At 39.8% G+C, this 144,179-nt stretch overlaps 1 long non-coding RNA gene and 1 other non-coding gene across 2 annotated transcripts; one reads left to right on the top strand and one right to left on the bottom strand.

Moving 5' to 3' along the window:
• The first annotated feature begins 56,091 nt into the window (after positions 1–56,091).
• Positions 56,092–143,722, top strand: LOC137064512 (uncharacterized). Its single transcript, XR_010901558.1, has 3 exons — positions 56,092–56,156; positions 120,604–120,737; positions 143,601–143,722. It is a non-coding gene; the product is annotated as an uncharacterized lncRNA (long non-coding RNA).
• Positions 138,825–138,899, bottom strand: trnaa-agc (transfer RNA alanine (anticodon AGC)). The gene has a single exon. It is a non-coding gene; the product is annotated as a tRNA-Ala (tRNA).
• Positions 143,723–144,179: the final 457 nt, after the last annotated feature.

Below are 144,179 nucleotides of genomic sequence, written 5' to 3'. Positions count from 1 at the left end.
CTAGAACCAACTTAGTTGCGGTGGGGAGTCAGGATTTGGCTATGGGACGCCACAGTAGAACAGATGTGTCACAGCTTGATTAAGTGGTCCATAAGGAAAGGCAGCAAATTCTGAGGGGGTCAAATGCCCCTCAGAATGAGCTACCACCTGTATAGGCAGCAAATTCTGAGGGGGTCAAATGCCCCTCAGAATGAGCTACCACATGAATTGCATTACAGTTTACTCAAACTATAGCACTTTTCTCCCACATATTATGCTAGTGTGAAAACACCCTACTGGCCTCACTAAAAAATCTTCCAAAAAGGTCTCACTTTCATTTAGCTGCAATACAGGCATGTGAGAAAAGAACTAAGACTGGCCTTCCTAAAACAACCTCTAATAACAATCAAATGTTTAAAAATATCTTCCCCAATTCATGTTACATCCTGGCTAGAACCCACTTGGTTACGGTGGGGAGCTAGGATTTGACCACGGGACGCTACAGAAGAACGGATGTGTTCTGACTTGATAAATCGGTCCATATGGAAAGGCAGCAAATTCTGAGGGGGTCAAAATGCCCCTCAGAATGAGCTACCACATGTATTACGTTACTCTTTACTCGTTAGTATTACTCTGTTACTGGCTTTCCTGTAGCTCATCCAGTAGAGCTTTGCGTTAGCAACACCAAGGTCATGGGTTCGATTCCCAGGGAAAGCAAGAATTGACAAAAAAAATGTAAAATGTGTACCTTCAAAACGTAATGAACGTCTTCCAAATTCATAAATGTAAATGTACTCAAACTATAGCAACTCTCTCCCTAACATTCTACTATTGTGAAAACACCCTACTGGCCTCACTAAATAATCTTCCAATAACAATTGAGTTTTTCCAAAAAGGTACACTTTCATGTAACTGCAATACAGGCATGTGAGTAAAGAACTAAGACTGGCGTTCCTAAAGCATCCTCTAATAACAATCGAATGTTTAAAAAAAAAGTCTCCAATTCACGTTACATCCTGGCTAGAACCCACTTAGTTCCGGTGGGAAGTCAGGATTTGGCCATGGGACACCACAGTAGAACAGATGTGTTCCAGCTTGATTAAGTGGTCCATAAGGAAAGGCAGCAAATTCTGAGGGGGTCAAAATGCCCCTTAGAATGAGCTACCACCTGTATAGGCAGCAAATTCTGAGGGGGTCAAAATGCCCCTCAGAATGAGCTACCACCTGAATTGCATTACAGTTTACTCAAACTATAGCACTTTTCTCCCACATATTCTGCTAGTGTGAAAACACCCTACTGGCCTCACTAAATAATCTTCCAATAACAATTGAGTTTTTTCCAAAAAAGTCTCACTTTCATGTAACTTCAATACAGGCATGTGAATAAAGAACTAAGACTGACCTTCCTAAAGCATCCTCTAATAACAATCGAATGTTTAAAAAAATTCTCTATTTCACTTTACGTCCTGGCTAGAACCCACTTAGTTGCGGTGGGGAGTCAGGATTTGCCTATGGGACGCCACAGTAGAACAGATGTGTTCCAGCTTGATTAAGTGGTCCATAAGGAAAGGCAGCAAATTCTGAGGGGGTCAAAATGCCCCTCAGAATGAGCTACCACCTGTATAGGCAGCAAATTCTGAGGGGGTCAAAATGCCCCTCAGAATGAGCTACCACCTGAATTGCATTACAGTTTACTCAAACTATAGCACTTTTCTCCCACATATTCTGCTAGTGTGAAAACACCCTACTGGCCTCACTAAATAATCTTCCAATAACAATTGAGTTTTTTCCAAAAAAGTCTCACTTTCATGTAACTTCAATACAGGCATGTGAATAAAGAACTAAGACTGACCTTCCTAAAGCATCCTCTAATAACAATCGAATGTTTAAAAAAATTCTCTATTTCACTTTACGTCCTGGCTAGAACCCACTTAGTTGCGGTGGGAAGTCAGGATTTGGCCATGGGACACCACAGTAGAACAGATGTGTTCCAGCTTGATTAAGTGGTCCATAAGGAAAGGCAGCAAATTCTGAGGGGGTCAAAATGCCCCTCAGAATGAGCTACCACCTGTATAGGCAGCAAATTCTGAGGGGGTCAAAATGCCCCTCAGAATGAGCTACCACCTGAATTGCATTACAGTTTACTCAAACTATAGCACTTTTCTCCCACATATTCTGCTAGTGTGAAAACACCCTACTGGCCTCACTAAATAATCTTCCAATAACAATTGAGTTTTTTCCAAAAAAGTCTCACTTTCATGTAACTTCAATACAGGCATGTGAATAAAGAACTAAGACTGACCTTCCTAAAGCATCCTCTAATAACAATCGAATGTTTAAAAAAATTCTCTATTTCACTTTACGTCCTGGCTAGAACCCACTTAGTTGCGGTGGGGAGTCAGGATTTGCCTATGGGACGCCACAGTAGAACAGATGTGTCTCAGCTTGATTAAGCAGTCCATAAGGAAAGGCAGCAAATTCTGAGGGGGTCAAAATGCCCCTCAGAATGAGCTACCATCTGTATAGGCAGCAAATTCTGAGGGGGTCAAATGCCCCTCAGAATGAGCTACCACATGAATTGCATTACAGTTTACTCAAACTATAGCACTTTTCTCCCACATATTATGCTAGTGTGAAAACACCCTACTGGCCTCACTAAATAATCTTCCAATAACAATTGAGTTTTTCCAAAAAGGTACACTTTCATGTAACTGCAATACAGGCATGTGAGTAAAGAACTAAGACTGGCGTTCCTTAAGCATCCTCTAATAACAATCAAATGTTTTAAAAAAAAGTCTCCGATTCACGTTACATCCTGGCTAGAACCCACTTAGTTGCGGTGGGAAGTCAGGATTTGGCCATGGGATGCTACAGTAGAACAAATTTTTCCGGCTTGATAAATCGGTCCATATGGAAAAGCAGCAAATTCTGAGGGGGTCAAAATGCCCCTCAGAATGAGCTACCACCTGAATTGCATTACAGTTTACTCAAACTATAGCACTTTTCTCCCACATATTCTGCTAGTGTGAAAACACCCTACTGGCCTCACTAAATAATCTTCCAAAAAGGTCTCACTTTCATGTAGCTGCAATTCAGGCATGTGAGTAAAGAACTAAGACTGGCCTTCCTAAAACAACCTCTAATAACAATCAAATGTTTAAAAATATCTTCCCCAATTCATGTTACATCCTGGCTAGAACCCACTTGGTTATGGTGGGGAGTCAGGATTTGGCCATGGGACGCTACAGAAGAACGGATGTGTTCTGACTTGATAAATCGGTCCATATGGAAAGGCAGCAAATTCTGAGGGGGTCAAAATGCCCCTCAGAATGCGCTACCACATGTATTACGTTACTCTTTACTCATTAGTATTACTCTTTAATTGGCTTTCCTGTAGCTCATCCAGTAGAGTTTTGCTTTAGCAACACCAAGGTCATGGGTTCGATTCCCAGGCAAAGCAAGAATTGACAAAAAAATGTAAAATGTGTACCTTCAAAATGTAATGAACGTCTTCCAAATTCATAAATGTAAATGTACTCAAACTATAGCAACTCTCTCCCTAACATTCTACTATTGTGAAAACACCCTACTGGCCTCACTAAATAATCTTCCAATAACAATTGAGTTTTTCCAAAAAGGTACACTTTCATGTAACTGCAATACAGGCATGTTAGTAAAGAACTAAGACTGGCGTTCCTAAAGCATCCTCTAATAACAATCGAATGTTTAAAAAAAAAGTCTCCAATTCACGTTACATCCTGGCTAGAACCCACTTAGTTCCGGTGGGAAGTCAGGATTTGGCCATGGGACACCACAGTAGAACAGATGTGTTCCAGCTTGATTAAGTGGTCCATAAGGAAAGGCAGCAAATTCTGAGGGGGTCAAAATGCCCCTCAGAATGAGCTACCACCTGAATTGCATTACAGTTTAATCAAACTATAGCAATTTTCTCCCACATATTCTGCTTGTGTGAAAACACACTACTGGCCTCACTAAATAATCTTCCAATAACAATTGAGTTTTTTCCAAAAGGTCTCACTTTCATGTAACTTCAATACAGGCATGTGAATAAAGAACTAAGACTGACCTTCCTAAAGCATCCTCTAATAACAATCGAATGTTTAAAAAAATTCTCCAATTCACGTTACGTCCTGGCTAGAACCGAATTAGTTGCGGTGGGGAGTCAGGATTTGGCTATGGGACACTACAGTAGAACAGATGTGTCACAGCTTGATTAAGTGGTCCATAAGGAAAGGCAGCAAATTCTGAGGGGGTCAAAATGAGTTTTTTCCAAAAGGTCTCACTTTCATGTAACTTCAATATAGGCATGTGAATAAAGAACTAAGACTGACCTTCCTAAAGCATCCTCTAATAACAATCGAATGTTTAAAAAAATTCTCCAATTCACGTTACGTCCTGGCTAGAACCGAATTAGTTGCGGTGGGGAGTCAGGATTTGGCTATGGGACGCCACAGTAGAACAGATGTGTCACAGCTTGATTAAGTGGTCCATAAGGAAAGGCAGCAAATTCTGAGGGGGTCAAAATGCCCCTCAGAATGAGCTACCACCTGAATTGCATTACAGTTTACTCCAACTATAGCACTTTTCTCCCACATATTATGCTAGTGTGAAAACACCCTACTGGCCTCACTAAATAATCTTCCAATAACAATTGAGTTTTTCCCAAAAGGTACACTTTCATGTAACTGCAATACAGGCATGTGAGTAAAGAACTAAGACTGGCGTTCCTAAAGCATCCTCTAATAACAATCGAATGTTTAAAAAAAGTCTCTAATTCACGTTACATCCTGGCTAGAACCCACTCAGCTGCGGTGGGAAGTCAGGATTTGGCCATGGAATGCTACAGTAGAACACATTTTTATGGCTTGATAAATCGGTCCATATGGAAAGGCAGCAAATTCTGAGGGGGTCAAAATGCCCCTCAGAATGAGCTACCACCTGAATTGCATTACAGTTTGCTCAAACTATAGCACTTTTCTCCCACATATTCTGCTAGTGTGAAAACACCCTACTGGCCTCACTAAATAATCTTCCAATAACAATTGAGTTTTTCCAAAAAGGTACAATTTCATGTAACTTCAATACAGGCATGTGAATAAAGAACTAAGACTGGCGTTCCTAAAGCATCCTCTAATAACAATAGAATGTTTAAAAAAACGTCTCCAATTCACGTTACGTCCTGGATTACGTCCAACAATGCACCAAAAATATATACAGCTCTGGAAAAAAATTAAGAGACCCCTCATTGAGAAATCAATGTTAAGTGGTCTCTTGATTTTTTCCAGAGCTGTAAAAGTAAAATTTTCAAACAGATTAAAGTGCAAAATAATTAGGCTATAAAGAACAACAGGTAGGCTTACAAATTACAATAAGGTCTCATTATTTAATGCATTAACTAAGATTGAGCAATAGCTACATTTGGTACAGAAAGTATAATGTTTTTGTTAATGTTAGTTAAGAAATACTGATCATTGTTAGTTTTATCTTAGGTCCATTAAAAGTTATTTTGATTTTGATTTTAATGTTATTAAAAAGTAACTAAGAAATTAACATAGAATGATTAATTCTTTATAAGTATTTTTCATTGTCAGTTTGGTAATAATAAATTAACATGTTAACTAATGAAGTCGTATCTCAAAGTTATACTGAACAATAACAAATCATTAGAAGAGTTCTATATTAGGGTTGTAGTCCAGATTAAAACATAAAAATGTTTAAATTTGAAAATAAATAGCCTATTAAGTCTTTAAGTATTAAGTATTAGGTGCTGTGATGAACAACATTGAGATTACAAAAACGAATGGCTGTTTTAAAAACTACACGCGTTTTTTTTTGTTTTGTTTGCTGGTTTCCGGGGTAACCGGCTGCATTCTGCAGTTCATCAGCGCCCTCTTCAAAAAAGTTCAATCTGCTTTAATTAAGCAACTGTAGGAAAGCATTCTGAAATGTTTACAGATGAGCACATCAGCACACACAAAGGGCCCAATCAAATAGCCAACAGTGATTAAATTAACAAAGGTCTACCAAAAATGGCCCAGGCTAACATAACAAAACATTAACGTAACACAAATGCAGCTTATTGAAATGAAAGTCACTCTTACCATTTTTCTCAAATTGTATGGCTATTGAACTGCAACATGGGATCGATTTACATAATCCATCCATCAACGTTTAGACTAATCGAGGTTTTTATGCAGAAAAAGGTTTGCATCAACTGCAGATGGCTTCAAGGCTGTCCTCCTCTGCTCGATGGTCCTGCCAGCAGCGCTGAAGTTGCTGGCAAGGATGCCGCGGGCAATATGCATGCACGTGTTGCGTGTTGTCACAGCTACATAAACACATTTTCGCACACAGGAAGAATAAAGTTAGGGTAATATTTTAATTATAATAAGCTGTTTTAAATTTTAAATGTTCAATAACTTATTGCGCTGACATGACAGAGCCCGACCTGAACTCAAACATAATTTCTAAATATCTGTCCGAACACGGGTCCCGTCAGGCTTGGGTCCAGGATCCATCCTCTACTGTGGATACCTGGAGCTATACGATACAGCTTCATATTATTATAGAAACGGAAATAATAAGAATCTTACTTGGAAGAAAGTGAGTGAGGAGGTAAGTTGTAAAAAATGCTCTTTACTCAATTTGAACTATACATAGGGCTGGGCTATATGGCCGTAAAAATAATCACAGTCGATATCGATAAATATCACGATAAATGTAAAATCTTTATTTCTTTAAAGTTTAAAGGCATATTTTTGCTCCTATTTTTTCCTATATTTTTTGTGGTTTTAAACTTTAAATCCTTTATTGTTAAAACATGACAAACAATTGAGCAATTTATTAAAACTGAGGTAGATTTATTTATTACTAATACAAGCAATATTAATAGAGTAGAATATTATTCATATGAATAGAATATATAAAATAAATATCCATAGTAAAATCTAGAACTGAAATGATATAACATTTGGTTCTGCTGACTGCAAATACAAAGTCAAAGTGTTTTAAAGATAATGTTTGCCAATAAACAAAAATATAATAAAATCTCTCTCTCTCTCTCTCTCTCTCTCTCTCTCTCTCTCTCTCTCTCTCTCTCTCTCTCTCTCTCTCTCTCTCTCTCTCTCTCTCTCTCTCTCTCTCTATATATATATATATATATATATATATTTCTGGACAGAATGCCAAACCTTATAAATTAATGACATTGACAATATTAATCAAATAAATAAACAAAACAAAAATCTTAAAGGGGGGGTGAAACACTCAGTTTCAGTCAATCTCATGTCAATCTTGATTACCTATAGAGTAGTATTGCATCCTTCATATCTCCGAAAAGTCTTTAGTTTTATTATATTTATAAAAGAAATATAGGCTGCAACAAGTCTTTCCGAAAAAAAAAAACTGAGCGGCTGGAGGCGTATCGTGTGGACGGAGCTAAAGAATGACGAGTGCGCAACAAAGCGGTGACGTTCTCAAGCGTGGAGAAGAAAACGCTACCCTAAATAAACCATGGCTATATCAATCAGATTCAACTAATACAGATATGATCCAGAATCAGATCCGGAGGCTGAAATAAATTGAACAGGAGAAGCAGCAGCAGCAGGACGTCCGTCTCTGTGGTATGGACTGTATTTAGTGGCCTGTCAACATTTGTGTGTCTTTACTCGCAGTTTATGAGGACATGATTCGGTTTATGGACTATTGTATGCGACTAAACCTTAGCAGTAGCAAGCAAAGCGGTTTTGCACGTCAGACTAGTGTAACGTTATACATACACTCTCAGAAAAAAAGGTACAGTGCTGTCACTGGGGCGGTACCCTAAGGTACAAAAGTGAAAAGGTACATCTTTGTATCTTACTCACCCCTAAATAGTATATATTAGTACCTTAAAAGGTACATATCAGTACTTAAGAGTGTAAATTAGTACCTTAAAGGTACATAGTAGTACCTTTTCGGTTTTGTAACTTAGGATACCGCTCCAGTGACAGCAACGTACCTTTTTTTGTGACAGTCTAGAACAGTGTTACTCATTGCGCGGCTCGCGAGCCTCATGCGGCTCGCCGAGCTTTAATTTGCGGCTCGCATTATATCACATGTGAATGCGTATCAATAGTACAAATGTGCAATCTCGTGCAATGTATATGAGTTTTGGCGTGCATATGCTACGCAGTTTTTCGCGTGCATATGATACGCACTTTATGGCTTGTATGACACGCTCTTGGATGGGGGGGGGGGTTCGTGCGTATAATACGCGTATCATATGCACGCGAAAAACTGCGTACCATATGCACGCCAAATACATTCCACGACGCTAAGTTAGGACGATTCTAACAGAGAAACCGCCTCACCAATTAACATCTTGCATGCCTCACAAGGATTGCAACGACAAGCTACAAATACAACATGAAGAAAGTCAAGGAAATGCATGCATGCTTCCATCCCAGCATTAATGTAATCCTGCTTTTTTGGATGGCGGGAGGCTTCGGCTTCGTCCCATCTTTTTTAGTCTGCGTGTTCTTCAATCCGCAGCGGCGCGGAGCAGAGCGCACGTCAGAAGCAGAGGTGTGTGTGTGTGTGTGTTGTGTGTATACATCTGAGCCTCTGTAGCCTTATATGTGCACCTTTTGTAAAAATTAAAGTTAAGACATCTGTCATTTATTTTTCTCTTGTTTTGTATCTTCAATTTTTTTAACAAAAAAATTCTAACAATTTTTTTATTTTAACAAAAATATTCAGGCAAATTAATAAACTTGTCTACTCTAATTTCACAATTTTTAACTGAAAATATGCCTATGTGATTCATAATGTAGACCTATTTAACGAACAAGAGATATTAACAAAGCCATTTTCATCAGATTAGGCATTTTTAGTGCTATTGTTATCTAATTTTTTTAGCCTTCAGAACATCTTAAAATGCACATATGTAGATCATAGAAATCAAAACCCCCCTAACATTTTGGATCTCTGTAATTATAAACATTATTGGATAAAATTATTACATGTAAAGTATATGAACATGCAGTAAGGGGGTAATATTTGCTTTATATGTAATAAACAGCCAATATCGTTTGGGTATGCATGTTTGTAAGCTACTAGTTAATGCCGCAATTTGGACACTACAATATGTTACCATTTTCCATAGGCTACCCTCACTGGGGGCTAAGCTCCCCTAAAACGAAAATCCTAGAAACGCCCCTGCTTTGCAATAAAAGTGGCTCTCCTATTGATTTTGTGCTATCAGTGCGGCTCTCATGAAAAAAATAGTGAAGACCACTGGTGTAGGACAACAATGGAGTAACCGTTAGCGCATTTGAATGACGAAGCACGCTTTGTGAGAACTAGGGATGGGTATCGTTAAGGTTTTAACGGTGTTACTACTCTTACCGATACTGCTTATCGGTCCGGTACTTTAACGGTATTCTTATCGGTACTTTTTGAGATTTACTATATATATATATATATATATATATATATATACCCCATACACACACACACACACACACACACACACACTTAACAAAGATACACATAATATAGGCCTACACAGTGCTTTAATTTCAGGAAGAATTCTAGTAATCAAATGTAAAATAACACTGCATAGTTTATCATAAATAGCCAAAATAATGCTTATTTAAGCTGAAGTTTATGCTGTGAGTGATTTTCTCTTTGCATTTGGTTGTTTAATTCGCAGTAATTCGTCACCATGTTTATTTACACCCCTGCCTCTTTAAGACAGATGTGCAGCTCTATAGGCGACTGATAATTGGCAGATGCACTACACTTTTTCCCGACTATCCATAATAACAACGTCCATTTTAGACACAAACTGTGTGGTGTTTAAGAGATTCTCCAAGTTGGTCATTTTGCCATAGATGTTTGTGTACATTTGATCGTTTAGACGCGATTGTGAAACCGAAAGTGTAATTTGCTTGTCTCGTTGCGGCTGTTTCGGAGCGCGTGCCGACTTGGGAACAATCTCTTGCGCACATTTTTGTGCTTTTAATCGCTCTTTTTATTATTAAACGCATCCCACAATTTACCAGCAGTTGCTAGACTGTATTTTACAACAATCACCGATCGTGCTGATTCTGTCATTGCGTTTGAGTTTATGGAGAAATGACAGCGGGCTACGGCTGCAAAGGGAATTAAGTTGCGCTAGACATAAATATTAAAATTATATTCTTTGCCAAAATCTAAAGCAAAAATCTAAAATAAAATCACTATCACAATCTAGTGTAAAGTATAACCAGGCTATGTTTGAATGTTTAGTTCTGTCCACCGTCATCACTCATTAGGGCTGTCGTTTTGCGCTCTCTCTCTCTCTCTCTCTCTCTCTCTCTCTCTCTCTCTCTCTCTCTCTCTCTCTCTCTCTCACGTCACGTGTATTTTCAAAAGTACCGACAGCAGAACCGATAACGGCCAAGCTTATCGATACAACAGTCTTTCAAAATTCAGCCCCGGGGCCCGTTTAATACCGGGTTTCGGTACCCATCCCTAGTGAGAACGTTACATTTATGTTTGGGTGGTTTTACAATAAACAAACTGACACCTATATTGGTCAGCTAAACAAATGTATTTAAACACACACCATAGATCGCATGCTTCATTGATAAATTAACTAACGTTATACACGATCGTGTTGTTTACTGATGTTTACTCACGCGACGATAGGCAACAGCATAGACATTTGAAGCAGTTTTAGGAATAGGAATAAAGTCAAGCGCCTCCGGTGGACGCTTCACCCAAAAAGTGCAGGTAAACGTACCTGGAGGTACATAATTAGGGTGTTGCAAAAATGTAGGCAGAGTAACGTATTTCCAATGAGCCTGGGTTGAATAAAGTGGAGCGCGGCGCGGACTATAACGACATACGTGTTCACGGACGACTGGATCTGCAGCTGAGCGAGTGTTTATGGGCGTGCATTTGCTCTCTCGCCTCTAGTCACGCGTGCGTGCACCCTTCCGGGAGAAGAGCCCGTACGGCCCATACAAGGACCTTACGCTCTGTCGACGTCAAGCCGACCCATACTCGAAAAAAACTCTCTGAAACTTGTGAGCAACCGGAAGGAGTATTTTTACTTTACACTATATATCAATAATACAATAATACTTAATTGTGTAATTAGTAAAACATTAAAAACGCAAATGGTCAAAAAAAATTGTTTTAAGTTTAGAAACATTTTGAGTTCCCCCTCTCTTGCCTCACAGTGGATAGGTCCACCGCACATCTCACCAACAGATACACACACATACACACACACACACACACTCACCTTACCGACAGTGGCCTGGCCGAGAGAGAGAGTATAAGTTCAGTTGTGGAACTCTAGTAAGGGCTGTCAAGTCTATTTTATTCACTTTAAACATCAGATGAAATTGTTTCTCTTTTGATACAGGCGATGCTGAGTAACTGTTACATCACCAAAGACAAACAATATTTCCACAAGTTCGATGTTTTAGTGATTATAGTGTGGTAACGTTAGCTTGTAAGTCACCCACTACAACTAACAAGGTGATAAGCCTAAGCATGAACTGATGTTAGGCTAATGTAGATTTACCGCTGTGTTGGGCACAATGCTATGGAAGAACTTTGAAGAAGCAAGATAATTTAATAATTATATTCCATGTGGTGAACCTTTAAGCAATGCACGTCGCTCTGTTTTATATCTCCAAACAACTGAATTTGAGCAAAATTTCATGTCAGCGATATTTCTGTGTCAACAATTTTTTTTCACTACCGCTTATTTTTCTAGCTTCATTTACTCCAATCTTCCAAACCTGTCAGCCACTGACTGTAAACAACACCACATGTGGCCCCAGAAGCCCAGTCTGCAATATACATGCACAGCATTACGCATAGCGCGTAAGCATTATATCAAGAATTTATCAAACTGTTGTTATCGTTTTATCGAGGAAAATAATTTTATCGCCCAGCCAAAGCTATACAGTGGGGCAAAAAAGTATCTAGTCAGCCACCAATTGTGAAAGTTCTCCCACTTGAAAAGACAAGAGAGGCCTGTAATTTTCATCATAGGTACACTTCAACTATGAGACAGAATCAGAAAAACAAATCCAGAAAATCACATTGTCTGATTTTTAAAGAATTTATTTGCAAAGTATGGTGGAAAATAATTATTTGGTCAATAACAAAAGTTCATCTCAATACTTATATATAGTTATATACCCATTGTTGGCAATGACAGAGATCAAACGTTTTCTGGAAGTCGCCACAAGGTTTTTACACACTGTTGCTGGTAGTTTGGCCCATTCCTCCATGCAGATCTCCTATAGGGCAGTGATGTTTTGGGGCTGTAGCTGGGCAACATGGATTTTCAACTCCCTCCAAAAATATTTTTATGGGGTTAAGATCTGGAGACTCCAGAGCCTTAAAATTTGTTTGGAATCATTGTCATGCTGAAAGACCCAGCCATGTTTCTTCTTCAATGCCCTTGCTGATGGAAAGAGGTTTTTACTCAAAATCTCACGATGCATGGCCCCATTCATTCTTTCCTTTACATGGATCGTCCTGGTCCCTTTTCAAAAAAACAGCCCCAAAGCATGAGGTGTTTACCATGATGCCTTCTTTCTCCTCCAAACATGACAAGCTGAGTTTTTACCAAAAAGTTATACTTTGGTTTCATCTGACCATATGACATTCTCCCAATTTTCTTCTGGATCATCCGAATGCTCTCTAGTAAACTTCAGACACGGCTGGAACTGCAGGAGTCCCTGGCGGTGTAGTGTGTTACTGATGTTTGCCTTTGTTACTTTGGTCCCAGCTCTCTGCAGGTCACTCACTAGGTCCCCCCGTGTGCTTCTGGGATTTTTGCTCACCGTTCTGGTGATCATTTTGTCCCCACGGTGTGAGATCTTGCTTGGAACCCCAGATCGAGGGAGATTATCAGTGTTCTTGTATGTCATCCATTGTCTTTATAATTGCTCCCACAGTTGATTTCTTCACACCAAGCTGCTTACCTATTGCAGATTCAGAGTCAGAAGATAAATAGGGTCAAATTTGATGTCATGATGACAATGTTCTCATTTGATATCGTTAACATGTAGCTCAGTTCTTAGCAGTATTATGGGTTTCCCAAAATGTAAGTCTGCGAGATCAGCCATGCAGAATAAGGATGAGCATTTTGTGCTGCAATGTTGCTGTTCTTTGCTTTCTTGTGTGGAACTCTGACAGATGTTTGCCGTTGGGTTTTCTGGATCTAAACCATCATCAGCAATTTCACACACAAAAACCACGTATAAACACAACAGGAGACAGACTGTGCTTGCTAAATCGCCTCTTCCTCAAACGAGCCTCGCAGTTATGAATTCACACTTCCATGCATGAGAAGTGCTTCAGTGCAGAGGAAGCAGAAAGTATCTGTGATTACCAGAAAACAGCAGCCAAAACCCAAGACAATGATTTCTGTCAGGAAAAGACACCAGTGTTACTTAGATGAGAAAGCATCATTTAACTGTCAGCACACACTCACCCAAACACAGTCTGATGTGTGTTGAAAGGTTGCAGTTTTTCTTTGCTTTGGTGCTGACAGGCTTGTGATTCAGGCAGCTGGTGAAAAATGTCAGCAGGAACATTTAAACCATACGACCCTTCCCTTTGGCCACTGGGATAGCGTAAACCAAAAATAAACAGACCAGGAGAAGACTTTCTGTGCATGTATGATGTTAATGTGCTGACATCAGTGGATGCCATCAGGTTAGGCTGCAAAAAACACTGCAGAAGCAGAAACGCCACCGACGTGAATCACTTGGCGTGCATTCAGCAGAGAAGGACAGTATTCTGGGAGCAGATGGAGTGAGTTTGGGCTGGCACAATCATCTGGTCTTCCCGTGGGTGGAGTCACTCGACCACATTACAGAGCCAGTGGCCATTTTTAGAGCCGCCTCACGTCAGAGACGAGGGTAGTTTACTGGCAGACCCAAATCATGACTCATGACTGTCATATCGGCCAGTTTAGCACATGGACTGGCCGATTTGACATTATATTATGTGTGGGACTGATTCTGTGATACTGTTTATACTGTGGTAAATATATTAGAGCAACTTTTAATGGGCAAGACTAAAGAAACATGAAGCAATGCGGAAAAAAAAACAGGGAAAAAACGGGGGGGGAAACGCAGGATGCATCCCAAACATCTCAAGAGAAGGAAGGTATTATTAATATTTAAAATGTTTAATAATTATAAATATAAATATGACATACATTATTATTATTATTAATATAATTAAATATTTTTATATTACATTACTATGAATATTATTTATTATGATTATGATCATTATTTTATTAATAATAAATAAATTAAATAATTAATATTCATTCATTAAAACATTTACATTTTATATAAATGATTAATCAAATAATTATTGATCATATTAATTATATATTAAGTTAATTAATATTAAGAGTATTATTATATTAAATAATATTGCTTATTTTATTATTATATCTTATATTTATGGAATATTAAATAAGATTTTAATATTTCAGTATTATTTTCATACCAATCCTCAATTCAGCCAAGTCAACCGAGTCTTTCTTCTAAACAAAGTGAAGCTGTGATGAATGAATATGTAATGTGATAAAGAAAAATAATGCAATAAATAAAGTAGTGCAAAAATACAGAGCATGATGTGTCCCAAAAAAAAAGTCAAGACAAGAAATTCATAATTTTTATTATTAACATTTAAACATAATATTATTTATTAATATTAATATCAAATAAATAATTAATAATATGATTCATATTTATTTACTATTGTTATTGATATGTATTATTAGTATATTGAACTCAGTTATTTGATTTATTATTTTATCTAATATTAAATTATGTTTTTATGTTTAAAATATATTATTATATTGTTATATTATATTGTTATATTATATTGTTATATTATATTGTTATATTATATTATATTATATTATATTATATTATATTATATTATATTATATTATATTATATTATATTATATTGTGTTTTATTGTATTGTATTGTATTGTATTGTATATTAATTATATTATTGTAAATAAGCTTTTTTGCAATACTGCCAGAGTATTGCTATAAAATGACTGATATTTTGGTCATATCACCCGCTCTTTTTTAACACAGGATAAAGATCTTGATCCAGTCAAACAGAATGACAGATAAACATCCTCATGTTCTTCTTTATTAAATCAACACGACTGGAAATTGTCTGTCTGAAGTTCTGCTGTGAAGTGTGCCTGTGTTAGCGCATTAAACTTCCAGACACATACATATCATGAAAGGCTGTCTCTGTCTCTTGTGTTTTATCCTGGTAAACCAGCGCCTAAATCTTTGATGATCAAAAAAGAGCAACAAAACATTCAAATGACAAGCACGGTATTGCCGAGCAGCAGAGGAGAGTTACGCTCAGGTGAAGGAGAATTATATCCCGCTGCTCCTGAAAGAGCACTGGATGGAAAATGACTGTTGTTACAGAGTTGATTAATTAAAAGCAGTGATGGTAATAGCTTAGCTACATATTCAGCAGTCTAACAGCTCAGTTGTTTTCAAATTAGCATAGCTTTTCCCAACAAGGAGCAATGTAGCATGACAAAATGCTGCAATATGTTTGTTGCCAGGATCGCTTTAAATGATGAACAGATTGAATTTAGGCTTAACATATGATGAGTAAACATTTAACAGCTCACACATCAGTTGTGGTAAACCGAAGCTCAAGCATGTTCACTTGACATGCAGGCAGCACGTTTGAGCTTTTCAAGAATCAATGAGGTTCATTCTCGTGTTGAGCAGCACGTTTGAGCTTCTTCAAGAACCAATGAGGTTCATTCTCGTGTTGAGCAGCACGTTTGAGCTTCTCATGAACCAATGAGGTTCATTCTCGTGTTGAGCAGCACGTTTGAGCTTCTTCAAGAACCAATGAGGTTCATTCTCGTGTTGAGCAGCACGTTTGAGCTTCTCAAGAATCAGTGAGGTTCATTCTTGTGTTGAGCAGCACGTTTGAGCTTCTTCAAGAACCAATGAGGTTCATTCTCGTGTTACGCAGCATGTTTGATCTTCTTAAGAACCAATGAGGTTCATTCTTGTGTTACGCAGCACATTTGAGCTTCTTCAAGAACCAATGAGGTTCATTATCGTGTTATGCAGCACGTTTGAGCTTCTTCAAGAACCAATGAGGTTTATTCTCGTGTTATGCAGCACGTTTGAGCTTTTTCAAGAACCAATGAGGTTCATTCTCGTGTTACGCAGCACGTTTGAGCTTCTCAAGAACCAATGAGGTTCATTCTCGTGTTACGCAGCACGTTTGAGCTTGTCAAGAACCAATGAGGTTCATTCCCGTGTTACGCAGCACTTTTGAGCTTCTCAAGAACCAATGAGGTTCATTCTCGTGTTACGCAGCACGTTTGAGCTTGTCAAGAACCAATGAGGTTCATTCCCGTGTTACGCAGCACTTTTGAGCTTCTCAAGAACCAATGAGGTTCATTCTCGTGTTACGCAGCACTTTTGAGCTTCTTTAAGAACCAATGAGGTTCATTCTCGTGTTACGCAGCATGTTTGATCTTCTTAAGAACCAATGAGGTTCATTCTCGTGTTATGCAGCACGTTTGAGCTTCTTCAAGAACCAATGAGGTTCATTCTCGTGTTATGCAGCACGTTTGAGCTTCTTCAAGAACCAATGAGGTTCATTCTTGTGTTACGCAGCACGTTTGAGCTTCTTCAAGAACCAATGAGGTTCATTCTCGTGTTACGCAGCACGTTTGAGCTTCTCAAGAACCAATGAGGTTCATTCTCGTGTTACGCAGCACTTTTGAGCTTCTTCAAGAACCAATGAGGTTCATTCTCGTGTTATGCAGCACGTTTGAGCTTCTTCAAGAACCAATGAGGTTCATTCTTGTGTTACGCAGCACATTTGAGCTTCTTCAAGAACCAATGAGGTTCATTCTCGTGTTATGCAGCACGTTTGAGCTTCTTCAAGAACCAATGAGGTTCATTCTCGTGTTGAGCAGCACGTTTGAGCTTCTTCAAGAACCAATGAGGTTCATTCTTGTGTTACGCAGCACATTTGAGCTTCTTCAAGAACCAATGAGGTTCATTCTCATGTTATGCAGCACGTTTGAGCTTCTTCAAGAACCAATGAGGTTCATTCTCGTGTTGAGCAGCACGTTTGAGCTTCTTCAAGAACCAATGAGGTTCATTCTCGTGTTACGCAGCACGTTTGAGCTTCTCAAGAACCAATGAGATTCATTCTCGTGTTACGCAGCACGTTTGAGCTTGTCAAGAACCAATGAGGTTCATTCCCGTGTTACGCAGCACTTTTGAGCTTCTCAAGAACCAATGAGGTTCATTCTCGTGTTACGCAGCACTTTTGAGCTTCTCAAGAACCAATGAGGTTCATTCTCGTGTTACGCAGCACTTTTGAGCTTCTTCAAGAACCAATGAGGTTCATTCTCGTGTTACGCAGCACGTCTGAGCTTCTCAAGAACCAATGAGGTTCATTCTCGTGTTACGCAGCACGTTTGAGCTTGTCAAGAACCAATGAGGTTCATTCCTGTGTTACGCAGCACTTTTGAGCTTCTCAAGAACCAATGAGGTTCATTCTCGTGTTACGCAGCACTTTTGAGCTTCTCAAGAACCAATGAGGTTCATTCTCGTGTTACGCAGCACTTTTGAGCTTCTCAAGAACCAATGAGGTTCATTCTTGTGTTACGCAGCATGTTTGAGCTTCAGCGAGAAATGAGGTTCATTCTTCTTGTTCTCACCTCCTCTGCAGCTTCTGCAAAAAAATGCAATAAAAAATGTAGCTCAAGTTAAAATAAATTAGATAAAGGTGACTGGCCCAAAAATATCAAATCAAGAAAGCTATCTTTTAGCAGTAATGCAGTTCTAAAGCAATTTGTACGCACACGTTAACACAAACAGCATCAACACTAACATGATGCTGTGAGAATAAGAGAGGAAGTGTCACAGCGATCTGTTGAGATCATTTACAGATTTACTTTCACAGACTGGGAAAACAACCCATTATAATATGCATGAGTCCCTCGTCTCTGTCAGTAATATTTAGGGTCAACCCAGTTCAGATTTTTGTCTCATTCAGATTTTGTAGTCTTTTTATTTGTCACATAAGACAGCATCGAGGAACATGTGTTGTTAAGACTAACATTAATGTTAACAGTACTGCATAAAAAATAACAATGTAAAAATTCGATATTTTTGTCTTGATTTCCACCATCTATTATAACAAGATACATTTTCAATCAAGTCAGAGAATACATTCAGAATTTTCTTTTATTAATATGATTTCTTACCCCATTAGCTAATAGTTTTTAAAATATAGTTTAAAGTGTAAATCTCATTATATGTAGCCTAGCCTCTTAGACTTTGCTGCTTATAATGTCTGACTATCCTGTGCTTGCGATTCGCCAGTTGGTGGAAAGAATAAACATGCCGTTTGATGGAGCAGTTGAAAGTCAAATTAATTCATAAATGCACATTTTTTCTATTTTTCAACTCATGATTCCATTTGTACAGAGATATAAGCATCAAAGTCATTAAATATTGACTTGGTTATTTCTGAAGCTCACTTGAATTTGTTCTAGATCATTAGACGTGACATAATGGTGTCTTAATGCTGCATGTCTGTTAAGTCACACAGTATGCAAAGTATTTTCTGAAGTGAGTATCCAGTGAATACTTTGCTGTCCCACAATGCCACAGGAACAAAGTAACCATTAGATTGAAAAGTCAGAGGGAAAATGGCAAGTGTAAGTGCTGTAGGTATCAAGATGGTTCATGGGTTAAGTAGTACTTGTAAGAGTTGTAGGGTGACCAAATTTTGATTACCGAAAAACAGGATACTATATATATATATATATATATATATATATATATATATATATATATATATATATATATATATATATATATATATATATATATATATATATATATATACAGAATAGTAAGTGTTAATATTAATGCAGAATGTATGCAGTTTATGTAGAGTAGGGATCCAGAGCCAGCGGTTGTTCTGTAGGCTAACATAAGTGCCTTGAATTTGATGTGAGAGGCAAATGGCAACCAGTGCAAGTTTATGAGGAGAGGTGTGATGTGTGCTCGCTTCGGCTCGTTAAAGACCTTTTGCTGCAGCATTCTGGATCAGCTGCAGAGGTGCTTTCACACATTTTTAAGTTCTTCATGAGTTCACAGCTGGTAAAAAACCCCAGCATTTATCCAGTGCATTTATCCCGCCAGCCAGCACATATCATTGTGTTCGATAAGTTCTGTTGTTAAAATATACGCCATAAAAGCTGTTTTTTATCTTTAGGGTCAGTGTTAACTCTTTCCCCACCATTGATGTAAATTTCCATAATTTGAGAGACAACACTTCCTGTCATGAATGAAAATGTCTGGCTCTTCTCCTGGCTTTGATCTCCTGATCAAAACACAGGGGAAGAAGAAGCAGAAACAAGCGATATCTTATGTAAGCATATGCATATGTAAAATAACCAACCTGGTGTCACTGGCAAAACGTACCTGTGGCCACGTTTTTGCAAAACCCAAAATACATACTAATACATACATATCACTGCAGTTTCAAACCTCTCCCATCCCACTCCCATTAAAAAACTGGGGGAAAATCCCGCCCCATCCCAGAAAAATGAATCTGTCAGTTACAGTAAAATATACAGTCCAGATTAGTAAAGCATGCCCACCTTAGTTGAATAAAAAAATCCAAAACGTAGTTTTTTATGTTATTTTATTAAACTGAAAACCAGCTAAAACATTGCACACACATAAAATGTGATGTAAATCATCCATGCAAATACACACGGACAGACACACACACACACATACACACACACACACACACACACACACACACACACACACACACACACACACACACACACACACACACACACACACACACAGGCACATCCACGTCTGTGAATTTCGACTTTACAGTCACTGGCACCTTACGGTTCATAAATGAAGCAATTGCCAGTTCCCTTGAGCGGGGCTGCTTTTCATGTGTGACGCTGAAGGCCACTCGTGCTTGAGTCGGAATGGTATTTGATAATGTGTGTGTATGCCATTTTCACGCCGTCTTTCTAAACTCGTAAACATTTTTTGGTTACTTCAGACCTCCCAAAAATGTCGGTGAGCACAACTGAGGTATCATTTTCTGACAGTAGTCGTTGCAGCATGGCTTTCATGTCTGACTTTATTATGATAATGATTTTCATGGCTACAAAGTCAATGGGGAAGCCTTCTTCTTCTCTTATTGGTGGTTGGCATTGGCATACCAACTTGGTGCATTACCGCCACGAGCTGTTGCGGGTATGGGGCATGTCATTCACTGAACCAGCCACGCCAAAGCAAACTAGAGAACATTAAGAGACAGGGAGACGAGTAATTGAGGTGATTCAAGCTTAAGAGAGCTGAGCCCTACAGAGCACTAAGTAACTCTTGAACACACAAAAACAACGTTTTAACTGACAGATGTTCAGTTTTTGTCTCAACTGTATTGTTAGAAATGTACTCAACGTTCTTCATCCTCATCTCTATGTGAACTACAGGCATTATTATCAACTCGAGACGCAGCCAGCTAAGTCTAGCATGCGGTGCGCAAGGCCAAATCAGTGGCTGACAGCGTTATTATTTGTTAGGCGCTGTTGCTCTTTTCTCTAAACGGAAAGAACAGTATTCTGCTTTTCCGCTGGGAAGAAGAAATTTGGAAGAAAATGCGATTTGAAAGCCTCGCCTGGCTATTGTTCAGCGTCCTTGGCTGATGTGGTTTTAAAACACAACGGGGGAATTCATGATTTTGCCTGCTGATATTTTCAGCATCTCGAGACTCCAGGAACACTCATTTTAATTTATTTTTAATGGTGGTTATTGTCATTGTGAAGGTCGCTGACATTTGCTTCGCCTGCTTCTGAGACGGTTCTCTCGGCTGGAGGTTGTAATCGCCAGTGACAAGTTATCCGCAGAAAAAACTGTGTGTGTGTGTGTGTGTGTGTGATCAAGTGATTGAGACCCCAAACAGATGGACCTCAGTGACTTGCGGTTGTGTTGTTGTCCTCTGGGAAAAGGTCAGGTGTTGGATACTTCCACAAGATGATAAGGAAATCCTACATTCTACAAACATAAACATTCTACAAATGTCTGTTTACATATTCATGTGTTTTTAGCTATGAAGGCGGTAGTTTTGGAGGACGCTGATAAAGCGGATTTGAATGGGAATCAGGTGTGGGATGTTCCTTAGGAAACATGTTAGCAGATGTCTCTGTTTGACTATTAATGAAAAATAATCATAAGTCGGTGCTAAAGGTAAAAGTTGCTCTTCGCAAAGCCCCACCAGAAAACATCACTGGGCATTTTCTCTCTCTATTTTCTTTTTTAATTTTTTATATGTACATCTATGGAAAATGTGGGTTTGGATAGTTTTAAATATAATTCTGTGAAAAATATGTTTTACCATGTTACTACACTCTAAAAATGGCTGGGTTAAAAACAACCCAATTGGCAACCCAGCGCTGGGTAAATATTGGACAGAACACATGCTGGGTTAAATTAACCCAGTGGCATTTTAACCCAGCAGGCTGGGCTGTTGAGAAAACGTACTCGGTTACTTTCGTAACCTCGGTTCCCTGAGAGAGAGGAACGAGTATTACGTATGGGAAAAACTCCTTTTCTCGAGAATGTGAAGCAAAACTTTTAATAAAGGTATCTATGTAAAGCGCAGTGAGCTGCACGGCCATAGCCCAGCGCGAGGAGCGCTCTGATTGGCCGGGCTGCGGCAACTGCAGGAACCTATGGTGAGGCGGCTGAGAGGAACGAACCAATGGGGGGCGTTCCAGAAGCCCGCCGAAAAAGGTGCTTATATTTGCATACAGGAGGCTATATAAGACCCTAATTCGCCATAGGTGTCAGGTTTTAAGATCGACTGAAGCGATACCTGAGAAGCATAAACACGGCACGGAACGTAATACTCGTTCCTCTCTCTCAGGGAACCGAGGTTACGAAAGTAACCGAGTACGTTCCCTTTCGAGAGAGGTTCCTCGTATTACGTATGGGAACACAATGTAAAGCGCCGTGTGTGCTGACTGACCCAGTATACCCAAAGCACATGTTATAAACCCCCGAGACACCGACAGAGGCGGCTTATAAGGGGAATGAAGAACCGGAAGAGTCGGTTCGTTTGAACAGCTGATCGGACATAGTCGGATCTTATGATGAATGAATAGTGCTTAAGGACTAATGTGTACAGGCCAAAATGTAAGGCAATCTGTTTGCCAGGGTCAAGATAGAGCCTAGATGGAGAGAAGCCCTGCTTGTAGAGCTGGAACCTCCAACTTGTAGAATCTGATAAAAGTGGACGGAGAGGCCCAGCCTGCCGCCGCACAGATATCTTCCAAAGAAATGTCACACGACCAAGCCCAAGATGAGGCCATGCCTCTAGAGGAGTGGGCTTAAATCCCTGTAGGACAGGTTAGGTCCTGGACCTATATGCTAGTGGGACTGCATCCACTATCCAGTGTGAGAGACTGTTTCATGACAGCACAAACTTTAGTGCGGCCACCGAAGCAATGAAGAGCTGATCCGACTGCCTGAAGGGGGCGGAGCGCTCTAAATACAATCTCAATGCTCTGACTGGGCAGAATAGGTTTGCGTCTTATTCTCTCTGAGACGCGGGTTAAGCAGTGCAAAGACCTGCATACTGAAGGGGTTGATAGCACTTTCAGCATAAAACCATGCCTCGGTTTGAGCACAACCTTGAAGTTGCTGGACCCAAACTCAAGACAGGAAGGGCTCACGGAGAGTGCAGGTAAGCCACCCACTCGGTTAACCGAGGCCACAGCCAGCAGAAAAACGGTTTTGAGTGATATGTGCTTCAAGCTCGTGTTCTGAAGTGGTTAGGAGGGGGAACCCTTCACGGCCTCCAAAACCATGGCGAGGTCCCAAATAGGGACCGAGGTAGGGGCAAGGCGGGCTGAATCTCCTGGCCCCTTTAAGAAAACACACAATAAGATCACTTTTCCCTAGTGAATGTGCCGCGATCGGAGCGTGGCTAGCTGCTATGGCGGAGACACACACCCCGAGTATGGAGGGGGGACGGCCCGCATCCATTAGCTCTTGGAGAAAGCGAGCGGTTCCGCCAGTTCGCATGAGTGTGCGTCGATGTTTCGCGTGGCACATTGGTTAGAAAACCACTGACCACTTCAAAGCAGAGCTGCCAGATAGCAGGGGCTCTAGCTTCCGAAATAGTGTTCATAACTTGTCAGAGAGGTTCCCGGATACCGTTGATGGGCCATACGTGGAGGGCCCACAGCTCGGGATTGGGATGCCAGACCTTCCCTTTCATTGGCAGAATAGGCATGGGGCTGTGTCTGACAGCTGAAACAGTATGGAGAACCATGTGCGGTTCTTCCAAAGTGGGGCTATTAAAAAGCACAGGCTGCAGCTGGATCGCGATCGGAGGGAACATATAGAGGGAGTCTGGGCCAACATGGGCCAGGGCATCCCTGCGTTTGCAGAAAAAATATTGGGCAGCGTGTGCTGTGCGAGCTGAATTGTTTGCGGGTAAAGGGACCATCCCCCTGGGGACATGGGTCCTCTGGATAACATGTCCGGACCCTGATTCAGAATACCTGGCACGTAAGCCGCCCTTAGGGAGCTCAGATTGTGCTCTGCCCATAAAATGAGATGCTTAGCCATGCAGTGAACAGAGTCTGATCTCGGCTGCCCTAGCGATTTTATGTACATTATCAAGACGTGGTGGTTCTTATGCCGTAAGTCTTGAGTCTATGACAATGACTGTACTGATAAGCCTGCCCCTCGAAGGCGAATCTCAAGAATGGCCTGTAGTGGGGGTGGGGGGTTATCGTAACGTGAAGTATGCGTTTTTCAGATCTATTGAGAAAACCCAATCCCCGGGGCGAATGTGCGCGAGGATTTGTTTCACCGTCAGCACCTTGAAACGAGCGTGTCATAAGTGCTTTGTTCAGATGCCTGGAAAATGGGCCTGAGACCGCCACCCATTTTCGGCATGAGGAATTAGCGACAGTAAAAACCTGACTCGCTAGCGTCGGGTGTACTGTTTTCGCCGCTCTCTCCTTTAACAGTCTCAATGCCTCAGCGAGAAGCACGTGACTGACACTGCTTCTTACAGAGGGCTCGACCACGGCTTGAATCGCGGGGTCTGCGAGCAAAACTGTAGCGAGAACCTCGTTTTATATGTTCAACACCCAATATTATATACCAGGAATGGCCTGCCAGGCCTGGGCTCGTAAAGCCAGGGGTTGAATTAGATTCGGGGGCTGGCCGCTTAGTAATAGGGGCCTGTTAGCCGGGTTGCTTGTGCTGTAACACTGCTTGTAACACTGTGGGGATAGTGTTAGTTTTGGCGGTGCAGGCTTTGCAGTGGGCGCACGCCTCACATTTATATTGTGTGTGCGAGAGTGAACTTTGTGAAAAGTGCTTGGGTGCAGGAGTGCAGACTGTAAAGTGGGCACATTTCCTACATAGAAAGCTCTTTTGTGTGTAGTGTAAACAATGTGCAGTGGCGCACAACCTACGTGGAATACCCACGGTGCAAACCAGTGAGCAAATCCACAGGGGTAAACGCACACAGCATTAGTGTGCAGACGAGCGTGTTTAACACAGGCTAGTTGACTGCAATATTTCATCTCCAGTCACTTAACTTAAGGGAACTGGGAGAATGTAAGGAAGTGCGGGTGGTATGTGAGCCATTCCACAATGCCGTTATGCTCTAGTCTAGACTGAAAGCGCGCATGCAGACAAGCGTGTTTGACCACAGGCTAGTTGACTGCAATAAGGCTAGTTGACTTTATATGGTGTAATCCGGCCGCGGCGGGATTTATTTGTGATTTTGTGAGGCTGAATTAACAGTGCTTATGTAGGGGTGCACACTGTGTAGTGGACACTTTGTCTACAGTGTAAAAACCTTTCCAGCCGCCTGAATAAAGGGGACTGGAAGTGATAGAGTGAAAAAAGGGCTTAGCTTGGCAGCCATTTTCCGATGCCCTTATGCTCTGACAGTGAGCGCGTGCTATGACGTAAGCCGCGCTCTAGTCAGCAACGCGCTGTGGAAGGGGCGCGCGCTATCATGACAAGGCAGCCATTACAACTTCCTTGGCAGTAAGCGCGCGCTGCAGCGACATTGTTCTTGACATACACAACAGCCCGAGCTCGCTCGTCTAACTTACTCTAGTATTCTCTGTCCGCAGCGCTTCAGCACGGCGGCGGTAGAATGAGCACGGCGAGAGCTTCGGCTCGAGTTTGTTTATTCACTCTAGTATTCTCTGTCCGCGGCGATAGAGCGACAGGACGAGAGAATTGGAAGCGTGAGGTAAAACTCTGTCCGCGGCGCTTCTAGCACGGCGAGAGCTTCGGCTCGAGTTAGTTAATTCACTCTAGTATTCTCTGTCCGCGGCGATAGAGCGACAGGACGAGAGAATTGGAAGCGTGAGGTAAAACTCTGTCCGCGGCGCTTCTAGCACGGCGAGAGCTTCGGCTCGAGTTTGTTTATTCACTCTAGTATTCTCTGTCCGCGGCGATAGAGCGACAGGACGAGAGAATTGGAAGCGTGAGGTAAAACTCTGTCCGCGGCGCTTCTAGCACGGCGAGAGCTTCGGCTCGAGTTTGTTTATTCACTCTAGTATTCTCTGTCCGCGGCGATAGAGCGACAGGACGAGAGAATTGGAAGCGTGAGGTAAAACTCTGTCCGCGGCGCTTCTAGCACGGCGAGAGCTTCGGCTCGAGTTTGTTTATTCACTCTAGTATTCTCCGTCCGCGGCGATAGAGCGACAGGACGAGAGAATTGGAAGCGTGAGGTAAAACTCTGTCCGCGGCGCTTCTAGCACGGCGAGAGCTTCGGCTCGAGTTTGTTTATTCACTCTAGTATTCTCTGTCCGCGGCGATAATAGAGCGACAGGACGAGAGAATTGGAAGCGTGAGGTAAAACTCTGTCCGCGGCGCTTCTAGCACGGCGAGAGCTTCGGCTCGAGTTTGTTTATTCACTCTAGTATTCTCTGTCCGCGGCGATAGAGCGACAGGACGAGAGAATTGGAAGCGTGAGGTAAAACTCTGTCCGCGGCGCTTCTAGCACGGCGAGAGCTTCGGCTCGAGTTTGTTTATTCACTCTAGTATTCTCTGTCCGCGGCGATAGAGCGACAGGACGAGAGAATTGGAAGCGTGAGGTAAAACTCTGTCCGCGGCGCTTCTAGCACGGCGAGAGCTTCGGCTCGAGTTTGTTTATTCACTCTAGTATTCTCTGTCCGCGGCGATATCGCGACTGAACCAGAGAAGAGGAAGACTGAGGAAAAACTCCGTCTGTCCGCGGCGCCTCCTCAGCGCGACGGTATAGTGACGAGAGCTTCGGCTCGAGTTCGCCTATTCACTCTAGTATTCTCTGTCCGCGGCTGTAGCGCGACGGAATGAGAGAAGAGTGGGAACAACTCTGTGGCAGCGGCGGAAGAAGAGCCGCGGCGGCGGCAGAGTGAAGAGAGCTTCGGCTTGAGTGTGCTCATGTCCTCTAACATTCTCTCTTTCCGCGGCGCTATTCAGCGCGACGGGACGAGAGCAGAGGGAGAGTGAGAAGAGCTCCGTCTTTCCGCGGCGCTTAACGACGCGGCGGAACGAGAGAGTCCTCGAGTAGAACAAGCCTGTAAGCTCTAGAAGTGGCGTTGCAGCGGCAACACACACACAAACACATATAACACTCAACATAGACACAGTTTAAAGGATATATAACGCCGGATGGCGTAGCTGGAACGGCAGAGAAGGCGGAGAGGGAGTCCGTCGTCCTCAGCTGCAGGTTCCGCTGGTGCCTTTTCAACGGCGGTGCTTCTTCCGGAGACCAGCGAAGGTATCGCTGAAGGAGATAAAATCTGACACCTATGGCGAATTAGGGTCTTATATAGCCTCCTGTATGCAAATATAAGCACCTTTTTCGGCGGGCTTCTGGAACGCCCCCCATTGGTTCGTTCCTCTCAGCTGCCTCACCATAGGTTCCTGCAGTTGCCGCAGCCCGGCCAATCAGAGCGCTCCTCGCGCTGGGCTATGGCCGTGCAGCTCACTGCGCTTTACATAGATACCTTTATTAAAAGTTTTGCTTCACATTCTCGAGAAAAGGAGTTTTTCCCATACGTAATACGAGGAACCTCTCTCGAAAGGGAACCCAAAATGTTGTCAATTTTTTTTACCATTAATGGATTTGCTATTCTGGGTTATTCTTGCTGGGTTGTTCTTAAAAATTCTCCTGTGCATTATCCTACTATAATTTAGACAATCATGAAAAAACAAATGAAGAATGCATGTTTAGACTGTTAAAACAATCATTTTATTGCTTGAAAAATTGTTCAATACACAAATGTGTTAAAATTGGCAACAATGACAACTACAAACCTAATATATTCTGTAAATTTATTCACGTTTAAATCGAACTTTTATTTTGACGGGTTGCCGTAACTTTTGAGTCTCTGTGTTCATGACAGTTTTCTCAAATGAAACTGTAAATACTCATGTCCTCCTAAGTGGCAGAGGTAATTTTTTAGTCTATCTATGGATATGACACGCGCCCCCGTCATTCACACAGAGACGCAAAACATGGAAGAGTAATATTTAAATAGTATTTAATATACACAGACACGTATTCGGCTACAGTCTGGAGGCCTGCGTGACGCGACTGAACGCAGCTGCGGCGGGACCGAATATACTTGTGAGTCGATGCTATACAGACACTATCGTCACATTTTTAACATTTCAGTATGTACTTGGTACCGAAGTACCGGTACTTGTGGCATCCCTACATACAACCATGTTTAATTTTCGTAAGGGGGTTCTGTGTAATCACAAACTATTAATCTATCGTCTTGCATCGCATCGAATTCTGAGGTAAAACTTTTGTCACCTTAACGTCATGTAATTGTTGCCGCGAAGAAGAAAAAAAAGAAAAAAAACGATAATTATGCTAATTAAAATGTTATTAATGAAAATATATAAACTTATCTTTGAATATATGAATCTTATATTTGAAACTACCCAATGGTGTTTAAAATGTGATCAAATAAACCAACAAAAATTAGCCAACAGTCTTAACCAGCATTTTGGGTTAAAAAATAGCCAGCATTATTTAGAGTGAATGTGATTTAACAATTTTTTTTTTCCGAATTTGAATTCAAAATGATTTGTGAAGTTGCTTATTAATTTTCGGGAACACATAGGAATAATATCAAATAACTTGTTAATTTCTGTGATATTTTTAGTAAAGCTCATCTGAATAAAAAAAAGGAACAATAACCAAATGGGGGCCGAGCTAAATGAAGGGCTAATTTATGAAATATAATTTGCATCTTTACTTTAAAGAACGACTTGTTTCTGAATAAATGTATACAGTTTTAGAGAGAAATCCTTAGGAACAAAAAAGTAAGTAAAACTGAATCTGATGACATCTCATTCTGTCACAAGTCAAAATCATAATTTACCCTCAAGCCAAACCTGAACACAAAAGAATAGATTCTGAATATATATATATATATATATATATATATATATATATTCAGACTCCATGTATATGTATTCGTCCATACAATTAAAGTCAATGGGGTAAACAAAAAACCCATTGAGATAGTTTGTGTTTAATACAGAAGAAAGTAAGTCATACAGGTTTGGATTGATATGAGGATTTTCATTTTTGGGTGAAAACATGTGCGACGACTCGAGGTGTACTCTTTCTAACCGACTGAGGAGGGTAGAATCAAACTTGTGTCGAGACACAGCAATCATACCCCAGCCTGTTTAGATCCTCTGATGTTTCTGGCTACCTGGGAAGAACCAGTGTGCCTGTCCGTCGGGGAGTTTGTGCTTTGATGCTCGGACATTAAACAGGACGTCTGTCAGGAGCCGTTTCGCGCCGTTCACCGGTTAGCTGAGTAAATCTGCATGTCCTGTGCTCGAGTGGACTTCTCTTTATGTTAGACAGCAGGCCGATGGAGACACGTGTCCATTCTCATTGCTCAGGCTGAAATGAAAGGAAGTCGGGAGTCTTTGATGTCATTCTGTGGGCTGTGATCTCTTCTGCTTAATTAAGACATAGTGTTTGGTATCAGAGCTTTGCACAGCCGACCAGAGTGAACCTGTGCCGCCAGGTATTCATCATCAGATCTAGAGTGAACTGGTGGCCGGAGATCTGAAGAAGATTTCAGAAAAGTGTCCGTTTGACTTTGACTTGGTTCCAGTCAGCTGGTCATCGCCCCTAAATAAACCCTGACACGGTGAACGTTTTTTCACGACTACTATCCAAGTGAATAAATAAATGAACATCAATTAATACACACATACACACACAGAGAGACACATGTAATGTTACCATGTTTTATGGGGACAATCCATAGGCGTAATGGATTTTATACTGTACAAACCGTATTTTCTATCCCCCTACTGCCCCTGCCCCTAAACCTACCCATCACAGGAAACATTCTGCATTTTTACTTTCTCAAAAAAACTCCTGGTGTGTGATTTATAAGATTTTTTTTCCTCATGGGGACCTAAAAATGTCCCCCCAAGGATTTGGGATATTGCCATCTTTGTGGGGAGATTTTGTCCCCATAAAGTAGGGATTACTAGCCCACAAACACACACACACGTTTGTTTTTTGACATGTGGGGACATTCCATAGGCGTAATGGATTATATACCATAAAAACCGTATTTTCTATCCCCTTACACTACCCCTACCCCTAAACCTACCCATCACAGGAAATCTGCAGCAGAAAGGCGGTGTGAGACATGTAATATGGAGCCTGGGAAATTACCAGGAGAAGGTAAATGTCATTTGACCAACTACAACATGATCCTGGATCAACATTCCAAACAACCAATCAGATCTGAGGGACAAGTTTACAGTTTATGTCAAGTTTAGGGCTAAACCAAGCCTGAAACTGCATGAACTGTTGAGAAGACACACATTTCAGAAATACAATATTGATCAACTGAGGAATCTCATTCAGATCTAAATGACTGAGATGCAGCAGAGTGAAGGACACTGTGTGTGTGTGTGTGTGTGTGTATGTGTGTGGACATCAGACTAGCTCATCTGTCACGTCTCTGTTAGGTGAAGGCTATGATGGGTCAGATGCACACAGCGGTCAGCCAGCAGCAGTAACAGAAGCATTGCTGTGTGTCTTAATCCATCCATCCATCAGTCAATCAGTCGCTCTCAGCGTGAGGTCATAGGTCACTGGGTCACGGCTGGCCGTTAAGCTTCATTACACCAGCGTCCACCTGCCTGCTGCCCTGGAACACAGGAAGCTGCCTTTACAGGAGCACGCTGCCATTTTCTGCCTACCAACATCACCTCCAGAACACCAGAGGGCGCTGTTCAGAATGTGAAGGAACCACCTGACTTCATTCTGGCATGTAATGCTCACAATCCAATTAATTCCCAACTGATATAATTCCATCCCATCCTACACTTTTCTCTTCACAAAGGACCCTTCTAAGTCCATTAATGAAGGGTACATGCAATAGTCACTTCAAGGACGTGATCTTATCGTTTATGTTCATGTGACCCAACAAAATTGGGTTCATTGTAAAGGTGGAGTTCAAGGTTAATAGTAATAGTAATAATTCAAATTGTTTTGTTTGTGATGTATTAATTGTTATACAATTCATATGAAGTTTTTTCTCCACACTGTAAACATTTTTTGTTGGTTTAACTTAAAAAAGTAAGTAACCTGGTTGCCTTAAAATTTTGAGTTAATTGAAATTCAAAATTTAAGTTGATACAATAAAGGAAATTTGTTTAATAAATAGAAACTCAGAATACTATTGTATCTGATAAAACAATTTTTTTTTTTTTTATATAAATCATGAAAATAGCACAATTTGGCATGTTTCACTGCGTCATCAGAAATAAAACACACACAATTACCCAATATCCTTACAAAATTTTTTATTAATATTTTAATAAAGGTTGTCGAATGTCAAAAAATGTTCATTGTATTAACTCAATTTTTTTATTTCAATGAACTCAAAATTTTAAGGCAACCAGCTAACTTTTTTTAAATATATATATATATATATATTTTTTTTTACAGTGCACGTTTCTTAAAGAAGACTTTTGCTCACCAAGAACAACTTTTATGTTCAGTCAAAATGCATTCATGCTGAATAAAATTAGGTCGAATAAAAAATATTTTTATTGAGAAATGTAATTAATAGATGTTTTTAAAACAGTTTCCGGTTTAAAATGTATATCAAATATTAAAGATCCCTTTCTTCGCGATTCCATCTTTCAAACTTTAGTCAGTGTGTAATGTTGCTGTTAGAGCATAAATAATACCTGTAAAATTATAAAGCTCAAAGTTCAATGCCAAGCGAGATATTTTATTTAACAGAAGTTCCCTTTCAAAGCCTACAGCGAACGGCCGGTTTGGACTACAGCAGGAAGTGCAGGGATGTAATGACGTCACTAGAACCGTTTGATGACTAACCCTCCGCCCACAAGAAGACGCAAAATAGGGGGCGTGGTCTTGTTGCTCTCTCACGTGGAGAAGAGCGCGCATTCGGCGCTTGCATCTCCCTGTTATGGTAAGAGGCGGGACCTTTCCAGGCAAAGTGCGCTAAGCTGCTGTCCAATCACAACACGGGAAGCGCTGGCCCAATCAGAACTCGTTACGTGTTTCTGAAGGAGGGACTTCATAAAAATCATCAGAAAATCATCAGACCGTTTGTATGACAGAGGAAACAGCGTTGTACCGATAAGTAAATTTTGTGAAAAATACTGTTTTTTTTACACGCGAAACATGAACTCATGTTATATTGCACACTGTAAACATAATCAAAGCTTCGAAAACACGTGAAGAACGTAGGACATTTTAAGATTCAATTTTTTTTAAAAATAATGCAAAGACAGTAATGAAACAGATATAACCAGTAATATAATAATATTGATCAATTAGAACGGTGATGAAACATGTCCTGATATTTTTAGCTAGATATAATATTTTACAAAATTATTTTCTATTCTATTATTTATTGATTTATTTTCTTGCCATATAAATCAGTATACAAATGCAGTTTATAGCCCCATTAACAGCGCAAAGGCAGTGCAGAATTTAAATCACTGTATATACCATGAAAATGTGTTACACACTTTAATGCAGCAAAGTATATTTCTAGCTCAAAAGTTGATTCTTAATTTTCATGCACAGCCAATAAAAAAACAAACCATAAAAGTGTCATTTAAGTCCCCTGTAAACTAGGCTACACTTTTCAGTGCCGCTTAACATATTTAAGACTTTTTATGGCCTTACATTTGTGAATGGGAATTTGCGAACCTTAAAAAGTGATGCCAATGCTCTTTAATAATCCGCAGACGGTTTAACACACTTGATCATATTTCCACCCTTTCCGCAGATTGTCGGTGCAGAAAATGCTGGGAAAGTCTGGAGTTTCCGTCTGAGCCGGACTATAACATATTAATGAAGAGTGAAGAGCAGTTCAAAGGTGTTTAGATTAAATTATAATATTATGATTTTTAAAATTCCAGCCGACAGGCTTTTTTCATGTCAGTGAAGCGGTGTATTTGCTGACAGGAAGGGACTGACGAAAAAGCCCGGGCTGTATTTACACAGAGGGAATGTGAGATTAAATTATGAATAATGCGAGAGAGGGGAAGCGAGGTAGGTAAAGGCGAAAGCGGGAGGGCGGCAACAGATTCCCAGAGGACTTTCCGCTGGGTTTAACCCACTGAGGCGGAACTGAACGGACAGCTCCGGTTAAATAAGAACAAATTTACTTTTCCTCCCTTCTCTGGGGATGGATCCATGCACAATAGCTGATATCTTTGTTTGCTCGCCGCAGTCAGACACACACAACGCACGTACACCCAGTACTGTAAACAACCCCGCTGGTTTAGGCCGGTTTGAAGCGGCTTAAATTCCAATATGAACTGCACTTTTTAATGTAAATATGTTTGTAATTTGTTCTAGAGACTACATTTAACCTCCAGTTTACTTTGGTATTCCTACAGTGCACGAGGCGGCCTGTTTGTTTACCGACGGTCATTACAGCGCCTCGTCTCGCCGCTGATATCCCCCGTTGAGGCCTGGAGGAAAAAACACTTATCTACGGAGGGAAATGTCAACCTGTGTCGGAGCAGCCGCAGAGGATATACAGGCTTTAAGGGCCACAAAGCACAGCGGTGACAGGCTAATCAGGAAATGATCAGGTACGGGTATGATCAGGTGTGGTGGATGGGACGGCCCGGGGCCGCGGGGAAACAGGTTATTACACTGAGGGGTTGCTGAACCAACATGTCTGATAACATTTGAGTCTAATCCAAAACTAAACAGAATTGGGTCATGTGCTCAACGATTATGCACTGCCTTTTTAAAGGGATCATGATGGATAAAAAAAAAAAAAAAACATTATGATGTCCGTTGAAGTTCACTTATAATAATAATAATGTTTTTTGGCCCCCAAAACAAATGGATATGTGAGAAATCCGTTGTTTTCAACCCTCATTCTGACCCTCTGTCTGAAATGATCCATTTTAAGGCATCTCCTTTAAGAAATGTCAGTAAATGATTAGCTAAAGTCATCACATAGTGATGTCAATGTGTCAATGCCCACTCGCTATAAGTGTTTGGAAACATCCATATAAAACTGTTATTTACGGACAAAGCTTTAGGAAATGCTTCTGCAGTCAAATCCTCTACGCTTTTCTCTGTTACACTGTGCCTCGTTTACAAAAAATAAAAATGCTCAAAACAAACATAGTTGCAAGAAAAAGTATGTGAACCGCTTGCAGAATCGGTGAAAACGTAAATAATTCTCACAAAATAAGAGAGATCATACAATATACATTGTGTTTTTTATCTAGTAATGTCCTGCGTAAGATATTTGACATAAAAAATGTTTGCATTATGGTCAACAAGATTTTATTTAAAAAGGACCTGTTCAAAAGTGTATGAACCCTTGTGTTGTTCCCTGATGATCCACGGCTGTGTGTGTGTTTTGTGATGGTTGTTCTTCAGTCCCTTGTTTGTCCTGAGCAGTTAAACTGCCCAACGTCCTCAGAAAAATCCTCCAGGTCCTGCACAGTCTGCACTTTTCCAGCAGCTTTTGCATATTTGAACCCTCTCCAGCAGTGACTGTATGATTTTAAGATCCATCTTTTCACTCTGAGGACGATTGAGGGACTGAAACACAACTATTAAAAAAGCTTCAAACATTCACTGATGCTCCAGAGGGAAACACGACACTGAAGACTGGAGTAATGATGCTGAAAATTATACTTTACCATCACAGGAATAAATGATATTTAACAATACATTCAAATAGAAAACAGTTGTTTAAAATTGAAATAATATTCCAAAATGTTTGAAACATTTCAAAAATCTTACGGACCCAAACCGCTGAACGCTATTGTTATTTGAATATTTCTTAATACATTTCCAGTTTAATCACGCAGAGACATGACAAAAATGCAAACACCCACTTTAAGCAATGTAGGGAAATGATTTAATATTTGTCGTGAATTTTTATTCAGTGTTTATTAGATTTATGATAATGTTGATTTGGATTTTTAAAAACTGAAAGCATTAGAATATTTAGACATATGATGGGGACATGATGTGCTGCTAGTAAACATAACATGCAAGAGTTTGACTGATACCTGTTTCTTTCTATTAGCTCAATTAAATAAAAAGGTTTTTAAATATAATAAATAAATAAATAAAATAAAATAAATAAAGGAATTTAAAATTCATGGTAATATCAGGACACCCTTGGGAACAATTACCCACGCTGTAGCAGTCAGAGCAGACTCATCTCATTTACATTTCCTCATTAATACTGATTAATACAGCTTAGATTGGAATTCTTTGTTCAGGTCAGTTTCACTCCACAGATATTTCACTCTTTTTTTTGACTGTATTTAACATGCTTACAATTATATCCCAGCTTTAAAGGGATAGTTCAAAACCTAGTATTTATTTTCTATAACATCAAAAGACTTTAAAGGGTTAGGGTTGAACTAACCCTTTAAGTTATTAAAGAGCGGTTTATAGTGTCATATGTACCACTTCTAAGGTGCTTGACAGCTTAAAAATGTCTTTCAAATTGCCATTTTTTGGTGAAATATTCCTTTAACCTTAATTTTTTTAAACTACCTTTGTCTTAATGGCTTTTGTCTTAATGGTATTTTTTTAATAATATTTTATAGAAGAAAGATATACTTCTTTCTTCGCTCAATTGGGTTGAGGTCAGGCCAGTCAAGTTCCTCCACACCAAACTCGCTCATGGATGTCTTTATGGACTGACGCTTTGTGCACTGGTGTGCAGTCATGTTGGGACAGGAAGGGGCCGTCCCCAAACTTTTCCCACAAAGTTGGGAACATGAAATTTTCCAAAATGTATTGATATGCTGAAGCAACAACCTCACACCATAATCACCCCTCAACCAAACTTTACACTTGGCACAATGCAATCAGGCAAGTACCGCTGTCCTAGTAACCGCCAAACCCAGACTCCTATATCGAATTGCCAGAGAGAGAAGCATGATTCGTCCAGTAGCGACGCGCTTTACACCATTGCATTCCACTCTTTGCATTGCACTTGATGTAAGGCTTGGATGAGCTGTTCAGCCATGGAAACCCATTCCATGAAGCTCTCTACACACTGATCTTAAGCTCATATGAAGGCCACATAAAGTTTGGAGGTCTGTAGATATTGACTCTGCAGAAAGTTGGTGACTTCTGTGCACTTTGACCCTCAGCATGCGCTGACCCCGCTCTGTGATTTTACGCGGCCTATCACCTCATGGCTGAGTTGCTATTGTTCCCAACTGCTTCCACTTGGTTAAAATCCCACTAACAGTTAAATGTGAAATATTTAGTAGTGAGGAAATTTAAGGAATGGACTTATTGCACCGGTGGCAACCTATCACGGTACCACGCTTGAGTTCGCTGAGCTCCTGAGAGAGACCCATTCTTTCACAAATGTTTGTAGAAGCGTCTGCATGCCTAGTGCTTGATTTATACACCTGCGGCCATGAAGGGATTGTACACCTGAATTTAATGATTTGGAGGGGGACGTACCAATACTTTTGGCAATATAGTGTGTATATATACAGTGGATACGGAAAGTATTCAGACCCCCTTAAATGTTTCACTCTTTATTATATTGCAGCCATTTGCTTCAATCATATAAGTATTTTTTTTTTCCTCATTAATGTACACACAGCACCCCATATTGACAGAAAAAACACAAAACTGTTGACATTTTTGCAGATTTATAAAAATAAAAAACAATTGAATTTGAAATATCACATAAGTATTTAGACCCTTTATTCAGTATTTAGTAGAAGCACATTTTTTATTTAATACAGCCATGAATCTTTTTGGGAAAGATGCAACAAGTTTTTCACACCTGGATTTGGGGATCCTCTGCTAGTCCTCCTTACAAGGGGATTTAATTAGAATTAGACCCCATTGACATGCATTATACAAGCAACGGTCGGGGTTAAAAATCTTCATTTGTGTTCTACACACCTACCCTGGGGGTAAGCAGATAAACATCACATTTTCATTTCAGGGTGAACTATCCCTTTAATTAAACAAAAAAAACAAATTCTGTAAAAAAAATTGTACATACATGCATGCATATCACCCAAACAGCCACACAAATAAACAATCTGTCAAGTTTTATATACAGAATCATTTAGAACTGAAGTAGTTTATTAGGAAACGATGTGTTTTTCTTCTTCTTCCTTTTTAACGCTCATATAAAGCCTCTGGCAGGCCATAATAGCTGCGTTGAAGAATGGCTTGAGATTACTGCCAGCTTTTGATTGTCACTTAATTCCATTAATATTTCATTCCACTTTCAGTGGAGTTAAACCGGGTCACGGATGTGTCAGCAAAAACTGTGCCAAGAGACTCTACAATGGAAAATCTACAAGCAAATATTTCAATAATTTAACCTGTTAGATTTACCCTGTGTCTTCATTATTTCATTAGACCAGAGAGACTAAAAAAACTAGTTCACTCAAAATTTAAATTGAGTCCTAACTCGTCCTCTGTGTTTAAAACCCATACGAATCGGTTGCTTCCATTGGATACAAATACAGTGTATTTTGAAATGATATAATGAATATATTTTCTTTTCATAGTCTCTTAAAGGGATAGTTCACCCAAAAAGGATTATTTTGTCATCATTCACTCACCCTCAAAGATATTTTTAAGAACATGGGCAAACAAACATTGATGGGCCTCTTTGATTTCTACGGTAGGAAAAAAATACAATGGTAGTCAATGGGGTCTATTTACTGTTTGGTTACCAACATTCTTCAAAATATCTTACTTTGTGTCCAGCAGGAGAAAGAAACTCATACAGATTTGGAACAACATGAGGGTGAGTAAATGATGACAGATTTTTCATATATCGGTGAACTATCCCTTTAAAAGCTTATTTTTTCCTGTCTATTATCTTTGACGTCACCGCTAACGATAGTCGCTAGTGAAGGGCTTGTGTGCGCTCATGTGATGTCAAACGCAGTTATCATGACATAATTTCCTTTAGCTCTGGGTTAATTAGCAACATTACTGCTCAAAAACCTTCTTCAGACCTCCAAAATGATCATTTGTCCTTTAAGCTCAGGAACAAGGTTCTGCTCCCTCAAATGTGGGCACTGAGTGTGCCTGTGGAGATGTGTTCAGTAATGATCTTAGAATTCGAGTGCTGGACTTTGCCAACACTGCCAAGCTTCACGGCCAGGGTGCTTTCTGTACCGGCGTGGTGCCAGTGGATCCTACAAGAGCTGAGCATTACTCACCGCAGAGCAGAGCACTCTGGGGGAAAACAAACTAGGTACTCTAACCAAGTAAAAATAAGAGTAATTGATGTTTCTTGTTAGGTTTGGTTTCTGAGAGGACCGATATCTTCATCTTCTCAATTAATGGCAGGTCATTTGTAGGGCAGGATGTGAATGTAAGATCATTAAATCCTTAAACTACTGCTTGGTTTCTGCAGACTCCTGCCATCCACTCAACTGATATTCTGAACTAAAACTAAAGCTATTACACACACACACACACACACACACACACACACACACACACACACACACACACACACACACACACACATACAAGATGAAAAACTTACATTTAAAAAATGATTTTAAAAAACATGGGGTAAGCAGCCTAGAACTAAACGACAAGATACAAAAAATAATTTAAAAAATATTTATATATAATAAAAATATTATTAATATAAAATATTTAAACAAATAATGAAAAGCACATATATAAAATTTTAACAAAAATAAAACTGAAAATAATAAAAGATTCGCCTGATCTCAATGCAAAGACTTTAATATAATATTATAAAATATTTAGTTCAATGCTTCTGTTTCTATCAGAATTAGCAGGTAGCATCTGATTGGTGCTGTACTTTTGTGATCAGTCTACTCTGCTCTGATTGGTCAAATGGCCCAGTCTGTTGTGATAAGTCTACTCTGCTCTGATTGGTCGGATGGCTCAGTGTGTTGTGATTGGTCTACTCTGCTCTGATTGGTTGTATGGCCTAGTGTGTTCTGATTGGTCGACCCCTTACAGCACGTGTCGGGAACAAAACAGATATTACCATATATTAACTTCAGATCGAAATATTCCTCAGCACTTGATACACAGTGATACCAACAGTAACGACGGCATTGGTTTTGTAGTATCAATTCAAGCTCAAGTCCAAATTAAATTTGATTTTGCAGTGCAGAAAATGGCTTGAACATGTGCAAAACTCTTCCAGACTTCGCAACTACAGTTTTTCGTGTCAAATTAGACGTTCCCTTGAGCTTTTGATATATAAAAGGTCATGGTAATATAAGAATATCCTGTACGTTTCAGAGCTGAAAACTTCATTGTTAGTCAAAGAACAGCTTTTATAGACACCAGGCCCAGAAAACGATCGTGTGCACAACTTGACGCCATCGTGTGGTGAAACGCAGCCTCTACTGAAGAATAATAAGCACGTGTAATTCAGTAGCCCCGCCCACCGACTCATCAGATCACGCTAGCCAACAGCAATAAACATGCTAAGATAGCAAGATATTGCGCTATTCCTGGTTGTGGAAGAACACAGTCCTCAGATCAATAAGCTTCTTTCTGATCATAATATTAGGAATGTGTGATACTTCGTTTCATTTCACCTGGGAATCGTTTGTCAAGTCTCGGGTCGAGCTGGATTTGCAGACATATTGAGATTAAAACACAATGCTGTTTCTATATGGGATCCGACAGGCATGGTGCAACACACTTATGTGAGGAAAACGTAAGCCTATCGGCAGGCCGGTGAATCTCAAATAGTGAAATAAATTTTTTTTCCTGATCTGGGTGCGTTCGCACGCTCGCATGTGTGTGTGCGTGCGGACAGTTCACGCTTATATCCACCGATCAGGTGGGCCAAGTAATAAAAAAAAATAATTATTCCAATCAATCGCGGGTGGATGAGAAATAAATCATTGTGTTTGTTTGATAAAGGCGTTTTGCGAGCCCTGTGAGAGAATCATTCCGGCTGCCGCTTTCAAAACAATGTCACATGCCTGTCCTGTTTTGTGTGCACATGTGGGTTTTGTCATGTCTCCGGTCTACTGTCAACCCCGCCCTTCTTGTTATCTGATTATTGGTTAATTTGCCCCACCTGTTCCCTCTTGATTTCTTCCCCTTATAAGCTCCTTGTGTTTGTCAGTCTGTGTTGGATCCTTGTGTAATGTCTGCGTCTTCCGTCCTCCCCGTGATTCTGTTGGTTTGTTTAAGTTTGTATTTATATTATTCTATTATGTGTTTTTCCCCCTCGTGGGTTTTGTTTTGAGTTTGTTTTATTTTATAATAAATTATCATTTTCTGCACTTGAGTCCTTGCACCCTTTTCCCTTGTCTGTGACGTGACAGAAGGATCCAACCATACAATGAGGACTCAGCAGAGAAGTTCTCCCTCGGTGCCAGTCCCGGGGGTCCAGAGTCCGGGAATCCCGAGTCCAGACATGGCCTGGAGGGCTGTTATGGGAGGCTTTATGGTGGCAGTCCTGCATGCTTGGGAGAAGCACAGGGTGTCATCCACAACTCCGGTGGTCCCAGTTCCGGTGGATCGTGTTCCGGTGGTCCCAGTTCCGGTGGTCCCTGTGCCGGTGGATCGTGTTCCGGTGGATCGTGTTCCGGTGGTCCCTGTGCCGGTGGATCGTGTTCCGGTGGTCCCTGTGCCGGTGGATCGTTTTCCGGTGGTCCCTGTGCCGGTGGACTCCGTTCCGGTGGTCCCGAGTCCGGAAACGGCCTGGAGGGCTGTGATGGGATGCTTTGTGGTGGCAGTCCTGCATGCGTGGAAGGAGCACAGGGCTTTATCCGAAGCCCCGGAGGCAGTTCCGGTGGTCCCAGTTCCGGCGGATCGTGTTCCGGTGGTCCCTGTGCCGGTGGATCGTGTTCCGGTGGTCCCTGTGCTGGTGGATCGTGTTCCGGTGGTCCCAGTTCCGGCAGATCATGTTCCGGTGGTCCCAAAGCCAGCAGATCGTATTCCGGTGGTCCCAGTGCTGGTGGATACTGCTGGACTGGAGAAATTTCCCAAACGCCCTGCCTGCGCCGCTGAGCAGTCCTGCTCTCCCTGCGCCGCTGAGGCGTCCTGCTCTCCCTGCGCCGCTGAGGCGTCCTGCTCTCCCTGCGCCCCTGAGGCGTCCTGCTCTCCGTGCGCCCCTGAGGCGTCCTGCTCTCCGTGCGCCGCTGAGGCGTCCTGCTCTCCGTGCGCCGCTGAGGCGTCCTGCTCTCCGTGCGCCGCTGAGGCGTCCTGCTCTCCGTGCGCCGCTGAGGCGTCCTGCTCTCCGTGCGCCGCTGAGGCGTCCTGCTCTCCGTGCGCCGCTGAGGCGTCCTGCTCTCCGTGCGCCCCTGAGGCGCCCAGCTCTCCCTGCGCCCCTGAGCAGTCCTGCTCTCCCTGCGCCCCTGAGCAGTCCTGCTCTCCGTGCGCCGCTGAGGCGTCCTGCTCTCCGTGCGCCGCTGAGGCGTCCTGCTCTCCGTGCGCCGCTGAGGCGTCCTGCTCTCCGTGCGCCGCTGAGGCGTCCTGCTCTCCGTGCGCCGCTGAGGCGTCCTGCTCTCCGTGCGCCGCTGAGGCGTCCTGCTCTCCGTGCGCCGCTGAGGCGTCCTGCTCTCCGTGCGCCGCTGAGGCGTCCTGCTCTCCGTGCGCCGCTGAGGCGTCCTGCTCTCCGTGCGCCGCTGAGGCGTCCTGCTCTCCGTGCGCCGCTGAGGCGTCCTGCTCTCCGTGCGCCGCTGAGGCGTCCTGCTCTCCGTGCGCCGCTGAGGCGTCCTGCTCTCCGTGCGCCGCTGAGGCGTCCTGCTCTCCGTGCGCCGCTGAGGCGTCCTGCTCTCCGTGCGCCGCTGAGGCGTCCTGCTCTCCGTGCGCCGCTGAGGCGTCCTGCTCTCACCGCGCCGCTGAGGCGTCCTGCTCTCACCGCGCCGCTGAGGCGTCCTGCTCTCACCGCACCTCCCTGGCGCTCCCTGCACTGACCGCACCACCCAGGAGTCCTGCTCTCACCGCGCCTCCCTGGCGCCCTGCTCTACCCATGCCGCCCTGGCCGCCTGAACTCTGCGGGCCGCCCCGGCCACCTGAACTCGGTGGGCCTCCCGACTTCGGCGGGCCGCCCTGGTCATTCGAACTTTGTGTGCCACCATGGCCTCCTGAACTTTTTGTTTTCCTCGTTCCTCCCTTGTTTACCCCTTCCTTGTCTGTTTCCCCTGTCCCTCCCGTCCCACCCTGGTCTGTCCCTCCCGTCCCGCCCTGGTCTGTCCCTCCCGTCCCGCCCTGGTCTGTCCCTCCCGTGCCCCCCTGGTCAGTCCCTCCCGTGCCCCCCTGGTCAGTCCCTCCCGTCCCGCCCTGGTCAGTCCCTCCCGTCCCGCCCTGGTCAGTCCCTCCCGTCCCGCCCTGGTCAGTCCCTCCCGTCCCGCCCTGGTCAGTCCCTCCTGTCCCGCCCTGGTCAGTCCCTCCCGTCCCGCCCTGGTCAGTCCCTCCCGTCCCGCCCGGGTCAGCCCCTCCCGTCCTGCCCTGGTCTGTTTCTCCCATCCCTGTCCCTAGTGGAGCGTCTGGTAGCCGCTCCTTAAGGAGGGGGTAATGTCACATGCCTGTCCTGTTTTGTGTGCACATGTGGGTTTTGTCATGTCTCCGGTCTACTGTCAACCCCGCCCTTCTTGTTATCTGATTATTGGTTAATTTGCCCCACCTGTTCCCTCTTGATTTCTTCCCCTTATAAGCTCCTTGTGTTTGTCAGTCTGTGTTGGATCCTTGTGTAATGTCTGCGTCTTCCGTCCTCCCCGTGATTCTGTTGGTTTGTTTAAGTTTGTATTTATATTATTCTATTATGTGTTTTTCCCCCTCGTGGGTTTTGTTTTGAGTTTATTTTATTTTATAATAAATTATCATTTTCTGCACTTGAGTCCTTGCACCCTTTTCCCTTGTCTGTGACGTGACAAACAATCCCTCCCTCATGTCACCTGACAGGGGAGCTGAAGCTCATTAAATATGCGAATCTTATCCAATCCTAGCCGTGGACGTTTACTTCTAAGTCTCCAGTGCGGCACGCCCATCAAAACCCAGCGTTCAGATGAGAGCCTCAAAAACAAGTGTAGAAAATAGCCTATTACTTATTAGTTATGATGTTTTTAAATGTAAAAACCACAATAACGTCATTAGTTGACCTCAGACAACAGCATCATTTTTGACACCTTTAATTCACATGCCCTCATAATCTTTAATAAAAAGTAACTTCCCCTCCCTCTTGCAGCGACATCTCTTTTCTTCTCTAATGATGTGTTTACTTGCAAAAAGGCAAGGCAACCGGTCACTCACATGAGTTCCACCAACCAGTTTCCCATGGACAAAATCACGCCCTGCCCCGTTTGTCTTTTTCGAGAAGCCCTTTCAATTGGATATATGCCACAATAGGGAAGAAAAGACGATCACTAATTCGGTCTCTTTCAGCATTAAACTCTTCTACGGCCAGTTTTCTCTCTCAGGTAAACAACTACTCCATGGCTCAACAACACTGCACAGCTACTTACACTAAATAATACGACAGTACGCAGAAACATACACGACCCTGCGCGAACTCTTGAGATGTGCATGTGTTCATGAGTTAATTAGCCCTCTCCCCAGCCTGTTACTGCAGTCTGTCCTCTTGTTAATACACCAGGGTTAACAAACCCTTCTGCCCCTTTAATTACACTCTACTAATATAGCTGATCATTCTGCATTTATGATGGGGATACACTCAGATGAGTGTTATCTTTCCTGTCCCAGTTCTAATTTAAGTAACAAAGACGAAAAGGCGAACAAAAGGTTTCTTGTAATATATTTTCATTTGTTTTGTTATCACAGCTTTGTGTGATTAAGGACAATATTTATTTTTAAAAGGAAGCCTAATCTCAATAACTCAAATCACAAATGACCTATCAGACATGTTTTTCATATCAGCGGAAATGATATTGCTGTAGACCTTTTAACAGCGGCATTAGCTTGAGGTTTTTATTTAATGAGGATCTCTAGATGACCTGGGATGAATAACAATTTGCGCACTATCTGTCCTAAGTGGATTTCAAGATTGGGATTAGTGTGTCCCAAATTATAGTACACTGAAAATACCTTCAGCAACACCTTAATATTTCCGTGGATATTCCACTGTTATACATGTGTTATAGCACTGATTGCGACACTGAAGTTAACTAAAACCATTGAAATTGAAATTTCCATTTCTTGAAATTACCATTACTTGAAATTAACTAATGTATTCATGTAACAGTTGGTTATGCAATGCTTAAATGGATAGTTCACTTTAAAATGAAAATTCTGTCATCCTTTACTCACCCTCAAGTTGTTTCAAACCTGTATGAATTTCTTTCTTCAGCTGAACACAAGGGAAGATATTTTGAAGAATGTCAGTAACCAAACAGTTAACTGGAGCCATTGACTTCCATAGTATTTTTTTTTTCCTACTATGGAAGTCAATGGCTGGTTACTGACATTCTTCAAAATATCTTTCCTTGTGCTCAGCTGAAGATAGAAATTCATACAGGTTTGAAACAACCTGAGGGTGAGTAAAGGATGACAGAATTTTTATTTTAAAGTGAACTATCCCTTTAAATGCTCAATTAATGCATTACAATTGAACTGGCTTAATTAAATCTTTTGTAGATTTAGTCGACTAAAACTAAAAACAACTCAGGTGACCATTCAGAATGCTGCCGTTTTCAGCTGGTTCAAAACACTTTGGTGGATCCATAGCCTAAGCATCCTATTTTGGTCTAAAATTTAACCCACATGTGCCAAGGAAAAGCCGTTTGTCGTTTTTTTTTATGTGCCACTTTCAAGGTCTTAAGGATCTTTATTTCTGATTAACGTCTTCCCATTCAAATGTCTGTTTTAGGTTTTGGCTGCTGCATGGTCAAATCAGAGAGTTTTTCATCAAATAACTATTTTCAAAGGAACTTTCAGATGCAAATGAAATGAAGGCCTGTAATTGTGCACAGAAGTCATGTGAATGTTTCATCTTATTTAGAGTGCAGCTTGCAGTCATTAAGAGATGATTTGAAGTTATTAAATTGTGTCAGCACAAAATAGCTCTTTCAGAAAGCTCTCTCTGATCAGGAGACCAGCACATTACTGTAGAAATTACACAAATTAATCACAGTGTGCCTTTAAAGGCCTAATATTTAGCATTTTATGAATTCATTTATTATGAATTAAGAAGACATGCTCTGCTCCTTACACTAACCTACTTTGGGGTTTGAAGACTTTGAATATTTATTTTCATGTTTAGCTTCTCCATTAAAAACACTCCAGACTGTGATTAAAAAAAGTTGCAACGGTAACAAAAATGAGGTAAAATCTAGTTAGGAAGCGTGTGTGTCCATAGACGGTTATGGCAGATATAATTTCAGACACCTGTGTTTTTGGCATGTACCTGTATAGGAGTGATCATGTACAAAAAATATTTTCAAAACAGTTGTTTTATCTAGTGAAAATGTGCGACCAGCTTTAAACTGATCTTCCTTTGGAAATCTTTTGGCCTCTTGTGAAATTCTTGATTGTGTGGATTCCTTATCCACGAATAATAATTTTTCGGTTATGTATAATTTAAAACTGTTAAACTTCCTCATAATTCATTTCTAAAATGAATTATATATTTGGGTAATTATTTTGTATAAAATTGTGGGTATTAGAGATAATTGCGCTAAACCTTCTTTCCTCAAGCTCCATTTGCAAAAGTGGCTTGCCATGTTTGCCTTTTTTTCCCTAGCCATGACTGCGTCCATATTCCCCTCTTTTGCTTCCTCCTTTTTTCAATTAAAAAAATCTGTGTGTACTTACTTGCGTTGTAGCGTACAATGAAAAAAGGAGTCATCATTGTACAGTCTACTTCCAAACTCAAAGTTATTAGATCCATGTCATACAGTGTGATTTGTAATGATCTTGTAGGATTTAGGCTTCAGGCACATGATGTTTGGCATGTTGTTGCTATGCCGTTGCCAGGGCATTGCTATGCAACGGCAACATACCACAAATGGTTTTTAGTGTTTCTGTTGTTGCTAGGATGTTTGCCCTAGCGACGTTTTTCCTTTTTAGCCTGAGTGGCATTGAAAGGTGTTATCAACACTACACAATGTGTTTCACCATTCACTGTTGTGTGTATAAAAGCAGAACTGCTCTAGGTAGCTGTTATTCTGTTAGGACTAAGAACTGTGGGATGTGGACGACTGTTGGGGAAATTAAATTTTCTGGGCTACGGGGGACATTCCATCAATATCGCTCCGCTCTCCGCTGAACACAAACCAAATCAAACTGGTGCCATGCACACGCGTATACACATTCGCGGCGAGAGACAGACCGTGAAAACAGCAGACAGGGCACCAGGTCATTCTTTTCCAGGTCAGACCAGAGAAAATGTACTTTTATCTGAGGAAAATGTGTCGTCGCAAAGTACTGCAGTTATAAAGCTCCCCATTTGAATCCCAGCAGCATAAGAGACATCACAGAAACCTGCTCAGTGTGTGTGTGTGGTGTCCTGAATGCCGCAGCAATACGAGACGCTGTGAAACCTGCATTTCACAGTCTCTCAAAGGAAAATCAGTTAGAAATATGTGTATTTTATCAAGGAAATGGGACTGTTAATAGTGGAGCATATACGATTTGAAAAAAAAGAGTGAAAAAGACCCCAGTAATCTCACATGTCTCCTGACGAGATCTTAATGTCTCAGACTATGCTCCGATTTGACAAAATATATATATATATTCTTAGTAAATGTCAAATTATTACTTCGTTTGTGTCCGTTTTTATTTCCCATATGATGTTTTGAAGAATGTTCTGAATTACTGTATTGAACTCCTGTAAGTTGCAATAAAACAGCAACTTCTAAAAATTAATCTGCCTCTGGATAAAACAATAATTTCAGGGAAAATTGAAAAATCCAAACCATCTACCTGGAAACATTCAGTTGCGCAAGTTTTGTTTTTATGTATTTTTCCGAAAAACTAAATTGAACAGAGATCGAACATAGAAAATACCATCAATTTATGTTTCAGAGAGAATGCCTGACTATTAAACCTTCACAAAATCATATTAAAACATTCAGTTAAGTGCAAGCAGCATCCTCCTCCAGTTTCTGTTGAAGCCAATACGGAAGTGACATAAACTGTAATTCATCGACTGGCCACTAGGGACAGTCTCCAGAAGGGAACAGAATCTAATTGAGCCCCATGTTAAAATACCCAACTGTACAGCAGAATAAAACATGTTTACAGCCTGGGACAAATTGTGGTTTTGGTCTATATGGCTAAAGTTGCCCTTCATGACAACTGTGAGGGGGGTGAACTCATTCGTTTACTTTATATAAAGCCATAAAGCTCTGCATAATTAAGGGCGTGGCCACTTTGTGTGACAGGTGGATAGCCATTTATCCACTGTCTGTTAGTCACTGGATCACCTCAGCTCCGCCCACGTCCTGCCTCTTTGCCCATTTTCTGTTATTTGGGAGTGCGATGATGCATTGGAAAGATGGTAAAGGCCAGCTTGTCTACTTTATGCGTCAAAACTGCTCTTCAGAATCATTTAAGTGACGTCATGGACACTATGTCCATATTTTTTTTTTACAGTCTATGGTTCAGTGTTAGTGTTACAAATAGTTACAAATGTTCAAATTATCACTGAAGTTTATAGCTTGGATATAAACACTGATGTCTACGGAAACAATCAAAATGGAGCAAACCCTTTAAAAAAGTAACTTCATATCAAGACTATAAATTACATTGTTACACCAGTAGGTGGCGACAAGTGATTTAAAAATGTAAGTCATTGAATCATTCATTCAAGAGATTTGTTCAAAAATGCTGATTCATCCTGTAATGAAACAAATTAAGTATTTGAGTTATAGAATCATTTATTCAAACTGATAAAAAAAAAAAAGTTCACTAAATATTTTAAATAGACTGCAGCAGTTAATGTTATGTCTGAACCTGTAGTAAATTATGTTATTTTGTTAAGTTTTCTCATTTCTGTTTAGGATCGTGGGAGAATTGTGATCTCTATTTGATTCTTAATTCATTCAGAATCGTTCAGCTCTAAAGACAAGTCAGCCGAAAAGAAAACCTCACTGGTCAACATCCGAAGAGTTTCTTCGTTGTGAGTTTTAGTTAGGCTCAATTTAGTTAGTGTCATTTGGAGGAGGCCAGGAGCAGCCAATGGGAAAAGCAGGTCAGGCGGAAAACAGGCAGGATGTAAATTTGAGTGTCAGGGAGAGAAATGGCGTGTAAAGCCGCACGAGCAGAAGATCCGCTCGACAGGAACCACAGGAACCGGGCCAAACAGACACGACTCCTAAAATAGAACCATCCAGAGCTGAAAATCCGGGCCTGCAGGAGATTCTCACCGTCAAGAGTGTTGGAGATCGACTGTGAAACTCTAATTATGCCTCACTCTCTCTCTCTATCTCTCTCTGTCTGTCTCGTTTCTCATCACAGTTCAGGTTCCATTTGCATACTATCCTTGAGAACTGTCAGCATTAATGGTAATTAGTGGTATTTTTAAGGTAAGAATCACTATTACTCTTCCTTGTGTTAAAGGTTAAGGATTTATACTAACAATTATCCCAGAAGTATTAACCTTCTGTTTGTGCTAAGGACATTAAAACGCGCTTTTTGTACATTTTCTACATATATTCATTTGAAAAATGCATGTCAAAACCACTCTTCTAAAGATTTGGTGGGCTTTTTTTGTGACTCAATCACTCGAACACCTTAGCAACCACACAGCTACACAGAATTTTTTTTAAATTAAAATTAGACCAACCACAACACCTTATAAACGTCAACATGCTAACATTATAGTGGACTTTAATTACATATATAGCAAATCCAGGCAAACAGCCCTAAAACTGCATACTAAAAAGCATTTGGATCACATTAGCATTGCATAGCGACCCCATTGCAAACACCCACAGCACCTTAGCAACTGCTAAAAAACATTTAGTGCACTTTACCTATGCATAGCGACGCCCTGGCAAACTGCATAGCAAAGCACTGCATAGCAGTGTCCTGGCAAACATTTACAACACTTTAGAAACTGCATAGAAACACCCTGGGAACCACATAATGAAATACAAAACTGCATTAATGCTCTTTAGCTATGCATAGCAACACCCTGGCAACAGCATAGCAGTATGCAAACAACATTTAGTGCACTTTATCTATGCATAGGAATACATTGGCGAACACCCACAAAACTTTAGCAACTGCTTAAAAATATTAAGTGCACATTGCCTTTGTATAGTGACACCCTGGCAACTGCCTATCAACCACATTGCAACACACTGCATAGCAATGCCCTGGCAAATACATATTGGCATGCACACATTTTCTGGAATTTGCCTTTGTATAATGACACATATGTATAACGACAAACTGCATAGCTAAAGTGCAACATCCTGGCAAAAACCCACAACACTTTATAAACTGCATAGCAACACCTTAGCAACCACATATTAAAATATCAAACAGCATTTAGTGCTATTTAGCTATGCGTAGCAACACCCTGGTGATTACACTAGTATGCATATCAATGCACTACAAACTATTTGAAGCACTTTAGCTCCGCATAGCAACACCCTGGTGATTACACTAGTATGCATATCAATGCACTACAAACTATTTGAAGCACTTTAGCTCCGCATAGCAACACCCTGGTGAACACCCTACCAACTTAAATGCAACAATCCACTTGGAGCACTTTATCTATGCATTGCAACAACCTGGCAACAGCATAGCAGTATACAAACAAAATTTTGTGCACTTCAGCTACGTATAGCAAAATCCTGGTAACACCCACAACACCTTAACAACTGCACAGCAAGCAAACTTTATTCATGTATAGTGACAACCTGGCAAACTACCTATCAACTGCATAGCAACATACTGCATAGCAATGCCCTGGCAAACCCCAACAATTCTTTTGAAACTGCATAGAAACACCCGGCCAACCACATATTAACATGTCAAACAACATTTAGTGCTCTTTAGCTATGCATAGCAACACCCTAGCGAATGAACTATGCATAGCAACACCCTAGCGAGTGCACTATGCATAGCAACACCCTAGCGAATTCACTATGCATAGCAACACCCTAGCAAATTCACTATGCATAGCAACACCCTAGCGAGTGCACTATGCATAGCAACACCCTAGCGAATTCACTATGCATAGCAACACCCTAGCGAATTCACTATGCATAGCAACACCCTAGCGAATTCACTATGCATAGCAACACCCTAGCGAATTCACTATGCATAGCAACACCCTAGTGAGTGCACTATGCATTAGTGCACTATGCATTGCAACACCCTAGCGAGTGCACTATGCCTCACTAAAACCATTTGAAGCTCTTCAGCTATGCATAGCAACAACTTAAAACAGCAGAGCAACTGCATAGCAACACTAAAACCCATTTGTAGAATTTTAGCACTGCATAGTAGCATGCAATCAACATTTTATGCACTGTAGTTAAGCTGAGCACGACCCTAGCAACTGCATAGCAACACTAGAATCCACTTGGAGCACTTTAGCTATGCATTGCAATGACCTGGCAATAGCATTTCAACATGCTAAAAGTCGCACAGGAGTACACTATAGCAATGGCACAGTAGGCATGAATACCCTAGCATTGAAGTGTGAACGAACACTCATATTTCCTTCAGGAAATGTACAAAATCTAGTTTTCTATTATCAAGAAATATTTAAAGCCATAATAATTGTTATTGTCTCTCCCTGCAGTCCTGTGAAGCTCAGAGAGGCTCTGAAATGGTCTCGACTGATGCAGATTGCTGTTTGTAGCTGCAGCCCTGAAAAGCACTTAAAGTGTGTTTTGAAAGAGGGCTGCTCCATCCCGAGGCAAAGTCTCTCTCTGTGTGAGTGTGTGTGTGTGTGTGTGTGTGTGTGTGTACTTTAGAGATTTCTGCACTTCTACAACAGGAGTCTCTTTCAGTAATTCAAGGGAAATGTTTTCTTGTATTCTCTCTCTCTCTCTCTCTCTCTCTCTCTCTCTCTCTCTCTCTCTCTCTCTCTCTCTCTCTCTCTCTCTCTCTCTCTCTTTTACCCTGTTTAACCCGTGTCTGAAAATTTTGTACACCACTAACAGCTCTATCGGATATAATCAGTGTCAAAGCTTTTAAGATGAATGGAGATATAGCCTAAATATTGTTTTAATTCTGTCTTAAAATCACTACTTATGAATTCTGATAACTTACCAATCGAATATGTGACTATGTCTGGTCAACAAAAGCATTTGAGGTATCATTCTTGTCAAAAGCATAAACAATTTAAGATTAGTCCGTCCCAAATGCTTATATAAGCAATTTGCTAATTAGTTTAGCTTTTTAAGTCAGTTCACTAGCAAGCACTAGATCAGGAACCTACCTTGTTTCTGTGCAGTCTAATTATACACACACTGATTTTTACACAGTTCGAGTTTTTACACACTGTCTGTGTGTCAACAGTGTAAAGTATGAAGCGGCTAATTAAGAGTCGCTAAACTTGTCTTTTGCCGCTGGCATCCACACACCATTACAAACACACTTACACACAAAGCCCTCAGGCATGCAGAACTGTCACTATCATAAACACACACACACACACACACACACACACACACACACACACACACACACACACACACACAGTAAAACCAGACGCTCACACACACTTGGAGTCATTAGATTATTTCTGACACCAGACATTTCCTCCCGATAGCCTGATGTTTCACAGCGTGAACGTGTTGCTCTTTAACATTATTTTATTCTGTCTGATGTGCTCCCAGAGTCTGATGAAGCCACTGCTTTTCATTTAGTTTTTCTGGAGAGTGAGACGCCTAGTGCTAAAGGCTAAGAGAAATGAAATCCAATTCAAGACAGGCTAGTCAAACCATAGCAATGTTTGAAATGGAATACTAGTGTATTTCTATGGCATGCTGAAAACATTTTAGTTCTTTTAGTTGTCCTTTAGCCCTGAAGCCATCTTTATGCTAACAACACAAGTAGTCTTCAGCAGATACACTCATTTGAAAAGTATTTATTTCTGAGAAACAGAATAAAAAATAATGATGACTCATCCTGCACTTCACAGTTGTCCTATCAGATCTCTCTAGAATTAGAATGCCCCTTTCCCTAAACCGCTTATAACTGTCCCGCTAGAAACAAACAATGGGTCCTTAAAGGGAAGAAATTTTAATTCCGCCAACTTGCCAGTGTGTGTGTTGGAGTGCAAGTTTAGCATAGATACGTTTTTTTCTTTGAGCACTTCAGAGATTCGCTCTCCATCAAGCAATCTCTATTTCAGTTCAGCTCAATGAGTGCGCAGCGTATTTGACGTAAAGTAAACTCTAGTGTGAAAGAACATGACTTGCCGTCACATTGCTGAAAGTGCTAGCTGTGTTTCTCACACACACTCAGAGAGAGAGAGAGAGAGAGAGAGAGAGAGAGAGAGAGAGAGAGAGAGAGAGAGAGAGAGAGAGAGAGAGAGAGAGAGAGAGAGAGAGAGAGAGAGAGAGAGAGAGAGAGAAAGAGAAAGAGAAAGAGAGAGCGTTATACAATGATATTCTTTGTTGAATTGGAATTATTCAGCTTTCAAAGGTGTCATGAACTGCCATTTTTTTATACTGTTGTCTGAGGTCAACTAATGACATTTGTGTGGTTTTTAAATTCAAAAACATCATAACTAATAAGTAATAGGCTATTTTCTACACTTGTTTTTGAGGCTCTCATCTGAACGCTGGGTTTGATGGGCGTGACGCACTGGAGACTTAGAAGTAAACGTCCACGGCTAGGATTGGATAAGATTTGCATATTTAATGAGCTTCAGCTCCCCTGTCAGGTCACATGAGGGAGGGATTGTTTTGAAAGCGGCAGCCGGAATGATTCTCTCACAGGCCTCGCAAATCGTCTTTCTCAAACAAACACAATGATTTATTTCTCATCCACCCGCGATTGATTGGTATATTATTTTTGTATTACGTGGCCCACCGAATGGTGGATATAAGCGTGAACCACGCACACACACACACACACGTGCCTGTGCCCTTCAAATATCAAGTCGAGAGTGAACAATGCAGATCAAGAATGAAATGTTTTTTCACTATTTAAGATTCACCGGCCTGCCCACAGGCTTACGTTTTGGTAGCCCTTCTGGAAAATACACAGCCCCAGCCCTGGGACGTTGGACTTTGCAAGCCGTTGGACTGGGTTTGCAAAACGTTGGACTGGGTGTCTGATCCCGAATTGCAATGAACCAACAAATAAAGGATTCTCCAGCCTGTGACAGTGTGCTAAGGAATGTTCAGTTAGACACGTACACATAATCAAAACGATCTGTAACAATACAATACTATCACATATAAAAACATGTTTTACTCACATAAGTGCTTTATTCCTGTCAGATCCAATATAGAAGCAGTGTTGGGGGTAACGAGTTACAAAGTAACAGGTTCACTAAAGGATTTTTAAAGAGACAAGCCCTTCGATATGTCCTGCTGAAAATGGTAATACTTCAAATTAAATCTAAAACTGTGTACACTTTGCAATGATAAATATTTGAACAAATAGTACACTAGCATTGTGGGATACAAACTCTATGCAGTGCACTCCGGTTTACATTTTGGTTAACATATTGTCCCATGCATAAATAAAAATAGTACATTGCACAGTTTATATGTGCAAAATACAAATAGTAATAGTATTGTAGTATGCCATAACTAATACCAGCATGTTTTTACAGTATGCTGTGCATATATACATTTTTTTAATAGTGATTAGCAGGATGCATTATATGCCTCATTGTTGTCACTTAATGTTTAACTTAGCAGCGTGCATAGTTTCGCAGATGTAGTAAGTAATTACAGTGCCTCATGCATACAAAAAACCGGATAGTGCAATACACATACTGCAAAATTAATATGAGCAATAAAGAAAGCTATTTTGACCATACCTCATGCATATAGACATCCAGTGCAGAACTGATTAATCTTGGTTTCTCTGGAATATTTTTTGGCAGGATTTGTGACAGTATATAGTATACTAATGTAAGACTCTCTCTCTCTCTCTCGCCGTGAAGTGTGGGCGTCTCTATCTCCAGCAGGCTGATTTAAACTCTCATAGCACCTCAGCAGGGTTTGGATCTCACCATGCTGAAACCAAACGTCCCAGTACTGTTCCAGAACACTCAGATTTGAGTACACGTGACACCAGAAGTCCTGAGGGTTGGATGTCAATCTGGCTTTCAGTCACATGAAAGTGTGGTGTAGTGTTCGGACTGACCTGCGTCACGTGATGTGCAATCAGACGAGAGGTTTCAGACACGTGCTGCATGCAGGAGGCACTACAGCTGTGAAGAAAGTGCAGTCAGTGATTTCTGAAACACTGTTGTTTGAAATCAACTTAAACACACCCCTCCCTTTATTTCTCCACCCCGCTAAAGCACAAACACGCAATGCAAGAGCTGTTTTATCATATCCGATGCAAAGCAGTGGTGTTGGTCTCAGTATGTGTTTTTTATTGTTTGTAATTTCACCTCTGTAAGTTTAATCACTACGCTTTTCCCTGAATGTGCCTGAGGAGATCCATAACCGGAGACTTGTGCCTCTGTTGGTACAAAAAAAAAAAAAAAAAAGGTTTCCAAAGAGCATTTTTGAAGCCTAAAAGCCGGCTGTTTCCGTCTTGGCAGCGTATCGTTCCCGATAACTCAAAAGGCTGAGGTGGTGGTGCAATGACTAACAGACAGTGGATAAATGGCTATCAACCTGTCACTCAAAGTGGCCACGCCCTTAATTATGCCAAACTTTAAGGCTTTATATAATGTAAACAAATGAGTTCACCCCCTTCTCAGTTGTCATGAAGGGCAAAATTAGCCGAATAGACCAAAACCACTTTTTGTCCCAGGCTGTAAACATGTTTTTTTTCTGCTGTACAGTTGGGCATTTGAACATGGGGCTCAATGAGATTCTGCTCCCTTCTGGAGCCTGTCCCTAGTGGCCAGTCGATGAACTGCAGTTTATGTCACTTCAGCACGGCTTCTAGGGTGGGAGGTTGCCGCTTGTGTAGAATAACCAATCATCAAAGAGATGTAAATTACGTCATATTAGTTTGAACTGCTGCTGATGTACCAACTACGTAAGGAGAGTAGAGATATTGAATATTTGATTGCAAACAAATATATCAAACTATCGAACAACAGTTACGAATTAAAAATGAAGTAAGACTCCATGCCTATAGGCTCTTTAACACGGACATTTAATGTACAGAAAGGTGAATTTTTGCTTCAAGTGATAGGCTATAGGTGACTGAAATTATATTTCTCTAGCTGTACATGTATCATTTTTGTTTTGAAAATTTTGTATCTAAAAGTGACCAAAAAAATCAATTTTAAAGCAGTTTAAAAAACATTGGGAGGGGATCCTACTGCTAAAATTAGGTGTGCATCCTCTATTTTAAAACCCACCATTCTCCACTGAAGCAAAGCAAAATAATATTGATGAATGAACGACAGAGAAAAGAACATGCAGTACACAAGAGTAAACAAGCAAGAGTTTATTGTTAGTCTCCAGCAGCTCCAGACAAACAATGACACTCAACACTATCCTGTTACTAGAGCCATCATTACAACAACAGCAAAAACCAACACAATTTCTCCAGCGCTGGAAAGCTTTTCTAATATTAATGCGGGTCCTTGCCTGATCATAACCCTTCTTTTTCCAGTGATATTCCTCTGAACTTTTCTCTTTTGTAATGTCTCTCGGCTATCTCTCTTTCTACAAATCTCACTCTTGCTCTCTCTCCCCTCCCCCATTATGAGTGGACACGCCCCCTACTCCTGATTGGCTACAAGTGAGTTGTGCTACTCTTACTGTGCCTTTAAGGCAAATCAGTCCACATGGTGGCCATCTTGGCTAAAGTAGTCTCTTACGCTAAACACCCAGTTTCACAGATTCCTATTGAATCGACTGGATTTGGCCGTCAAGTTTTGCCAAGCAACGGTAAATTATACATTATAAACTGCGTGTCATAAATGTTACTTTTTAAAATTAAATCAAGCTAAAAACAATTGTACATGTCTATATCTTAACCAGACTCCCTAGAGGTGCCATACTACATTTCTCCCATTTGTTTCTCTACAAATAGTCTGTCCTCATGATTCAGGTCTGATCCGCAACAAGTCCCAGTCCGAATAATGCCTCTCTCCTAATGTCCTGTCAGACACATTTAACTAATGTTCTGCGTTTTCCTCTCTCTCTCCATGTCTGAGTGCTTTACTCAGTGAATCACACACACAGTCTCTCACTCAGTGTTGGGTGTGGTGTGTTTGGTTGAATCTGGGTCATTCTGTATTATCTTTATTGTGACTGACTGTGGTGTGAATGATGGATCATTTTATTCATTTTAATGCATTACAGAAATCCAGACTGCTACATCCATCCTCTAATTGGTTTGATGTCTGTCATCTCGCAGTGATATCTCTGCCAGATCCATTTCTGCTCTACAGATGGTGGCCAGAACATGTGAGTGTGTGTCATACACACAGCCAGGAACGGCTTCATCACAGAAACACGTTAGTCAGCTGACTGCTGCTTTTGGGTGGAGCTCCTGCAGTTTGTCTGGCTCCACCAGGGGGCCCCATAGTGTTTAACATTACCACCCACAACAGCAAAGTGTCATTAGAGATCACTGTTCTTATTAAACTCCACTGCAGTCCTGCCACGGCGCACTCAAAACCCTCAAACACTCTCAGAAGCTCAACAGCTTATTGAAATAAAGATAAAAGAGGAATTTTCAGAGAGGGAATTATGTCTGCAAGACATAAGAGTTTCTTCCAGTCCACCTCCTTTTTCATTAGCAGAGAGCGTTTCTCAGAAGTCACAAGCCTTTAGCCTTAGATGGACACTTAGATACTGACAGACACTTACTGAATCCCAAAATGTCTCAAAATTCAAGCACCAATCTCACTTCACAGAATTGTTTTGTAGTGTTATTATTTACAAAATTTGTGTTGGGTCTAGACTTGATCTGTTGTGGAGCAACTATGCTCAAACCAGAGCTATTTGGACCAATCAAACTGTCAGGGTGGGCTTTATACGAGGATACACAGATGACCAACCGTAACGTAATCATCCACGTAACCAAAGAGCGCTTGGGTTAAATTAATTAACCCACTAAATGGAGAACTTGTTCGTATATGCATTCACCTTCACTATTTCTCTCGAAAATGATGATCGTGTTGGTAAGCACTCCGTGTATCCTTAAATTCTTTTACAACACAGTCTATCCAATTGCGTGCAGAGGCATTTTCTTCTCCTGGTTCGATTGAAACACCCCATAATCACAGCCAAATGGAGCATGACTAGAATCTGAGTATGACGGCGTCAGGCTATTATTACGCTGGTAAATTAAAGCTGTCACATTGGTTAGCATGGCCATGTTAGAGAATGTGAGAAAGAACTAGTCCTGGATTGTCTGTCAAGGCATTAGATTTATGATAGATCTGACAAGAGTTTTGTTTGAGATACACTCTAAAAAAAATGGTGCTATTTGGCAGTAAAAGTGGTTCTTGGCTTGTAATCATAGGGGAACCACTTTTGGAGGTGCATATCTTTAAAGGGGCTCTACAGCACCTTCGTCAAATGGTGCTATGTAGAATCCATAAGAGGTGCCATATTGCATTTTATTTCTTCTTCAATAATGGGGCTAAACGGCACAACAGGTTCTGTATATGGTAGTACGGTGCTACATAGCACTTCAGTCATCCCAAAGAACTGGTGAAGAACCGCTGAAGAACCTCTGAATCACCAAGATTTGGTGCTAATACAGCATTTAAAGTGGTTCCCCTATGATTACAAGCCAAAGAACCACTTTTAGCACTATATAGCACTTTTTTTTAGAATGTACTTGGTAAGAAGTAAACAAGACCAGACAATCATTCATAAATAATATAAATAATACGTTTTAAGAATTTAAAATAGCATCAAAAATACCAATTAAAAAGAGTGCGTAACATATCTCAAGTTAACTTGTGCATTTACTTTTTTTTTTTTTTTCAGATATAAACTGTAATGTTAAATTTAAGTAATGAATAAATTGATTTAACCTAAGTATTTGATACGTTTGGGTAAGTGAGTTAATTAACCCACAAGCAAAGTGATTCAATTCTAATTCAGTTTTCAGCTTCCGGTCACACAGCATAATCCCAAATACTATTGACTGATATAATTGGATTATTTGAAACAATCAAATGATGTCAAAAGATGCAACCCTAAAAATTTTAGAGCGCTCCAGCGTAACAATTTTTTTTTTAATAAGTCAAAATACCTTCATATGTAGTCTACGCACATGCAATGAGCGCATTTAGCCGCACACAGCATTGTTTTGGATATTCTGTTAAGTCCGTAAAAAACAACCTATTGGGTTGAGAACTTATCCCTATGCCTTTAGATTTGGTGTTAAAAATGCCAATGTAAAGGCTAAGCGGACCAGGACAAAAAATTCTTTCTTTGGGTCCAAACGAAATACAAGGTTGAACACACCCTATACATCATAATCAGCTCACAAGAGGACAGCACTAAATACAGGTCTAAAAGGGGTCTTGGCCCTCTCCCAAATGGCACCCTAAACAATTGCGGTCTTCCTACAAATCCGCAAATCATGATGTAATGCTGCTTTGACTTTTAGAAAGAAGTCTGCTGTGGCGCCCGCTTGCACCAGTGCGGTCTTGGCAAAAGTGTACATTGAGGGTGCATATCGACCTCAAAGGGAGCGCTCGTGAGGACCTTCTGAAACCTTAAAATGACATGTTCTCATGGACTTACGGGCCTAAGCAAGTGGCATCCATTGTAGTATACAAGACTGAATAGTGCATAGGAAGTGTGCCATTTGACACATTTTTTAAAACGTTTTGAGCTTATCCACTATGTTGCTGTCTCCGTGTACTGACCTGAAGCGTAAACATCATGGGGCGCGGACTAGCCAGACGGGATTTAAACTTTGTTATAAAGTTTGGTTTAAAGATGAAAGACGTACAAAGCACAATGTTCTCACACCATTCCTAATTGAACACACTCTCGCAGTGTTCGTTCTGGTCTTGCGGCTGTCAGAATGAGCTTTTTTTCATCCATTAGATCGGAAGATATCTGACTATTCGAAACTAAAACGTCTCCTGGTGTCTTCTGACATGGGCACCAAGCCGGAAAATTCCCCTGAGTGACAGACCCCCAGTGACCAAGACCCAGAGATCAGAGAGTCAACACGTCCCTCGGGGCGTCCGCTGACATCCATGTGGTCTCAGGTGAGCAGCGCAAAGATCCTCCACGGACGAAAAACCATCTCTGATCTGGAAATATCCTCAGGCGTAAAGCGCTCCTCCTCTCCCTCTGTCTGTTTGTCTGAGAGTGACGGGGCCTGAAGTTGCTCTTTTTGATATGACAGTGGAAGTATCACTTCATCTTGTTGATGCCACGGGCCAGTTTGTCATCTGCAGAGACTTCACTCCCCAAAACAAGGTTAAAAACGCCAGCTCAAGCCTCGGGTTCCTTTTTAACAGCATCTTCTGTAATCTCTCTCCTCTGTGCGGCCCAAGAGTATGTGTGTGCAAGTTTCCTTTATCAAATACATATTATGTGACAGTCTCCACACTCTGTCTCTATGGAGGCCTGAAGGGTCGGACTCTTTAATCTGTCTGTTCTCTGAGAGGGGTATTCACTCTTTCTGTGTGAATGACTCGGGTCAGACCTCTCATACAAAACACAACCAAACCAGACATTGCTGAAGTTTTGTTTCTTTAAATAAAAAAATGCGATCTGCAGTTGTTTTTCTATGCAAGCATGCGCTACACATACTTGTCTCGCGCGTGACGCGTTCTATAAAAGCACAGCTCGTGTTTATAGGTTCAACTTTTAAAATAACGAGCTGCTGCTAACATGGCTGTTCAGCGCATGTTCACATAGAAAAACAATGGAAAGTAGCGCAGTGAATGTCAGGTATAGTAGGGAGTTTCAGTGATTCTTTCTGAAGGAACACTGTTACGCCAGTAGGGGGCGTCAAGTGATAAGTGAATCATTCAAACATTCGACTACTATGATTTGTTCGGGAACAAATCAATAGGGCTGTGTTCGAAATCGAGTTGAGTGAACACAGACACTGAGTGCGCCGTACTAGGTGACGAGATGACTAACAGACTGTGGATAAATGCCTATCCACCTGTCAATCAAAGTGGCCACTCCCTTAATTATGCAGAACTTGAATGCTTTATAATAATGTAAAAAAATTCACCCCCCTCACAGTTGTCATGAAGGGCAAAATTAGCCGTATAGAGCAAAACCACAATTTGTACCAGGCTGTAAACGTTTTTTTTTTTGCGTAAAGTTGGGCATTTTAACATGGGGCTCAATGAGATTCTGCTCCCTTCTGGAGCCCAAATGGCCAGTCGAGGAATTACAGTTTAAGTCACTTCCGTACTGGCTTCAACAGAGACTGGGGGAGGTTGCCACTTGGTTGTACACTTGTTATCGCAGTGCATTATGGGATTGAATGAGGGCACTCAATAACACTATGATTTTGGACACAACTACAAATGGCTGTCCCTTCAAATAGGGCCCTAGTTAAGGATAAAAGGGGCAATTTTGGACACAGCTGTGGACGTTTTTATGTCCAAGTGATTGAATCATTCATTTAACCAGTTTATTCAAACACGCTGATTCATACAGGAACGAAACGAGTAAATGAGTCACTGAATCATTCATTTAACCAACTCGTTCAAAAACCCTGATTTATTCAGTGTTTCACAGATTCACAGATCTTTATGAAAGAATCATGGAATATTTGCTCCTCACTCAAGTGATTCATTCATGTTTTGATTTTATAAATAGTTGTTATTTTAAAAATAATTGGTCCAAAAAAAAAAAATATTGGTCTGAATAGCATTTTTAAAACAACAGCTCTTTCGTCATGCAATTGCTTAAATGTCTTTTCAATTTTTATTATTTATAAAATAATTAAAATTATTTAAAATTATTAAATTATGTTTTATTATTATTTTTTTGTATGTGAATCCCATTTCTTTTTTATAGAATCTTCACATGGTTTTTCATTAAAATAGAGGGTGCGTTTGCACGACAACGAAAATGGAAACGTTTTTCCTTTGCGTCTTTCGCATGCAGACGTAAATGAATGGCCAGAACACACAAAAAGTTTTCAGATTTTATTTTAAAATGGTGTTGTGTAACATCACAGAATTGACCATGGAATTTAAAGGGACATTTATTTACAGTTAAAATATTTGTATGTGTGTACCAGTTTATTGTTCAGGGAAAAGGAGGCGGGAACCGGCGAACATTAAAAGACTTTCATAAATAAATCAACACAAAATGAAAGTAAAATGCAGGCAGCCCCTTACGGATGACTGCCACGCACACACATACTAAAACGTTAACAAAACACAATGTAAAGTCGCTGCTTGCCACAATGTGTTTTGGCCACTCATTTACAAGACAGTTCTGGGGGCCTGAAAACAAACTTTTGAATTTGAAAATGTTGATGACATGCGTATTACATATTCAGTCTAAAGGCTCGTAGTGTCATATTCAGTCTAAAAGCATCTGTAATACAGTTCGTAGATGGGAAGGAAGGAGGCTGGAACCGGCGAACGTTCAACAACTTTATTTCAAAATAAATAAACAAAACGAAAGTAAAACCGCGGGCAGCCCCTCACGGACGACTGCCCACAAACACACAAAATAAAACGTGGGCAGCCCCTCACGGACGACTGCCCACATAATCATAATAAACCATAAACAAAACTCAACATGAAGTCCAGGCCTGGTCCTCTCTTGTCTTCCGCAACCCTTGCTCCTTCTTTTACGCTCCCGTCACATGGCCGCGAGACGAGACCGGTGTGCCATGCAGCTGGCACTCGTCAACACTAATCACCGGCCCGCTCTCGCGGTCCCTCGCCCCGCTGCCTGTCACACAACAGCATCGTAGTGCATTTTTTAAGAAGTTTTCGTGAATCTTTGTTAATTGGGATTATTTTGACGTCATTGTCTTCTGTACGCAAAAAAACACAGTCATCTACATCTACTTCTACATCAGACTAATCGTAGTCATGTAAACGTATTAATCTTCCCTGGAAAAAATACAAAACATAAAAATAACCCATACGCCGTCGTCTTTATCCTTTTACACGGATAAAATTCATCTCCAGCTGTGAAATCAAAAATGACCTTATGATCTTGGTAACGTCATACCAACAGAATACACAATATAACAATGAAAAAAAATGTTAATAAAAATTAATGAGAAATCACGCTGTGCAAAATGCTATAATGCGTGAAAATGGGGCTAATTTTGTCTCTTAATTTTGGCTTAATTGAGTTCAGGGACTCCATTTTCACAGGCAGCTTTCCTGTTCAAGTGCATCAGCAGCAGAAACACGCTTAAGCTGTTTCCCTCGAGGGTCTTCTGTACTACAGCAGCAACAGAGATCAGCTTAGATGTGCCGTCAGAAAACACTCATGCTCGCGCTCTCCTCCTTTATTGTGCGCTGTTGACTCTGGCTACTTGACTGTAATTAGGGTCACCTGTTAATTAGAGTGACCTGCTAATTAGGGTTAAGGGCATTCAGTGATTAGTTGATCACATGTTATGAGAGAGTTCCCAGCCCACTGATTTTTTTGCCATAAACCACAGTATATCATATTCTGTCTAGGTCTATGCTAAATTAGATTTAGTCAACAGTACATTTGTGAACCATAACGACTGTTCAGAGTAACTCTCTGTGCACCCCTCAAACTAATACCGGATGACTGATCATGACATCGGCGCACATCCAAAATGCATGAGCACTGACAGTTAGTATGCTGAACAGCTCTGTAATGCAACTAAATGAAATCTAAATTAATAACATGCATCATCAACATTTAATGCAAGAAACTAATGCGTAAAAAACAAATCAAATTGATTCGTATAATAATCGCAGGTACTACATATGTATAGTAAACTGTCATATTGTGCTCCTTCATAGCAGCTTGACAGATAAAGTTGTTTTTAAAATACTTTCTTATTACTTGAAAAATCTGAACCTTTTTGAATTATATATTGCATGCCATGTCACAATGTTTTTTTTTTTTTTTTTTCAATCCACTAGCACATTAGGAGAAAAATTGTGAGTAAGATTAACAACAGCCACAACAAATGGTCTCTTTGGCAAATCCTAGTCCTGAACATAAATATGCAAATGCTTTTCATTTGCGTCACTTTGTGAGTTTTATTTAATAGCAGGTGCTTTGGTGACCTTGTGTGATCAGTATTATGTCACAATTTATTTGCCTCTAAAAATGTGCAGTTGTAAAAGTCCTGTGTGGGAACGGCCTCGGCGGTAGGAGGGTCAAGGACGCGGGTCATTATTTTCTGTGCTGTCTGAGCGTTCACCAGAGCAGTGAAACTAAATGAGGGACGCAGGTGTGCGAGGACGGAATGAAACACTACATCTACATTAATATCGTCTACATTCTTATTCGGTTTCATTTAAAAATGATAATAAAATACCACAGATGAATGACATTTGATTCCATTTATGGTTATTACGTGTGCGGTTCTTGTGATGTGGAAGGAACACAGCACTAAAGTAGAAAAGTGGTATACAATTGTAACCTTAAAAATTAATTGGGTTGTTTAATTCATTATATTGGGTTTAGTTTAAAGGGTTACTTCTGCGATTAGCATATGGCTTTGTATCAGTAGAAACCCTGGAGTATATTCAAATGATTGTGCTTTCCCCCCTCATATCCCCCTGAGACAGGAGATTTATGCATTTTATTTCTGGAAAAATTCCTCCTATGATGCAAATTGACGATTTTTTCGCCCAATGTTTGCCCAGAGGCTAAAGACTACAGCCAGCAGAGGGAGCTATTTCCGCATGTTTTGAACCCGCGCATGAGGGATGGGAGATCACACTCAGCTCGCAGGGAGAGCTCAGCTGGCAGCTACAGGCACTCATTTAAACGGAGCTATGTTGAGCAATGTAAGTCTTTTATCTTCTCAAATTAATTTCTATGAAAGTTAAGCTTGCAAAGGCATGAACTGAAACGCGCCAGACTGAACTCGCGTTGTGAATGTATGCCGCGAGTGTAGTCGCGATTACCTCAGCTCTCATCACTCCTGCAGTTAGTGCTCAGTGCTGTGAGACTCGCGCGGCGCCTCACTCATTATATTGAACAGACACGTTCAGTTTTTAATTGTAGTGTCTTCAACTCAGTCACAGTAATCAAGTTGGTGGCGTTGGGAATGGCCTCACAGGGCAGCGAAGCATTCTGGGAATTGTAGTCTTTCATCCCCATGGGACAAAAATACATTTTCTGTCTTTTCTCAGTCTAGAAGACACCAAATTCAAAAATAATTTCACATTTCTACCGCATTAATGACCCAGTTTAAATACAGATTCATCTTCCCAGCGCTGAAGTACACCTTTAATTCATGTTGTGGTAAAAAAGAGAAGAATAACAAATTAGGAAGTGGATGTGAAGACACCAATAACCTGTTTAGAATGTTTTCATGTGTCTTAGCAGAGTTATATGTATGTGTTAGTTAGGAAGTTATAGTGTGCCCCTGTTCCTTTAAGGGGGCGTGCCCGAGAGAGAAGTGCTCGGGAAGAGCAGAGAACGCTAGCACGTGAAAGACGAAAGTTGTACGACAGTGAGTTAGACATCTGTTCATGTAATGCCGATGCTTCTGATTAAAGAAAGGAATGTAAATCACCACCATTGTAACCCGTGTTTATTTGATGTCATCCCCGCCGAAGAGACTGGAGTAGCCTACATAAGACAAGAAATAAGGGTTACACAATCCTACACTATTTGTTCCACATCACTGCTGAAACTAGCACAACAACTGTAGTCCAATTCCCAAACAAATCTCTTATGAGTTAACTCTTTGAGTAAGTACATATTTTGAATTAAGTAATTCCTTCACGACAGCTAAATGAAGTACGCTTTAGGCAGGGCTTGACATTAACCTTTTTTGCTCACCAGCCACTGTGGCTAGTGGTTTTCCAAAGTTACTCAGCATTTTCACTGGCCACAATTTTGACATGGATACCATGAGGAAAAACTGGCATTTAGATATTTTTAAAAACCAAATAGATATTTGGCAGCAGATTTATTAGGCTGCTGCGTTTTCTTTCTTAACCAGCAATATGCCTTTTGTGACTCACTAGGTGTGAAGCTCAGCAGTAACGTCATGATGTGAGCAGTAGGAACACCCACCACAACTAATATATACAGAGGCTGATGACGTCCAACGATAAAATCACACTGTACATCAATGGCCCATAAGGATCCCATCACGGTAAGGAATATCACAGGTCTCATCTGAACGTGAGATAAAAATACGCGACTCTCAAAAGCAGGTCATCCGAGTGATGCCACCTTTCAGGTGGCGAGTCGATTTGGTTTGAGATAAGAATCGTTTCCAACACAGGCCTCGTTTGTTTGTGCAGCGGGTCTGGAAAATATATCAGAATATTCTCCTGCACCAAATCACTTTGAATAAAGCAAAGGTACAACACAATTAAAATGACAAAGCTCCACCTGAAACAACATAATCTATGTCTTCATCTTAGCTGTGGTCAGCATTATCCATCTTTCAGAGCAGATTTTCTCTCTCACAGCTGCCTGCATAACCACATCTAACGGCAAAGCTGGTAAAAGTCATTTTGTGAGCATAAAAAATCAATATGTTTGGATCAATGAAGTTCAAATGAAGGAACACAGCATAGATATTATGAGAGAGGGAGAGAGAGTGAGTCAATGTGATTTCAGCACAGCTGTACAGTGAGAATCTGTTTCTGTTGCTTTACTCTCCTCTCTGGCCTTTATGTGGGTTCGAGACATTACCTGCTTAAAATAAACCATAATAACGAACACTTATTATTTACGTTTCATTTCAATGTTAAAACACTTTCTCCTATTCCAGCTTAAAATGCAGAGAAAGTCATTTGTATGTTTATGCTGCCGAGAAGTGACCAAATGTAATTTATGCACACAATTGGAATATCGCATGAAGAAGTGTTTCGGATCAGTTGTTAAACCGAGGTCCTGACTCTCTGTGGTCGTTAAAAATCCCATTTGCCCATCTGCCCCTGTCCATCATGGCCTCCTTATAATCCCCATATAATGATTGGCTTAATCCCTCGGTCTCCTCTCCACCAGTCAGCTGGTGTGTGGTGAGCGTTCTGGCACAATATGGCTGCCGTCGCATCATCCAGGTGGGTGCTGCACATTGGTTGTGGTTGAGGAGATTCCCCGCTTTGAGTGCCTAGAAAAGCACTATATAAATGTAATAAATTATTATTATTAATTATTGTTACAAGAGAACAAAACTTCCTGGGAAATTGGTGCAAAATATATGTAATAAAAATGGACGTTTCTGCAGTTGGGAAAGAAACTTGTGGCTCTTTTTTACTGCGACACATATTATTTGTGTCTCAGAGCGCGCAGACGAAACACAACCGCTGTCATGTTATCTTGCTCTCGGATGCCTGGTGTTTGGAAGTGCAATTCTGGAGGGAATTAAACCAAATTATTCTGGTGATAGACTTTGGCTCAAGCATTTCAGAATGAAAACCAACACTCGAGATGCTGAGGTGTTCTGCTGGTCCAGTTGTCCAATCACATCCTCTGCTGAGGCAAAGTCACGTGAGTTTATCTGGGAAATGCGTTTTCATCAAACAGCAACCTCCCGCGGTCTCTTGAAACCAACTTGGAAGTCATTTAAACTGCAATTCATTGACTGGGATAAAAGGGAGTCAAATCTGTATCTCCCCCATGTTAAAATGCCCAACTTTACAGCAGAAAAACACATTTACAGCCAGGTACAAATTGTGGTTTTGGTCTATATGGCTAATTTTGCCTTTCATGACAACTGTGAGGGGGGTGAATTTTTTATAACTTATGTTTAAATTATATTAAGCCTTAACCTTCTGCATAATTAAGGGAGTGGCCACTTTGAGTGACAGGTGGATTGCCACTATGGTTGAGCCAGGTTGGGCGTGTTTTCAGCAACCAGGCACCTCAGCCTCTTTTTTTCCCGCCTCTTTGGCCATTTTCAGTTATCCGGGAGTATTGCATGGTGACGCGCTGCCAAGACGGCAACGGTTGACTTATAGGCTTCAAAAATGCTCTTTTGAAACCTACGGGTGACATTATGGACACTACGTCCATATTTTTTTTTACAGTCTATGGTTTTCATCTTCTAATCTGATTTTAAAAATGTATCCGCTGCAGTTAAGTGCATGTGTTTTTGATTGCATTCGATTTTATGCGCATCTTGGCATTTCCATCCAGCATATTTTTTTAATGTGATATCGCAAAATGTGTTTAGAAATGGGTGGATGGAAACATAGCTATCTCAACCAATGGTGTGAATTTGGAGTGGGGTGGGGACTACATGTTTGACGACTACATGTTCAACTTTACCAGTTGTTTTGTTTCATCAGTTAATGAATTTAAGGGGATTAAATCAAAAATTAAAATTGTCATTAATTACTCACCCTTATGTCATTCCAAATCCTCAAGACATTTTTTCAGGTTTGGAAAACAAAATCTGAGAGCTTCTGTCCCTTCTGACCACTTTGACGCTTCAAAAAGTGATAGTATTACTAATCCATATGAATTAAGTGGTTTAGTCCAAATTTTCTGAAGAGACTCAATTGCTATATATGATGAACCGATTAAATTTTAGTCACATATATTGTGACAAATGAACCAGAAGTGTTTAACGCTCCAATTTTTAACATCTATTTTTATTTTTATTTTTTTATTGTTCTGCCAAAAGTACTGCCATTTTTATGTAAAACTGAATTAAAACCAAATAAAAAAAGTATGTTGTAAGCCAGCACAATTGATTTGGTGATGCTTTTGGACTGTTTGTTGGTTGTGCTTGTTATTCTGCCTTGTGTAGAAGCTAAACCACATACATAAGCAGGTGGTGAACACCTACGGCGGTCCTTTTCTTCAACAGAGATGACATGATGTTCTAGTAATGTTTGACTGACTGTTTGACTGTCTGATGTATTGCTGAAATGTTCTGTCCATGTCATAAAGAGCTCAGATCTCTAACCTTGTGTTCTGTCAGACGAGAGAGATCTCAGAGGGCTTAAATGTCAGGCACCGTCCGCCCCGTTCCTCCATCACTGAACCCACAGTCAGATCCAGGGGCAGCAGCAAGTAGGACTCATGGGAAATAAAGTCTGGATATACAAGAAGAAGCTCATTGACACTTCTGCTTGACAAACAGGACAGTGTCCCAGTACAATATCCTTAAATATAAACTCACATTTATTTAACATCTCAAGAGCATTTAAAGGACTAGTTCACCCAAAAATTCTGTCATCGTTTCAAAGCCATAAGACTTTTGTTCATCTTCGGAACACAAATTTGTTTGATCTTCTCAAGAACCACTGAGGTTCATTCTCGTGTTACGCAGCACGTTTGAGCTTCTCAAAAACCAATGAGGTTCATTCTCGTGTTACGCAGCACGTTTGAGCTTCTCAAGAACCAATGAGGTTCATTCTCGTGTTACGCAGCACGTTTGAGCTTCTCAAGAACCAATGAGGTTCATTCTCGTGTTACGCAGCACGTTTGAGCTTCTCAAGAACCAATGAGGTTCATTCTCGTGTTACGCAGCACGTTTGAGCTTCTCAAGAACCAATGAGGTTCATTCTCGTGTTACGCAGCACGTTTGAGCTTCTCAAGAACCAATGAGGTTCATTCTCGTGTTACGCAGCACGTTTGAGCTTCTCAAGAACCAATGAGGTTCATTGTCGTGTTACGCAGCATGTTTGATCTTCTCAAGAACCAATGAGGTTCATTGTCGTGTTACGCAGCACGTTTGATCTTCTCAAGAACCAATGAGGTTCATTCTCGTGTTAAGCAGCACGTTTGAGCTTCTCAAGAACCAATGAGGTTCATTCTCGTGTTGAGCAGCACGTTTGAGCTTCTTCAAGAACCAATGAGGTTCATTGTCGTGTTACGCAGCACGTTTGATCTTCTCAAGAACCAATGAGGTTCATTCTCGTGTTACGCAGCACGTTTGAGCTTCTCAAGAACTAATGAGGTTCATTCTCGTGTTACGCAGCACGTTTGAGCTTCTCAAGAACCAATGAGGTTCATTGTCGTGTTACGCAGCATGTTTGATCTTCTCAAGAACCAATGAGGTTCATTGTCGTGTTACGCAGCACGTTTGATCTTCTCAAGAACCAATGAGGTTCATTGTCGTGTTACGCAGCACATTTGAGCTTCTCAAGAACCAATGAGGTTCATTCTCGTTTGTTAATTTGTGTTTTGAAGATGAACGTAAGTTTTACGGGTTTGAAACGACATGAGGGTAAATTATGACATAATTTACATTTTTGGGTGAACTATCCCTATATCCCTGATTAAGTATTTACACCAAATAAATAAATAAATTAGGTAGTAAAAAAGATACAAATTAAATAATAAAGTTGGCTTCTGTGGCTTGTTCTCTTGTTGTCATTCATCAGATCAGTCAGTTATAGGTTTTTTGTTTTGTTTTGATCTGCCATTTGTGCTCTTATAGGTTGGTAGAAGCATTTGTTCATTAACGATAAATGTTTTGGATGGAGAGGGAAGGTAATTGTTCAGTGAGGCCTGGATTAATCTTCTCCTTTCTCTGATCCAGCCTCCTGCTGAAGAACCCCTAATTCACCTTTCATCTTTTCATCCTATATTCATTTATGTGGATTTAAGCGTGTGTGTGTGTGTGTGTGTGTGTGTGTGTGTGTGTGTGTGTGTGTGTGTGTGTGTGTGTGTGTGTGTGTGTGTGTGTGTGTGTGTGTAATGCACGTTTGAATTAAATGTGTTGGTTCGAGTTGGTTTATATCCAAACGAGAGTGCTAGACCTGTTGCTGGGGGAAACAAGCTTTTTTTGTCTTTAAAACATTGATTTCGGAAGTGTTTTTACCAACATCAAGTCTCCCAGGGAAGGTGTGTGTGTGTGTGTGTTAACGCTTAGTTTTTGTCTAGGGTAGAATAAAATTGCTTTCGTATTTCTATGTGGAAATATCATGTTTTGTTCTACGCTTTAAATAGACACCGAATCAGATAGAAAGCAGATGGACAGCTGAAATGTTAACCACATGGTTGCTGTATGTACTGTGACCCTGCCCATGGTGGAGGGGATGGTCTTTTCTTCATGGTCGATGTGGTGGGCCAGTAGCTGTCAGAGTACTGGAGGACATCAGAGTATGCATGTCTTTCTTTACACCGGAGCTGTTGTCTGTATCAGCGAGGGGTCACTGTCTGCCGGTATGGGGTTCTGGCATTTCAAGCCTGACAGAACTTTAGACCGAACTGGTTGATCTATCCATGCTGAAGAAGAAACTCATGTGCTTTGTTCATTGGCCTTTACTGCCAAAGCTCATCAGAATCTGGTGGTCCAGTTCAGACTCGTATCAGTTTTCGGGTCACAGTGGAGCGATATGTATTGACGGAACAGTTTTCTCTGCACTTGGTTAGATGAACTTCTCTGAGTCTGCGTGATATCAGATTAATGCATCTTTCAATGTCTAACTGTGGTTTTAATGGGTCATGTAACTGTGACCACACAGGGCACGTCTGAATTTAGTAGATATTGTTTGTTCAAACTGTAAGTTGTAAATACTGGTGATCATCATGCAGAATTTTAGACAGGAGCACATTGTTCTAGACTGTGTTGATCTCATCACACTGCTCTTACAGAATGACATTATGCAATCACAGTCTAATAACATCAGTTTGTGTTTAGGCAGGGAAGAGGTGGGAAAGGGCGAATGGTAAATGTAAATTTAAATTACAAAATAAACAAACAACAAAATGAAAGTAAGCGGCAGCCCCTTAAGGACTGCATAAACTAAATTAAAACAACATTGTAAAGTCCAGGCATGTTCCTTCACTGTCGTCCCTTTTTCTTTTACCCTCACTCGTGGTGCTATGCAATGGTTCTCGATGCTCCTTTGCGGATGGCTTCCTACCCCTCCGCCCCCTCCTGGATGATGATAGCTCCCTCAGATACGGCTGTCTGAAAATGACCACCCCATTCCTTCCTCTGTCTGTTCTTCCACCATCATGGTGGATGGTAGCCGGCCCTTTTTAAACCAGTAAAACACTGTTATTATCATCATGCTATCACACTGGAATCACAATGTGGCAGGTTAAATAGATGCATTTTTAGTCTAGATTTAAATTTACAAGAGTGTGTCTGCTTCCCAAACAATGGTAGGAAGACTGTTCCAGAGTTTAGGTGCTAAATAGGAAAAGCATCCGCCTGCAGTTGATTTTGATACCTTAAGTATTATCAGCAGGTTTTAAGGCCGTAATCGTCTTGATGGAGTATAATGCGTTGAGCTCGCTCACGCACTGGGGTGCTAAACCATTTAGTGCTTTGTAAGTAATTAGCAAGATTTTAAAATGTATGCAATGTTTAATATGGAGCCAGTACAGTGTTGACAGAACTGGAGTAATATGATCATACTTCTAGTAAGAACTTGAGCTGCTGCATTTGGACCGGCTGGAGTTTGTTTATTAAGCGGGCTGGGCAGCCACCCAGTACAGCATTACAATAATCTAGCCTTGAACTCATGAACGCATGAACTGACTGTTCAGCATCTTATATTTGGAGCATATGTCATAACTTATATATATTTTTAAGATGGAAGAATGCGGTTTTACAGATGCTAGAAACATGGCTTTCAAATAAAAGATTCATATCAAAGAGCAAGTGTGGCGGTTTTTGGTCCAATAATTAGAATCTCTGTTTTTTTAGAATTAAGTAGTAGGAAATAGCTAGTCATACAATTAGTTATATCAGCTATGTATTCTGTTAATTTCATGAATGTAAGTAATGTTAAGTTTCGTCTGGGCACGAAGAAATATAGAGCCGAGTATCATCAGCACAACAGTGAAAACTAACGCAATGCTTCCTAATGATATCTCCCAGAAGTAGTATGTACAGGGTGAAAAGCAACGGTCCTAGCACTGAGCCCTTGTGTACTCCATACTAAACGGTGTGACGTCTCTTAATTTACTGCTACAAACTGATGACGGACAAATAAGTATGATTTGAACCATGCCAATGCAATTCAACTTAAGTCAACATCATTTTTGAGTCGATTCAAAAGAATGTTGTGATCATCATGATGTCACACTAGAATCATATCGCCACACTGGGATTAGAGAAGTGGCAACATGCTATCACACTGGAATCACATAATGGCATCATATCACCAAATGGCACAGTTCTCCATGGACATCACACTGGAATCACAGTCCCATCATTGTAATTTATTGTAATCACAGAATGCCATTATGAAATCGCACTGGAATCAGAGCATGATATCACACTGGAATCCCAAAGTGCCATCATACTGTAATATCGCATTTACAATTATTGCATTTAGCAGATGCTTTTATCCAAAGTGACTTAGAAAATGAGGAACATCACAAGCTAGAGCAAAGATGAAATGTAGGTAAAGAGAAGATTTTTGAAAAGATATACCAGTTCGGATAGGACTTTTCGGATAGGACTCACACAGTGCCCTCATGATATCACACTTAAATCACAGCATAGCAGTATTACATGGCACCACAATAAGCGAGTCTCCACGAGTGTGTATCTAGCTAGGTGTGCCACTGTGTGATCATTTCCTGTTCTCGCTCGGGTGGTAATTACTGTAGATAACCTCTAAGCCCTATCCGACCTGGAGCCATGCCCTTATCTCCCACTTTTAGCTTTCTGGAGATCTCCCTCTCCGTATGTGTGTTTGTTTAGCTCCGTCTCACCGCACTAGGGAGACACGACAGGTGCTTCCGCAATGAAGGAACTAGCATTCTTCCATCAGGAGCGCTAATCTGATTTAGCGCTGCTGGCCCAGTGCGTGGCATGGCTGTCACTGATGCCTGTGGTGAGCATGTATCAATACACCAACATGCCAACCTGACACCATCTGCACGTACAGGTGCCATCGACAGCATCTCCTAAGCTTAGCAGAGTGAACCATCACTGCCGTCCTGTGATGCAAAAAGCCCCAGGAGTGTGAAAATGGCGGTAGTGCTGAAAATCTCCTCAAGATTGACACTGTCCCCATTGAGGGATGAAGACTGGCCGAATGCAGTCACACCTACTGCAGAAAAATGTATATGCTGGATATGCTCTCTGTGAAGCAGTATATTGTAAATTAAGGTGACAACTAGCAAGATTTGGATGTCCTTAAAAGGGTTAGTTCACCCAGACGAGAAAATTCTGTCAATAGTACCATCCCTCACATTGTTTCAAATCGGTTTGGAACACAAAAACAAACCAATCTACATGGGTTCCAATGTAGTTTTAGGCATATTGACAAAACATTTCTTTTTACATAAATTTGGTTTAAAGGTGCTCTAGAATGAAAAAAATAATTAAGCTTGCCATAGTTGAATAACAAGAGTTCAGTACATGGACATCGCATACAGTGAGTCTCAAACACCATTGCCTCCTCCTTCATATGTAAATCTCTTTTGTGAAAAACACCACAGAAAAACAGGCGATTCACAACACCAACCGTGACGCAATCACTGGGATCATTAACCCTTGTGTGGTTTTCATATTTTTGTTACTCAGCCAGTGTTCGTGGGTCTGGTGGACCCGCTGCATTTTTGGGTTTTTAATTCAACAAAATCAAAAATGAATGTTAAAATACTCAACAGATGTTTACTTCATCCCAATTACAAGCAATATAAACAGCATATATGGTTAATATTTTCTCTTTACCTTTGTTAGATCACATTTAAGAATTGCTACCTCGTGTGGGAACGGCAGGGGTAGAAACAAAACTCACTCTTGTAGCTACTCTCTCACACTCTACACACAATCTCTCTCACACGCACGCACACACACACTCATGCACACACACACACACACACACACACACACACACACACACACACACACACACACACACACACACACACACACACACACACACACACACACACACACACACCCATAACACACACACACACGCACACAACCCCCCCACCCCACACACACACGCACGCACACGATGTGGTGTATGGTTCCTCTCCATATGCATAATGTTTTTTCTAATGTACAAACTGTATAGTATATCCCCCTACACTAACCCTACCCCTAAACCTACCCATCACAGAAAACTTTTGGCATTTTGTGAATTTCAAAAAACACCATTTAGTATGTTTTAGTATGAGGACACAGATATCATCATAAACCATGTTTATGTTGTAATATCCATGTCATTATACACATTTGTGTCCTCATAAACCATATACATGAACACACACACACACTAACCACAGGCCCTGACAGGAGGAGGACAGAGTAAAGGTACACAGGACCTACAATTTCCAAACTTTCATTAGCACCGGGTCCAGTGGACCCGAACATCCTGTGTAATATAAATGTTACATTAATGGTTAATGGTTAACCATTAACAAATTAATGGTTTAATTTGCCCCACCTGTGTTCCCTCATTCCCTGCCACATTTGTTCCCTTTTATAAGCTCCTTGTGTTTACCAGTCTTTGTCGGATCGTTGTTATGTCTACATCTCCCGTTTCCCTGTGATTCCTTTCTTGGTCGGATCGTTCTGTTACGTAAACACAAAGGAAAAACTTCAATTCAAGTGCAAACGGAGTGATTTATTAACAAAAAAGAAACAAATACAAAACAAAACATAAAGAGAAAACAAAAACCCATGAGGGGGAAAAACACATAATCATAAAACATAAACCAAAGACTCAAACATACCAAAAAGGAATCACCGGGGAACGGGAGACGTGGACATAACAGCGAGCCGACAAAGACTGGCAAACACAAGGAGCTTATGAAAGGGAACAAATGAGGCAGGGAACGAGGGAACACAGGTGGGGAAAGTTAAACAATTAATGAGATAACAAGGGGGAGGGATCAGACAATGACAGAAGCACAATGGCCATACTGACAAAACTCACATGTGCACACAAGATAGGACAGGCATGTGACAGAGGTTGCCAGATAGGCTGCAGGATCAGCAGGAACGTTTGTAGATCTGCAGCTGTGGTAACTAGAGCAGATCTGGCAACCCGGATGCCCAAAAATAACATTTAAATAACAATATTCTGGCCGACCTACTGTGGTCAGTGATATAAGTATTTGAACTTAACTAATGAGTTCTTAATGTCTAATGACATATCAGGGCCATTTTATGATTAATTTAAAATATATTTCTTACATACAGTTCCTTTAAGAAAAGGAAAGTTTGATAAAATGCTATGATGATAATTTTTTTTTTTACTTTGAGTGCATTTGCAATAAGAAGGTATTTTAAATACTTGATACCTCTGTAAACTTTTTGTACTAGTATACCACGCAACCCAACTAACTCAATCTACAGTTATGATGAAGGCTTGACTGGGAACATTGAACGCTTTGCTACATTCTGCACAGTTCTCCTCCCTCTCCATTACAGACCCTTTCAAATGACTAATACCCTTTCACTCTCTCCACCACGTTTTCGTGAGCCGCCCCTCAATTTACATAACATGAATAGAGATGAATTCCGCCTGCGCCACTCTGGCCGAGCAGTTTTTTAGTTAGATGATTCGTTTATTACTTTATTGGTCTATTTATCTCTCCTGCTCTCCAAAATCACTTCAGCTAGTGTTTACCTCACAGAAGAGCTCTGGTCTTTAACAAGGAATTTTGGATTCCTGCTTCTTAGCTCATCAGAAACAGGCCACAGAATAAATATATTCATAAATATGAGGTAGTCTGACGGGAGAAGAGACGCAGCATTATGTCTGAATTTATCGCAGACTTTCTTTTCTAGGAGAGGAGACGCTTTGTGTTAACTGCTGTTAGCGCAAGTCTCACCTGGTGTGCGTTCAAGAAATGTTTCGTTATCAGCATTATGTAACAGGAATTATGTAGCAAATTATAAATAAATAAAATAAAACAAGTAGGCGATTTTACATTTTGGTATTTCTGTGCAATCATAATGCAGATATTTATGTTTTTTTATTTGCTACTATTCACCCTTTGATGCAGCATTGCCACCCAAATTTCTCTATAGTGTTCAATTCACCGTTAAATTATTCACATTGATTTAAAAAAATAAAATAAGTCCAACTGTACGCTATGTTTTGCGCCATAATTCATTTAAAAAAATCTGAATTTGCATAATAATGTAAACACATTCATGAGATTTTGGTGTGACATGGTTTTCCCCACAGAAATGGTAACTTTATATTTATGTAAAAATGCCTTGATTCATTATTCATGGCTCTGCAATCGTATAAATATGGATACAATTCTCATTGACTCGATTCGTGAATACAATGGAAAAATTAAATGACAGAGTCAAAAAGGGAAGTGAACCGACTGTGAAGTTACTCACAGGAGCAGCAGCTGAAAAACATTTTCTTCCCTGTTCTCTGCGGGTGTTTAAAACAAGACACAGAGTGAACATCTTCCAAACTTCACAACGCTGTAAAGTTACTGGGTTGTTAACTGATCAACTGCTGGCAAAACAATACAGCCGCCAGGGAATGCCGTTTCTATGAAAGGGTGACCATGGTCTGCAACAATGCTTAGGTGGGTACTACATGTCCAAGTAACGTCCATATGGATGGCAGGACCCAAGGTTTCCCAGCAGAACACTGGCCAAAACATCACACTGCCTCTGCCGGCTTGCCTTCTTCCCATAGTGCATCCTGGGGCCATGTGTTCCCCGGGTAAGCCACTCACCCGGCCATTCACTTGATGCAAAAGAAACTGTCATTGGGATCAAGAATATTTTGTTGTATCTGAACATGCAATATATCAAAAGAAAGAACAGAGACTCTCATAAACAAGCATGTTTTTGTCAAAGACTACATCCAGATCAGATTCAGAGCGATGATCAAGACACAGATGGAGTAGATCGAGTCTATCAAAACCCCTAATAGGCTACTGTCCTGGGTCGACATTTCATTCAGTAACATTAGGCAGTTTTGATTTATTTGCTGTTTAATGTTGATGATCGCATTATTTTTCATATGCACCTGCTTACATATGAGATCGCTCGTTTCTGCGTCTTCTTCGCCTATGTTTTCATCAGGATATTCTGAATTAATTTATAACTCTTGGCCAGGACGCTCTTGTAAAAGAGATTCTTAATCTCAATGTGCTTCTTTTCCTGGTAAAATAAAGGTTAAAATAAGAAGATGTGTACTAGCCCCCCCTAGCGTATAACAGTTAAAACTCAGAAATTTTGAAAATTCTGTGTTTGGCAGGGATAGAGTTAATGTACAACAACACTGAGGTGCAAATAGTATCTGCCACTATTTAAAAGTATAAAATAACTACAATTTTACACTTATTGCAAAGAAAATGCTATGTTTACATATAGTGTAAATAGAATCTAATGCTTTTTCACTTAGCAGTGTAAATAGCATCCGTTGCCTATGTTATATCGAGTTAGAAATTATTCCAAAATAGAACCATTTTTCTAGTGATCTCAGTTCATTCTGTTCTTCTAAACTGAAGTACAGGGATTATGATCATATAATTCCATAGACAAAAGCCTACACATGAAACCTGTTGGCGAATTCCTATATTAACTTTAGCTTCAGAAATTGGATTAACCATATATCAAATATCTGCAAAGAAGAAATCAATAAAGAACGGCAAAAAATAACCCATTTATTTATTTAGCCAAAACAAATTTTCCTAGTAGGACTACTAAAAAATATTGCCTATTGTGTCCTAGTCGTCTGTGGGTGCTGTCTAATGTCATTAGCTGCAAAATTTATCAGCCTAGTTTGAAAAAAAGGCAAGGCACAATCTTCTTGAAGCTCGAGAGGCATTATGGGATATGGACAATTTTCACACTCAGAGGATGCAGTTGGTCATCTACTTTGTCTTACCCTTTTAACATACTGCTTTTTGCACACTATAAAGTGCATACTAAAACAAGTATACTCAATCATATTGTATGTAGTTGTATGTGACAGAAAAGATTCTAGGGTTGATTTATAAGCTTGTGCTCTTTAAACAAGAGATCACAGATGTTTTAAAAGTCACGTCACCGTACATCTTCATCTCCCGACACTCTCATATCACTGCGTCATATCAATTTTTCATAAAGTATAAGTTGTCAAATCTCTTTTGGAGAGATTAAAAGACTCGGAAAGGAGTCAAAAGCAAGCTGAGGGACAGGTTTGGGCTATTACGGCTACAAAATATAACACTCAGATCTGTCATTGTGTTTGTGGCGGTATTAGCATTATAAAGACAGACCTGGAGCTGCGAGGTGTAAAAACATTCACCTTGCTTATTAAACAAAAGCATCTTCGTTATGTCATCGCTTGCCTGTATAACATTACATTGTGAGACTTCTTCACACACACATAGTAAATGTTCTCCTTCACAATCTCACACGCTCTTCTCAACCTCTTCTCACGTGTGAAGTGCCACATAGCAGTTTCTCGGCTTCTCGCCTTGTGTGACACTGACTTTAGCGTTACAGAGCCAGGTTATCTGTCTCTGGTGGCTTTTGCTCCACGAAACGTCATTTCATTTTGCTTTGCTTTAGTATATGCTTCAAATATCATGTGCAGGATATTGCCACTATATTCGTTTTCTGTAATTCCACCATATTGGCTACAAACAGTAAATAAATCCAGCCCCCAGTCTTGACATTCAACGCACACACCTCATAATCCTCTCATGAAATTCAAGTATGTTTCCGCTGTTGATCTTTGATAGCACAGACGTGTAGATGCTGGAAGATATCGATCGCATCCTCCTCTCATGATTTGGTGACTTTGGAGGCCGTCAGACTATTGCTTAGCAACGGCTCGGCTAAATGCGGCGCATGGCTTGTTCTGTTGTTAGCTGAGAGGGTTTATATCAAAGCAGAAAGAGAAACGTGATCTTGTTAGGAAAAAGATTAATAATTTAAAGGGACAGTACGAACAAAATTGAAAATCTTGTCATTTGTTTACTTACCCTTGTGTCATTCCAAACCCGGATGACCTTTGTTCTTACACAAAAAAGCGATATTTTGAAGGCTGTGCTTGATGGCCTTTTCCATGCAGTTACAATGAATGTAGAAAACATTACAAAAATGATTTTCTTCCTCAGCATTTTTTCGTTACAAATATCTAACTGGCCACTGAAATGCTTTTAAACGCACAACATTATTTAATGTGTTGATGTAATTTCCACTGGAACAGGAAGACAGGGCGGGACATATCGAACAGCCCCTCCTCCTTTTTTAAAACAGCCAATAGTGTTTAGTTTATATCACAGCTTGACCCGAGGCTTTGAATTCCTAATCTCGATCCGCTTCTCCTCCATATTGCTTTGAAATATAGCATTCTGTGCAGAAGTCAAATCGGTCCAATACGCTTTCTCGTCTGCGCAAACTCGCGCAACCAATTTGTGTGTCAGTAACGTGAAACCAGACTTCATTCATCCCAGTGGAAAGCATATTTACTTCTGTAACACTGAGTTATTCCCAATCCCCTATATAGTGCCCTATGTGGCATGCACCATGAAGAAAATAGTTAATGTGTGAACAAGTGACCGATTTCAGCTGCAGCTGCAGCGTCTGTTTATAATGTAGGGGGCGGGGCTTCAGATTCTAGAGAGCGTTTGATTGGATAGAAAATCTGATGAGAGGCTGAAGTGATGTCATCAAAATCATTGATCAATATTGGCAGAGGTGAGAGACTGTAGGTTTTAACGCTTATATCTTTTAAATGTGAATTTCGTCATTGTTTTGGAGCGCACTAGCTTATAGATAACATTCACACTAAAAGCCTACCCAAAATTTCCATTCGGATTTCTGAAGATTGAATGTAATTCTGAAGATACATTCAAGATACATTTACTTACAGGGATAAGTTAACCCAAAATGGACATTGAAGGCGAAGACAGGTAAATAATCCTTGTCGAGTCCAGTGATACCAGACTCGCCAGGTTTTGGCGCATCGTTTGTGCAGAGTTGTAATTAAGCTTTCATAAAACTTTAGCTGATATCTTTGAAACCGCTAGTCCGATCAAGACGAAATCAGCGTCAGAAGTTCAGAAACATTGGTCGATAACTACAGTTGGTGACCAAATGTCAAAATATTGATAGTAAGGGGTCATAAAATTCCAGTCAATGTGTTTTTTCATATAAATGTCTATAACTCCCAAACAAAATGAGATATTTTCACCAAAATTGCCACACACATGAATGGGCTCACTCCGAGGACACATAAAAGAAATGGTAGGATTGTGCCTCTTGGTGGCACTATAATCAAAACAGGAAAATCCCATAGACTACAATGCATTTTTTCAGCCTTTTTGCCTTAAATCATCTTAATATGTGTTTAATTGTTTATTGTTGCAGTTGGTCTGAAACTCCCAGCCATTTCTGCCAGTCTTGTCTTCTTTGTGCTGGGCCCTGGTCATGGCTGCTTGCAGCTTTATTTACATTATACTGTTATATTACAGTGTACTATATTATTACTATTAGGTTAGATAGTTTTTCTCTAAAAGAGTTGTCCTCTATTATTAGGTGTCCTTTGGCATTTGCTGTATAGAACGGTTGATCACAGTATAAATAAATAAATAATTAATTAAATGTGTGTCTGACAGTGCAAGTCAAGTCAGACAGAGAAAGATACATATTTTATTTTATACCCAGGCAATGGACAAATATCTGCTCATGTCATTGGCTCAGGATTAATGAATTTTTGTCTGCGATTTCTTTGCACAGTATCTAGGTGTCACTAGTGAGCAATGATGAATGAAGTGCAGCATCTTGGGACATGTGGTCTTCACCTCACAGCCGATGGAAAATAGGACTGGCAGAAATCATGTTGATGGATGCGGTTATTATATTATTATATTATATATGTGCTAATGCCAGTGACGAGAAATGCTTTACTTGATCATTACTTGCATGTTACAATTAGCAAGTGATCAAGTGTTGTTGACTAATAGTTTTTATAGAAATAAAGAAAACTAATTCATGTGACGCAGTTCCCATAGAATAAATATGGCCATCACTTCTATCCTGCTCTATCCTACTTTATCTATTTGGAATGACATGATTTTTTTTAGTAGTTTTGACTAAATTATTTTAAGCTAATACAACAACATTACAACAAATTTGTGTAGTTGAGCTGACACTATTAAATTAAGCTGTGCCCAACCATAGTAAATAAGTTGAATCAACCTTAATAAATTAAGTTGACCCAACGTAAGTACATTAAATTGGAATAACAGAATTGCATAATGCTGAAATAAAGCAAGTTAATCATGTGGAAATACTTTCCGTGATTTTTTTATGTTCATTCAAAGAGTAATTTTTTTGAGTGTACATATCACTACTTTAAGAGTGCATATTAGTACCTTAAAGGCACATATTAGTAACTTTTTGGTTTTGTTTCTTAGGGTACTGCCCCACTGTACCTTTTTTTTCTGACAGTAAGGGTCGAAACTCGCACTCAAGTAAGTTTTTATCTAAGAATCTTAGATAAAAAGACTTTTATCTAAAATCTTTTTTAATAAGATGTTTTGTCGGCTGAACAATTGGCATTGTCAGTGCAAACGATTGAACACACAGTATTCAGTCCTCCTTCACAGGCTCTTTTCATTCAGAAAATGAAACAAGCCTCTACTCTGACTAATGTAGATTTTTTGTTTGAGAAAGTGTAAGATTTCATTGTTACTCACTGAAAATCTTTCAGTAATCATGAACTTGAAAACCCGTATCAGATTCATGTCTGAATCATTTAGATGGCTATTAGCTATATATTTATTATATTAGCTATATATTTGATTATATTTAATCAAAAGAATGATTCATTAATGGATCAAACATTTGCCACTCTTTGTCCCATGAACACACAAAGTTTATTTTTAATAAATACTGCCATCAATCAATTTCAGTGTTCCTCACACAAAACTATCAATGGAGCTTTAAAGGCTTATTATATCAAATAAAAAGGGACTGAAAATTCTTCACGAGTGACATAAAGTTGAGTAAAGAAGTTTCATTTTTGGGTGAACTGGTCCTTTAATGCTTATTCAAACCTTTAATTTGACTAAGGGTCTCCATCTTGGATTATTTGTCTCTGAATTTTGGCACATTGAGAACAACAAAGACGATCCTCCCTGAAAGAGACACATACAGGCAAGGATCCACCTCAAATCTGCGCCGAAATCAGATTAATGAATAAATGAACGACAGTCCAAAGAGGGAAAAATGGAGGATCATGGGATATGTGGGTCATCGTGCGCTGATTTCCCCAGATCGGCTGACAGAACTGTGAAGTGCTTTGAAGACAGATGTCACATTAAAGGAGGTTAGGGTGAGCGGAGCTTCAGTAACGTCACATAAACCCTGAGTTCAGCATCACTGAGAATCACAAACGCTTCTGAATTCTCTCTGTCTGGCTGCGTTCAACGCAACACCAGCAGCCGCAGAGAGAAAACACTAATCCAATTATTCCCCGGGGAAAGTTTGATAATTAAAACAAAGTTTAATTACTGTCTCTCTCCCTCGTGGGGCTGGAGTGTGTGCTTCTCACTTTTATTGGAGACTGTAATACTTTATTTTACGCTGTACACTGAGGTGATCCTTTCTTTGAGGATTTTTATATGACATTTCCATGGCATCTTTTATTTAATTTCACATTATATTTCATAAAATAGTAAACAAAACTAGTGGTTATACACACGATGTAATATTTTAATAATAAAGTAGCAATATGAAAATATACACTGTTTAATGAATAGTTATTAGCACTAATCTAAATAAAAGCAATTTTTGAATATTATAAATATATACACTATTAAAATAATATTTAAAAAAATTACAATTCAATTATTATATAGATTGTACATTATAATATTGATATTAATTATATTATTATTGATAATAAATTATATAATCAAATATTTAAAATATTAAAATATATAATAAATTGTTTATTGTTTTTGCTTTAATTCACATTATTACAATTTATATTTGTTTAACTATTTAATGCCCAGTGGTTTGTTTTATCTTATTTGTAAATAAATAAATACAATTAATATATTTAAAATAATATGAATTACTTAAAATATAAATAGTAATATACTAATTTATATGAATATAATATTGATATGAATTAAGTTATTGTCGATAAAATATATATATAAACATTTCTTAAAATATATAAAAAGGTTTTAATAATATATTAAAATACACATGTTGCTGTTTTTGCTTTAATTCAGATTATTAAAAAAGTAGCTATTCATTTCCAATGGTTTGTTTGATCATATTTTTGAATAAATAAATAAAATAATATAAATTAATAATAAAATATAAATAATTATGTATACTTATATACTTTATATACTTAATTATACAAATATAATATTGTTCTTATTGAAGAAAAGTATATAAACATCTTTAAAATATATATAAAAAATGTTTTAACAATATATTAAAATACATATGCTGTTTTAACGTAGGTTATTACGTTATTATTAATCATATTAATAGTTGTATGCATGTAAACATATATTTAAAATATATACAATTATTTTAATGACCTATTCAAATATATATATGTTGCTGTTTTTGCTTTAATTCAGATTATTACAATTTATATATTTTAAAAACTATTTATTGACCATTGGTTTGCTTTGTCATATTGTTGAATAAATACACTTTTAATTGATATAATTAAAATGATGTTAATAATTCTTAAAATGTAAATAGTTGATAGTTTTTAGTGGATAGATGATAATAAAATATATAAACATGTAACATAAAGATAATGTATTGTTATATTGACAGTTTGTGTTTCACAGAATAAAGCATAAATAAATTACACATGGGTGAGCAAATTATGACTGATATATATATATATATATATATATATATATATATATATATATATATATATATATATATATATATATATATATATATATATATATATATATATATATATTATTAGGCTGATATATATATATATATATATATATATATATATATATATATATATATATATATATATATATATATATATTATCAGCCATAATTTGCTCACCCATGTGTAATTTATTTATGTTTTATTCTGTGAAACACAAACTGTCAGTAGCCAATAATTCACAAACAAAGCTTAAACTTAGTCTAAAATGCATGTTTGAGCAGTTTTAACTGAAAGAAACTTACACTGACAAATCTTAAAATATGTCTTTGTTTTGTCTCGAGATGCACACCAATAAGGCATGTTTAAAAAAAAAGACTCAAATGTCCTAATTGAACTAAGACCCAATCCTGGCTTAATCTAAGCCCTGTTCGTGAAACCGTGCCATTGACTCGCTTGATGGTGAGAGACTACATCTTAGGTCTTTTTTTCACATTTCAACAACTCTGCACAATAACAAATGCCACAAACACATCTTCTCATTATTTGCAGAGTGACTATTTCTTCCTATTAGTTCTGCATAGCTTGATTTGTTCTTGTTTGTTTTGGGCTGACGGTGAAACTGAAAGCTCCGTAATTAATTATGATGCTTAATAATTGATCGTGAAGCATTGTAATTCATCTAACAGATCACGACATGAGCGCGCCGCTTTCACAGTCAGATGTGTGTGATGAGCGATCAGAACCTGCTCGGGCCCCAATGGACTCCATAACAGGTTTCAAAGAATCTGTTAGCATGGAACTGCACTCACGCTGATGTTCTTTACCCAGAAGCCCGAGAGACTAATGTCAGACGTGGAGCACAGAGAGGATGCGTTTTGCTACCGGCACCACCTGTCGCTTAATTGTGTGTGAGTGTTTTAAAAAGCCTAATCTCAATTAACATGAGCAATACCGACAGCTTTTTACACGTTCCTTGAACTTCCTTCATATCTAACTTATTATTACACACATTTATGCGGTGTGAAGTTCTCCATTTTGCCTCAGTCACACCTTGTTGTGCCTCATTTTACCTCGTTTTGATTCGCTCGTTCAGTTTTATTGCATCTCCACACACACACAGGTCTATCTGCTGTGTTTGTCTTCTCTCTCGCTTGAGGGAATGATCTATCATCTCTCTCTGCACTCCTTATTTTAGGCAGCATTTCTAATTTGTTTTTTCCTCATCCGACCGCTGCTGTAATTCACAACTGTGTGACACACACTCACACACACACATACAGCAATAGCCCTGGTGGACACTCGTGCCGTTCACCATAAATTATGAGTCTAATGCAACACACCGTTGCACATTCTGCAGTCATAACTTGTGATGATTCATCCTGTGTGTGTGTGTGTGTGTGTGTGTGTGTGTGTGTGTGTGTGTGTGTGTGTGTGTGTGTGTGTGTGTGTGTGTGTGTGTGTGTGCGTGCGCGTGTGCGTGCGTGTGTGTGTGCGTGTGTGTGTGTGTGTGTGTGTGTGTGTGTGTGTGTGTGTGTCGGACGGTTAAACCAGTAGATAAGTTACACGCCCACAACAGGGCATGTTTAGAGGAGACTGTTGGACTCATGAATATATATGAAAAGATATTTCAGAAAAACCTGATAATATTTTTCTCATCTTTAAGAAATGCATTCAACTTCCCAGGGGTGAATCTAAAACACAGCCATGCAAATCTGCTTCCTGTGGGGAAAAAAGGAGCTGAAAGATTGAAGCCAGATCACATGGCCAAAAGCACAAAGCCATTTACCTTTTGCAGTGTTACTTCTGATTTAAAGCAGGTTTAATCATGAAAAACAATGGAAATATATATATATATAACGTGCAGTTCTTACATTTTTTTCCCCTAAATTCAGCAATTCAGTAATTCAGCAATTTTTTCGTTCACGTAAAAAGTAAAAAATATATATATAAAAATATGTTATCAGGCAATTCAGAATACAGAATATAAAAAAAATGTAAACTCATAATTTTGGAAAAAATCAGAACTGCGAAATGTAAACACAGAATTGTGTGTATATATATATATAGTCAGAATTGCGTGATATTACCTTAAATTATGCAAACATTCTAAGATATAAACTCTTTAAAAACTATGGGGTGAGTAAATTCAAAATTCTGAAAAAAAGTTGCGAGAAGTAAACTCAGAATTTTGAAAAAAGTCCGAATTAAGGCTTAGGCCGCATGTCCACTGAAGCGTTTTTACAACGCCGTGAGCGTAAGGAGGCGCTGAACGTCTATTTCATATTCACCCTCTGAGCGTTCTTCGTTTTTTTACCGGTACCGAGAGTTGAAGAATGTTCAACTCTGAGTAAAACGCGGCGCACATCACTGTCATGCTTCACCTAGCCGTCCAATCACAGTGGAGGGGCGGGACAAATACAACTTCGACCAACCGCCAAATTCTGCTTGTATGACATCATCAACAGAACAGATGAAAACAAGCAGCCATAATAAGAGAAAAAAATATTTTAAAACAAGGGATAAAGAGAATACATCGGATTGATTCATGATTCGGATCGCGTGTCAAACTGCGGAAATCACATGACATTGGCGCTGACAATCCGCTGATTCATAACCATTTGAATCTTTATTTGAGGAATGAACACAAACGCGGAAGAGAAGACAATGCTGAATAAAGTCGTAGTTTTTGTTATTTTTGGACCAAAATGTATTTTCAATGCTTCAAGAGATTCTGATTAACCCACTGATGTCACATATGGACTACTCTGATGATGTTTTTATTCCCTTTCTGGACATGGACTGTATAGTGTGCATTCACTTAGATACGCTCTCGGACTAAATATAAAATATCTTAAAATGTGTCTGAAGATAAACGGAGGTCTTACGGATGTGGAACGACATTAGGGTGAGTCATTAATGACATCTATTTCATTTTTTGGGTGAACTAGCCTTTTAAGACACTTTTCAGCGCTGACCAGTGCAAACCACTACAATACACACTTCGTCGAGGAGTGAAGACTTATTGTAGGGGTCTGTCTGTAAATGCTATGTAATTTGGAACAAATGGAGGAGAATTCCAGCCCTTCGGAGAAGACGAATGTAATAGCCCTGATTTCTGAAGGCTTTGGCTTTATCTCTGAAAGTTCAGCAGCTTTGAAGTGCCGTACAATAGAAGTGAATCTTCAGCGCTAAAAAATCTGCCGCCGCACAGCGTGACGCTGAAGAGTTTCCTGCACGTGTCTCGCAGTTGTGCGGGCCGTCGGAAAGATCCCGGAGCAGCTAATTGGTGTCACTTTTATACAAGCCGGATTGAGAAACGTGATCAAAACATCGAAGTCGCGAATCCATCTGTGTGAATCTCGGGAACAAACTTTCAAAACACCTGAATGCTGTCACACAGAAGCTTGTGTTTTACAGATGCGTGTTTTCTCAGGGTTGTGTCTGGTAATGAGAGTGGCGACGTAGAGATCGCAGTCTGGACAACTGATCTGTGAACAGCGAAGGAGCCCTGAGAAAACAAATCAGACCGCGGTGAGGGGAGAAATCTGTCACTGACACAGGGTACAATAAACACGATCAGGAGAAGAGCACACATGAAGGACAGCTCTGTAAAAGTCACACACACACACACGTCATTGCTAATCCATAATCTGACAGCCCATTTCTCCATCTCTGCGCTGTGAAATATCAAACGGTTAACCTCAAACCCAAACGCCAAACTAGGGCTGCACAATATGGTCAACAAATCACATTGTGATTGTTTTTTCTTATATTGCGATTGAACTGAGATACGATGAACATTTAATATCACATACTGCTGCCGACGCATCCACACAAAAATAACACATTCTCAATGAAACAGGACTTGCAAAAACTTCAAACCAACAAGCCATGCCTTTTATCTCAAGTTTTTGCACACGTTCTGCTGCTGATAGAAACGGTTTACACATGGGTATAGATTTTAAAAGAAGTCAGACTCTTGGCTAGCCTGACGTGGTCATTCTCAATTCTAGTCAGAATATGAGTCTGAAACTGCTCCATTGGGCTGTGATTATGAGGCGCGTTTCATCCGAACCAGGAAAGACATCAATTGGATAGAGCTACAACCAATCAGAGCAATGGAGCGACGCATTACGCTAGCTGTCAAATGTCAACAGAACTCAACTGCACTGTGTTGCCAAGTCCTCTATGTCCGCGGGTTGAGGGACCTCAATTATGTGATATATAGACCCAGGAATGCGCATTTTAGCAGGCAACCTTGCCAAAATAACAGTATTTACCCCCGGAACGCCATTTTTTGTCCGGGGAACCCCCCCGAGAAGCTATTGTTTTGGGTTAGTAGTTGGCGGATTTGTTGTAAAAACTTGGCAACCCTGTCTGCACCCGCACTGGAATAAACAATCTTTGCCGGTGCTGTAAAAAAATAAAAGAATTTAATGATACACAGGTACTTACCAACATGATCATCATTTCAGAGAGAAATTGTGAAGGTGAATGCAGATACAAACAAGCTCTCCGTTTAAGATTTGAACAAATATAATCCAAGCGCCTTGGATGACGTGGATGATTACGTTACTGTTTATCATCTGTCCATCATCGTCTAAATTTTATCAGTTTCTGTTCGGGCATAATTACTCCTCTATGGATCAAGTCCAGACCGAACCGCCCGAGCTCAAATGTAGTGGACGGGGCTGAGTTCGGCTGGCATCCAGGCTAACTCTTGGTCTTTTTCAGAGACCAAAAGTGGAAAGTAAATAACTCCGCCAAACGGTCTAATGGGTCTAATGCTTTTTCATACGTTCTGACTCATTTACATTGTTAAAGAGTTGATTCTCATACTAAACATTCAATCAAGTTTTGTGTGCACAGCAAGCCAATCAACGAGCTTCGTTCGGGTTATGGGGGCCATCGGCAGCGCTGTCACTTTGTTTTTAGACCATGAAATCAACAATGTCACTAAAGAAGTGTGTTTCTGTGCGAGATCACCTTGTTCAGCTTGTACAGCGATAAGGGAACAGTGGACGCAGTTTGTGTTTCTGGAGTTCTGCAAGTGTTTGTGTTTGTTCCCAGTCACGAGTCGAAACCAGTGATTGAAACGACATCAAATGTCTGTTTTGTTGGTAATCGGTGCGTAAGTGCATATAATGTGAACAACACGAACATATTGTGAATTGAAAGTTATCCAGGGATAATGCCATCACGATGTGTGTGTGTGTGTGTGTGTGTGTGTGTGTGTGTGTGTGTGTGTGTGTGTGTGTGTGTGCTCGTGAGTTTTTAGCTCCGCACACTGTATGCCTCCGCGAGCTCGGCTGTTTTCAGAAAGAATCGGCACAGTGTATCTGACTTTTATAAATATGATAAAACTAAAGACTGTTCAGAGATATGAAGGATGCGGTAACACTTAACAATAAGGTTGTATTAGTTAACATGAACTAATCATGAACAACACTGCTGTTGTGTAACACATCTTTACTCACACATATATTGATTCATCTATTCAAGTAAACAGTGCAATTAGTTAAATAAAAATAAAATACAAATGATACTTTTATTAACATGACTTACCATCAACATAGCATGCATTAATGTTTTTTGAGAATTTTATTATAAAGTGTTTATCTGCTTATCCCCAGGGCATCTAAAATGTAGGTGTATTTGTTTCTTCAGTAGAACACAAATGAAGATTTTTAACTTCAACCTTTGCAGTCTGCCAGTCATAATGCATGTGAATGGGTAACAACTCTATGAATAAAAAAAAAAAACATGCTTAGACAACATGCACAAAAACCCTGCTGCTCATGCCAACACATTGATGTCTTAAGACACAAACCGTTCATTTTCCGTGAGAAACTGAACAGTATTTATGTAACTTTTTTACCTCATATCCAGACAAATCTCATCTAGTATTTCCATCCGTTATTACTTCCGTCTGGTAAGGTCAAACTGGCACGATCATAGATCCACATTATATAGATGCCTCATTTGGCTGATCCGCACAAACACAACAGTTTTGGGGCTTAATAATCACACTTAGCCATACTGCAATATAAATGTTATTTTGATTAATCGAGCATTACTCTAACCCGAAATTCAAAATCAAAACCAATCAATCTATGAATCCATCCTAGAATCAAACTCGTCATCTTGATTTGTAATGCGTCAACCATTGAAACTCGCTTGTGTGAAAGCTGTAAACTTAATTTCACTCAAAGTCATGGCTCATCCTAATGGTGCTCTTTGCTGAGCTTTTCATTCCTGGTGAAATTCCAGCACTGCAGCATTTTTCCCATGCTAATTAGACAGAAATAGATGTCGGTGTTTTCCTGCAGGCCATGTTAATGAGACGCAGAAGAGCTGGTTTCTAATGCAATGATTGAAGACCATGTGATATGCTTGTTGAGTTCATGGAAAGTGGCTGGTAAATTCTATGCGGTAACACCCAGATGTGCCTGCCATGCTAAAGTTAGCACATCACCACCAGGGATTGTGAGAAACCTTCATTAGGAACCAATACGACGTCTGTCAGCTCTCTTTAAAACACGCTGTCCAGATGTTCCTCAGAGGAAGAACATTTAACACTTCTTGCGAAAAAACCTTCCATGGCTTTGAACTGAATCTGACATTGATGCTTTATCAGGGTCGACATTTGCATTTCCTTTTAAAAATGTTTCTCATCACTTCATAGTCTGTTAGTTGCCAAAGAATTGCAGCATATCTGATGCTTCCAGAGTGTAAGAACAATTCTATCACAGTGGACTTTCGATATATGAAGTCTGTCTGTGAGGGATTGTTTGCATCTCTTTCATTTTTCCCTTTCATTCGTTGCCTTATTCTCTCCTGTCTGGATGTGTTTGGTGTCATAGCGTGTCTTTTATTCCTCACACCCGAATTCCCTCAAGCTCTCAAATCACACTCCTAAAATACAGACACTATCAACACCAGACATCACGGCATCCTGCCAGAGAGAGAGAGAGAGAGAGAGAGAGAGAGAGAGAGAGAGAGAGAGAGAGAACAGACAGACAGACAGAACGGAGAGAGATAGAGCAGTAAGGGTGATGGGGGATAAAATGTGAGTTTTTATCCTGCTCCTTTACTCTAAATTGTGCTCTGTCAGCTTTTTTATGGTATTTTCCTTGAAGCCGCCGTACTTCCACTTGGGCACCTATTTCCTATCACGGTGCTGATATTTAATGAAGCAAAACCTCATTCCCGCTCCAGACAGTTCATAGAAAAGGGAGCTGGATAACCCACAGAATGAATTCACAACAGAATTAAATAAGGTCATTTTACATCCTCTTATCTAAGTAATGACACTGAACTCCAACTTAAAATACTTTCTGTAATGCACTTAAATAATGAACAGCTTAGAGAACATGATAAAATGAAAAATCGGATGGATAGACGGACGGACAGACAGACAGACAGAAAGACAGACAGATGGACAATCAGACAGACAGATGGAAAGACAGACAGATAGACAGGCAGATGGACAATCAGACAGACAGATGGACAGGCAGATGGGAAGAGAGACAGATAGACCAGCAGACAGATGGACAATCAGACAGACAGATGGAAAGACAGACAGATGGGAAGAGAGACCGATAGACCAGCAGACAGATGGACAATCAGACAGACAGATGGACAATCAGACAGACACATGGAAAGATAGACATGCAGATGAGAAGAGAGACAGATAGACAGGCAGACAGTTGGAAAGAAAGACAGACAGATGGAAAGAGAGACAGATGGAAAGATAGACAGATGGAAAGACAGACAGATAGACAGGCAGACAGATGGAAAGACAGACAGATAGACAGGCAGACAGATGGAAAGAGAGACAGATAGACAGATGGAAAGATAGACAGACAGATGGAAAGAGAGACAGATAGACAGATGGAAAGACAGACAGATAGACAGATGGAAAGAGAGACAGATAGACAGATGGAAAGACAAACAGAGAGATGGAAAGAGAGACAGATAAACAGATGGAAAGACAGACAGACAGATGGAAAGAGAGACAGATAAACAGATGGAAAGATAGACAGACAGATGGAAAGAGAGACAGACAGGTGGAAAGAGAGACTGATAGACAGATGGAAAGATAGACAGACAGATGGAAAGAGAGACAGATAGACAGATGGAAAGATAGACAGACAGATGGAAAGATAGACAGACAGATGGAAAGAGAGACAGGTAGACAGGCAGACAGATGGAAAGAGAGACAGATAGACAGATGGAAAGACAGACAGATAGACAGGCAGACAGATGGAAAGAGAGACAGATAGACAGATGGAAAGACAGACAGATAGGCAGACAGATGGAAAGACGGACAGGCAGACAGACAGACAGACAGACAGACAGACAGATGGAAAGACGGACAGAACAGACGGACAGAAAGACTGCACCTCCTATTGGTCTGGATCTGGTCAGCCCATGCGGCAATAAAAGCTGAAAATTCTCCCAAACCAGATGTCTCCTATAGTTGCTAAAGGGCATTAACATGATGCTGATATGAGAAAGGTCACAAACCTTTTTTTTAAACCATATTTGTATCCGTTGGGCACAGTTTCCATGTGTGAATTCCCAGAGTTCTCAGCCCCTCACTGACAGCACTGTAAACGAGAACAGACCGCGTGTGACGGCGGAGAGGAGACATTGTGCTTGGCCTGTCAAACGCGCGTAAACAAAACATGCTGGGGGAATCGCGGCGCGCGCGTGTGTTTTGATGTTCACCTTGTGATGCCGATTTACCGCCGGCTCGCACGCCCCATCAAAACGTCACAGCAGCAGACTCGGGACAGCGGTGAAGCGTGCCGCGGGGCGGAAGGGCCAGTTTGGGGTGATTGATATGTCGAATGCTTGAACGTTCCTCTCTCAGGGCCGTCAGTGCAGTGACCCCTCAGACGGGACCGGACCAGTCCAGCTGATGATTGATGGCCTGAAATGCAGACGTCAGAACGTGGCAGATGGTTTTCATAGCAAAATATGCAAACGGACTAAAATATGGAATGAATCCTTTTTAAATAGATTCTAGCCCCACCCCCAATTTTCTATATAATCATCTCGCTAGTTCAGTTGGCAGGACATTGATCAGGTGTTGTCTCAATCGCAGAATCCTACCAGTCCACTAAAACATTCGCTCACTAAAAAAATCCCACAGTGCACCGTGAAAACTAGGGAGCATCGAAGCTCCCTCCAGGGTCCTTAATGTCCTTATCGTGTCCGAATTTATACACAATATACTGATTCATGACCTTGAGAGCTGTTTGAGACTATGATATTCTGGTCACTAGATATGGCTAAAGGAATTTTTCACACATTTTCTGCTCAAGTCAACAAGCAGCACGATGTGAAGTATCATTCATGTGATATCGTTAATTCATGTCCAGTGCACAAAAAAAGATCAGAGCACGCTGTGATACGTTAATCAGATGATATGTTAACCTGAAGCAAGATGGTCCTTTTTTACTTAAGCAAATACATCCGTACAGCTCACCCTTTAACGGGCCCATGTGTACAATTAATGTAACCATTAGCATTTTAATGGGCAATTGAAATGTTGCAGTTGGTTAAGCGGAAAGCCAAGGAAAACAGCAATTATCCATCCGACCTCTGTCTCTAAGCTTTTGGACAAGGAGGGGGGAAAAAGACTGCATTCTGGTGCGCCTCTGTGGAGAATATAATCCCGCTGATTGACAGTCTCATTACCAGATTACTTGGATCTCAGTTGTCTGTGACTTTGAGAGTAAACACACAAAGATGTGAGCCTTTAGCAGAGATGGCATTTGTTGTTTCGTTGGATTTACAGGATTTCCTTTATTTTCATCCACCCAGTGGATCTTTCCGTTGGAGATATTCAGAAGTGATCTGAAAGTTAAGCGCGTAGCTGTCATATGCTCGGCGATAAGAGTCTGTAATACCTGAAGAAAATCGAAATCGTCTCACTGGGAGTTGCTCGCCTGCGACTCTCGGAAGTACGTGGTTGGAAATCTGCCATCGTTGTCATGGATGCTCAGGGTGCATCCGAAATCACATACTTACTCACTATATAGTAGGCGAAAACCCGACGCATAAAAGGACGACGCACCTTCACTATTTTTCAATGTAGAAAAGTAAAGTTGCCTATGTCAAAATATGGTGCTGACATCTTCATAATCTGATATGGAGCCACGGAATCAAGGCCCCGGCGCACTCCCGCAGAATCGGTTAGCACAGTTTACCGCAGAACAACTCATTATGTCGCTGTGAAATTAACAGCTGTGGAAATGTAGGAATTAAAGTTGAAGCTCCTAAAATCCAGAGAAAAGTCTGTTTGTGTCTCAGTGACAACTTCTTCAATGTTCAGAGAAACTATAAAATAATAATAATTTGAGTCATTTGATTGTTTAGTTTGTCATTAGTGGTCATTAATTCCTCACCCTCATGTCGTTCGACACCAGTAAGACCTCTGTTCACCTTCGGAACTCAAATAAAGATATTTGTGTTGAAATCCGATGGCTCAGAAAGGCCTTCATTGACACCAATGTCATTTGACCCATAAAGGCACTAAAGACGTTGTTACAAAGCCCTTCTCACTACAGGGATTCTACAACCATTTTATTAAGCGACGAGAATAGTTTATGTGTGCAAAAAAATGAATAAATAATGACTTTGTATAGTAATGGGACGATTTCAAAACAAAGATTTGAACCGTTACACTGTAAAAAATTTTTTTATTAACTTAAAAAAGTAAGTAACCTGGTTGCCTTAAAATTTTGAGTTTATTGAAATTAAAAATTTGAGTTGATACAATGAAGGAAATTAGTTTAATAAATAGAAACTCAAAATATTTTTGTATCTGAACCACATAAAAAATTTGATAAATCATGAAAATAGCACTATTTGGCATGTTTCACTGGATCATCAGAAATAAAACACACACAATTACCCAATATGCTTACAAAATCTTTTAATAATATTTTAATAAAGGTTGTCAAATCTTTAAAAATTGTCATTGTATTAACTTAATTTCAATGAACTCAAAATTTTAAGGCAACCAGGTAACTTTTTTTCTAAATAATTTTTTACAGTGTATGAATCAGCGTATCGGTTCAAGATTCGGATTGCATGTCAAACCACCAAACTGCTGAAATCACGTGACATTGGCGATCCGAATCCTGAATCGATACGCTGATTAATAACCATTCAAATCTTTGTTTTTAAATTGTCCATAACTAACTAGAGCTAAACCTATTTAAAAAAAATGTTTACCTTTGAACTACATCAGCATGATACAATCTAACCTAAAATAATCTTTGGAAAAACATAGTTTGAAGTGTAATTTGATTGTCACATTTGAATACATGGAGGGGTGAGCGGGGGTGAGCTATACTGGGACCAGCCACCTGGGGGCGATCAAGATGCTTTGGCCTCACTTTTCAGGACGTGTGCGGCCCTGTTTACACCTGGTATTAAGATGCATTTTGGTCGATCAGATCACAAGTGGATGCCGTTATACGTGTATACGTATATGTGTAAACGGGGTCTAAAACGTTTTGAGACAAGGTCAGTAGGCGGAGAGAAGGCGTCTTTTGTGGCTATTTGAACTTCCAGAGGTAGATGTTCAAATAGCCACAAAAGACGTCTTCTCTCCGCTTACTGACCTAATGCGGAAACATTATGGGAAGTGCTTTAGCCAGATGGGATTCGAACTTGTCGGCTGAAGGCCTTAGTTTTGGTTTGTAGATGAAAAACACACCAAGCAAAATGTTCTCTCACCATTCCTGATTTCTAACACACTCTCAGCATCCGGTGTTGTGTCCATCAGAGCAGAAACAAAAGCTGGAGCTCTCCTTATCTTTTTCTGTCATCTCGAGTTGTGTTTATATGTAAATTGTGCAGGCTTATTTTATCCATTAGATCATAAGATCTGAAAGAAACATACATTTACCCACTTGACCCTCCCCTCGAAGAAATCATGACAGGAGTGGCTGAAAGTGGGCAAAAGAGACAGATTAAAACACTAAAACTAATGGAAATATTGCATTGCATTTAGCTTGTAGGTACTGCATCTTTTAGATAACACTAATAATACAAATCTTGTCTCAGTCCCTTTCATTTGCTTTTCATCATTCTGGACATCTTTATTTATCATTGACACAAGGCTGCACTTCAGAAAGATGCTCATCTTGAGCCTAACATGTGCAAAATGTTCTTTCTCTGAATAAGAAGAAAAATACAATGGAATATTAGAGGCACAACACAGAGAAAATTAAATGTGCAGTGACAGAAAATATGAAAAACCTCTTTTCTTAATGGAATGAAATGTGCATTCATCCATTTTAGACGGCTCATTTTAACCTGTGCACGCGGGTCGCAGGTCTCACTCTCACGCAGATTGAATTCTGAGTAATTATGCATCTATTGTCTTTAGCAGAGAGAAGAAGGAGAGGCAGCGGGACGTGAGTGAGATGAAGCCCTCTGACAGGATGTTTATGAGGTGTCAGTTTGTGTTTGGATCAGAGGAGCTGACGGGGGCGGAGAGGGAGGCGCTCTGTCTGTTTGGAGCTGACCCATTTGCTCTGTTTGGATCACCCCCCCGCCCCACCCGGTTCAGTGGTGTTGTGATGAGGTGCTCTGGATGCCGTTCCAATCCACAGATCTGGATCCCGTTCTCTGACATGGCAGAGCATGAGTCAGCTGTCAGATGCACAAACGCCATGTGTGCAGCGTAAGGGCCAGCCCTTAATAAACTAAAGCTCATTCAAAAATTGAATTTCATACAGGGTCGCTATAAACTCAACCAGTTTAAGGAGTATTGGCGAAACAAACTTTGAGCGCATGTCTGTAAATGACCAGCTTTATCTAAAATGGTTGCAGTTCATGAACCTTTAGTGCTACTGCCATAATAGAGGTATTTTGTGAATATAATTTTTGCCCCTACAGTGGGGCAAAAAAGTATTTAGTCAGCCACCAATTGTACAAGTTCTCCCACTTAAAAAGATAAGAGAGGCCTGTAATTTTCATCATAGGTACACTTCAACTATGAGAGACAGAATAAGAAGAAAAATCGAGAAAATCACATTGTCTGATTTTTAAAAAATGTATTTGCAAAATATGGTGGAAAATAAGTATTTGGTCAATAACAAAAGTTAATCACTTTAACAAAAGTTAAACACTTTTGCTGGTAGTTTGGCCCATTCCTCCATGCAGGTCTCCTCCAGAGCAGTGATGTTTTGGGGCTGTCGTTGGGCAACACAGATTTTTAGCTCCTCCCAAGATTTTCTATGGGGTTGAGATCTGGAGACTGGCTAGGCCACTCCAGGAGCTTGAAATGCTTCTTACGAGGCCACTCCTTCGTTGTCAGGGTGGTGTGTTTGGGATCATGATCTGATGGAAGGAGGTTTTTACTCAAAATCACAATACATGGACCCATTCATTCTTTCCTTTACACGGATCAGTCGTCCTGGTCCCTTTGAAGAAAAACAGCGCCAAAGCATGATGTTTCCACCTCCATGCTTCTCAGTAGGTATGGTGCAACTCAGCATTTTTTCTCCTCCAAACACGACAAGTTGAGTTTTTACCAAAAAGGTCTATTTTGGTTTCATCTGACCATATGACATTCTCCCAATCCTCTTCTGGATCATCCAAATGCTCTTTAGCAAACTTCAGACTTGGCTTAAGCAGGGGGACACGGCTGGCACTGCAGGATTTGAGTCCCTGGCGGCGTTGTGTGTTGCTGATGTTAGCCTTTGTTACTTTAGTCCCAGCTCTCTGCAGGTCATTAGGTCCCCCTGTGTGGATCTGGAAATTTTTGCTTACCGTTCTTGTAATCCTTTTGACCCCACGGGGTGAGATCTTGCGTGGAGCCCCAGGTCGAGGGAGATTATCAGTTGTCTTGTATGTCTTCCATTTTCTAATAATTGCTCTCGCAATTTTTTTTGGTTTTTGTTAGTTGAAACAAGTGTTTGTTGAAGATAATGTAAAGGAGAAAGAGAGTTTAGGGATAAGACTTTAATGTGCACTTCCTGTACTGTTTTATTTAGCTCTTATAGTGATTTTCTGGAGTGAAACAGATGCTTCATCTTTTGTGTGATTAAAACAATTTTTTATAAAATTCATCAGTAAAGTTTTGTCCATCATTCAGACGGGTCTGCTACAACTGGTTTTTACTAATCGTGGATAAAAGGCAAGATGGCAATATAATTTATAACCATAATTAAACTAAACTATACCTGATCCATCTCCATTCAGCAGATATTCTGGCTCTTCTGACCGTTTCTCACATTTTTAGTTGGTGAGATTGTTCCGTTTTGTTGGATGCTGCCTCTTGAAGCTCAGCCCTCTTCTTAAGAGGGGGCCAGGGCACCAGCTCATTTGCATTTAAAGGGACATGACACAAAAATTGCATGTTTTTGCTCACACCCAAAAAGTGGCAATTTTAATATGCTATAAAAATTTTTAGCCCAGCAGGACTAAATATGTTTTTTGTTTTTTTTGGTCCGGACCAAATGAATCAAGCAAACCAAATGGGGAGGTCCATTCGCCACTGTGCCCCCTCAAGCGTGGGGCCTGGTGCGGTCACACCACCCTAAGGACGCCCCTGACCGGGACTATACATTTTATAAGGAGCTTTATGGAAACCAGGCTGGTCAAAGTTGGAAATGTGCTTGTTTTACCTGTAGTTCACTAACCTTTTTAATGAATGCATTTTAGATTTGAAATGCATGTTGTTTTCAAATGATCCAGCATAAGACATTCAGGCATCCAGTCGTCTAGGAATAAAGGGCTGTTGATTGTTAAATCAATAGTAGTCTGACTTTCCTCACCATGATCAAATTCCATTGTAAAAGGTAAAGGAGAGGAAGAGTGAAACACACAAACAACCTTTTATATATTTCCTTGTGTGGTTTCCCATTCAATTGTGCTGTTGTTAATATAAGCTAATTATAATTACCACAGACTTACCCAACCATAAAATACACCTTTTAGATAAGATTTAAAGACTCTATTGAATAGCTTGTTTTTGTTTTTGTGTTTACTTTAATTCCTTTTTCGAAATAGGAAATTGGGCTGTGTTCTCTGTTTTTGCTTAATTTACTTGAATACATACATTTGACAATAATTTAATGATGTTTAAATTTAATATCACACTGTAAAATAGTTGCTGCCTTAAATTAAGTACAATCAACTTGGATGTTTAAGTAATTTCAACTTAAATTTAACTAAACTGACTTAAAAAATGAGTTAAATCTTGTATAACAAAAAAGTTTTACAATTGTAAAATATAAAAACATGTTGTCATAATATATTAATCATATACTTTTTTATATTAATATTGATACATTATTTTGCTCTTTTTTATAGTTACTAATGTTGTTGTTCATTTTTTTTATGCATTTACATCTCACCATCAAGTATGATTTGGTTGTATTTGTAAATGAATGTTTTTTTTTTTTAAATCAACAAATATGTTAATGCAAATAAGAGTTAATAATGTATACATGTTAGCTTGCATGTGAACTATAAACCACAAAACAATTTTTGTTAAATTTTTTATTATACACACTGTAAAAAAATGTGCTGCCTTAAATTTTTAAGTACAATCAACTTGAATGTTTAAGTCATTTCAGCTTAAATTAAAAAGTAAACTGTTTAAAAATGTAAACTTGTTTATGAATACATATAAAAATTATAAATAATAAAACAAATAATAAAAATTACTTAACTTAATTTGATGAGGTAAAGCAATGTAAAAACATGTTGCCATAACTTATTGATTGATAGCCTCTTAATGAACCTTTTTGTCAGGTTTTGCTGTTTTACTGAAAACACGTTTAGATTATTATTCTAACCAGACAGAACTTATGTGACCCGGGACCTCAAAACCAGTCATAAGGGTCAATTTTCTTTTGAAATTGAGATTTATACATCACATGAAAGCTGAATATAAGCTGAAATAAGCTTTCCATTGATGTATGGGCTGTTAGGATAGGACAATATTTGGCTGAGATACAACTATTTGAATAGCTAGTCAAATCGAAATATTGAGAAAAATACCTGTGAGACACATGACCGGTTTTGTGGTCCAGGGTCACACACTGACACACAATAAATCTCTTTGGCTAGTTTTGTAAGATGGGTTTTTATACTAACCAGTTGTTGACTTTTTTCGGCCAGATTAAATCCAATAGGTCACCTCAGGTCAGGTTGCTGGGTAGCTCCGGCCACAGTGCCATCTGATTAGTCTAAAATCCCTTCTCACAGAGTTGTATATTAACATAAACATTTTTATGTGTTGTCTGTTATTTGGTCCTTTTACATTTAAATAGGAACATCGTGCCACACACACACACACACACACACACACACACACACACACACACACACACACACACACACACACACACACACACACACACACACAACACACACAAAATACACTGGCGTAGTGCTTACATAGGCCCTCGACTCTGGCATTAGCTGTTGTGTTCTGTGTGAGATGAAGGCCTGCCTCATTTCTCCTGACAAGCCGTTTGTTTTGGTCTCAGAGCTGGAGCCGAAACTGCTGATGTCTATTTCTGCAGTCACATCTGCTCTATATATGGCTAACTGCTCGTGAGAGAGTATCGTGCTTTCAATTCAGCAGTACAAAGGTTGAACTTTTATGGTAAAGAGCTGGTGAATAATAGAATGAGATGCTCTATGAGTGACGAGCTCTTGAAGAGAGAGAATATGTTTCAGAGAGGATGCTGTAGTCACATCCAGTACAACGGGATTTATTCAAGCAGGACTTGAATGCTGTTCTTAGATCAACATTTCTATCCACCTAAACCTACTCTTGAAATTCAATGGTTGCTGCAAAATCATTCTTAAAAATTCTTAAAGATTCTGGCAGTTACCAAGTTTGGTTTCACACATTTTATTAATGCATATACTCATGTTTTTACTTATTTTGAGTACAGTTATTTGTACAAACCTGAAGAAGAAGATGAAACTACAGCTGTCAATTGAATTAAATAAGTTAGATCCTATTATCCCATTAATCCCATTATTTCCAACCAGTATTATGCGATCGTAAAAAAAGCGACACTTTCTGAATTTTATAAATAATGTATATATGTTATCATTTATCATTTTTGACCAATTTCAGCTAGCTTCAATCAATGTTTGCATATAAGTTAACAAATGTGTTAATTTGCAAATTAAATATGAACTAATATATATATATATATATATATATATATATATATATATATATATATATATATATATATATGAATAAATATTTTGGGTTGTGTTTGTTTTCTTCTAAGAGAGTCGAGAAATAAGCAAATCGAGCAGTTTTTATTGCCTTACTATATGCAATCATTCTCTCTTTCCACGAAATACGTGAAACCTCCAGTTTTGTTTTCTTCCAGCTGCACTCTACACCTCTTCCAGTAGCAACCTGTTTTCCCAGGAGGTCTCCCATCCAGGTACTGGCCAGGCTCAACAATGCTTAGCCTTAGTGGGAAATATATCTAGGATATATAGGACTTTTTGCAATTTCAATTCACAAATTTGAAGGGTAATGGAAACATGGCCTACAATCAGAACAGTACAAAACCTATACTAATTGAAAGAAAACAAGTATAAAATATACAAACATATTTGATGATAATATAGCATAACATTTATAAGCTTTTTTCTTTCTTTTCTTTTTTGTAGGCTGGAAATGCAACAAGTGTGATTTTGTTCCATTTCAAAACAAATTTCCTGATTAAACATTAGTGTGCTAAACCATGCAAATGTTTTCCATATTTTGTTGAATATTGACAAATGTATCCACAAATCATGCTTTTTTTCTCCAAAGAACTAGGGTGCAGACGTTCAGATCAATGAAACCGACTCTCAATCAGTTCCAAAACGAAATACAAAACCTGCACTTATTGAAAGAAAACTATTTTACAAAAAATGTAATCCAGTATTTGGTGATAATATTGCATAACGAATGATTTATAAGTTACAGGGTTTTCAAAACCGTTAGGGTTCAAACCTGATGCTTTTATTCTCAGACTAACAATTTAAAATAGTGCAGACAGATCGTTAGATTGCTTCCTGTGTGAGCTGCCCCTTACTTCTTTGTGGGTCTTAAAATATCCTATTGTTGCATCAGGCCATAAAACCTTTTTTTGTCTCTAATTGGAACATTTATTTTTATAGCGTGTGTTAAGATCAGACAGCTGTCATTGGTTGATAGAAATAATGTTGCGGGTTCAGCGAAGGATACTCCGGAAATATGTCGTACTTGTGTAAATCACGTTAAGCATTTGATGCGGTCGGCTAGTTGTTAGTGGTCTTCCCGATCATATCCTGGGTAGATGATGGGGTGTGCGGTTCAGCCCGTGGGGATTTACTGTCTGACCCAGCGGTCTTACGGTGGCTCAGAGAGATCAGAGGTAGCTGGTAAGCAGATCTTTGGGGTTTTACACAGGCTGATGTCTCTTCGTGGTTCAGTCAGAACAGCCAGTCACAGTGAATCCAGAAACATGTTTTTACAGGCCGTAAACAGCAAGGAAATAGAGCTCATTAAGGGGTCATATCATGATAAACATTGTTAATGCTTTTTGAAGTACAAAACTCTGGGTTCAATACAATAATGTTTCCTGGGATGCACTTTTAATGTCAGTGTGATTTATTTTAGAACTAAAAGGCATTTTTTTCTCTGTTTGAAGGGGTGTGTCTGCTGTGAGACTTCAGTGTAAACACCCATTCTTTGATCACTTTCTATATATAATTGAATCAGTTTGAATAGCAGATAATTTTCATCTAGCATTTAGCCACTGGTTTGATTTACTGACACTAGACAAAGAACATCTGACTGTACATGAATCATTACATATAGATAACGCACGGTTACTTACATGTGGTGGCATTACTGTTGAGTCCATATCAGAAAAGTCTGTTTGCAAAGCCTGTGCTAAAATTGCGACTGATTCACCAAGGAATCCACAGTGAAATGTACTGCATACAAATGAATAACGATTAACTGAGACATTCACATTGTTGAAAATAAAATAACCACATTCACAGCATTAGGATCCAGTTGGAAGGAAATGTTTTTTTTTTAGTCCCGAGAGCCTGTTTCGTAGCCTGACATGCCAGACCCACATCAAGATGTTTGGTCTGGAAACTCACCATAGACAGGGCTCAATCCGAGGGGCGGGATAAACGGTTGTCTTTCAAACTCCCTCTGCACGCGATAGGATAGCGCTACACAAACCAGAGCAGCGAAGGTGAAACAGAGCTTGTTGATAGATTAAACATTCACCGTATCCGGTTGGCTAAACTCCGAACACATCTTCCCTTTTTAATAATGACTTCAGTGCCGTTCTTTGTTCTTTTCTCAGAGAAAAGCTTAACTCCAAGTCTTCCAGAATTGCAGTTAAAGCTGATTCGAAAGACCGCCGCCGTTCACCAGTTTCTGTGTTTACTAGAAGCATGCAAACGCAACTCGGCCGTCATCATTATGGCCCCGCCCACCGACTCTATACATGATGTGATTGGCCCGTCCAGATTGAGAGGAATACAGCTCAGAAGGGTATTGAGAGTTCCTAGACGACACTTGCGGGCAGATTAAATTTGCTGCGGCTAGGGTGCGTCTAGATTTCTAGGCTACCTGTTTCGCTCTTCATCTCACTAACACACCAGTGGGCGGAGCCAAAGTTGCGATGCATAAGTAGGCGATGATCTTCTTTTGCAGAGGCGGTCTTTCACCAATAGGCATATTCCACAATGAGTCGTTTGCTGGGCTTGATTACCATAAAAGCTGTTTTTGGACTAACAGGGAAGTTTCCATGTCTGAAACTTATAGGATATTCTTATAGTATGATGACCTCTTATATGTCAAAAGCTCAAGAGAAATTTGATTTGAAGCTCAAATTTTGTGGTATAATGGTGATTTAACGGGGGGGGGGGGGGGGGGGGGATCGACTTGCCATTGTTTTTTATTTAAAATAAAAGCAAAGAATAGTACAGGGATGACATCAGAAGCTGGAAAACAAATTTTCCACTGGTTCCTTTGAGATTTTCCTATGGGTTTTTATAATAGGCTTTTTCAATATGTGAGTAAAAAAGGTTAAACAAAACTTGATGATAATTTGATGTTTTCTTCTACAATGTAAACTGCACAAACTCACATGGGACATTTTCTCAAGTGGCAATCTCCCCAGTTTTGACCTAAGCTTCAATTTATAGACTGGCCACTAGGGACAGGCTCCAGAAGGGAGCAGAATCTCGTTGAGCTCCATGTTAAAATGCCCAACTTTACAGCAGAAAAAAACATGTTTCCAGCATGGGACAAATTGTGGTTTTGGTCTATACGGCTAATTCTGCGCTTCATTTCAACTGTGAGGGGGGTGATTGTTTTTATAACTCATTCGTATACATTATATAAAGCCTTAAAGTTGTGCATAATTAAGGGCGGGGCCACTTTGAGTGACAGGTGGTTAGCCATTTATCTGCTGTCTGTTAGTCATCCCGTCACCTCAGCTCCACCCACGTCCCGCCTCTTTGCCCGTTTTCTGTTGTCTGGGAGTGTCACGTGGTGACAATAGCAAAGGCTGACTTTTAGGCTTAAAAAACTCCTTTCAGGAACCTACGAGTCATATTACGGACACTACATCCATATTTTTGTACAATCTATGTTAGCATAATGGCTTAAAAATGGGTTTTCAATATGGGTGTGTTCAATGAGGAACAAGTATGATGGAAATTCACCAATAAAATTAAAAAAAACTTTTGTTTGAAATAATTGATTCAATCAACCGAAACATCTCAGAGAGTTACAAAATGAGTATTTATTCAGTAAAATCATACATATGCATTTATCAGGGAACAAAGACTTATTATTATAAGGCCTTCCTTTTATCATATATCATACACTTTCCAGTTCATCTTCATCACATTGATCTTCCTCAACATCTCATAATATGCCCACCTGACACGTAAATATTGTTTTCATTAAACTTTTATCTGACTCCCTAGACTCTTCCCAGACCCACTGACCTTGACTACAGAAACAGACATTTTCAGATTAAAACTAGCAACATGAGAGAGAGACCGAAAGAGATAAAGGTTCAATATATCTGAGTCTTCTACCAAGAGTGTGATGGAAGGAGGGAACCTGTGCTTAGTAGTCAGAGACCCTGCTTTTGAGTGCCTCGGATAACTTGCAACATCTTATCAGTCAGAATCGATATATATATATATAGTTCAGTTGAGTTCTTACAATATTCCAAATGTTTTCAACTATTTGTAAATTGTGAGAAAATTGCTATTTTAACCAAAGACCCTAGACGTCTGAGCATAGCGTCTGAGTGAGTCACCTGTCGATGACGCCATAACTGCGTTACCCTCGGTTTCCGGTTTTATTCTGCAGAAGCGCTTTACTCTTAGCAGTGTGAACATGTCACAACAGCCGCTGAGCGAACACACAGAGTAACGTCATAACATCATTTTAAACACACTTAAATATATCTGATATGATAATCAGAGATGCGTTACCTCATACTCATGAACGGAAAAATGGAAATGGCGCTGGCGACTGTGTCCCGTCCCGTCATAATAAAAGTCCCGGTGCTCGCGAGCTGTGTGTTTGCGTAACAATCGCTCCAGCGGCCTTGCTCGGCTCCTCAACACTCGGCCCTGCTCTGCTTCTCTCTACAGTAACGTTAATAACCGCATCCATCAACATGATTTCTTACATGAGTCCAACATGAGTCCTATCCCAATTCTTTTTGATGACGGTATTTAAAAAAAAAAATGAAATGATGAAGTGACTCTCAGAGCGGCTCTGGAGATGAAGTTCTTGCATTCATGTCTTTATAAAGTGAGACGGCAGAGAATGAAATCAGTGTGAGCGTCACGCGTGCTCAGTGTGTGTGAGACCACCACGTCTGCACTATTCGTTCACACAAAAATTGCAGGATTCATATTTTTGCTTTTTATTTATTCATCAAAAGAAATGACAAAAATCTGCGTTATACAATAAATTCCGTTTTTATGACCAGATTCCGGGATTCCGCCCGCGTTTTCTGCATCGAGGAAATCATGCGTCTCTACATTTTAAATGTCCTTACTGTCACTTCTGGTCTATTTAAAGTGTCCCTGCTCAATAAAAGCATTGATTTCTTAAAACAAAAACAAAAAAAATAACTATCTTACTGACTATAATCTTTTGAACGGTAGTGTATAGCAAACAATATACACAAAAGGTGCAAAATACAATACAACCTAAAATACATATGTGTTGTGTGTGATGGTGCTGGTGAAGTGTGTGACTGCAGTGAGCAGAATGTGACCGGACACATTTACATATCAAAACCTATTCAGTATTCAGCAACCTCCCTTGGCCTGATAAACGACAATGTGACCTACGGCAGTACGCAGAGGTTAGCCAATCACAGCAGAGGTCGTTTTTATATAGTAATCTTAAAGGTACAGAAGCACACATACCCTGTGATTCTAAAGGAAATAGATGGCAGATGACCAGCAGCCGTCTGCTTTGAGGTGTTGGATGTTGTCATTTAGCGCCTTTGCTTAATGTTCAGTGACTTTATAAGTCTTTTAATCCTCCCAGAAATATTCTCTGACAGGTTCGAGAAAATGTCAAACTATAATGTGATCCTCAGCTGTGGAGTTTAATGACAGGGCTAAAATCACTGACGCTGCAGGTTTCCCTCCTCTATGACCTTATCATTCAAGTGTCTCTGGCTTTCATCTGCGGCCCATGGGTCAGTAACTAAGTGCTTTTAACTGGACACAACTCCAGTAAGTGTGAGTGCATGTGAGAGAGCGAGAGAGCCACAGGCAGTTTTTTTTTCACCTATACATCAGTGTTTCCTGCACCGCTTCGTGCTTCAGCAAAAGTAATCGTATTTTACTTGAGCTGTGAATGGGAGTTTGCCATCTGAATTGAATGCGAGGAGATAAAAAGACAGCAAAATAAGGGCAAGAAAACATGTGTTTCTACTGAGTCGTTCTTGCAGGCTGTAAGCACGAACATACATGCAGCACAACCACTGTAGTCTGATTCACAAACAATTATTTAAATGAATTGTTCAAAGAGACTGAAGTTACTGTTTTGAAGTGGTCTGACGAATCCTTCACTGAATCCATCACAGCAGCGGCTGAATCAATATCTGCCTCCCTTACTGATATACACCAATAAGGCACAACATTATGACCCATCAAGACATGAAGCCAAGTAGACCCCTGAAGGTGTGCTGTGGTATCTCGCACCAAGATATTAGCAGCAGATCCTTTAGGTCCTGTAAGTTGCGAGGTTGGGGCTCCATTTATCGGACTTGTTTGTTCAGCACATCCCACAGATGCTCGATTGGATTGAGATCTGGAGAATTTAGAGGACAAGTCAACCCCTTAAACCCGTTGTTGTGCTCCTTAAACCATTCCTGAAGCATTTTTGCTTTGTGGCAGGAGCATTATCTGCTGAAAGAGCCACAGCCACCAGGAAATACTGTGAAAGGGTGAACATGGTCTGCAACAATGCTTAGTTAGGTGGTACGTGTCAAAGTAACATCCACATGGATGGCAGGACCCAAGGTTTCCCAGCAGAACATTGCCCAAAGCATCACACTGCCTCTGCCGGCTTGCCTTCTTCCCATAGTGCATCCGGGGGCCATGTGTTCCCCGGGTAAGCCACACACACACACACACACACACACACACACACGCACCCAGCCATCCACGTGATGTAAAAGAATACGTGATTCATCAGACCAGGCCACCTTCTCCATTGCTCCGTGGTCCAGTTCTCGCATAAAGCCCGTCCTGACAGTTTGATTGGTCCGAGCATAGTTGCTCCACAACGGATCAAGTCCAGATCGAACTTCCCGAACATACATGTTGTGGGCGGGGCTAAGTAGTCTGGCATTCAGGCTAATAATTTATAGCTAGTAAACAGGAATATACTGTACATCCACACTGGAATATTTTCTCTCTCTTTTTTCTCTCTCTTCATTTTTCATCTTTCTGTCTGGAGTAATGGGTGGATAGCTGACAGTTTAACTGAGGAAGTCGGGGTTGTGAAATCTGTCAGGCTGCTGTTTTCTGTCCTAGAGAACCGTCTGGACTCTTAGGTACTAGCAGGTCTGACTGTCCTTTAGGGTCCCTTTTACATGGCAGCCAAATCATTCGTGACAGTTATTGGTCTCCAGTCCACGAATGAACGGCAGAATATAGCGGCACGCTGGAGCTCAGAGTGGCATTCTGTTTATTGAGAGATGATATCTGAGCTTCCAGACAGGATTACACCACAGTCTCTTCAAGATGGTGATGGAGGAGGATTAGTTGAGGGAATGTTTAGCTATAAGAAGAAAAACTATACAGTATATATGGTATATAAGAGTCTGTCAAACAATAGTCTGACAGTGAGTCATGTGAAAAAGCTCGTTTGACGCGAGGCAGGTATTCTTGTAGCAGTGGGACAGAGTTTGACATTTTACCTGCATTTGTACAGCTTGTGTCTGTACCTCCTGCCAGCAGTTCCTCAGCTGGAAAAGAGACTCGGCACAGGTGATCTCGCTCTGAAAGATTTCTCTCATTTTCTTTCCATAGAAAAATCCTTCTTTCAGAATGATGTCCTTCTCCTTTGGCCATCACCAGCAGAGAGCTCAGGAGCTGAGATTTGTGCTGGGGTTAGAGGTGTGTGTGTGTGTGTGTGTGTGTGTGTGTGTGTGTGTGTGTGTGTGTGTGTGTGTGTGTGTGTGTGTGTGTGTGTGTGTGTGTGTGTGTGTGTGTGTGTGTGTGTGTGTGTGTGTGTGTGTGTGTGTGTGTGTTTTTATGACCTATGAGGACTCAAATGTGTATAATGACATGGGTATGAAATATGCGGACATTGGCCATTCCCCCACTTTTCAAACTGTTTATAAATCATACAGGATGAGATTTTTTTAGAAATTAAAAATGCAGAATGTTTTCTGTGATGTGTTTAGGGGTAGGGGCAGTGTAGGGGGATAGAAAATACGGTTTGTACGGTATAAAAACCATTACGCCTATAGAATGCCCTCATATGTCACAAAAACAAACGTGTGTGTGCGTGTGTGCGTGTGTGTGTGTGTGTGTGTGTGTGTGTGTGTGTGTGTGTGTATGTGTGTGTGTGTGTGTGTGTGTGTGTGTGTGTGTGTGCTTCACGTATTATCTGTGACACTGAAAGCCAAACTTTTGCATTTTTTAGGGGATGTTGCAAATTAAGAGCAAAGAGGGAAACATGTTTCAGAATAGAACATTGCCCAAAGCATCACACTGTCTCCACCGGCTTGTGTTCTTCCCATAGTGCATCCTGGTGCCATGTGTTCCCCAGATTAGTGACACGTGATTCATCAGACCAAGCCACTTTCTACCATTCCTCCGTGATCCAGTTCTTATGCTCATGTGCCACTGTGCTTACGACGGCGGACAGGGGTCAGCATGGACACCCAAAGTGGTCTGCGGCTATAAAGCCCCATACACAACAAACTGCGATGCTCTGTGTATTCTGACACCTTTCTAACAGAAACATCTTTAACCTTTTTGAGCAAATTGAGCTACCATAGCTCATCTGTTTGATAGGACCAAACAGGCCAGTATAATCAGTGTTATTCACTTCACCTGTCAGTGGTCATGATGTTATGCCTGATCAGTGTATAATTTTATATATATTAGTATTAATATTATAAATACATGTTTAAATATGAATCTAAGTAATGAAGATAATTAATTTTCCAAGACCTAGTGAAGTTTGCTAGTCTGCTGCATTGTCCCCAACCTATACAACCTAGATTTTGGGGAGGCATATTTGTGTTGTTTCCTGATTTGCATATCTCAGTGAATCTGGCACTAAAACATGTTCAGCACATGCTAATAAACAACACTGTCAGAGGCAGGAATTTATTCTCAGTGTATCTCCTAGAGCGTGAAAGGGTGAAAAATGATCATGCAAATCTAAATTATGTTTTGTTTTTTTGCTAGAAACTTTGACTAACATTACAGGTGTACTTCAGGGTGCGTAATATGTAAATCTTTCTGTTTTTGAGAGAAACAAAATAGTTGTACAGAAATAAATAAGCCCAAATATTACAAATACTTCTTATAATACCCCAGTGCCCTTAAAATCTCTGAAACGCCTCTGGATGAATTGCGTCTCATGTTACGGCAGAAATGCTTTGAGAACTTAAACCTGACACAGCAGCGAGACATTTGGGGAATAAACTGACAGTTTAGCTGCTGTTCTTCAGGACTTTATCTCTAGTGTCAATTAGAGTATGCGGCTCTTATCAGGGGGAAACACACGGCAGAATTGGGGGAAATGAAGCATGAAAAGGAGAAATTGAAAATCATAAAGTTAACGGCGATACCAGATAATGAGATGAGACACAAAATTACATTTGGGCTCCTCCAGAAGTGCTAGGGTTGGTTTCCACTGTTAGTCATTATTTTGCAGTGGATAATTTGATTTGAAGCGGTTGTCCTGTCCAGGCTGGAGTGGCAGTGACGTTGTGAGGGCACTGATGTGCTTTGGGGCCCAAAATCTGGACACTCCTGTTTTTTCTCTGAATAGGTTACCGCTCAGGAAACGGGTTTTAATCCAGTCGTGCCCTGATCCCCTATTCTCTCCAAAATGTGGCGTTGTGACAAAATCAGTTTTGTCAATAACAAGTAAAATTGGAGCACTAAGTGTGTTATTAATGCCATAATCCAAATAAGAGTGATCAGTAAATCACTTGAGGTTGAACTGAATAATTAAATAATAAATAAAACGTTTATCAAATTAATTTCTTTAATAGAATTTTGTTTTTAAAAATATTATATAAACAATTATTGTTTTTAATATAATGTTTGATGTTATACATTAAAAAACTACATAAGTAAATGATTTACAAAATTTAATAGTGAATGCAAATATTAAATTATTTATTTACAATAATATCAATAATTGGTATACATTTATTTTATATTTTGTGTAAAATGTAATAATGTATGCTGACCACTCAGTAGTCCTTTTTTGTCTTTAGCCAAGGCGAGACACTTCTGACGCTGTCTGTTGCTCAAGAGTGGCTTGACACAAGGAATGCAGCAGCTGAAACCCATGTCTTGCATACGTCTGTGAGTAGTGGTTTTTGAAGCACTGACTCCAGCTGCAGTCTACTCTTTGTGAATCTTGTTTCTTTTTTCTACCACATCTTTTCCTTCCCTCCGCCTCTCTATTAATGTGCTTGGACACAGAGCTCTGTGAACAGCAATGCTCTTTTGCAATGACCTTTTGTGTCTTGCCCTTCTTGTGCAAGTGGTCAATGGTCATCTTTTGGACAGCTGTCAAGTCAGCAGTTTTCCCCATGATTGTGTAGCCTACAGAACTAGACTGAGAGACCATTAAAGGCATTTGCAGGTGTTTTGAGTAAATTAGCTGATTAAAGTGGGGCACCAGGTGTCTTCAATATTGAACCTCTTCACAATATTATCATTTTTTGAGATACTAAATTTGGGATTTCCCTTAGTTGTCAGTTATAATCATCAAAATTAAAAGAAATAAACATTTGAAATATATCAGTCTATATGTAATGAATAAATATAATATACAAGTTTCACTTTTTGAATGGAATTAGTGAAATAAATAAACTTTTTAATGATATTAAAATTATATGACCAGTACCTGTGTGTGTACTATGTATAATTATTAGGGGTATATAAATACACACTCTTTATATATTTAAGAAACATGTTATATATATATATATATATATATATATATATATATATATATATATATATATATATATATATATAAAGCATATACATGTAAATATTTCTTAAATGTATACATGCATATGTTTGTATAATTTAATAATTATATTTATATTATAATAATTATACACAGTTTTGAATGTGATGTATTGCGATTCATCGTTTGCCCAGGACTAATATTTTTATGAAAGGCACATTATTAGTAATCAATTTCTTCTTATTATAATTATTGCATTAAATAGTTAATGCAAATATTAAAGGATCTGTTTTTTTTATTTGAACACATCTTTTTTTATCTGCATTTTTATTTCTAAATGAATAATATATTCTTTAATTCAAGTATTATTAAATGTAGTAAATTGATTGCTCTTTTAATTGTCACATTGTAGATTCTTTCATCCGTTGTTTTTCCACATTTACATTTTTTTCTTTAAACCTTGATTGCTGAAACGATTCAAGATTGCAAATGAGTTTTCACTGGCACAATAGGCATGTTACTCTTCAACCAGGGAAATAAAATTAATTTTCGGGAGAATAATAAAAGATAACGGTTCATAGAGCAAATCTCTCCTCTATTTATAGGTTTAGTGGAAAGACAATGTTACACTGTTATAGTTGATCTGTTTCTTTTGGTATGTACTAACTACTGATCTTCAAGGATAGTCAGACAGGCGTGAACTAAGACTGTTAAGATAAAATGTGGAATAACGGTATTCTAATCTAAAAGAAACATGTCAAAGCTTATGTCATCTGTTATTTTTCTCTTTGTGTGTTTGTAACATAGCTTTGATATCTGTACCATTGAAAGCATTTATAGGTGTATGTTCATATAGCAGGGTTAGCAGGGAATCATGGGAGGAGGTAAAGCACTCGTTTCCGTCCCCCGGAGGTGCAGATAACTGCAGTCAGGCGAGCTCATACCTCATGAGACCAAATCAAACGGCTTCAAAGAGCTCAGACGCCAATAACACGAGACGTCCATCAAAGCCACAGCCCGTTTGTCCCTCTGGAATCCATCAGAGGCCGCACGCAGTCGCCCGCATGACTCTGACAGCAAGATTAGCGAGGAAGAAATTTACTCATCTATGATATGTTCATGGAAAGACATTTCAGATGAAAACAAGATCTAAACAAGGGAAAAAAGAGGAAAAGATCTGACAGGCTCCATGTCCGTAAAATGACCATTACTGGATGTCAGACATTCAGTGTCAAATAAAACTCTGTCAGATGTGTTAAAGGGATAGTTTTCCCAAAATGATCCTTTCGATTTTTAAATCAATTTCTGCATTTTCATGTCATTTCAAACCAGCACTTGTTGTACAGTGAGGAAAATAAGTATTTGAACACCCTTGCTATTTTGCAAGTTCTCCCACTTAGAAATCATGGAGGGGTCTGAAATTGGCATCGTAGGTGCATGTCCACTGTGTGAGACATAATCTAAAGAAAAATCCAGAAATCACAATGTATGATTTTTTTTACTATTTATTTGTATGATACAGCTGCAAATAAGTATTTGACCACCTGAGAAAATCAATATTTGGGACAATATTTGGTACAGTAGCCTTTGTTTGCAATTACAGAGGTCAAACATTTCCTGTAGTTTTTCACCAGGTTTGCACACACTGCAGGAGGGATTTTGGTCCACTCCTCCACACAGATCTTCTCTAGATCAGTCAGGTTTCTGGCCTGTCGCTGAGAAACACGGAGTTTTTGGAGACCTATTGGGTTTAGGTCTGTAGACTGGCTAGGCCACAGCAGAACCTTGATATGCTCCTTACAGAGCCACTCCTTGGTTATCCTGGCTTTGCTTTGGGTCATTGTCATGTTGGAAAACCCAGCCCTAACCCATTTTCAATGCTCTAACTGAGGGAAGGAGGTTGTTCCCCAAAATCTTGCAATACATGGCCCCGGTCATCCTCTCCTTAATACAGTGCAGTCGCCTTATCCCATGTGCAGAAAAACACCCCCAAAGCATGATGCTACTACCCTCATGCTTCACAGTAGGGATGGTGTTCTTGGGATGGTACTCCTCTTTCTTCTTCCTCTAAACACGTTTAGTGGAATTATGACCAAAACATTCTATTTTGGTCTCATCTGACCACATGACTTTCTCCCATGACTCCTCTGGATCATCCAAAGGGTCATTGGCAAACTTAAGACGGGCCTCGACATTTCGACATTTTGACCTCGACATGCTGGTTTAAAAGTGGAACCTTCCGTGCCATGCATGATTTCAAACCATGACGTCTTATTGAATTACCAACAGTAACCTTGGAAACGCTGTTCCCAGCTCTTTTCAGGTCATTGACCAGCTCCTCCCATGTAATTCTGGGCTGATTTCTCACCTTTCTTAGGATCATTAAGACCCCACGAGGTGAGATCTTGTATGGAGCCCCCGTCCGAGGGAGATTGACAGTCATGTTTAGCTTCTTCCATTTCCTAATAATTGCTCCAACAGTGGATCTTTTTTCACCAAGCTGCTTGACAATTTCCCCGTAGCCCTTTCCAGCCATGTGGAGGTGTATAATATTGTCTTTGGACAGCTCTTTGGTCTTGGCCATGTTAGTAGTTGGATTCTTACTGATTGTATGAGGTGGACAGGTGTCTTTATAGAACTAACGGCCTCAAACAGGTGCATCTAATTTAGGAGATTTAGCATCTAAAGGCAGACTAACAGGTCTTTGGGGGTCAGAATTCTAGCTGATAGACAGGTGTTCAAATACTTAATATCTGTATATGACGTTAGTCTCATTCTTTCTGATGCTCATGTAGCTGATACGCATCAGACTGTAAAGTCATTATTAAAATTAAACCATTGTTAGTTGGTTTTAAATGGTAAGAAGTTGTCACCAATTGGATATTATGCATTTTTCATGTCTGAATTTGGGGAATGGAGAATAAATTAACATGTGTTAAATGTCATGCTCTGTCTTGACTGTCTACGTAAGGATAATATTATTGTCTGCTTCAAAATAAAATGTTTTATTTAGTTGAAACGTTTTTTGGGGGCATTGTCCGACTGCATTCAGATTATTATGACTTTAATAGTAATTATATTATAAGATTATACTGCTTTTTTAAAGAAATGAATACTTTTGCAGTAAGAATGCATTGAATTGATCAAAAATAAAAGTAAAGACACTTTTATTGATTTCAAATTAACTTTCAATTCAAAAAAGATTTCTGATTTCAGAGATTTATCGTAATTATTATCATTTATCATGACAACTGGTTTTTATTAGGGTCTGTAATTTCTTCTGACTGTGTTTATTATTATCTGATTATATTAGGATAATCTGACCAGCGCAGTCAAATGAATTTTAATCAACTTCAGGATGGGTTATGTTCATTTGCCAGAAACATAAAGAATACAGCAGCTAACATAGTAACCGACGTGATGATCAACAACCAGCCAGACCATCTACCAACCTGGAGCTTATTTAGAGATATTAAAGAATGACATTCAGCTCATTCTGCAGAGATAATGAGCTCTCATCGCTAATTGGCATCCATGCAATGGGAAAAATGTCATGGAAATGATTGACTGTACAATCAGAAAGCGAACCCTCCGGCGCTGGAGTTTGTCACAGTGTGAACGGTGAGCGAAATCAGCTCATGACATAATCAGCTGTGTGATATCAGCCGTGTTTATTTTCATGTAGTATTTAATTTCCCTGATTGATGGCTTCGATCTGGTTCTTATTGAACACAGTGAGAAGAAAATGAAGAGTTTGTGTGGAGAATGAAAGAAACCGAACGGGTGAAATCCTTTTGAATTCATTCTCAGTGGTACAAAATAATCTGATCTGGCTGACTCAGTCTCGTTTATTGTTACACGGTCTGATGCGGTTTTGTAATCGCTGAATCCGCGCCTGCATACCCCTCATTAGTGTCTGAGAAAACACTGTAAATAATAACTGGACATGATTTATTGTGCTTGCTGTGTGAAACAGATGCAGCGTTTATTGAATTACATTGCGTGTTCGCTTTTACCTGCTCGCCTCTTCAGACTGATCCTGGATTAGCGCTATAGAGTGCAACTGTCGGGTTCTTGAAGTTAAAAGCCCATTCATATTTTTAATGATAACTTATGAACAGCACTACTGTGAGTTACGAGGCTGTTAATCGGCGGTATCTGCTTCTCTTGAAGCCGTCAGCCACCATTATTCCAACCTAGGTTTTAAAATGATCGTGTTTAGCAGAATTTGTGGTGAAAAACATTACCCATGATGCTGTACAGAAAATTCTACCAATCGAAAATTTTGCGCAATCCACTCCCATGAAGCACTGCGAATGACATAATCGACTCACTCGCTATACACCGATCAGGCATAACATTATGACCACCGACTAATATTGTGCTGGTCCCCCGTTTGCTCCCAAAACAGCCCGTCGAGGCATGTACTCCACTAGACCCCAGAAGGTGTGCAGTGGTACCAAGCCATAGCACACCTGGCGCCAAGATGCTAGCAGCAGATCCTTTTAGTCCTGTAAGTTGCGAGGTGAGGCCTCCATAGATCGGACTTGTTTGTTCAGCACATCCTACAAATGCTCGGTTGGATTCATTCGGGGGAATTTGGAGGACAGGTCAACTCCTCAAACTAGTTGTTGTGCTCCTCAAATCGTTCCTTAATCATTTTTGCTTTGGGGCAGGGCACATTATCCTGCTGAAAGAGCCACAGCCACCTGGCAATACCGTTTCCATTAAAGGGTGAACATGGTCTGCAACAATGCTTAGGTAGGTGGTGCGTGTCAAAGTAACATCCACATGGATGGCAGGACCCAAGGTTTCCCAGCTGAACATTGCCCAAAGCATCACACTACCTCCACTCATTTGCCTTCTTCCCGTAGTGCATCCTGGGGCCATGTGTTCCTCAGGTAAGCGACGCACACACACCCGGCCATCCACGTGATGTAAAAGAAAACGTGATTCATCAGACCAGACCACCTTCTTCCATTACTCCGTGGTCCAGTTCTGATGCTCACGTGCCACTGTTGTGCATGCGCACCCTGACTGGTCTGCAGCTATGCAGCCCCAAATGCAAACTGCGATGTATTCTGACACCTTTCTATCAGTACCAACATTAACTTCTTGAGCAATTTGAATGACAGTAGCTTGTCTGTTTGATCGGACCACACGGACCAGCCTTCGCTCCCCACGTGCATCAATGAGCCTCGGCCACCCTGAAAAAAATTTTCAACTGCCTAATATATCCCACCCACTAAAGGCGTACACTGTGCGTTTTTTGCTGTCGTACGAACTCGCAGACGATTTTTTTTTCTCGGGAGAAATCGCGTGAACATCGTGGATGCTCGTATGGTCGCAGCTCGCACCGTGTGAGAGGAAATACGAGACGAGCCGAGCACGTTAAGAGCACCTCCCGACTATACAATAATTTTTAAACATGTTACCAGCATAATGACTGTCCCCTATTGCCAAATCATGCACAAGCACATCACATAGGCTCAATCTATGAGTATTATTAGCTCAGTGGCTGCAAACATACAGCGTTCACACACACACGATACACACACACACTCTCTTTCTCTCACGCGCACCCTTCTCTCTCCCTCTTGTTGTTTTGGTTGAAAGGAATGGCTACTGTTCTCTGCTTTTCAACGAATCATTTGCACACATTTTCTCTTTATTTTTTGTATCTGAAGCTATAGCAGCAACATTGAAAGCTCCGGTGTCTGTGTTTAACACGAAAGCTTGTGTGATCGCTGCCGGCTCGTGGTGCAAACAGTCGTGCCGTGTATCAGCTGATTTGATGCGATGATCAAATTTAATGACTCGTAGTGTCTGCAATATCTCATGAACTCCCGAGTGTCCGAATTCGCACAGTGTACGCCCGCCATAACAGGAGCCGTGATGAAGAGATAATCAGTGTTATTCACTTCACCTGTCAGTGGTCATATGTGCATGTTTTAATATTTACCCCACTTTCTATTATTGATTGCTATTAGGATGTGAAGAAAGTTTTAAACGATATTAAAACAGTGTTTATAAAACAAACTGCCTACCCTACCTTTAACAAAGAAAAAGTTGGCAGGCACTGTTGCACTCTGTGTTGATCTGAGCACAACTTTATATCAGTGCATCAGAATGGTGTAGTTGAATTAGGGTCACTAGATGGAATCAGGGTGGTGTGGTTGCGTTTAGATCGTTTAGCTGGATTGGGTGGTCTTTCTTCCTGGCACTCTTAAACAGCAGTAAGGACGTCCAGCTGTTCTCCGGGCAGTAGAGAAACGAGCCCCCTGACGTCTGATTAAGTATTTCATAAATGTTGCATGGAGAGCTGATGGGTGTAATTGGCCACACCATCCATCCTGCCTGTCAGCACTAACTACCTCCTGGGGCCGCCAAGCACGGCTCACTTCCACGGCTGTGACACTTTTACTTATTTCTTTTCTGGTCATTCGTTTAAAAAATTCTAATAATTTTCTATTTGTATGGTAGAGGGACAGATTTGTATTATTTGTAAACAGATTGTAGAAAACATCGGTAAGAAAAATTTTGGCCATTGACATGACCTCAGTGTTTTGGGGGCCTGAAAATGCAAGCTTTTGAAAACGTGTTTTTAAGGTTTTGAAGATGATAGCATCTTGCATCTCCATGTAAACAACAAAAATGTGAATTTGTGAAATAAGCATCTAATTGCATATTATGTGTTCGCAGGTTTTTTACCTGACAAAGGAACATTGCCAACTTCTGGCCTGGCATACATAATACAGCCTTTTTAGGAATTTTTTAAAGATCTGTGTGAACAGGATTAATTTGGTCATTTTGACAATGTCATCTGTTTTAGCCATCTTTGCGGGGACATTTTGTTCTCATAATTTAGGGTTTACCTCTGCAGGGGTGGTTCGACATTGAATTACACCCCTTCGAGTGTAAAAAACCCCCCTAAAAATTCTGCACAAACAGTTATGAGTGAAAGAGAAAATTATATTTCTCATTTGCACAAATCCTTCATTAGAACATTTGAAAAACACACTTAAGAGAATCCAGTTATTTGACTATTGTCATTACAACAGGAAACATACTATCTCCACCTCCTACATTGCCAAAAGACAATGAACACCCTTCGCTGGGAGTTTAACTGACAGGCAATCTGACCAGTCAGAATCCGCAGACGCCGCCATTTTTGTCCGACAAAGCAATCAAGAGAGTTCGTAGATTAACGTCGGGTGGACTTGAACTTGAAAAAATCTTTCCACAGTTGAAAAAACATTCCCTCTGAAGTTTATTCATGTTTATTTGATACTATAACTGAATTAGAAGGAAGAGATTATCAGCTCACAAGCAGCTTTAACTGAGACTCTACAGTGACCTTTCACCTCACATTAAAGAGCCACAAAATGGTATTTATTGTTTACATTTTTTTAAATGACAAGCACAGAATAAAATGCACATAAACATGTCCCTGCCCTTGATAAACAATCACTGATGAAATATTCAAGGGTGGATTTGACCCCAGCCTCTGACGTGCTTAAAGGTCCCATGGCATTTTCATTTTATGAGATAAACATTTCAACATTAATATGAGTTCCCCTAGCCTGAATAGTGTCCACAAGTGGCTAGAAATTTTTTGATCGGTGTAAAGCGAGTTCAGGCTGTCTTTCTCTGCCTTTGAGAAAATGAGAGCTCAGACGAGCTGATCTTGAATTCTCCTGTTATGACGTCATACCAGGAAAGGTTACCGCCCCTTCCTCTGCTTTGCCCGCCCAGAGAACCAGTAGAGAATGGATTAAGTTTATCAGCCAATGTCAGCAGCACAGGCTTTACCATATGGATTCGACAGCACCGCCACAAACAGTGAGTAACAGTGTTCATTAATGCCTGATCTGAGATCAGTGATTTCTGATGTATAGCTAAATCGTTTAATACTCTCAGTCCCGCCGCTGACCGTCTTGAAGCATCAGTGAATCAAGCCAGTGACTAAAACCATCAACTTCACGTCATTTCTGTTAGCAGCATGAAACAAATCTATTATTTAAATGATTAAACTACAGAGAGCGATCAAAGAACACTCTTTATAATGTTCGGATCTGTAAATCACATACGTTATCTGCAGTGCACACTTGTCCAGACTGCCGTTAAACTGGTCAACAGAAGCTCTCAATGTATTCATGTCGATGTCGTGTTTGCTGTTAGCTGTGGTGAAAGCATTTTGTGAGAGAAGTAATGTTGCAAAGTTCACTCGTTTTTATTCAGAGCTAAAATAAACTTACGCTCTCAATGCTCTCAACAACTTGGTACAATAACACTTTCTCAGCAGTCTTTCCCCAGCTCTCCATCTCTCTCTCTGACTGGCAGCGCTTAAATGAAGACCTCTCTAAACCACGCCCCCTTCACCACATAATCTCATTTCAAATGCAAAGATGTCAGCCAATCACAACAGTGGGTGTTTCCACTGAAGTCTCACAGCAGACACGCCCCTTGAAACAGCATTCAAGTCAGCTAATATCAGTATAGAAAAATGCCTTTTATTTCTAAATTATGATTATTTTTTTTGATGGAAAACCATACTAACAATATAAGTACACCTCAGGAAACATTATAAAATATATATTTTTTAAATCCACACTTTAACAAAAGTTCCAGCACTATTCTACACACACATTTAGCAGCTCTGTGTTCACAATGCAGTTGCAGAGGGTGCCAATTTGCAAATTCCCCACACAGTGAAATGATAGATAATAGAAAAACGCTTTGCAGCGCAGAGGATTTATTTTTATTTTTTTAATTGCTCATGCCGCCCCCATGTGTCATGAAAAAAAGCATTCGCCCATGCCAAAAAACAGTATTGTACCTGAGCCACACACACACACACACACACACACACACACACACACACACACACACACACACACACACACACACACACACACACACACACACACACACACACACCAAGGTTCCTGGTTTCTCAGAGATCTCAAGCACTTGAGCCGTGAGAAATTGTGGCAGTATGCAGACCTTTCTGAAAAGCAGATATTTCTAATCTCATAAAATCTTCATGCCTGTCTGTGCTCTCAAACGCGATCAATGTCCCAAAACATACAATTCGTGCTATGCAGTAGATCCCGAAAAGATCCCTACCTCTCTCAGAGCACAGTTTTAATGTATGCAACACATTATCAGTGTGTCTGAGTAGAAACGAACAGCAGATCCGGGGTCAGAACTCAGAGAATATCAGAACAAGAGAGGCACTGACTGTCCTATTTACATGTATTACTGTCCACAGATCGTTAAAGCCTTTGAAGAAACAGAATCTCATCAGATGCTCCTGGAAATGTGCTGCAGAGTCGATATCATGAGCTTCAACTGGGCCCAAACCAGAATAATAGAGCTGTTCAGCTTGAAGGCATCCTAAAACCGGTAAGAATTTCTTCTTTTGAGCCATGGATTCCTGTGGGAGTTTCTAATGTGTCTTTGGAGTAACGGTTTTCAATTTATGAGTAAAATGAGGTCTGTGGTTAACATTACTCGAAGAGACTGCCAGGTTTTGTTTTCCTTTTACTTGACACACTTTTCTAAAAACCCACATCTCAAATTCTCTAAGGGGTTTTTGAACTACAAACTGAACCGCTGACATCACAGCGCATGGCATGCTGGGAGCTTTCTCGGCGATGGAGAGCACAGCCAGAGTTTTCTGCTTTTATTAAGGGAAACAGTGGAGATAAGAGAAAGTGGCTCAAGGTTTTTTGCTTTTAATCAACCAAATATGACACCAACGGCGAGAAATATCAAACTCTTAAACTCTTAAGAACCAATAAGCTTGTGAGGAACATTGGAACTGATGAAGCCAGGGGTTGCGGTGGATATCTAGGTGCGCTTTTGCACTTTAAACCCTCTCTAGACGCGTCTGTCTGTAATCAGTTCTGGCATCCGTACCCACTTAACACATTTACACAAAACCTTTCACAGTCAGATGCTGCGATACATCAAGATCATGTGGGAAATGCGGAAGAGACATTGATTCTTTATATAACCATCCATTTCAATCAAAAAAGCATTACATGTGTTCCATTCTATATTCTGTAGCATTTGTGCACCAAAAACATCAGAATCTGCTTTCTTTTTTTTACTAAAAACAGAAAGCATTTTTAATGCGTTTGTCCATTCATGTACACAACAATGGTGTTTTTGGGGCCTGAAAACATTTGCATTTAAAGTGCAAGTTTTTGAAAACAATACCATTATTGTCTCACAGTACAACAATGGGAATTTCTGAAACCGGTGACGTCCTGCGTATTACTTGTTTAGTCTATAGGCACGTAGTTTTTCTTTATAAAGTTACATCGGCCTACTACTGGCCTGGCAAATACGTTTTTAAGATCGTTGTCTATACTAAATAAAAACAGTTTTATTAAAAACAAAAAAATTGTTTTATTTTGGACAGTGACAATGTTTATAATACAAATTTTTATTTGTAATTAATGTTTGTTCATAACCAGTGTCGGGGAAAGTTACTTTTAAAAGTGCATATTGAGTTACTCCCTGAAAAAGTAACTAATTGTGTTACTTAGTTACTTTTTATGAAAAGTAATGTTTCGGTACTTTTTCTAACCTGGGGTTTGCTTGTTTTAGCAAATTTAAAGGCCCTTTTAGACCAAAAGAGAAATGAATAAGCCTCAGGCTGAAGGAAATGCAAATTCATGCCTATACAGTAGAGGGCGCAGCTCAAACTAAATTTTCAGCTGTGCTGCAATTTGTATTTATATTGTTCCATCGAAGGTCAGCAGCAAAGACATTGGTTCAAAAATGGATATTAAATACATGAAGTATATTTGTGTAATTTAATATATTTAATTATTGCAGGTTTGTGTAATATTCTGCACTGTAAAAATTTTTTAGCAAAAAAGTTACCTGGTAGCCTTAAAATTTTGAGTTCATTGAATTTTGTTGAGATTTGACAACCTTTATTAAAATATTATTAAAATATTTTGTAAGCATATTGGGTAATTGTGTCTTATTATTTCTGATAAAACCAAATAGTGCTATTTTCATGATTTATCAAAAATGTTATGTGTTTCAGATACAATAATATTTTGAGTTTCTATTTATTAAACAAATATCCTTCATTGTATCAACTCAAATTTTTAATTTCAATAAACTCAACATTTTAAGGCAAACAGGTTACTTACTTTTTTAAGTTATCCCAACAAAAACCAACAAAACATTTTTACAGTGTGAGATTGCATTTCACTGCGCTCACTCACGATTTCTCTCAACGCAGAGAAAGGACAGCTGTCAATAAATAATAAATAAAAAAGTAGCTGGAGCAACCTGAAATATGAGCTTTTTATGCAATTTGAGCGTCACAGAAAACATTTGTGATAGTTCACCTGAGATTTTGTTGCTAATTTTAAATATATTGTTGAGTACATTATTACCGTGCGCTTGCATTATATCTGCCCGCTTTCAAAACGGCTGAGAGAGCGCGAGCGAAAGAGAGAGAGAGCTTGTGTTTTATTTAAACCTTATTTTCCAGCTCACACTTTTCTTATCCTAATTTTACTATTTGCAAGTTACACAAAACAAGCCGTGCTGACTCTGATCAGGGCCAGGTGTTCTCTGAGTCCGATCAACTCGGGTATTACACACAATGTTAAACAGACCAGGGCCCGAAGTAATAGATTGGGACCCAACCCGGACTGAGCCGACCATTTAAAATATAGACCCGAACCTGTATGGGTCCCGGGCCGGGTCCACGGGTCTGAGGTGCTCCGTGAAGACCTCTACGGCAAAACATCTTTCCCATCGACAAATGCCTTGATCGCGGTCCTCTGTTCCTCTTTTAAAATGAATGCGCTGTCGATATCTATAACAGACGCGATGGCGGAACCTACACATCTCAGTTCTTCAACCCAAGCGCTCTTTGATGAGGTGGCTGATTACGTCTCTGATGATAATCTGTCAATCATCGCCCTGACAATGTGATTGGTTCGAACAGTTTCTGTTCAGGTATAATAACTCCTCTATGGATCGAGTCCAGACCGAACTTCCCAAACTAAAAAGGTTGTGGGCGGGGCTAAGTTCGGCTGGCATCCAGTCTAGCTACAGCGTAATATCAGGTATAAATTCCTTTTTAATTGATTAATAAATTGTTTAATTATGGTTTATAGATGCTAGTTTCCATGACAGAATACAATTTTTCATCACTACTCGAGCTGCCAGTTTGCTATGTTTCGAATAATTATTAAACAGCAAACACAAACTATGCAAAAGTGTACCATTTCTGAGTCGGGGTGTAAGAGTCATAAGGCAGACATGACGGCAGTTTTCCTACAGAATGTGACTCAGTTCACTCTGTGGAGAGTGTTTGTGCCTTGCAGCTGTGATAGTTGTTTCTGCACATTTAACCGGTAAAGGAGAGGCTATTTTAGCTTCAAGCTGTAACAACTTTCCTGTCTGCAGTCCTGAAAAATCAATACGAGTCCAAATATTATTATGCTTCCATTTCTGATGTATTCAACACCGTAAATGTGTTTAACTTCAAAGTCCTTCTGTACAATACCTTCGTATTTTCTCTCGCCATCACACCGAATGAAAGCGGAGACCTTTTCTCCTCTCCCCTGGTCAACATGAGCCAGTTTCAGTGTGTGTGCAGGTATCTGTGGGTTTATTGTAGCGGTGAGCCGGTGAAATCAGCCTCTGATAAGCTCTGATAAGTTCTGGGAGGTCACAGCAGTGATACGTACGCACGCTCTATCTATCAATTCAACATAAATCACTCTGGAAAATTCCATCTGTGCGCGTGACCTTCAGGGCAACCAGTCTCACAAACAAGTGAAAAGCTTTTATATTTTAAGTGAACAGGTTACTATTTTACGACAAATTACCGTTCTATAAGGGTAAAGGTAAACATATTTAAAAAATTGCTTTTAGGATATCCATTAGAAATGTGTTCAAGAACGAATGTATATACAGTGTTATTTTTTTTGTGTGTGTGTGTGCCATAAACAAGCTCACCACCTTGAGCTTGCTTTATCTGTGATTTCATATCTTTAAAAGGTACTCCTCGAAGGATTTCTTGTTTAGCTTTTTGTTGGATATAAACAAAATGTCATTGTCGAACCAGAATATCAAAACAAATACATTAGGCTATATATACATATCCATGGAATGGTGTACATGGTCTGCAACAATGCTTAGGTAGGTGGTACGTGTTAAAGTAACATCCACATGGATGGCAGGACTCAATGTTTCCCAGCAGAACATTGCCCAAAGCATCACACTGCCTCCCCACGTGCATCAATGAGCCTCTGCCGCCCATGACCCAGCCGCCGGTTCTCCACTGTTCCTTCCTTGGAGCACTTTTGATAGAGACTGACCACTGCAGACCGGGAACAGCCCACAAGAGCTGCAGTTTTGGAGATGCTCTGACCCAGTCGTCTAGCCTTCACAATTTGGCTCTTGTCAAACTCGCTCAAATCCTTACGCTAAGCCACTTTTCCTGCTTCTAACTCTAACTCATCAACTTTGAGGGCAAAATGTAAATGTTCTGCCTAATACATCTGACTCAAACAGGAGCCGTGAGGAAGAGATAATCAGTTTTATTCACTTCACCTGTCAGTGGTCATAATGTAATGCCTGATCGGTGTAAGTGCATATAGTGCATCATTTGGGATGGAAATATAGTTTTTGAGAAATAGTAGGCGAAAAGGATTCTGAAGTGCGCATACAATGAACACTATTATCCAATGAGGCCACAGAACAGGATTTATGAATGACAGTGAAACGACCCAACTGATGCTAGGTCACATGACAGTAACAACATGGCGGATGTAGTACGAATTTTATACGGCATTTCAGAATGTTTGTAAACAATCGGCACCAAGATTCTTCCGGGTGGCAGAACGCGAGCGGCTTCAACTGACAAACTGAAGAGATCCAGTCGGCTACTGTAAACAGTTACATAGTTAAGAACATTGTTATTCATTAAAGTTGAAACTATGACGAAAACGTGTTGTGTTTAGGGTTGCGCCGTCATATACAGCAAAAGATGTAGGATTGTATCGATTTCCTTCAGAAGAAAGTAAGTATATCCAGCAAAACCTGTGGGTGAGGAGGCTAAAGCGAGTGGACGTCGTCAAAAGAGGTGCTACAGAGAAGTAGGTCCATCTACAAAATCATAGCAGAGCATAATTATCTTCAGCTGGGGAAATTCAAGACTAATATTAGTAAACTTTAGATCTCTTTTAAAGATCGAACTCATTGCCAGTCACTGCCTGAAGTAAAAGTAGGAACCGAACTTCTAGTGTCATGTAGGCTACTGATCGAATGTCAATGGAAGAAATAGGAAACGCAAAGCATAGTTGTAGGCTGATGGATGATTGATGCGTGTACCACACTGGCTTCACCATCACCGCGAGTTTAGTTTGAGTGAATGCCTCACGTTAGCGGAGTCGCGCTAGTCTACAGCACGCTATCCTTTTGACCGTCAGAAGCTCACGTCTGTGCCATCGGATCCGACTCAGAGCAACAGAAAACCATCATAGCCTTTTGAGTTAGATAACAGGGAAATAGACCATCTACGATAGTCTAACATATTGTAAGTCAAACAGCAACAGTCACTAAAATAACTACTCAATAGTAGGCTGAGGCTCATTTAAAAAATATGGTAGTAGACTTAGTACATCTACTGGAGCAAGGTTAGGCATTTCATGTATTGCTATCTCCTGAATTAGTTAATCAGTCCCTCAATAATAATGTTAACTTTGTCTGAATCCCAAGCAATTTACTTGCGTTGTGACGTCATGGTGAATTGTCCTATTCAAACTAAATTATTCATACTACGGTATATAGAGCATCGTTTTTTTAACGGTAGCGAAGTGAATTCAAATTCAAATGTAGTACCTACTCAGACAGACGGAGCCGGGTAATGTGAAGAAAAGTGTCTGATGTCACACACGTCAAGGACTTTGTGAGTGTGGTCAAGTAAAACTCTATTAGGATGTTCTGGTGCAAGAAACCTTCAGGGCAAAAATGACTATAGTCGTCCTAGGATGCATCTTCTCTATCTCGCGGTCTGTTTCTCTCTCTTCTGAGGGCACTGGATGGACAGATGCAGACGTCAGTCAGACTCCGTTCCTTTGTTATGCAGATCTCAGAGGAAGAGTGTTTGGGCCACGGATGTCAAACACTGTTTTTTTTATCCTCAATATGTGACCTCGAGCTCAACTCTCCTCCCGCGTTTCCTCTCCTCCTGCGCGAGATTGTTTAAGACCGTTACATGGAAACAGCCATTGTGAAAAGACTCAGGTGACCCCGGATTGCTCAAGTGCGACCAATGGAACGACCGAGCTCGAGAGCTCATGGGGTGAACATCTGAGCGCAGATTATAAGCGCTCTACATTCATGCTAATGCGTCTCCGGCGGAGATCAGGGTCTGTGTGCTGCATTAGGATGCAACTAATATCTCAGTGGAGTAATGTGCGCCGGGTATACACGTCATGTTTACAATCTAATGCTTTTAAGGGCTTGTGTCTGTTTTAGGAGAGCTGAATGTAGAGGACTGGGAAGTAAAGCCTTTTATGTGATTGCACTTGACTGATTCTATTCTAATTACGTAAAGGATGAGAATGATCTAAATGGGTAAATTTAATCATACTGCTTGTTGTGGAAAGGTGTGCTTATTTTAGCGTCACGCCATGCAAGCCAACGTAAAAGAGATAGCGGTGTGGAAAGCTGTGTTGTCGCCTCTCGTCAGCTGCATCTGTGCCAAAAAAGCTGTTTGTATCTTAGCTTGCGATTTTATTTTCATGCACTGTAAACACAATGTTTATTCTGTTACTATAGTCACCGTGCCAGATTATGGGATTTTGACTGCTAAATTCTTGTTGTGTTGTAGACATGTCAGACTACACATCGCCTCACGACCAATTATTGCTTGCCGTCATATAAACCACGTGTGTTATGTCATAGACAAATAGCTGGGCAAGCTTTTTTATGAAAAAAAGAGAACATTATATTTATTTAATGTATGTTTTATTTTTAATGAGTTTAAATAATGTTTTTGCATGTTTTAAACACTTACATGCTATAAAAATTAAACATTTTCATGTAAATGTTTTCCATTGCTTTTGAATTTGATATATATTTAAATATAAAACTTTTTTCTTAACCTAAAAATGATAGATTTAATACTTCTCCATTAATGTCTTGAGCATAATATTATATTTTATTAGTGTTTACTTAATATATATATATATATATACACTTAAAATATCAAGACTGATATTTTAAGAACATAATATAAAAATGAAACATTTTCTTGCTTTAAAATATAAAATAATGTTTTTCAATTTTTTATTTCATTTTATTTGATATATATTTAAATATAAAACATTTTTCTTAACATAAAAGTCATACATTTGATATCTCTACATTAATGTCTTGAGTATAATTTATATTTTATATGTAATTATTTATTATATACATATTTTAAATGTATGTTTTATTAATAAAATAAAGTACATTTAAGTAATAAATATATCTTTTTTTAATTTTAGGTTTACACACTATAAAAATGAAATATTTTCTTGTCTTAAAATATAAAATGATTTTTTTAATATATATTTAAATATAAAAAAATATATTCTTAACCTAAAAATGATAGATTTAATACCTCCCCATAAAGCATAATTTTTATATTTTATATGTATATATGTATTTATTTATTTAGGTATTTATTTATTATACATGTTGTTTTGATATTTTAAATACATGATATAAAAATGAAACATTTTCTTGTCTTAAAATAATATATATTTATATATATTCTTAACCACATTTTTTATATATAGGCCTAATACTAATGCCTTGAGCATCATTTTATATTTTATAAGTATTTATTGATTATATAAATATTTAAAATTCACAGTTAATGTTTTATAAAATACTTAATAAAGTAAAATTAAATTAAAAATAAGTTGCTTTTATATTTTAAGTGCTATAAAAATGAAGTATTTTCACATTTTAAAATTCCATTAATGTCTTGAGAATAATTTAATATTTTATATGTATTTGTGTATGCATTATATATGCACATTGTTTTTATATTTTAAGTGATATAAAAATTAAAATATGAAATACGTTTTTTTTTTCTTCATCTATGTTTTGATCATCATTCTGAATCTAATTTACATTTGACAAAAATGTGATTATCTCAGTATTTTGTTCAAAATTTTGCTTTTTTAATGAAATTTACATTCAGGTGTTGATGAAAAAAGATAATGCATGAAGCTAGAATAAAATGTTTGTTTGTTTGTTTGTTTAAAGGTCCCGTTCTTTGCGATTCCATCTTTCAAACTTTAGTTAGTGTGTAATGTTGCTGTTAGAGCATAAATAATACCTGTAAAATTATAAAGCTCAAAGTTCAATGCCAAGCGAGATATTTTATTTAACAGAAGTTCCCTTTCAAAGCCTACAGCGAACGGCCGGTTTGGACTACAGCAGGAAGTGCAGGGATGTAATGACGTCACTAGAACCGTTTGTTGACTAACCCTCCGCCCACAAGAACACGCAAAATAGGGGGCGTGGTCTTGTTGCTCTCCCACGTGGAGAAGAGCGCGCATTCAGCGCTTGCATCTCCCCGTTATGGTAAGAGGCGGGACCTTTCCGGGCAAAGTGCGCTAAGCTGCTGTCCAATCACAACACGGGAAGCTCTGGCCCAATCAGAACTCGTTACGTGTTTCTGAAGGAGGGACTTCATAGAACAAGGAAATCATCAGGCCGTTTTTAGGACAGAGGAAACAGCGCTGTACAGATAAGTCAATTGTGTGAAAAATACTGTGTTTTTTTACACGCGAAACATGAACTCATGTTATATTGCACACTGTAAACATAATCAAAGCTTAGAAAACACGCGATGAACGGGACCTTTAAAAGCAGAGTTTTTTTAGAAATTGCATGTTCAGTTATTGATACAACAATGTTTTCTGTGGGCCAATGCTGGCGCTGGCTGGCAGGGAAAGAGTTCAAATGTGGACTTGCCTGGACTTGCCCAGCATGGCGATGTCACATGATCTTCAAAACACCTGATGATGTACTAATCACATTTCACCCATGTCACCTTTGACTAGAGAGAGAGCGATCGCTAAAGGGCCCCGTCATTTAAAGGCCACGGCTCCAGATGAGTGTGCAGGCAGGTGGCCGCATGTGTTCGCCGTCTAATGTGTGAATTGGATTCTGGCACTTGTGCGGACAGCAGGCTACAGCCTCTTTAACAGCGCTCAATCTGTTCCGGGTCTGGATGCAGAGCGGGTCAGCGTCGGGGATTGCTCTGCTATCATCCGTCCTGTCTCTGATTCTCTACGGCCTTCACAAGAGTTGTGTTTTTGTCAGGCATTGACGTGCTTCACTGTCAGACCGCCTCTTCCTGTCCTTGGTGTGACCTGGGAGAAGTCCAGATGGACGTACGAGCCAAATCAAGAGTCAATAGAGAGAAAATAGTCAAGCAAACCGTGACTCAAAAATCAGGTTGGAAATACTGACTGGGTTAGGAATATTAGTCACACCGATCTCACAGCAGTTCTTTTAGAGCCATTATTAGACTCAGTGTTTAAGAAAAAAAGTCAAACATTTTGCTTTTAGCAACCACTTCTTGATCTTTGTATCTGAAGAATATAAGGGGGTGTTTTTTTATAAATATACTTTGTAGCATGAGCAGCTAAATCTAATATCTTCGGTTTTGCTATTGTTACTTTACTTCTTTTTTTTTGGCTCAACAAATGATTGACTCATTCCTGAGTTTTAAAAGTGCAGTGTGTAGTATTTATGAGGATCTATTGACAGAAATGCAATATAATATACATAACTATGTTTTCAGTGGAGTACATAATGAACCGTTATGTTTTTATTACCTTATGGTCCTTTCACACTAGACGCGATTTTGACGCACAAAGGTTTTATTTTTTGAGCAGCTGTTTGTGTAATGAGTGCTTCCACATCGAACAACATTTATTTTTTTACGTTTCCATGTTGATTTATTTTTTACTCTAGCGGCGACAGAAACGTGTGTACGCACACCACGGCTGCGTCCGAAACCTGGAAAATGCTGCCTTCGGAGGACACATTTGAAGGCAGGAAGGCCACGTCGGAATCTAATGTTTGCTTCACTTCCTGTCTCCTGAGATACCTTCATCTGTTCGATTTTTGAAGGCATCATTCATGTGTCCTTCGCTGCCTTTGATATCCCAAAATCCTGTGCTTTCCAGTCAGTGACAGTTGAGTTGGGGGAAAAAAGATGGCGTCCAGAATTTGCGTTTGCGGGTCAGTTTGTGTGTAAATGTACGATTTTTGCCTACATATTACACTTCTGATGTCATTTTTAGCGAGAAATCACTACTGTAGTAATTAAATATGTGTTTACTTCTCACCAAAGCTCTCTCTAGTTTGCTGTCAATCATTAAACTGTTACACTGCCTTAGAAGTCTGTCTGAAATTAGTTCCGTGAGGTGCCTTCATGCACAAAACACTGCCTTACGAGTCATTGTCTGATGAGGCAGCAAGGCAACGAGTCAGCAGCCTAGGTTTTCGGACGCAGCCCACGTCCCCTTACAGTGAAGTCGCCATTCTACATTTCTACAGACAATGTTTACAGCCCTAAACAGACAAACTTCTCTATAGAGCGCAAGTCCCTCTCGGTTCTCTCAGACGATGATATTTTGGTCCTTTGATGGCCGCCGTAGCTCGTCTATTGGAAAGGGAGGGGCGAGTAGCGGACGGTTGCGGAAAGCGAAAAAAGTCTTGAAGAGTCTCGCTGACTTGGAATCTCATGTGGTCCGTTGTTTCCGGAAGAAAGCACTGAACGCAACAGAGAAAATAAATAAATAAAAATACAAATTTCCATGTAATTAGATTTCACAAACTTAATTCCTATCGATCAGTTCACTTAGCACACGCGTTCGTGGTTCGACTAGTCGAGACTGTTTACCAAGATGGCTGCTGTCTGTAAACACGTAATGTACTGTCTTTATAAAGTATCTTCTTATTAAACTGTCTGTACTCTTACAAAGTTCTCAATGCTTCGGTTTGCATGTAGGGACCCTCATTATGCTACTGTGTTAGTGTGAGGCTATTTTGAACCTTGATAGTGGTATTAACTAGCGATTTAATTTCACTACTCTGTGCCCCATAGACAAGCGTTATAAGCTAATCTGTCTTAGAGATAAAACTCTTTACTTTCGATTTGCATGGAAACACATCCCAGAGAACGATCTACTCTGTAACCATCTGTTAATTACCTATAGGGTCATTTCTCACCGGAGTTGTCCTTTAAATTTTGCTCTGTTTTTCACATAGCTATTGTAGATCGCAAAAGTCTTGTAATACCACACGAGTCTACTTTTATAATACGTCTGTGATGCTTGTACATTTATTAAAGTTGCATATTCCATCCCAATATAACAGTGAGTGCAGCCTTTACAGTTTGAAGGTTATAGGAATGAATATAATCAAGTAACATCATTTACATCCAACCGCTGTCTGATACTTAAAGATGAAGGGATTTTGAATATCTACCAGCCACAGAAAAGTGGTAAGAAGACAACATAGGTTTTTTTATTTTTATTCCCTCATTTGCCAAAGCAGCTCAGGGCTGAAGTTTTGCCCCCTCTGTGATCCAGAGACTCTCTCAAGCTTCTTCCTGTCGTCCTCTCTGCTAATGAAACCGCAGAACACCCTCAGCATAAAAGCGCAGACTTTGCTAACAGCCGCCGAGATTTGACATGCTTAAGCAGGGGTGAAATTTTCAAGAGGGAAAACAACTTTTAATCTCGGTATTGAAGCGAGCCAAGTCCATGTCCTTTTCTGTTTCAGTGTCTTTGCTCTTGAATGCTCAAATAAAGTCCAGCCGCATCTGGCCGCTGCCTTTGATCTTTAGAGTTTAACAGCCTGGATGTCTCTTTGTTGCAGGAGCCGGTCTTGGAAGGTGAAAAGAAATAGCATGAAACAGTTTTTGCTGTGACTCTGCTGAAATGGAAACCAAGCCTGCGTCTGAAATCGCATAATTCCCTGCTATATAGTAGGCGAAAAACAGTATGTGACAAAAGTGTACGTCCGATTTCACAGCATTCATAAAAAGGGCAAAAACTACTCAGATGATCTACGACTTCTGCATGCGATGGTCACTTTACTACCCAATGAGGCCACGGGAGAGGATTTGTGAATGGCAGTGAAGTGACGTAACTGATAATGACGACATGGCGAAGGTATACCACACAAAAAAGAAACAAGTGCAAATTTAAAGTTCCCATGAAATAATTTTTTGGGGGCTTTTAGTATGAATAAGTTAGCCTATAAGCTAGTGCGCTCCAAAAAAATGTCAAAATTCACATTTAGAAGATATAATCATTAGGTGTGCCACGAGATCTTGCGAGACTAAAGTGTGCCGACATTTCTCGTCGAGGTGAAAAGCTGTCTCGTCATATTCTCATAACCTGGGGTCTCGTTTATAAAACTTAGCGTAGATTTGTACGTACGTACAAAAGCTACATTTTGCAAAAACATTCTGATTTATAAAACCATGCGTACGCCAGAACCTGCGCAAAAGCCCCTTTATAAATAACAGCCAGCAGCAGATTGTGCGTACGTGCTTCTCCACCCTTTCTCCTCCCCAAAATCACCATATATGGAGCTTACAATGCCTAGTTTTACTATGCATGACCTCATCTGTATATCATTTGCATGCATATTCCCATCCACGTGACACCATGTTTAACACTGTCATTGACAAATATTAGATACGGACTATAAATGCCATTTGTGCCTTACACATTACATGGCTGAACATCATTCAATATCCTTTTGTTGTAGAATAAATATATCAAAATATCCATAAAAACTAAAATTGTATAAAATAGTTCTCAGGTATTTTTTTTTTAAATAGTGTTATTTTTAATAAAAAATATTTTGTTAATTTTAAACACTTCAAATCGAATCAAATTCACGCAGTTTTGCTGATAATGTCCCTGAATGAAAACTCGTCCTCTCCTTATTCTGCCGTTACCGTAATCCTCCAGCAGTGCCATCATGAAGCATACCCGGGTCACCGGAGGATTTATATGTTTCTAGCAAATAGACTGATTGTTAACACCTTGACAAAATCACAGAATTAATTTGTAGGTGAAAATTTAAGACGAAAATGTTATAGTGAACACATGGTTCTTAATGACGGTTTTGTAATGAACACCGTAATAGTTTAGCCTGACAAGCCAGATCCACATCAAGATGTTTGGTCTGGAAACTCACCATTGACAGCTCAATCCGAGGGGCGGATAAACGGTTGTCTTTCAAACTCCCTCTGCACGCGATAGGATAGCGCTACAACCAACCAGAGCAACGAAGGTGAAACAGAGCTCGATGACAGATTAAACATTCACCGTATCCGGTCGGCTAAACTCCGAACACATCTTCCCTTTTTAAGAATGACTTCAGGGCTGTTCTTTGTTCTTTTCTCAGAGAAAAGCTTAACTCCAAGACCGCCGTTCGCCAGTTTCTGTGTTTACTAGAAGTACGCAAGCGCAACTCGGCCGTCGTCATTATGGCCCCGCCCACCGACTCTATACACGATGTGATTGGCCCGGCAAGAGTTTGGCGATTACAGCTCAGAAGGGTATTGAGAGTTGCTAGACGACACTCGCGGTAGATTAGATTTGCTGCCGCTAGGGTGCGTCTAGATTTCTAGGCTAGTAATAGTTAGGACCAATGAACGATTGTGCTTCATGACAGTATTTGCAGACTTTGACATTGTATGGTATATGTACATTAAGGTAGATATTTCATTTTTACACTGTGTTGTGCAGTTCTCTAATAAACGGGTATTTCATGCTGTTCTGTATCACATGTAGTCGCTCCATCTCCTTCTGCGCTCCCATTGTAGACGATGTGACTGCAAGGCAGCGCTGATTATTATTATTATTATTATTATTATTATTATTATTATTATTATTATATACATTTTGAATTCCATTTGGATTTTACTAGATGTTTATAGCCTAACACAATCTGTACAAATAACACTGTTGGATTTAATCTTCATGATAATGTGGTTATAACGTATGAAATGGAGTGAAAATTAAATGTTATTAAGTCTTATAATCATTCTTCTCACATTTATTTTCTACAATCTAACTTCAGTTCAGGACCTCACCATCTGTGTCGCCAATTCCCTTTGTCTCCAGAATGTGCGTACGCACAGCTCAAAGTTTGCTTAAAAGTGCGCGCATTCTCCCGTCAAGTTTGTTTTTTATAGATCACAACGTACACACGCTTTATAAATGAGACCCCTGGTCATGGCGGAGTGTGAGGGGGAAGTTTATATTACGTCTCCACTCTAGTTTTGCTTTTTATACAAATAAAAACTTTTAAGGCTTGGGTTTGTAGAATAAGCTGACATGTAGTTGCAAAGTTATTTAATAGAAGGTTTGCTGAGGCACCATCAAAGTGTTAGCAGATATTAAACTACTAATGCTCCAATGACTGGTAGTTGCAAAGTCAGGCTAGTTATAGTTGGAAGCCTGAAGGGACCTATTGAAATTCATTGTGCAATTTATTTCGTCTGTCTCAGACGACAGCTGAAACTTAAAACTACTTACCTCAAGCTCTACTTACACAATTGGCATGCCAAGTTGGCCTCTTTTCCCTAGCCATGACCACGTCCATATTCCCCTCTTTCTTTCAGCACATAAAAACCACAATTGCCAAAGTGCGATTCATCTTGCTCTTTTCATTTATACTAACTTGTGTCGTAGCCTACGATGACGTAGCCTAGCAGTCATCATCGTACAGTCTACAAGTTTATTAAATCCATTCTGTACAAGGTGAATTATATTGATCTTATAGGATTGTTGACATCGCACAGTCTGCAACAGGCATAAATAGGTGGTTCAGAATTAGCAGCAGTGGTTCTTCTGATAGTCTAGAGTCTGGAAATGGCAGACCAGAATGAACTTGTTTGCAAAAAGTGTCTGAAGCTGAATCAAATGGCAGATGAGGGTTGAGGTCAGAAGGGTGCCAAAACAGGAATCTGACACACTGCAGAGAACCGCCAAAATAATTTAGCTTGATATCTCTCATAGCTGGTTCATGAGTCATGTATCACTTTCATAAGAGTATAGAGTGGGATATCTGTAAAAACGGATATCTGCCGGCCAAAGACAAAGCAGAACGAATGAAGAAAGCAACGCTCGCAAAGCTTCAGAACAGAGGAGACTTCAAGCTATCTCTAAACCACAGACACGCTGAGTCACTTGAAGACGCTACCGAGCCTCTCTCTGAAGTAATGAAAGAGGTAATTGAATATTTAAGCACTTAATTAAATTTACTTTTTCATCAGAGTGGGAACAGTGCAGTGGCACTTACTGTCTTAAGTAGCTCTTAAAATAAAGTTCCTGCAGCTCTGAAGCCGAAGCGGAGCCACTCTGATCCGTGGAAACGATACGGAGAGATCTGAGCGCAGAGCTATCAGGGATACGCTTTTACAGCCGCTGCATCACAGAGCTGGAATTTTCCCATCTTCATTTCCGAGGACTATTCGCATGACATTCACGTGGCAGCCGGGGAAAGATCAGAATGGACTTTTAAGTGGCTGTTTGCACAACATGAGGTGTCCAGCGATCGATTCGGGGAAAATCAAGATGCGACTTTCCCGCAAACTTCACTTGAGTTCACTTTAAAGGTGGTAAAGACGCACGTCGCCGATTCAATGGTCAAAAAAAAATGACCTCGCTGGTGCCATCTTTACCAGGTATCATTTCACCAGACATTGTGTGTATATGTGTTATATTATATTTTAGCCATAGGAATGTGTAGTTGCATTATTTGACTTGACCTTTTTTTTGAGACAAGAAGAAGCCTTCAAATTGGTAAAGAGAAGTAGTGATAAAAAGTCAATCATTTCGGTTTAATTTTTTAATCAATTAACAATAATAAATAAAATGTTCTCTGAAAAACTGAAATACAATACATAATCATATACAAATAAAATTGAAACGTAAATAATACTAATAAAATTATACATGGGACAATAAGCAAGGGACAAAAAAACTTACAATAGACATTTTAATTTAGATTTACATGATTCTATTATTCAAATTATATATAGTAAATATATTTGAGCGGCCAATTTTCTATGGCTAGACGACTGGGTCAGAGCATCTCCAAAACTGCAGCTCTTGTGGGGTGTTCCCGGTCTGCAGTGGTCAGTCTCTATCAAAAGTGCTCCAAGGAAGGAACAGTGGAGAACCGGCGGCTGGGTCATGGGCGGCCAAGGCTCAATGATGCACGTGGGGAGCGGAGGTAAATCATGTTTTCTTTTACATCACATGGAAGGCCAGGTCCATGTATCTGGCTTACCTGGGGAACACATGGCCCCAGGATGCACTATGGGAAGAAGGCAAGCCGGCAGAGGCAGTGTGATGCTTTGGGCAATGTTCTGCTGGGAAACCTTGGGTCCTGCCATCCATGTGGATGTTACTTTGACACGTACCACCTACCTAAGCATTGTTGGAGACCATGTACATGTAACAAAGATTTTTTTGACCCCCCTTCAGAGACCCCGCTTTTTTCTTGTTCTTTTTTTTCTTCTTTTTTTGTGACTATACCTACAAATTTAGCAACTTTTTTGACTCCTGGTCAACATTTAGTCAGTTGCTATATCAAACTCGTTACAGAGTTTGGCAGAAAATATGTATATCTGATGAGAATAGCATTATTGGACATTCAGCTATGGTGATAGTTGGCGCATGACGTCATCTAGCGACATTTGATGACTTTCTTCAGCAGGCTTTAGCTACTTTCCCCTGAAAATATTTGGCAGCAGTACTTATCAGGTCATTCCACTGATGACACATAATTTACTGGCAGATAAAATATCTCGTTTTCCAATAAATTAGGGTGTTTTACAGTAAAATGTTCATTTAAACCTGCTCACCAAGTCGTCGTTTCTGTCAGCAGTCGCTAGGCAACACCGGTCACCTGCATTAGCCTGCACAAACCCGCAACGACCTCATTACTGAACTTATTTAAAGTGCTAAATTTCGGTAAGTGTTTCATAAATGCCCTCATTAATGTCATGTCGTAGCGGAAAACAGAGGTTTACTGATATTTCCTCTGCTAATGTATCTTTCTGTGGAAAAATACGAGCCGAATGAACATCATCATATGAGTGTGAGTCAAGCTGTTAGACATGTCAAAAGTTCAACTTTCCCTCCAAAACTTTCTCATTATTCTCTAATAACTGCCGTTTTTCCCCCCTTTCTCATCTCGTGTATTCGGTCTTGAGTCTTATACATTACTGTTTATGATGTTCGGGCAAAATATAGATGGAGATGATTGATGTTTGTGATCGCTGCATGATTTTTATTTCGCTCAGTCTGTTCAGAGCTCATTAGAGGCCGCCGTTCAGAGGAGGGGAAAAAAACTGTATTAGCAAAGTGAAATCTGTTCTCAATCACTGAACATCACATCTTAACTGGGGAAAAAAACCTGATTTAAGCATGACACCTTCAAGATTATATACTCAGGGATGGAAGACATGAACAGGAAACAGACAAGCAAGGGAACAGGAAATGAACTGATTGAGGAAATGGATTGTAGAATTACCATTTAGGAAATGTTCTGGGTTCATCTCAAGTTCAGCTCCATTAACAGCATTTGAGGCATAATGTCGATTTCAGCAGAATTTAAAATTTTTTTTTTACCCATCCCAGTTTTTTGAGGCACAAGCAAAAATGAACAAGGCTTGGTAAACAACAATAATACATTTTTAGTGCTATCAAATCGATTAATTGTGATGAATCGCATTTAACATACAGTATATACAGTACAGGCCAAAAGTTTGGACACATTACTATTTGTAATGTTTTTGAAAGAAGTTTCTTCTGCTCATCAAGCCTGCAATTATTTGATCAAAAATACAGAACAAAAATGTAATATTGTGATATATTATTACAATTTTAAATAATTGTTTTCAATTTGTTATACTTTAAATGATCATTTATTTCTGTGATCAAAGCTGAATTTTCAGGATCATTCCCCAAGTCTTCAGTGATCATGATCCTTCAGAAATCATTCTCATATGAGGATTCACATATATATATGTGTGTGTGTGTGTGTGTGTGTGTGTGTGTGTGTGTGTGTGTGTGTGTGTGTGTGTGTGTGTGTGTGTGTGTGTGTGTGTGTATACATTCACCTAAAGGATTATTAGGAACACTATACTAATACTGTGTTTGACCCCCTTTTGCCTTCAGAACTGCCTTAATTCACTGCCATAAATGGCATTGATTCAACAAGGTGCTGAATTGACCCATATTGGCCCATAACTGGCCCATATTGATAGGATAGCATCTTGCAGTTGATGGAGATTCGTGGGATGCACATTTACATTTATGCATTTGGCAGATGCTTTTATCCAAAGCAATTGCCTTCAAGGTACACATTTTACATTTTGTCAGTTCTTGCTTTCCCTGGGAATCGAACCCATGACCTTGGCATTGCTAGTGCCACGCTCTACTGGTTGAGCTACAGGAAAGCCACATCCAGGGCACGAAGCTCCCAGTCCACCACATCCCAAAGATGCTCTATTGGGTTGAGATCTGGTGACTGTGGGGTCATTTTAGTACAGTGAACTCATTGTCATGTTCAAGAAACCAATTTGAACTGATTCGAGCTTTGTGACATGGTGCATTATCCTGCTGGAAGTAGCCATCAGAAGATGGGTACATGGTGGTCATAAAGGGATGGACATGGTCAGAAACAATGCTCAGGTAGGCCGTGGCATTTAAACGATGCCCAATTGGCACTAAGGGGCCTAAAGTGTGCCAAGAAAACATCCCCCACACCATTACACCACCACCACCAGCCTGCAGAGTCTGAATGTCTGACTCTACCATCTGAATTTCTCAACAGAAATCGAGACTCATCAGACCAGGCAACATTTTTCCAGTCTTCAGCTGTCCAATTTTGATAAGCTTGTGCAATTTGCAGCCTCTTTTTCCTATTTGTAGTAGAGAAGAGTGGTACAGGACTGCTGCATACTGGATGTTTTTCCTTTTCGCACCATTCTTTGTTAACTCTAGAAATGGTTGTGCGTGAAAATCCCAGTAACTGAGCAGATTGTGAAATACTCAGACCGGCCCGTCTGGCACCAACAACCATGCCACGCTCAAAATTGCTTAAATCAACTTTCTTTCCCATTCTGACATTCAGTTCGGAGTTCAGGAGATTGTCTTGACCAATTGATCAGGACCACATCCCTATATATATATAATGTTTTATGTTAGATGTGATTAATAACTTTGAAAGCACTTTTAAAATTTTGTAATTTAGCATACTCAAAGAGCTCAAATATGGACTGTTTATTAATATATACCATAAAATAATTAAAATAATTTAAAATACATCAAATTATTCACGTTATTATGATTAACTGCTTGTAAATAACTGAAACATGTTTTCCTCTTTTTTATATAGCAGTAGTAGTTGCAAATAATAATAAAAATATAATATAAGTAATTAAATAAAGTGACTTTTATTCTTTATTTTATTTTCCATCCATCGTCCAAACCACATGAGTACTTTTATGATTTGTTTGCATTTATTTAGTATTTTACTTTTTAATTTTAATAAAAACCTTTATTATTTAATTTGGCAATTTTGTTATTATTTTTTATTCATTATTTTGATTTTATTTAGTGTTCATTCACATTTTACCACAAATACTGTTGACAGAATATTCCTCTGTTATTATTGGATCTTTATGTTTGCTTGAGACGGATTATTCTACAGCCTTTGACAACATTCCCAGAGCACTTGGAAAAGCAGTTCAGCAGTTTTAGCCGGAATGTGGTGATCTCCTCTTTGAAGAAGTGCCAGGTAGGAACGGGGCAAATCTCCATTGCAAATGTGAACTCGACATCTTGCTGATGCTAACATCATTTCTCTTGTAATGGTATTTATATAAGTACAGTAAGGAACCTGCTAATGAAGTCTGTAGATGTCAGTTTTAAGATTTCTGTGGGTAATGAGGGAATCTCAGAATCAGGGGAAGTAGATTAGCATCAGGTTTGTTTTTTTTCACACACTGACTCACATTAAAAAAAACTCTAGAAAAGAAACATTTTATACACCTGTCAAACTAGTTTCAGTTCTTATTGTGTTGTATAAAGATGATGTTCGTTTTATATTATACATGCTTATTTGAGAAGGCTGGTCTGAATGTGTGTTTCTGGTAAGTGGAACCATAATTTCTGGTCTTGTGATTTTTATCTGCTAATGAGCAGATGTAAGAAGGCAGGAATGATTCATTACTCGCATTAAGTCCTACTGCGATCTTCAATTTGAGCTTGTCAATGTCAGCTTGAAATTTGATTGTGCATCAGAACTGACAGTTTTCCATAATGATCACAAGCAAAGCACTTCAAAGAAAACATCAGAGATAGGTGTTGCCAGGTCGACATGGAGCAGCATATCAGATGCACCTAACGTATTTCAGAGTGAAATCCTAACGGCTGGGACTTGATATTCAAATCCATTGGGATTCAATTGGATGGTGAAAACACTGCTTTTCCCATCCATTTGACCCTGGTTATTTCTTTGACCAGAGACATGTCTGTGTCCATTTTGATTTCACATTGTCTTTAAAACCCAAGTCTCTGAATTAAATGGTGGGTTTTATTCTCAGTAGGAATTTTTAACTTAAGTGGGAGTTGAAACTTGGAGGATCCGGAACAACCCAGACTTGAGGTTCCAATGTGGCTGCTCAGCACATCAACTGAAACAGTTGTAAATGTATTGTTCATTGGCACTTCTATTTGTCTATAAACTCTACTATCCAAGTACTATCCAACCACTTTTTGTGGACATGATACTTGCTGGCCTCTGTTACAATCACCTCCCTAAACCTCACTTCTGTCCGGGTCACGGCACCAATGTGACTGGCTCTACTTTCAGTGCTCAGAGCGAGATTTAAACTAGCATGGGAGGCACGTTAACAAGGGCGCTAAAGACTGCAGTCTCCGGTGTTTGTCACTAGTGCACCTATTGTGATAAGTTGAGTGAGGTTTACCTGCACTGCTCTTTACAAGCTGGCCTCCGTTACGCTCACCGCAAACCTCGCTCCCATCCGGGTCACGGCACCAATGTGACCGGTTCTACTCGCCCCTCTCTGAGTGGCATTCGAACCAGCGTCACATGCATGGGTGGTGGGTCTGCTACCAACAATGTTAAAGACTGCAGCCTCTAACATCAGTTGCTAATGTGCCTCTTGAGGTTTACCAGGGTTGCCAACTCTCACGCATGCTTTCAGGCTCTGTCTCAGTTTTAATGTCTCACTCTGCCCAAGTAAATCTCACAACAAATTGCCAAACCTGCTTTTGATATGAAACAGTCTAAGCTTTTAAAATCTATTTTTTTTTTTGTTTTAATACGAAATTCTAACAATAATAAATAGCCTTTTGGCGCACTTAATGTGGCATAACATTTAAAGCCAGACCGTAAACAAACTTTTTTGGTAAACAGTACAGCATAGTGTGCATTGGTTATAATGTCAGTCAACCACATTTACAGTATCATTTTATTATGGAGAGTGATGGAGATGGAACTGTTAACATTAATGTAAATGTTTTTTCTTGTATTTAGCCCTCAGATATTCCTTACTAATTGGTCACACTCATACTCATTGTTGGTCAAATGTGGCCATACACCTAAACTTTTTTTCAATTAAATAGCCTATATGTTCTATATTTTCGTTCAATAATATTTATTGAACATTTTGAGGAGATATTTTGGTTCTAAATTCCATTTGGTCCATTAATGACCACTTAGAAAATATTTTTCTTATTTATATTACAATTAGTGTAGTAGTTAATGATAAAATGCAGAATTTCACATTAGAGTCATTTTATGGCTGGAAAAATATTAATTTTCATTTGTAATGCCATTACCCATTAGGTTGGCTCTTTGATAAATATACATGTATCTAGTCTAGTTGCTCCAAAAAAGTATTGCAGATCATAACTGCTTACTTATTTGTAGGTTTTGCATTTGAATAAATATTTAGACATGATCAAACACTAGCTTTACCTGTGAAATTTTAAAACGTTAATAACTCGCATCCCAATATTTTACTTGTATTCTAAAATATTTTACAATATTTTACTTGATACTTGTATAAGCACACACAAGTCAATCTTAATGCGAGCAAATATGCAAACCCGATTCGATTTTCGGAATCAGATTTGTAATTTAACCCAAGAATATGAACTGATACTGAATGAAGATTGATATATTTGTGCCAATCACAACCCGAATCGCCCCGCCCCCAAACCCATAAAAAACTAAATCTAACTCCATCTTGAAATTAAAAGTTGGAAACCCTTGGTTTACATGCACTGCTCTTTACTCGCTGGCCTCCGTTACACTCCCACCCGGGTCACGGCACCAATGTGACTGGTTCTACTCGCACCGCTCCAAGCAGGATTTGAACCAGCATCATCAGCATGGGTGGTGGGTAACAAGGACACTAAAGCCCGCAGCCTCTGGTGTCAGTCACTAGTGTACCTCTTGAGCGTCACCGGCATGGGTGGCAGGTGTTAAAGACTGCAGCCTCTAACGTCAGCCTAGTGGCCTCCCTAAACCTCACTCCCATCCGGGTCATGGCACCAATATGGTCCAACTTGCATTGCTCTGAGTGGGTTGGTGGGTGCAGTAACAAGGACGTTAAAGACTGCAGCCTCTTTTTCGTTAGTCACTAGTGTGCCTCTTGAGGCAAAAGGAGCTATTTTTACCTGCCCAGCTTTTTTTACTAGTTGACATCAGTTACATGATGCCCCCCCCCCCCCCATCCCCCCCGTCCGGGTAATGGCACCAATGTGACTGGTCCTACTTTTTATCGCTCCGAGCAGGTTTCGTAACCAGCAAAAAATTTAGTTTGCACTCTACACTATTCTTGTTCAATAAGCTGTTAAGTATACATCACAACAGGGAACAAAAGATTATCACAACCTCCGTTTTTAATGCAGAAGCATTCATTTGCAATAAAAAACATTAAGGACTTTGCCTCCTTTCATTTCAGAACACCGCTGCACGCCACTGCTGTGCAGAGCACACAAAACACACTCTCACATCTGCACAAGCTCTTTTTCAGTCGTGGCCCCAGCTGGGGGTCGCGGGGTCACTGTATTGTGGGGTCAGTAGCAGAGCAGTTATTGTTAAACCTGCTCTCCATCTCTGCAGGCTACAGCTGCACATGTTTCCTGATAGCGCGCTGCCTTCCATCAGCGGAGGAGGGAGAGAGAGGCCGAGCGAGCAGATGGAGGGAAGGTAAACTCTCTGTAGGGAGGAGTTTTTGAACTGCTGTAAGAAAACCTGCAATTTAACGCCTGTTACTGGACAGCATCCCAATGCAGCGACTGAAGCGATTGTTCAAACTACATCCCTGGACTTGTTTTTGAGCTGATATAGGGATGGTTGTCGAACTATAAGGTTCTTATGTGTGAATACACACTAATGTTTGTTTGTCTATTAAGGCTCTTACAAGTCTGCCTCAATAATGTTGAGAAACGTGTGTGTGTGTCTGTGAGAGAGAGAGTGTGTGATGGGTAGGTTTAGGGGCAGGGGCAGTGTAGGGGGAGAGAATGTACAGTTTGTACGGTATAAAAAAACGTTATGTCTATGGAGAGTCCCCACAAAGATAGTGAACCAGACGTGTGTGTGTGTGTGTGTGTGTGTGTGTGTGTGTGTGTGTGTGTGTGTGTGTGTGTGTGTGAGATCAAGCCAAAATCTGATGTACTGTCCTGACAGATTGTACTTCAT

The sequence above is a fragment of the Pseudorasbora parva genome, chromosome 25 (genome assembly GCF_024679245.1).
Source record: "Pseudorasbora parva isolate DD20220531a chromosome 25, ASM2467924v1, whole genome shotgun sequence".
Lineage (NCBI taxonomy): Eukaryota > Metazoa > Chordata > Actinopteri > Cypriniformes > Gobionidae > Pseudorasbora > Pseudorasbora parva.
Note: the sequence above shows the minus strand (reverse complement) of the source record. Positions and strands in the feature narration are given on the sequence as shown.